Source organism: Hemitrygon akajei, chromosome 15, assembly GCF_048418815.1.
Source record: "Hemitrygon akajei chromosome 15, sHemAka1.3, whole genome shotgun sequence".
Taxonomy (NCBI): domain Eukaryota; kingdom Metazoa; phylum Chordata; class Chondrichthyes; order Myliobatiformes; family Dasyatidae; genus Hemitrygon; species Hemitrygon akajei.
The window spans coordinates 16,972,390-17,116,568 of record NC_133138.1 but is presented as its reverse complement, the minus strand read 5'-3'; the positions used below and the strand labels follow the sequence as shown (position 1 = coordinate 17,116,568).

General features: G+C 40.2%; 1 pseudogene; it reads right to left on the bottom strand.

The window, feature by feature from the left end:
* Window positions 1–61,894: 61,894 nt before the first annotated feature.
* On the bottom strand, window positions 61,895–123,685 carry LOC140739542 (elongation factor 2-like; annotated as a pseudogene).
* Between the last annotated feature and the right edge of the window lie 20,494 nt (window positions 123,686–144,179).

The following is a 144,179-nucleotide window of genomic DNA, read 5'->3' as shown; positions in this document are numbered from 1 at the left end:
TTCTGCTCCTATGTCTTATGGTCTTATGGACTCACACCACCAGGTTCAAGAACAGTTACTGCCCCTTAACCATCAGCCTCTTGAATAAAAGGGGATAACTACACTCACTTATCACATCATTAAAATGTTTCCACAACCAATGATCTCACTTTAAGGACTCTTTATTTCATGTTCCTGTTATTTATTAGTATTTATTTATATTTTCATTACACAGTTTGTTGCCTCCTAAACTCTGGTGGATCTTTCATTGATCCTTATTATAGTTACTATTTAATAGAGTTGCTGAGTATGCCCACAGGAAAATGAGTCCCAAGGTTGTATAAGGTGACGTATATGTACTTTGATAATAACATTTAATTTGAACTTTGAAATTCAAGGGTGATAAAGGGCTGAAACAGGAGAATAAATAGTGAAGGCTGAAAGGAATAAGGTGTTAGGAGAGATTTTGAAAACAAGGATATTAATTTTAAAATTGTGAACTTGTTTAACTGTATGGCAGTGAGAGCTGTCGAGAGAAGTGAAAAGACTGCTGCTTGGCTTGGACTCAGTCAGCAGCTGAAAGATGAAAAGCTAAAGATGGTGGAAATGTGAAATAAAAGAGATAATGCTGGAACCATTGGTGGGTCAGGCAACATCTGTGGAAGAGAAACAGTTAATATTTCAGGTCAAGGTCCCAGGTTTTTGAAGAAATAGGGAATCCAAGATGCATACAACAGAAGAACAGGTCTTTGGCTCACCCTGTCCATGCCTCTTTTTACCTACAGTATTTATACTAATCCTGATTAACCATGTTACATCTGTGACATCCCATGCCCTGATGATTCAAGCACTTGTCTGGAGGCTTCCTAACTGTCATGAGAGTAGCTGCCCCCACGATCTCTTCAGACAACAAAGTTGTCATCCCAGAACGTTTAAGTGACATCATATCTGTGGATGGTAGGGTAAGGAAAGTTGCCCAGACGTGTATTAGAGTAGTCAATTCAGAGAACTGTAAGCGGACTTCAGCAAAGAATAAATCGGGGTAGGTACAAAGTCAGTTTCAGAAGTCAAAATAGTTGTTGCAACTAAGTACAGAGATGCAGGTACATATTTGCAGGCCAGTCACGAAAACTCGATTGTAAACATTCTGTTTCTATTTCAACAAATGCCAGGGTGACAGCTGGAACTGGTAGCCAGAGACCTGAGTTTGTAATAAGTACAGAAAAAATGCCAAGGTAGACCCTACCTCCAGCTGGGGAATGGCGGTCTTAGAGAAACATTGTACAATTAACTGTGTGGAAAAACTGCAGTTATGTTAAGAGGAACAAGAATCATAAGTTAGAAGTAGAATCAGGTTTATTGTCACTAGAAAAGCGTCCTGACATTGGTTGTTTTCTGACAGTAGTACAGTGCAAGATATAAACATTACTCTAGGTTATAATATAAATCAATAATACAAATGTGGAATAGCGAGGTGGTGTTTATTTTTCATTCAGAAATTTGACAGCACATGGCAAGAAGCTACTCCTAAAATGTTGTATGTTGGTCTTCAGGCTCCTGTGCCTCCTCCCTGATGGGACTGATGGAAAGAGGGCATGTCCCAAATGTTGAGGGTCCTTAAGGATGGGTGTTGCCTTCTTGAGACACCACCCTTTGATGATGTGCTCAATGGTGGGAAGGTTGTGTGTGTGATGAAGCTGATTGAGTTTACAACCCTCTGCAGCCTCTTATGATCCTGTGAATCGGTGTCTCCATACCAGTCAGAATACTCTCCACAGTACATCTGTAGAAATTTGCTAGGGTCTTTGGTAACACCCTACATCTCCTCAAACTCCTAATGAAATATAACTGCTAACGTGCCTTCATCAAAATGCTGGGGCCAATATAGATCTTCAGAGATGTTGTCACACAGGAACTTGAAACTGTTCACCCTTTGCACTGTTGACCCCTCGATGGGAACTGGTGTGTGTTCTCCTGATTTCCCCTTCCAGAAGTCCACAATCAATTCTTTGGTCTTTCAGACATTGTGTCACGAAACGTAGAGGAGGATTGACGCAGAAGCAGAGCAGCGGAGATGACCTAGAGGTGAGCGATAACTTTAATAATAAACTGCAAAATAACAGGACACGAGCAGCCTCAAAAGAAGAGGGAACAAATACTAAACACAACAAGGCAATGCAGTTACTGAAGGCTAGGAGCTAGTGGTTGAGGCTGGCTGGTGAGTGATGAGTGAAAAAGAATTGTGGATGAGAGTTTAAATAGGCTGCAGGTGATGTTAGAAATGAGTGCAGGTGACTCATACTAGTTGGATGGAGAATGGAAGGAGTCTGTAAGTGCAGAACTGAAAGCCCCCCCACATGGCCAGTCCCTGATGGACCAGAACAACCTGGATAGGTGTGGTGGAACTCTTCAATGAGCAATGGATCCAAGTTCTAACTGGGCAGCAACCAAGATCTCCCTTCCAGGCCAAGTCCTTCCCAAATGATGTGGTACTGCACAGCCCATCCATGACAATGTGAGCTCATCATCCGGCAGACCATGTACACCAGATCACCTCCCATCACCTTAGGTTTCAGAGGTGCAGGCTCAGGTGGGTTGAGTGATCCACGGAGAATGGATTTGAGGCAGGACACGTGGCAGGTAGGTGTGATCTTGAGGGACAGTGGCAGGTGAAGTTGGTAAGTGACTAGATTGTTGAGATGAGTGATCTTGAAGAGACTGATGGTCTGGGGCGAGAGTTTGCGGGAGTCGGTGCCTAGGGGCAGATTTCAGGGGGACAGCCAGAGACAATTCCCAGGCCAGAGTAGACTGGTTGGAGCCAACAGCATTTAGGCTGTTGCAATAAGCATGGCTGGAATCTAGGATAGTCTCTTCCAAGGATTCCAGCATCAACAAACCAGGCCCCTGGTGGACAAAACCTCCACAGTTGGCTGCTCCACAGAGAACAAAGGGGTTGGTAGCCATGATACGCTCGAAGGGTAACATATCTGTGGCAGAATTCTCAGATCAGGCAGTGAATGGCTAAACAATATCGACACCATATCTGTTCAAATCCTCATTATTTGTCCTTAGGAGCCCAGAGATCAGGTGGAGTGAGAGAGAATAATGATTTCAGAGTGGACCAGGACAGGAAAGGTCAAGATGAACAACTGAGAACAGGCTGGAGGTAGCTAGAAGATGGATATTTTCCACATCACCCCAAAGAATTTGTGTTCAAGCTAAGGGTGAATAGTGTAGATCTGAAGGAAAATGTCCATGCATATTTAGCCGGGGTGTGATGCGTGGTGGTCATCATTGACCATGCTGTCCTGTTCAGTACAATGGTCTGCCCCACTGACCAGTTGTCATTTCATTAGTACTGTTCCACAAATTATTCTACAAATTGGTTGCAAGTTTAGCACTTGAGGCTCTGAGTAGACTTCTAATCACTGAACTGTTAATGGCAGAATGTTGCACACTATCTAAGAAAGCAGGCTTAAGAGGAATAAATTTGAAACAATATTAGTTCAAAAAAACATACTGGTCATTGAGTTTGAGAGTTTGAGACTAGAATACACCTTTGTGAAAGCATTGAGTGAAGGAGTCCAATCGAGACAGCATTACATCTGCCTTACAGATATGATACCACTGTCTGTCAGTATTCCTGAGCAGGATAGCATACAGCTGTTATTTCAGTCGGCTTGAAAGCTGTGGCTAAGAAGATACAAAGTTTTTATTACTGGAGTACGTCACGGAGAAGCCATAATTCAAAAGATATCAAAAATCTTTGATATTCCAATTTAACGTCTCTCTACAGTACTAAAACTCCTGATGCATAGTAGTGGCTTTGAGTTGTAATCCATAACTAAGCATTTTCTTCTGGTTCATCACATGTTAACATGACATAGGCACCACTGGCAAGGCCAGCATTTAATACCTACTTCTCATTACTCTTGAGAAGTTAGTGGTGAGCCACTTTCTTGAATCCTTTAGCCTGATTCATTTGGGATGCTGAATCACTGAATTTATTCAAGCCTGAGGTTTATCGACAATGGAAATAAAAGAATGGTAAGGCATATAGAGAAAGAGCTGTGCTGAAATCAAAACCGGATAAGTTGCTATTTTATTCAATAGTTCAGTTTAATATCAGTGCAGTCACTGAGATCGTTATCCAAAATGTTAATACAAGTGTGATCAACAGTTGTTAATGGTATTGCTCATGTCTTCCCCCCACAGTGCTTTCTCTAGTGTTGGTTGCAATTTTTAACATGATTATCTCTGGCTTCTTCTAAGTTAATCATTGCCTTCTAAATTAGAAAGAATGAGTTTCCTGACTTGCTGCAGTGGTAATGCTGTTCTCACAGGAGAGTTTGACAGACATGAGGTTTTGATCACTGATCCATAGTTCATAGCAGACAACTTTGTGTGGTTCTTGAAGCACTGACACTCTGATCAAGAGACACTGTCACAACAGAGTAACGGTAAAGCAGAGAACGATGTTAGGGGCAAATGAAGGTCTAATCATCACTGTTCTACCCCTTTTCTGAGCATTGTAGCATTTCACAGCAACCCAAGAGATAACAATTGATCTGCTGCAGAGACTTTTCAGTGAATGAGCATGAATTTCACTTCCTACAAAAAAAGCTGCCAAGACCAGAAGTGCAAAGCTGTCTGGGTGGTCATTTGACAGAAGACCGGCACATCGTTAACCACAGAACTTGGAGACACAGTGAATATGGATCTACATTAGACCTGACATGACTGGAGGCAGTGGTGACACACCATATCTCTGATCATAAAAAGTAGCAGCAAAAGAGGAAATCCCCTATCAGAGGAAGATCATCATGAAGGCTTCTTTGACAGAAGAAGATAAGGAGATACTGGTGCATACACCACCAACCCTATAGAGCAAGAACCACCACACAGCAGACTCTGGGAGAAATGCAACCATGAGGGACTAGATCAGGAAGTGTAGTATGTTCATTCAAGTAACTGTAAGATATTATACCAAAGGAAAGCACACAGAGTATGGACAACCACTGTTTTTTTTGTTATATTTTAAGAGAGAGGTCACGTATATAAAATTAGTTGGTGCCACTTTAAGCAATATAGAAGGTGTGTTGCTGTTACGTTTCAAGGTGAAAGATTTTATAGGCTGTTTAGCTGATCAAAGGTACACTGTGAGAAACAAAATGGTGAGAAAATGAGACAAGCTACTGAAACTGTCCTTACCCAGATCCGAAAAAAAAAATTAGCAGCTGAAGAGGCAAAGGCATGGATTTTGCTCAAAGACAGTATCTCACAGTGTCTTCCATCTGTTATATTTATTTAGATTTAACACACCCCCTCACTAGTTTCACCTCTCCCTACCATCCCCACCACTGCTGAAGTATGATATGTTAATGCTGCTTTGGAGCAAACTGCGTAGCTTCAAAATAAATGAGAACCAAGTTTTAAGAAATAAACAGAGGGAGAGTGAGCCAGTGAGTGAATTCTTTATTAAATCAGACACAGAAAGGCAGAACAAGAAGGAATCAATCATTAGGTTTATAAATGGGCAAAAGAGATCAAGAGAAATAAAAATATATTTCAGTAAAATATCTAAAATTTCCAAACTACTCACACTGATAGACATTATTAATTGTGTTTACTTTTTGCACAAGGGTGGTTTGTAGTCATTAACTATTATCACATCATTAAAAGGCTACTTACACTGATGATTATTTGACTAAATTTCTGTGGTGGGTCTAATGGGCTATAAATTTGAAAATACAGCAACCATGAAAATCACAGTTTCCACACAAGATGCCATTTTATTTTTTACAAAGCTAATCGTGGAAGTCGACAAATTGGCCAGCAACCTTTGGCAGTTCACAAATCATGGAGCAGCTCATCCTCACAACAATTTGCTACCCGATTACACAGAAACAATGGTGCATGTTGCTCACAGCTCATTATTTTTCTGGGCAAAATCTGGCTGAGTATCTAACAAATTCAACAACCTACAAAACACTAATGGTTGAGAATATCATGATAGTGTACATGTGGGAAAGAGAAAACTATAGGTGCTTATTAAAGTGTATTCATCAATAAATTTGCTTCACTGGTCACAGCACTGCATGTGGTGAAGATCAGACGCTGCCAGAAGGGAAAGATTGTATGGAGTGCAGGTATTAAACTCAATAGCTGGGCAAGGGTAACATCTGGCTTGATGTATATTGCTTCCACTATTACAAGCATTTATGGTGACAGGAACTTCCAGGTTTTAAAAACTGCAAGGTTATAATTTTACATGACTGTTCTGCCAGAAAGTAAGACTGTCTCCAACAAACAAACAGCACACACACTGTGAGTGGATTCATAAAGATTCTGATCATCCTTCAGCAGCACTTTGGTTCCTCGACTCTTTAGAAATGTATTAAACTAAATAGCCATCATGTGGCGATGACATTGCCAGAGAAACTGGCTTGGAGAAGGGGAGCGAGTGTTTCACAGGTTAATGGAGCTGAATTAACAGCTTAAATAACATGGTGGCAAAGGTCCCTTGGTTGATCATTATATTTCTACTGACATTTAATTCAGCAACTTAGCACTGTCAATGTCAAATAAGAGAAACACACTTAGATTAAAAAAAAAACAGAGGAAATCAATTGCAATAATCCTGAAATGATATAGCTTTCTATCCTGGTCACACTCTTTAAAGGAATATAAAACAGCAACTCAAATGGCAAGAATGTCAAACAAAGCTGTCCAGTTGTATCAATCAAGTTTAAGATAACAAGCATTACAATTAGCACCTCATTAAAAAAAAGAACTCACAAATTAAACCAGTGCATCTACCATTCTCGCGTTTTGTTTCACATATTTGCAATTTCTGCCCTTGAAATCTACTGCCCCATGTTATTTAATACCAACAGCAAATATACTGTTTGATGCAATATAGAAACAGATATTGCACCCATTCTGTAACTGCCCAGCCCCATTGCCACCCCTACCTGCTTCGTTTAAAGAGTATACATTACGTTCTGCTCTTAGAAAACATCTTATTTCTTTTTAAATAATAATACCTTAAAGGTTAAAATAAATGACCACCCAGAGGTATCAACTGCAAAAAAAAACATTTTATCTGTGATTTTTCTAGAGATTAAATGAAAAGTATTGGTCATCGATCCCTGGTTTAATTTATTTGAATACATTAACTTTCAATGCTTTTCTAATAATTGACTTTCATTTATCATTTTGTTTGAGTTGCATATGCTGCTGAACTCTTGCTTAACTATTTTCTGGTACTTCGCTCCTTTGCCTGTCCCCGCAACCCCCCCCCCCCCCACCCCGTATTCAGTATCTTTCTCTTCATGCATTTTTTCACAACCCATAACAGTTTCCTTCCTTGCATCAGATCTCTATCTTCTTCCTCCCTTATTTATTCCTCTTGTCACTTCTTTGATATTCTTCACTCTCTAAGCCTCAGTGCTCAAGCTGTTCCATGCACGCTCTTCTTTGAATTCAACTTCACCTAATGCACCCAATCAGTTACTATTATTCATTTCACATGTCCTTTTCTTTTTTTCCCAACTATTTTTCCTGAAGATTTTGCAACCTAAACTGCGGAGTCCTCACAGATTCAAATTTCAGTGGTAATACTAACCTTTTGCCTTGGCAGTAGAAGTGAAAATACCTGTGTTCTTTAACGAGCCTGAAGACAGATTCACAATATCCTACTTTTCCTATCCTCTAAAGCATTCTGGAAATATATGACAGGTTCGTTCAACAAATTTCACCTGGCATATCAAAGCAAGTTAATAGGCATTGTATCATAAGAACTAAAAATGTAAGAACATTAGGGATTGAAGCAGATAAGGCTTCAATAAGTTCATAGTTGATTCCATATCTCAAGCTCACTTTCCTGCTCGTTCTCCGCATTCCTTACTTCCCAGGACACCCTAGAAATGATCTCTGGCAACTGGAGGATTCTTGTGCGTACAGCCCAGTCCATCACAGGCAAAGCCTTCCCCACCATTGGACACACAAGGAGCACTGCAACAAGAAAGTAGCATTCATCATCAAGGACCCCACCATCCAGGCCATGATCTCATCACGCAATCCATTGGGCATAAGATACAAAAGTCTTGGGTCCTACACCACTAAGTTCAGAATTAGAATCAGAATCAGGTTTAATATCACTGGTATTTGGTGTGAAATCTGTGAACCTAGCAGCAGCGATACAATGCAATACACGATAAATATAAGAAAAATAAATGAATTACAGTAAGTACATATAAATAGTTAAATTCAAAATAGTGAAAAAACAGAAATAAGAAAAAAGTGTAGGTAGTTCAAACATCAGGCTCCTGAATCCACATGGATACCATCACTCACCACAACTCTGAACTAATTTTGCAACCTACAGACTCTCTTTCAAGAACATCTGAAGAATCGATATTGTGAAACTATGCTGCACTATTTCCAAAGCAAATTGTTTGATGGTTAAGAGACTAAATAAGCACACTGTATTCCACATGTGTCGTATCAAAGCACTGTGCAAATGTTAGTCTTTCAATCTAGCTCCTTGCAGCAAAGGTCAACCGAACATTTTCCCTCCTGAGTACTTGCATCAGTTACATGTTAACATTCTCTGATACATAAAGTAATGTATCTAGATCCATCTGCACAATACCTCCAAACTTCTTACTGACTAATAAACATTTGTTTAGGAATTAGACCACAATGTGCTCTGGTTTTGTGCATGAATAGATTTCACTTGAAGACATAATGGAAATGGAAATCAGAAATAAATTGAAAATTCCTTTCTAAGTTCTCTATGATGTGTTCACACACAGAGGAAGCGAGCTTGCATTTCACAATGTGAACTGTGGGCCATTCATGCAAAAAAAAACCTTCTCAGGACCCAAGAGGGTGCTTCTTAGTTTCTTACAGTGGAGCAGGCTGAACGGATCTCACTCAAGCTCGGAGAACCTGGCCCACTTTTGTAATATAAAAATAAAGTCCCTTCTTTCCTCTCAGTTTGCTTTGATCACCTATTTACTTTAACTTTACATTAATCTTTATAAAAACTAATCATTATCTTTATTAATTGTTATTATTGCCACATTCTCATCAGCTCCCCCAGATTCTACAACTTATCCTCACATTGAGGACAACCTACAGTAGACAATTAATTTATCAATTTACAAGTCTTTGGGATGTGGGAAGAAATTAGAGCAACAGAGGAATCTCATTCAATAAAAGGGAGAACCTGTGAATTCCAGATAGACAGCCCCACGATCAAGATTGAACTTCGATCTTTGACACTGCAAAGATCAGTTAGAGGTTCTACCAATTATTCCTTAAAAACAACTCCCTTACCTAGTTTTCCCCTTAGGGGCTCTACTATATGGAAGTGTGACCTCTTTTGTATTTTGCTGACTTTTAGCTTGATTCTATCCCTTTACTGTCTCTGCCTGTCCTCTTCAAAACTTGCTTTTTTCAACTTTGCATTGTCAAACAATTTGAATACAGTGCTTTGTGAAATATTTGCATTCCAATTCGATGGTGAACAGAAGGTGGAACATGTATTTTCTGTCTCACTTTCTTTCATGCTTTGGTCTGCACTTTTTCTCAATCTCCTGCCTCTATTTCTCCTTCCCCTCAATGCTTCAGGATACCAGAAGAATAACAATTGTTGCAGTGAAAAATTTACTTGAAATTCAACACATACATTAGATTGCAGTGTACCAATATAGATCATATTTCCTTCTCATACAATGTCATGTTAATATTTATAAATCCTGCCTCCCAAAGGCACTATCACGACAGCTTTCATCTCAGGTGACATCTGTTAAGTCAGGAAGGTTGCAAAAAACAAGGCCTCCGGTGTTGGTTTACAAATGAACAGTTGCACATAATGTTAGTCCTGGCACTCTCCATGAGTGCCTTTTAACAACATAACGATGCGAATGATTTTATGACAACAGTTCGCAGCTTACAATGGGGCTGGATATTGTGGAAGGCACTGTGTACACCATAATGACACATTCGGCTATGATCTTACATAGTCTATCTGACCTACTACAAATTTGTTTATCTAGCAAGACATAAACCACTCCACCTTGGGGCAGGACAAGCTGTTACAGTGATAGAATAGATAATATGTGTCAGGTTTTCCATTCCCATCTTCGTAACTCCATTGAGAAAGCTTTCATTAAACCAAAACTGGTATCACAAGATGACACCAGAAATTCATTCTCAGCCTCTTCCATTAAATATCCTTAAAATATGGTGTCACTTTCTGTTTCTATGTTCTTCTGAGAACAATACTGCTGAATTTCATGGGTAGAATGCAATATCTTGCTGCTGCTGCTGCAATTACACATTTAGCACGTGTAACTGAGGACAAATTTCTGTAAGTACCCTGTGTAAATTAAGTCACACTCTCTCAGCAATGACTAAACAGAATTAGACCCAGGCAATGGATTTACTCATGTGTAGGTGGTCAGGACATCAATACAGAACAAATCCTTGCAGGCTGAAATAACTATCAGGGAAAAAAAGCAAAGAACATTGCCAACTAAGATGAGAAGGTTGAAAATACCGCATGTTTAGCTCCTGTCTCTGATAAAAATAAAAGGATATGGATGTTTTCTAGCTGCTCTTAATTGTCTTCTGAATTGAATGCCTTTTTGAAGTCATTTAAATGGGACAATCAAGAATCTGGTGTCACATTCAGGATAAATTGAAAGACAACCTATTTTCCTCCCTGAAGGAAATCTAGGAACCAAGTAGGTTTTTGTAATAATCAAACAAGTTTAGATAACGTGGAAAGGGTGTTTCCTATAGTAGGGTAGAGGGCACAGCCTCAGAATAGAAGGAAGTCCCTTTAGAACAAAGATGAGGAGGAATTTCTTTAGCCAGGGGATGGTGGATCAGTGAATTCATTACCATAGATGGCTGTGGAGGCCGAATCATTGGCTATGTTTAAAGTGGAGGCTGATAGGTTCTTGATTAGTAAGAGTGTCAAAGGTTATGGAAAGAAGGCAGGAGAATGAGGTTGTGAGGGATAAGAAATCAGCTACAATGGAATGTCGGAAGACTCGATAAGCCGAATGGCCTGATTTTGCTTCTGGGTTTTATGATCTTATGGTCTCATGGTTACCCTTACTGATTTTTATTTTAAGTCCAAACGTACTTAATAATGTAAATTTAAATCCACTATCAATTATGATGGAGTGCCGCCAAATAAATAGTGCAGATCACAGGATACAAACACGATAAACCTTTCTACAACTGACTTGTAATGGAACCAAGCCATTAATGGAGCATATTCATAAGCAAAGCATATATGGGTGAATCAATCATTTTATTTCCTAAAATCAGATTGGTCACAATATAAATTAGGGAGCAGATATATTTCTATTGAATTTTCACTGTTAAGGTTTAAGGTTTTAGTCATCTCATATGCTTCTTGTAAAACAGAGGACTGTAAATGGAAGGATACCAGCTCCCTTGATTTATGCCAATCAACATTTCATTTTGTACCAATATTTACAGATGAAGTGCTGGACATTTTTGTAGCCATAAAAATACAATAATGCTTGTGTCCCTGAAGGTTACACATGAGCCAAACAAATGTCTTTTCCAATGAGAATCAACAGTCTGGAAAATTACATGGCCCTGAGCCCATTTTACCCCTAAGCTGCGAGATTGATAAACAATGTTACAATTGCATTATTATTGTATAAGCTTTCTGTAGTGTGAAATCAAAGGTCAGATGGACCTGTGGTAAGCTTATTTCCACTAGTTTCAGTGTCGGTGCTTCTGGCTATCAGTTCACTAACAGCTATTACATTCATTCTGTTATTTCATTACATTTATGCGTTTACTTTTTTAAACTTTGGATTTGATGATCAATAACACTTGTTCCACCTGGTAAGCTTTCTTCCAAAAAGGAAACAAAATGCAATTCCATGGCTAAGTTTGGTTAGCTTGAACATTTTATTGACATTTATATCAGTTTCTTTATTAAAAGTCATAGCAGTCTGACTTGCCACGTGTCCTTAAGAGGGAGGGCAACTGATTATTGACTTAGGGCAGAGTCTGCATCATTAGAGTGAACTGGTTTTGCAGATAATCCGTGATTCACAGTACTGGGTTTTGTGCCAAAATATCAACAATTTATTTTCTCTTGCTGTTGTTGCTTGACCTGCCGAGTTCCTCCGGCAGATCGCTTGCTGCTCTAGATCCCAACAGCTGCAAGGTTCTGCGTCTGTGAATTCTCCTGTACCTGACTGGACAAAATAGGAGGCTCTGAGAGGATTTTTTTACCTTTCATTTCCCTCCAGAGCAGCAGGTCAGCAAATGGAAGCACTGAGAGAAAGATGAAGGGGCCCGGTCAGGGAATCTAAAAGAAAGAACAGGCAGGTGAGTCTGCTATTTATTTCAGAGCCGGGATGAACTAAGAGATTAGGCCATGGAAACAGTGTTGTAGCCATTACAGAGACTTGGTAGAGAGATGGCAATGACTGTGTGGTGAACTACATATACCTGTCTGGACACGCCCCCTGCTGACTGCTCCTGTGGCTCCTCCCACAGACCCCGGCATAAAGGCGATTGGGGCCTGAGCCCTGCCCTCAGTCTCCAGGATTTAGCATGGTGGTCGATTGCTGCTTGTTCTTTTTTCCAGTCAATAAAAGTCGATATCTCGCCTCACGTCTCAGAGAGTTATTGATGGTGCATCAGACTGACAGCTCTGTGTTCCAGAGTTTGGCGGTTCAAATGTGATGGAGAGAGAACTTAAAGAGGAGGGGAGCTGCACTATCAATTAGAGAAAAAGTCACTGTAGCAGTGGAGAATATATCCAGTCAGGGAATATTGTCAAAGCTCAGAAATAAGATAGATACAATCATTATGATGAGGCAGTACTAAAAGTCTCCCAATAGCCAGTGGAAGATAAAACAACAGACATGGAGGCAGATTGTGGAAAGATGTAAAAGCAACTCAGATGATAGTTTTTTTTCTCTAGGCCTGCCTGAAACATCGACTGTACTTTTTTTCCATAGATGCCACCTGGTCTGCTGAGTTCCTCCAGCATTTTGTATCTGTGGCACAGATGATAGTTGTAGTGTGTGACTTTCACTTCCCAATATTGAATGGAAATTCCTCAATACCAGAAGCTTAGATGGTATACAATTTGTTGTTTGTTTCCAAAAGACTTTTTGACACAGTCTGTAGATAATGCAAGCAGGGAACGTCAGAAACATGGAGCATTGTGAGCCCCTTACCTAAGAAAGGATGTGTTGGCATTTGAAGGGTCCAGAAGCTGCTCACAAGAACGATCCCAGGAATGAAAGGGTTAATGTATGAGGTGCATTTGATGACTCTGGGCCATACTCACTGGAGTTTAGAAGAATGACAGTGAATTTTATTGAAACACAGTGAATATTGAAAGGCCGAAGTAGAGTGGACCAAGAGAGGACGTTTCCTATAGTGGGGAAGTCTAGCATCAGAAAGTACATACTCAGTTTCCAAGGATGTCCCTTTAGAACAGAGATAAGAAGGAATTTCTTCAGCCATAAGGTGGTTTATCTGTTGAATTTATTGCTGCAGATGCTGTGGAAGACAAGACATTGAGTTGGCCGCTATGGTAGGGTAGTGGTTAGCAGGGAATGGCGGAGCAAGCTTCATTAGGTGAATGGCCTGATTCTGCTCCAATTTCTTCTGGTCTAAAGATCCCATCCTAGACACTGAAATTGGAGAAGGAAAAGCAAAAGTCAGTTGTATCCGTATTACTGGAGTAAAAGGAATTACAGAGGCATGAGAGAAGAGTTGGCCAGAATTGACTGGAAAAGGATACTGGCAGGGATGATGGCAGAGCAGCAATGGCTGGAATTTCTGGAATCAATTTGGAAGGCACAGGATATATACATCCCAAAGAGAAAGAAGTATTCTGAAGACAAGATGGCATAACTGTAGCTAACAAGAGAAGTCAAAGCCAATAAAAAAGCCAAAGAGAGGGCCTATAATAGAGCAAAATTTAGTGGGAAGTTAAAGGATTGGGAAGCATTTGAAAACCAACATAAGACAACTAAAATGTCATTAAGAAGGTAAAGATGGAATATGAAAGTAAGTATGTCAATAACATTAAAGAGGATATCAAAAGTTTCATCAGGTACAGAAAGTGTAAAATAGAGATGAAAATGGATATCGGACTGCTGGAAAATGATGCTGGAGAGAATGGGGGACAACAAAAAGTTGGACAAACTAAATAAGTACTTTACATCACTTTTCACTGTGGAAGACACTAGCAGTATGGTGTTAAGGGGTCATGAGGTATGTGAAGTTACCATTACTGGAGAGAAGGTTCTTGGGAAATTGAAAGGTCTGAAAGTAGATAAGTCACCTGGACCAGATGGTGTACATCCCAATGTTCAGAAAGATGTGGCTGAGGAAATCATGAAGGCATTGTTAATGATCTTTCAAGAATCACTAGATCCTGGAATGGTTCCAGAAGACTGGAGAATTACAAATGTCACTCCACTCTTCATGAAGGGAAAGAAACACAAGAAAGGAAACTATAGGCCAGTTAGTCTGACCTTAATGGTTGGGAAGATGTTGGAGTTGAGTATTAAGGATGAGGTCTCAGAGTACTTGAGGCACATGATAAAATAGGCCATAGTCAGCATGGTTTCCTAAAGGGAAAATCTTGTCTGACAAATCTGTTGAAATCTTTGAAGAAATAACAAGCAAGATAGACAAATGAGAATCAGTTGATGTTGTATACTTGGATTTTCAGAAGGCCTTTGACAAGGTGCCACACATGAGGCTGCTTAACAAGGTACAAGTCCATTGCATTACAGGAAAGATTCTAACATGGATAAAACACTGGCTGATTGGCAGGAGGCAAAGAGAGGAGGAAAAGGGATCCTTTTCTGGTTGGCTGCCGGTGACTAGTGGTGATCCACAGGAGTCTGTATTGGGACCGATACTTTTTACATTAAATGTCAATGACTTGGATGTTGGAGTTGATGGCTTTGTTGAAAGGTTTGCAGACAATATGAAGATAGGTGGAGGGACAAGTGATTATGAGGAAATAGAGAGACTACAGAACGACTTAGATTAGGAGAATGGGCAAAGAAGTGGCAGATGGAATATCATGTCAGGAAGTGTATGGTCATGCACTTTGGAAGAAGAAATGAAAGTGTAGACTATTTTCTAAATGGAGAGAAAATACAAATAAAAACTGAGCCACAAAGGGACTTGGATGTCCTTACGAAGGATCCTCTAAAGGTAATTTCCAGGTTCAGTCAGTGGTGAGGAGGACAAATGCAATGTTAGTTTTCATTTCACAAGGACAAGAACATAAAAGCAAGGATGTAACTTTGAGAGTTTATAAAGGACTGGTGAGGCCTCACTTGGAGTATTATGAGCAGGTTTGGGGCCCTTATCTTAGAAAGGATATGCTGAAACTGGAGAGTGTTTAAAGGAGTTGCATGAAAATGATTCTAAAATTGAATGGCTTGTCACATTAAGAGTGTTTGATGACTCTGGGCCTGTATTCATTAGAATTCAGAAGAATGAGGGGTAACATCATTGAAACCTATTAAATGTTGAAAAGCCTTGATAGAGTGGATATGGAAAGGATGTTTCCTATGGTGGGAGAGTCTATAACCAGAGGACGCAGCCTCAGAATAGAGGGGCATCTTCAGATGAGGAGGCATATCTTTAGCCAGAGTGGTGAATCTTTGGAATTCTTTGCCACAGGCAGCTGAGGAGGCCAAGTCTTTATGTATATTTAAGGCTGAGGTTGATAGATTCTTGATTGGTAAGGGCATGAATGGATACAGGAAGAAGAGAGGAGATTGGAGCTGAGAGGAAAATTGAATCAGCCATGATGAAATAGCAGAGCAGAGTTGATGGGCCAAATAGACCAATTCTGCTCTGATATTTTATGGTCTTATAAATCTTGTATTTGAAAATGAGCCTGGGGAGATGACTGGTGTTTCAGTGGGTTAGTATCTTTGGAACAGTTATCATACAGTAATCATACTCTGTAAACTTTCTGATAGTACTGGATCTTGGGGGAAATTGCTAAACTGGGAAAAGTCTAACTACAGAAGTATTAGGCAGGAGTTGGGGAGAGTAGATTGAGAACAATTGTTATTGCGCAAGGCCATATCTGACAGGTGGGAATCATTTAAAGGGCTGCTGGTCAGAATTGAGAACCCTCATGTTCTAGCAAGGAAGAAAGGCAAGGATGGCTAAGTTTGAGAATTTTGAGTGAAGAAAGAACTTGCAAATTTCATCAAACAGGCAAGAAAACATCAGATTTAGGAATCTGAAATTGGACAATGCCTTCAGAAGTGACTCACTATTTAAAACTCACAAATAGGTTAAAATTAGAAGTCAAAAGAAATTTCTTTTTTGTGTGGATTGCTGGAATGTAGAAATTTTTTATTCCCCAAAGGGAGCAACTGAGATTCAGACCATAGTGTCATTTCAGGGTGATTTACCTGACATTGAAACAGAGGAAGAGAGAAGGTGATGGGATTCGTTTTGAAGTGCTCCAGCAAAACATACTGCACCATAAATCTCTCGCATTCTCTTCTTTTCCCTTCTATTCATCACAAGGGGAAATCCAAAATATAGTAGTAGAGAGAAAAGTTATCTTGGAAACAAAAGTAAAGCAAGCTCTCTGTACTTAACTGGTACCTATCATTTCTTAATAATGGGGGACCGTTAGTCCTATTAACACCACTAGAGGACTGTGTACTCAGACCCAATCTTGAATGCCTAATATTACCAAAGTACATTGCAGAAAATTAACGAAGTCCTATTCAGATACAAACGTCAATTACTTGCAAATTTTAATGTAGATTTTTGGACTGATTTGGGTAGAATCCACATAAACTTGCAAAAATATAGACTGGTATATTTAGCCAAATGTACATAGCAGAATATTTATCAGACAATCCTAGATTTGCATCAGGCATAAATTTGTTAGCTAGTATCTAATATAAGGTTATAAAAGCCAAGTCCAATTTGCTAATAATGATAGATAGATAGATAGATAGATAGATAGATAGATAGATAGATACTTTATTCATCCCCATGGGGAAATTCAGCATTTTTTTCCAATGTCCCATACACTTGTTGTAGCAAAAACTCATTACATACAATACAATACTTAACTCAGTAATAATATGATATGCATCTAAATCACTAGCTCAAAAAGCATTAATAATAGCTTTAAAAAGTTCTTAAGTCCTGGCAGTTGAATTGTAAAGCCTAATGGCATTGGGGAGTATTGACCTCTTCATCCTGTCTGAGGAGCATTGCATCGACAGTAACCTGTCGCTGAAACTGCTTCTCTGTCTCTGGATGGTGCTATGTAGAGGATGTTCAGGGTTTTCCATAATTGACCGTAGCCTACTCAGCGCCCTTCGCTCAGCTACCGATGTTAAACTCTCCAGTACTTTGCCCGCCTTCCTTATCAGCTTATTAAGACGTGAGGCGTCCTTCTTCTTAATGCTTCCTCCCCAACACGCCACCACAAATTAATACAATTCACTGCTCCAAGGAGCTGTCAAAATTTTTCCTTATGTGTACAATCAGAAGTCTCTCAAAGAAATGAAAAGGAGTAGAAATATGTGCACACCATCTTGTACAAATGAACTCGAGCTGCTTGCCGATCTTTCTCTAGCTGCACTCCTGAAACTCAACTATAATTTGCCTCTTACAGGGTACAGCTTGGGGACGAGACAGAAAGTTATAAATCACTGTCACTATGCCTCTTCATCAAAGGTAAGAGGCTCCAATTTCTGGCATCATTGGCTGCCTGTAGCACAGAGTGTTTTGATGACAGACGGAAGCTTTTGGCTCCATAAGAGGTCTGCAATAAAAAAAAAAGAAGCGGCCTGTGTGACGTAATTACCCATCACCTGCTAAAAATCATAATATTGCTGAAACGGTTTCACTGACATTCTCTGACTCTGAGTGCAGCATCCGCCCCGCTCTAAAATGCATGAGCATGTGTGTTATAAAGGTCATCAAAACAGAACAATTTTAAAAAGTCATAACTGAAAATAAAGCCTGGCTAGAAGCATCTATGTTGCATTAGTATGTCAACTGCATGATCTACAGCAGCTAGACAATGCATTTAATATTGAAAGCCTCCAGTATGTAAGGTAGTGTTACAACTACGCAGTGAAGACAATTCGATTTAAATTCATTATCAGTGTTTGTAGGATATAAACCAACAGGAGCCCATTCAAGGAACACAAAATGCTGTCAAAATGGTTAATGCAGCATCACTGATTGCATCTAATGGAGGCCGTGGATAATGGGAACAAATGGCCAAAAGCAATACAGTTCAGCAATACAAAGGAATTCACTGAAGTGAAAACAAGAATGGAATCTATGCCAAAGCACTTTTAATTTTTTTTTAAGTTTTTTTGGAATTTTATACAAATTTAGGAAGATACATCACAGAAATAGACACCTTGTCCAGTCTCCCTGACCTCGCATATTCCACACGAGTACAAAACACTGCCCCTGGAGCCATTCTCACCAAACTACTCTGCCTATCAGGTGAGGAATGAATATATAAGAACAGAAAGCGAGAGTAACTTTCAAGATACTTTATGCCACCTATGCCTGATGATCCAAAGAACTCTAAATACTGTCACACTCAAAAGAATTGCTGCTCAAAGAATAACCCCACAGCTTGTTGTATTTTTATTGGCCCCTTCCAAAGAATCTCTCTTGTTGATTGGTCACTCCTCAGCTAAGAGAAACTGCTGCAAAATTCTGCCTTTAAAATGTCGATCGCCGTCCTGATTGAAAGGTAGCTATTTTTACGCACCCCTGACATTGATTATCCAAAGTTGTCCTAACGTTGACTATCTATGAAAAGATGTGCTGGCATTGGAGAGGGTCCAGAGGAGGTTCACAACATAAATCCAGGAGTAAAACTGTTAACCTATGAGGAGTGTTTTGATGGCTCTGGGCTATACTCACTGGAGTTTAGAAGAATGACTGGGGAGCGAATGGGGGATGGATTCTCATTGAAACCTGTTCAATGGCCAAAAGTGTGAAGTGGTTCATTTTGGTAGGTCAAATATGATGGCAGAATATAGTATTAATGGTAAGAGTCTTGGCAGTGTGGAGGATCAGAAAGATCTTGGGGTCCGGATCCAGAGGACGCTCAAAGCAGCTGTGCAAGTTGACTTTGTGGTTAAGAAGGCGTATGATGTATTGGCCTTCATCAATCGTGGAATTGAATTTAGGAGCCGAGAGGTAATGTTGCAGCTATATAGGACCCCGGTCAGACCCCACTTGGAGTTCTGTGCTCAGTTCTGGTCGCCTCAATACAGGAAGCCATAGAAAGGGTGCAGAAGAGAATAACAAGGACGTTGCTTGGATTGAGGAGCATGCCTTTTGAAAATAGGTTAGGTGAACTCAACCTTTTCTCCTTGGAGCGATGGAGGATGAGAGGTGACCTGATAATGGTATATAAGATTATGAGAGGCATTGATCGTGTGGATAGTCGGAGGCTGTTTCCCAGGGCTGAAATGGTTGCCAGAAGAGGACTCAGGCTTAAGGTGCTGGGGAGTAGGTATAGAGGAGATGTCAGGGGTAAGTTTTTTACTCAGAGAGTGGTGAGTGCATGGAATGGGCTGCCAGCAACGGTGGTGGAGGTGGATATGATGGGGTCTTTTAAGAGACTTTTGGATAGATACGTGGAGCTTAGAAAATTAGAGGGCTATGGGTAAGCCTAGTAATTTCTAAGGTAGGGATATGTTCAGCACAACTTTGTGGGACAACGGTCTTGTATTGTGCTGTAGGTTTTCTATGTTTCTATGAATATTGAAAGGCCTAGCAAGAACAAATGTGGAGAGGATGTTTCCTATAGTGGGTGAGTCTAGGACCGGAGGGTACAGCCTCTGAATGGAGGGACATCCATTTAGAACAGTGATGAGGAGAAATTGCTTTTGACAGAGGGTGGTACATCTGTGGAACTTATTCCCACAGTTGGCTGTGGAGGCCAAGTCATTAAGTATATTTAAAGCGGAAGTTGGGAGGCTTTAGATTAGTCAGGCTGCCAAAGGTTACAGGGAGAAGTCAGAAGAATGGGTCTGAGTGGGAGAACAGACTCGATGGGCTGAATAATGTACTTCAGCTGCTATACCTTATACTCTTATAGTGATCTAAAAACACACACAAAGGCGGACAGACAAGCAATATACAAAAGACAACAATTGAGAAAATACAAAAAGAGAAAAAGTAAATAAATAGATAGATAGATAGATATTGAGAACATGAGTTGTTGGTCCTTGGAAATGAGTCCACTAGCTGTGGAATGAGTTTAGTGCTAAGAGTGAGTGAAGTTATCCACTCTGGTTCAGGGTGCTGATGGTTGTACATTTTGATGTACATGTGAAAGGCAAAACTAATATTTTCTCTTTAAGAAGGCATGCCAGTGGCTCAATTTTGTTAGGAGTCTGAGGAGATTTGGTATGTCACCAAAGACTTGCAGCTTTTTATACATGTACAGTGGAGAGTATTCTGAAGTGGCTGCATTGCTGCCTGGTGTGAAGGCTTCAATGCACAGTATTGCAAGAAGCTGCAGAGAATTCCATCACAGGCACAACCTTCCCCATCTCTCAAGAACATCTTCAATAGATGGTGAAAGGCATCAAGAAAGAGGCATCCATCATTAAAGATCGTTATCATCTGCGACAAGCCCTCTTCGCTCAGATGAGGTACAGGAACATGAAGATCCACATAGTTTAGGAACAACTTCTTCCCCTCCACCATCAAATTTCTGAATGGTCCATTAATCCACAAAAATGCTAGAGGAACTCAGTGAGTCAGGCAGCATCTATGCAGAGGAATAAACAGTTGATATTTTGAGCTGGGGCTCTTCATCAGGACTTATCACCATTGCTTTCCCTTGACTCACCATTGAAATGAATGGACTCATTCCTGCACTATGTCTAACTTAGTGCAAGCTCAAAATTGCTGTTGGCACTCAGTTCGTCATGCAACAGCCATGGGGAGAGAAGCAGAGTTCAACATGTTGGGCCAAAGATTTGAGTGTGTTGCTTGGATATCCAGCAACTGCAGATTTTCCCTTGTTTGTGGTTACCTGAAATGATTTCTTTATTAAATCCAATACAGGAGGCCACAATAGCAAAATACCAGTTCCAATTTGAGGAAGACTGCATGAAAATCAAGAAAATGCTCAAATTATGATCCAATGAAATACATATAAACCAAGCCCTGACACAGATAGATAGATGGATAGGAAAGTGAAGTGGAATTGGAACAGATGATGACTACTAATCATAATGAAGGATGGTGTGTGACCAACTCAGGTCTCTGTTCCTGGTGTTCATACAATATATTTAATAGTCATAAATGCACACCTACATTAGTAAACCATTTTATTTCACTTTTATTTCTACCTTCCACTGTGTGATTATTCATTTCATTTCTTTCTAAGATATTAAAATATGAAGTAATATGTGCAGTCCCCTGTAATGTGTACACTGCAGCTAATAGGTCAAATGGGTTTTTAAAATTAATGAGATTTAATTGTGTAAAAGTCTCTTGAGTAGAATTGTACTCTTTCTTCGTCTATCATCAACACAGTAAATGCTACCTTGTGTATCATTGCTCTCTAAGTTTGGACTCATTACAACTTTGTGATATAATGTAACATACTCCTGAAACTCAGCTCTGAAAATACTCACTGGGTTATATTTGCTCCTGTTAGAAACATGTGTTTATGGCCAAAGGAAGAATGGCTCAGGTCACTTAGCACTTTAGTACAAGGGTGTTTATTAGGTGCATCAAAAAATCAAACTTATAAAAATCAGTGCAAAGAAAAATGACAATATTTACAAAATGATATATACAAGAAAACATCATAATAGCTCTGAACTTGCTCTTGCCCAGTGTGAACTCCTGGCAGCCCTTATCTCTCCCTCCCTCCTACTGAGAGCAAAGAGTTCCTTCTATTAGGCACAAGGACATACCATGTTAATTACCAACAAAGTTAAGAACTGCACATGAATTAGAATATGATGCCCCCACAATGTAGTTACACTCATATCACAAAATAAACTGAAATATCTACATTAAATACAGTACAGTAAAAACAACATACACACATTTACACATCCGCATTATGAAGAAAATGGAATATTTCACTATGTATGGTAGGAAAGGCACCATAAACCCAACCCAAATGTATCAGCTTGGTTTAGGACCCAGCAGACACCATGTGACTGCTGGGAAATGACAGCGTGAAACAGCAGAACGCTTGACACAATCGAACACTTACAGTCAGGTACAAATAAAGAATGAAATCAAACCAAACCTTTGTCTCTGAGTCTAAACACAAGGGTAGGGAAATCAGTGGGTCATCTTTGAGAATATACTAGGCAAGACAATAAAGTGCGTACTGTACACTCACCACAGCAACAGCAGAATGACAAGGCAACATTTGTGACTCAGTGAAAGATAGAAACATAGAAAATAGGTGCAGGAGTAGGCCATTCAGCCCTTCGAGCCTGCACCACCATTCACTGTGATCATGGCTGATCATCCAACTCAGAACCCTGTACCTGCTTTCTCTCCATACCCCCCGATCCCTTTAGTCACAAGGGCCATATCTAACTTCCTCTTAAATATAGCCAATGAACCGGCCTCAACTATTTCCTGTGGCAGAGAATTCCACAGATTCACCACTCTCTGTGTGAAGAAGTTTTTCCTCATCTCGGTCCTAAAAGGCTTCCCCTTTATCCTTAAACTGTGACCCCTCGTTCTGGACTTCCCCAACATCGGAAACAATCTTCCTGCATCTAGCCTGTCCAATCCCTTTAGAATTTTATACGTTTCAATAAGATCCCCCCTCAATCTTCTAAATTCCAGTGAGTATAAGCCTAGTCGATCCAGTCTTTCTTCATATGAAAGTCCTGCCATCCCAGGAATCAATCTGGTGAACCTTCTCTGTACTCCCTCTATGGCAAGAATGTCTTTCCTCAGATTAGGGGACCAAAACTGCACACAATATTCTAGGTGCTGTCTCACCAAGGCCTTGTACAACTGCAGTAGAACCTCCCTGCTCCTGTACTCAAATCCTTTTGCTATGAATGCCAACATACCATTTGCCTTTTTCACCGCCTGCTGTACCTGCATGCCCACCTTCAATGACTGGTGTACAATGACACCCAGGTCTCGTTGCATCTCCCCTTTTCCTAATCAGCCACCGTTCAGATAATAATCTGTTCTCCTGTTCTTGCAACCAAAGTGGATAACCTCACATTTATCCACATTAAATTGCATCTGCCATGAATTTGCCCACTCACCTAACCTATCCAAGTCACCCTGCATCCTCTTAGCATCCTCCTCACAGCTAACACCGCCGCCCAGCTTCGTGTCATCCGCAAACCTGGAGATGCTGCATTTAATTCCCTTGTCTAAATCATTAATATATATTGTAAACAACTGGGGTCCCAGCACTGAGCCTTGTGGTACCCCACTAGTCACTGCCTGCCATTCTGAAAAGGTCCCATTTACTCCCACTCTTTGCTTCCTGTCTGCCAACCAATTCTCTATCCACATCAATACCATACCCCCAATACCGTGTGCTTTAAGTTTGCACACTAATCTCCTGTGTGGGACCTTGTCAAAAGCCTTTTGAAAATCTAAGTATACCACATCAACTGGCTCTCCCCTATCCACTCTACTAGTTATATCTTAAAAAAATTCTATAAGATTCGTCAGACATGATTTTCCTTTCACAAATCCATGCTGACTTTGTCCGATGATTTCACAGCTTTCCAAATGTGCTGTTATCACATCTTTGATAACCAACTCTAGCATTTTCCCCACCACCGATGTCAGACTAACTGGTCTATAATTCCCCGGTTTCTCTCTTCCTCCTTTTTTAAAAAGTGGGGTTACATCAGCCACCCTCCAATCCTCAGGAACTAATGTGTGTGTGTAAGGACAGCATTTACCGAGCACCCTCCCTCGAGACCTCTTTACAAGCAGAATGCAAATTTATGGGTTAGTTTGAAACAAGTTGACCCATTTTATAATTCCACCTGCATTACAAAATGGAAGAAATGTATTTGATTTTGCTCAGATTGTGAGAATTTTGAATTTCCAAAAGTAAAGCAGCTTGAGCATTCTTGAATTACTACCACAAAGTACAAAGTAAATATATTATCAAAGTACATATTTGTTACCATATTCAACCCTGAGATTCCTTTTCTTGTGAGCAATCACAGTAAATACAAGAAACACAATGCAATCAATGACAGACCACATGATGAACGAGAACCAATGTGAATAAAAACACCGAATTGTGCAAATACAAAAAGAAGGGGGGGGGGAATAATTAATTAATTATAGCAAGAACGTGAAATGAAGAGTCCTTGAAAGTGAGACCAGTTCAGTGAAGGGGGAGTAGAGTAGAGTGCAGTTAATCATGAAAAGAAATCAAATCCATTTTTCTCTTGTTGTGAAGCATTGGGAAGATAACGTACAGTACACTTTGCTTTGCTGTCATCTATTTTGATTTCAAACCTGTCACTAGACGGAATCCTTGATGGCAGCCAGCAGGTGGGAAACAGGCCAGAACCGCAGGCAATACAAATCACTGGCTTGAATAAGTTCTTTCTGGAAAAGTAAATCAAAACAAAGGCATCGTATGCAGTTGCAGATAGCCAAGCAGATGTGATTTCATTTGACCCCTAAGATTATTTTGCGCTTCCAGCATGCTCGTGTGTCTCCTGATCCTGTATTTCATAAACTGCATTTGGTGTTCACAGTTAGGTCTCCTTTGCACTGGAAAAACCAATCAGGGATTAGATTATTTCTCATATAACACCTCTATCCAGCTTTCAATGGTCATCCAAAGCTCCTAGTTATCCCGCATTTTAATTCTTCATCCTCTCATTCGTGTTCTCTCTGTTTTTGACCTCTTATACTTTTCAGGTTGAAGTTCAAATTCATTGTAATCTGTACATATATACAACCAACAACGGACTTCCAGACCACGGTGCACCCACAAAACATATATCACACACAGCACATTAAGCTAAATATTACCAGAAATATGTTCATAAAGCATAATTCATGCAGTGCATAGTACAGATAAACAGTAAACAGGACAGTAAATAATAAACAGCTTGTTGTCCGAGTGACGAAGTCTCAGTGGTATTCCTTAGTCTCACAGCCTGAGAGAAAAACCTGTTATGCGGACTGGCAGCCCTAGTCCTGATGTTCCTGTATCTCCTTCCTGATGGTGGTGCATCAAAGAGATTGTGGATGGGTGGTGGAGATCTTTAACAATATTTCAGCTTCCACACCACACCATAATGCAGCCAGACAGGACGCTCTCAAATATCTACAACACTCTCAGTAAATGTCACAAATAGGGGAGAAGGAGACACCAGCGATCCGCTGGGTGGTTTTTGCTATCCTCAAAGGTTCAAAGGTTCATTTTATTATCGGAGCATGTATGCAGAATACAACTCTGAGATTCATCTTCTCCAGATAGCCATGAATTACAGAAAAATCATGAAAGTCATTGAAAGGAAGGACAACTCCCCCTCCCACACGAGAAAATAAGAAACAGAACTCGCAAAGCCCAAACCCCACCAACCTCCCACCTCGCACAAAAAAATTAAAACAGATCACCCACCCAGACCCAGCAGCTAAAACATCAAACCCCTAACCCTCAAGCTGCTTCCATGCAAAAATACAGCAACAATAACATCAAACTCCCAAAATCTTACAAACATAAAATCTAACAGATAGCTCACAAGTAAAAACACCAACAAGTCTCAAATCCCCAACCCCTCCCTTGCCCAGAAAAAGTAACATATCACCCACCCGCCAATCCGTACCAGGTAAGACAACACAGAAAAACTGAAGGAGACCAATATAAGCTACAGTCCACATCAACGCTAGCATATGTCTCGGAAACATTTCCGTCAGCACTGAGGAGAGCGACAGGTCATGGAGAATGACCACCAACCCACAACATCTGGCCCAGTCCATGAAGAGTGACCGCCGACCCAACACGGCTTCTCAACTTCCACTGCAGGATTTGAGGTCTAATGCCTTTCAGCTTCCATACCACACAAAATGCAGCCAGACAGGACACTCTCAATGCTGCTGCTGTAGAAAGTTATGAGAATGGGACCATGGAGACTTGCATGCCTCAATCTCCTCAGAAAGTGTAGACACTACTATGCTTTCTTGACTAATGAGGTGTTGTTGCAGGTCCAGGTTAGATCATCTGTTTTGTGCGCAGCAAGGAACATGGTGCTCTTCACTCTCTGCACAGCAGAACCATTGATGTGAAATGGAGAGCAGTCGGCCTGTGCCTCCCTGAAGTTCACAATCATTTCTTTCGTCTTGTCCATGTTGAGACTCAGGTTGTTCTCACACCGTTCGACAAGTCTCTCTACCTCCTCAATGATGCCAACTCATTGTTGCAGATGAGACCAACTACTGTTGTTACATCAGCGAGCTTGATGATGCAGTTTCAGCTGGAAGTGGCAGCGCAGTTGTGAGTCAGCAGCATGAACAGCAGTTGGCTGATCACACAGCCCTGAGAGGCATCAGTGCTCAGTGTGATGGAGCTTGAGATGTTGCTGCCAACTCATTCTGACTAGGGTCCTTCCATCAAGAAGTCCAAGACCCTGTTACAATATGTTTAGTTCAAATGAAGATTGACACAATTTCAAAGAAAAGCATCTAACTTCTGCAGTCAACATTGAATTCAACAATTTCAGACAACCATCCATTAAAAATTTCCTCTTCTCATAGTTTTAAAATTCTTTTATCTGAGCAGTTCCAGGTTTCTGGGTGTCAACATCTCTGAAGATCTATCCTGCGCCTAACATATTGATGCAATTACAAAGAAGGCATGACAGTGGCTATATTTCATTTGGAGTTTGAGGATTCGTGGTATTTCAACAAAGACTCGTAAATTTCTACATATGTAGCATGGAGAGCTTTCTAACTGGTTGCATTACTGTCTGGTATGAAGGGGTTAGAGCACAGGATTAGAAGAAGCTGCAGACAGTTGCAAACTCAGCCAGCCCTTTCATGGTCACTAACCTCCCCAGCATCGGAGACATCTTCAGAAGGCAAGGCCTCAAAAAGGTAGCATCCGTTATCAATGACACCCACCACTCAGGACATGCCTCTTCTCCACCACCATCAAATTTTTGAATGAACAATGAACACACGTCCATCCCTTCACTAATTATTTCTTTTTTTTTTTGCACTCTTTTTGCACTACTAATTTAATTATATATAGTATATATATTTCTTACTGTAATTTGTAATTTAGTTTTTTTAATTATGTATTACAATGTACTGCTGCCACAAAATAACATATTTCACAACATATGCCACTGATATTAAGCCTAATTCTGATTCTTCTTTTAAACATCCTCTCAACTCAGACAGACCTTTCATTATACACTTGACTTCAGTCTACACCAACAGTTATGTTATTCAAGCTCTCCAGCTATCCACTTCTGTTCTTTTAGATGTTACTCCTCTCTCCATAAATAGAAACATAGAAACATAGAAAATAGGTGAAGGAGTAGGCCATTCGGCCATTCAGCCTGCACCACCATTCAGTATGATCATGGCTGATCATCCAACTCAGTACCTGCTTTCTCTCCATAACCCTGATCCCTTTAGCCACAAGGGCCATATCTAACTTCCTCTTAAATATAGCCAATGAACCAGCCTCAACTATTTCCTGTGGCAGAGAATTCCACAGATTCACCACTGTCTGTGTGAAGAAGTTTTTCCTCATCTCGGTCCTAAAAGGCTTCCCTTTTATCCTTAAAACGTGACCCCTCATTCTGGACTTCCCCAACATCGGAAACAATCTTCCTGCATCTAGCCTGACCAATCCCTTTAGAATTTTATACGTTTCAATAAGATCCCCCCTCAATCTTCTAAATTCCAGTGAGTATAAGCCTAGTTGATCCAGTCTTTCTTCATATGAAAGTCCTGCCATCCCAGGAATCAATCTGGTGAACCTTCTCTGTACTCCCTCTATGGCAAGAATGTCTTTCCTCAGATTAGGGGACCAAAACTACACACAATATTCTAGGTGCAGTCTCACCAAGGCCTTGTACAACTGCAGTAGAACCTCCCTGCTCCTGTACTCAAATCCTTTTGCTATGAATGCTAACATACCATTTGCCTTTTTCACCGCCTGCTGTACCTGCATGCCCACCTTCAATGACTGGTGTACAATGACACCCAGGTCTTGTTGCATCTCCCCTTTTCCTAATCGGCCACCGTTCAGATAATAATCTGTTTTCATGTTCTTGCAACCAAAGTGGATAACCTCACATTTATCCACATTAAATTGCATCTGCCATGAATTTGCCCACTCACCTAACCTATCCAAGTCACCCTGCATCCTCTTAGCATCCTCCTCACAGCTAACACCGTCGCCCAGCTTCGTGTCATCCGCAAACTTGGAGATGCTGCATTTAATTCCCTCGTCTAAATCATTAATATATATTGTAAACAACTGAGGTCCCAGCACTGAGCATTGCGGTACCCCACTAGTCACTGCCTGCCATTCTGAAAAGGTCCCATTTACTCCCACTCTTTGCTTCCTGTCTGCCAACCAATTCTCTATCCACATCAATACCATACCCCCAATACCGTGTGCTTTAAGTTTGCACACTAATCTCCTGTAGTGTTCTCGCTCAGGTGTAAGGGAACGCTGAACTAAACACTGAGATAAACCGTTGTCAATGAAAACAGGATCGCAGTAAGATTAACCGTTTACTGTTCACTCTTCCACATTAACGTATGGTGAAAACTGTTGATAAAACAATACAAGATTTGTACAGTATTTGTTTCCTTCTTGATATCACATTTACATCGTAAATACTTGCAAAAGTAAACTACAACTACATTACATTAAAATGCAGCATACAGTCAGAATCTACTTACACCATTGACTGCTTTAAATACACTTCAACACAAACTATCCGCAACTCTTTAACTAACGAAAACATAAACCTTATTAAACCGTCGTTACTTTTAACAGAATCAGCGTTAACATTTTAATTCAACATATCGATTATCTCATGAACTTACAGCGTTGCTTCACTATGTTTCTAATGCGTAGAGAGACAACTTTTCTTGCGCTGATCTTGCACATGTAAGCCCCCTCCTTCCCGTTTCTCCAAACCGGTATTTTCCCACAAGACACGGCGAAACTGGATGTGACGTCATCGCATGCCGCGATATATCACAGACAACAAATTTACTTTAAACAATCCTAACTTTAACTAGAAAATGCTAACAAACGAATTACTAAGCGAAAATATTATAAACTAAACAAATGCCATAAAGGCAACACATCTCTTGTGTGGGACCTTGTCAAAAGCCTTTTGAAAATCTCAATATACCTAATCCACAGGCACTGGCTCTCCCCTAGCCACTCTACTAGTTACATCTTCAAAGAATTCTATAAGATTCGTCAGATATGATTTTCCTTTCACAAATCCATGCAGACTTTGTCCGATGATTTCACCTCTTTCCAAATGTGCTGTTATCACATCTTTGATAACCGACTCTAGCATTTTCCCCACCACCGATGTCAGACTAACCGGTCTATAATTCCCCGGTTTCTCTCTCCCTCCGTTTTTAAAAAGTGGGGTTACATTAGCCACCCTCCAATCCTCAGGAACTAATCCAGAATCTAAGGAGTTTTGAAAAATTATCACTAATGCATCCACTATTTCTTGGGCTACTTCCTTAAGCACTCTGGGATGCAGACCATCTGGCCCTGGGGATTTATCTGCCTTTAATCCCTTCAATTTACCTAACACCACTTCCCTACTAACATGTATTTCCCTCAGTTCCTCCATCTCACTAGACCCTCGGTCCCTTACTATTTCCGGAAGATTATTTATGTCCTCCTTAGTGAAGACAGAACCAAAGTAGTTATTCAATTGGTCTGCCATGTCTTTATTCCCTATGATCAATTCACCTGTTTCTGACTGTAAAGGACCTACATTTGTCTTGATCAGTCTTTTTCTTTTCACGTATCTATAAAAGCTTTTACAGTCAGTTTTTACGTTCCCTGCCAGCTTTCTCTCATAATCTTTTTTCCCTTTCCTAATTAAGCCCTTTGTCCTCCTCTGCTGGTCTCTGAATTTCTCCCAATCCTCAGGTGTGCCGCTTTTTTTTTTGCTAATTTATATGTTTCTTCTTTAGACTTGATACTATCCCTAATTTCCCTTGTCAACCATGGGTGCACTACCTTCCCTGGTTTATTCTTTTGCCAAACTGGGATGAACAATTGTAGTTCATCCATGTGATCTTTAAATGCTTGCCATTGCATATCCACCGTCAACCCTTCAAGTATCATTTGCCAGTCTATCTTAGCTAATTCAGTCTCATACCTTCAAAGTTACCCTTCTTTATGTTCAGAATCTTTGTTTCTGAATTAACTATGTCACTCTCCATCTTAATGAAGAATTCCGCCATATTATGGTCACTCTTACCCAAGGGGCCTCGCATGACAAGATTGCTAACTAACCCTTCCTCATTGCTCAATACCCAATCTAGAATGGCCTGCTCTCTAGTTGGTTTCTCGACATGTTGGTTCAGAAAACCATCCCGCATACATTCCAAGAAATCCTCTTCCTCAGCACCCTTACCAATTAGGTTCACCCAATCTATATGTAGATTGAAGTCACCCATTATAACTACTGTTCCTTTATTGCACGCATTTCTAATTTCCTGTTTAATGCCATCCCCAACCTCACTACTACTGTTAGGTGGCCTGTACACAACTCCCACCAGCGTTTTCTGCCCCTTAGTGTTATGCAGCTCTACCCATATCGATTCCACATCCTCCAGGCTAATGTCCTTCCTTTCTATTGCGTTAATCTCCTCTCTAACCAGTAACGCTACCCCATCTCCTTTTCTTTCCTGTCTATCCCTCCTGAATATTGAATATCCCTGGATGTTGAGCTCCCATCCTTGGTCACCCTGGAGCCTCGTCTCTGTGATCCCAACTATATCATATTCATTAATAACTATCTGCACATTCAATTCATCCACCTTGTTATGAATGCTCCTCGCATTGACACACAAAGCCTTCAGGCTTGTTTTTACAACACTCTTAGCCCTTATACAATTATGTTGAAAAGTGGCCCTTTTTGCTTTTTGCCCTGGATTTGCCTGCCTGCCACTTTTACTTTTCACCTTACTACTTTTTGCTTCTACCCTCATTTTACACCCCTCTGTCTCTCTGCACTTGTTCTCATCCCCCTGCCACATTAGTTTAAAGCCTCCTGAACAGCAGTAGCAAACGCTCCCCCTAGGACATTGGTTCCAGTCCAGCCCAGGTGCAGACCGTCCAGTTCCACCTCCCCCAGAACTGGTTCCAATGCCCCAGAAATTTGAATCCCTCCCCCTTGCACCATTTTTCAAGCCACGTATTCATCTGAAATATTCTCCTATTTCTACTCTGACTAGCACATGGCACAGGTAGTAATCCAGAGATTATTACCTTTGTGTCCTACTTTTTAGTTTATCTCCTAACTCCCTAAATTCACCTTGTAGGACCTCATCCCATTTTTTATCTATATCGTTGGTACCTATGTGCCCCACGACCACTGGCTGTTTACCCTCCCATTCCAGAATGTCCTGCAGCCGCTCAGAGACATCCTTGACCCTTGCACCAGGGAGGCAACATATCATCCTGGAGTCTCGTTTGTGGCTGCAGAAACGCCTGTCTTTTCCCCTTACAATCGAATCCCCTATCACTATAGCTCTCCCACTCCTTTTCCTTCCCTCCTGTGCCGCAGAGCCACCCATGGTGCATTGAACTCGGCTGCTGCTGCCTTCCCCTGATGAGACATCTCCCCCAACAGTATCCAAAACAGTATATCTGTTTAGGAGGGAGATGACCTCAGGGGACTCCTGCACTACCTGCCTACTGCTACGCTGTCTAGTAGCCACCCCTTTCCTTTCTGCTTGTGTAGCCTTTACCTGCGGTGTGGCCAACTCACTGAACGTGCTAGTCACGACTTCCTCAGCATCGCGGATGCTCCAGTATGAATCCAATCGCAGCTCCAGACGCTCAATGTGGTCTGCCAGAAGCTGCAGCTGGACACACTTCCTGCACACATAGTCGTCAGGGACACTGGAAGCATCCCTGATTTCCCACATGCTGCAGGATGAACAAACCATGGGGCCGAACTCAGCTGCCATGAGCTACCCAATACTTGCCTCAACTTTTGAAACTCCACTCCTTCACTGGCCCACTCACTCACTGGCCGCTTTCCACAGGCCGCTCCGCTTGAGGTAACCCTCTATTTATTTGTTTGAGCTTTTCAAACTGCTTGGTCACCTGACCTCGATTGCCCCATCATCTGCTTTCTGCTGAGTCTGAGCTATTCAAATCTTGATTGTCTAATCAACGGCTTTCTGCTGAGCTATTCAAATCTTGATCGACTTGATTGCACAGTCCAACTGTCAAAACTGCCAGAATCTCTCGAGTCAAAGCCTCAAATCTCCAGTCCTTCACTGGCCCACTCACTCACTGGCCGCTTTCATTTCTCACAGCAAACAAGAAGCTGGGGGACCCCAGCAGATCAGACAGCAAATGAGGTAAATAGGCAAAAGAGACTCTGCAGGAAGCCATGCCACATTCACCATGGAGTCCCTGTGTCACAGTGTCTGCAGGTCATTCCATGCTGACCACTGCCTGATGGACTTTCTTGGAAGAACTCTTCCACAAAGGACAAGTAATTTTTGATAGCCATAAGAGATCCTGCAGATACTGGAAATCCGGAGTAACACATACAGAATGCTGGAGGAATTCAGCAGATCAAGCAGCATCTATGAGGAGGAATAAAGTGTTGATGTTCTGGGCCGAAACCCTTCATCAGAAAATGGACAGCTGATATTTTGGGTTGTGCAGTACAGTAGCATCCTAACATGCTGCATAATATCATCATTTTTTGTTGTTTTCACTCCTGATCCTTGTTTACTCGGTGGGGTCAACATCCTGACAAAAGCCATGCTGCTGTTACAATGAAGTTGGAATCTAAATAATTCATAATGCCCTGGCTTGAATATCAGTGAAAGACCCTGAATCATGCTTGTTAAATTGCTATGTGCAAGGTGGCTAATTTGAGTGCCACACCCTGTATAATTTGACACCCCAAACTCCAGTGCTGCCTGCATCATTCTCATTGGGATATTTAATTTTGATTTATCTTGAAGAGTCACCTTCTTGGTGTTTGGAAGTTGCATCAGGAATGTGCAGGATCTCTTCTCACCATCGTTTCAAGCTGTATAATGGATGTCATTTATATTTTCAGAATTCTATTAAATTTACTGATCCAGGAATTAAATGTTGTGCCATGGCATCCTGAGAAGCTAAATGATATGCAGTCATTGTTGTGCCCTGTATAACAATTCTAATTAAAGCACGTCCTTTTCTGTCCCTTGGTGGACTCAGCAGTTCATCTGTAGCATGGTCTAGTTTAACAGATTCAATGATAACTTGTAAACAACTTGTGTAACAACACATGTACCAACTGAAAACATGTTCAGATCATGACTTTGCTCTTGAATCATTAAATTATCCTCTAGGATTTTATAATTGAAATTCAGCGTTTGTTAATTTGGCAAAGTAATACTTAAATGACGACAACAACACACACAAAATGCTGGCGGAACACAGCAGGCCAGGCAGCATCTATAGGGAGAAGCGCTGTCGACGTTTTGGGCCGAGACCCTTTGTCAGGACTAACCGAAAGGAAAGGTAGTAAGAGATTTGAAAGTAGTGGGCACACACAAAATGCTGGTGGAACATAGCAGGCCAGGCAGCATCTATAGGGAGAAGCGCTGTCGACGTTTCAGGCCAAGACCCTTCGTCAGGACTAACTGAAAGGAAAGATAGTAAGAGATTTGAAAGTAGTGGGGCTACTACTTAAATAACAATATAGGTTTCCTACAGCTAATTTTGAAAAATAACTAGCCAGTTTTTAATTATTTAACATTAAAGTGCCTGCATTCCAGTCAGAACGGAGGATCAAAATAATTTTAATTCTATGATCCTGGTACTTTGGAAAGACTCTAATTCATGGTCTCCCTTATTTATCTGATGTCCTTGGAAGATGCCACCTGAGCAGCCCAGAGGAGAAATTACAATGCATTTTTGCATTTACTGAATGACACACATTGAATCACGGTGCATTGACAGTTGAGAAAGTCAATATTGAGTGGGATGATGATCAAGCAGACTGTTTTGTCCGAGGTGGAATTGAGCTTTTTAAGTGTTGTTGAAGTTGCACTTAGTTAGATAAGTGAAGGCGCTTCACTGTGCCCTTGGAATGATAGATAGATAGATAGATAGATAGATAGATAGATAGATAGATAGATAGATAGATAGATAGATAGATAGATAGATAGATAGATAGATAGATAGATAGATAGATACTTTATTCATCCCCATGGGGAAATTCAACTTTTTTCCAATGTCCCATACACTTGTTGTAGCAAAACTAATTACATACAATACTTAACTCAGTAAAAAATATGATATGCATCTAAATCACTATCTCAAAAGCATTAATAATAGCTTTTAAAAAGTTCTTAAGTCCTGGCGGTAGAATTGTAAAGCCTAATGGCATTGGGGAGTATTGACCTCTTCATCCTGTCTGAGGAGCATTGCATCGATAGTAACCTGTCGCTGAAACGGCTTCTCTGTCTCTGGATGGTGCTATGTAGAGGATGTTCAGAGTTTTCCATAATTGACCGTAGCCTACTCAGCGCCCTTCGCTCAGCTACCGATGTTAAACTCTCCAGTACTTTGCCCACGACAGAGCCCGCCTTCCTTACCAGCTTATTAAGACGTGAGGCGTCCCTCTTCTTAATGCTTCCTCCCCAACACGCCACCACAAAGAAGAGGGCGCTCTCCACAACTGACCTATAGAACATCTTCAGCATCTCACTACAGACATTGAATGACGCCAACCTTCTTAGGAAGTACAGTCGACTCTGTGCCTTCCTGCACAAGGCATCTGTGTTGGCAGTCCAGTCTAGCTTCTCGTCTAACTGTACTCCCAGATACTTGTAGGTCTTAACCTGCTCCACACATTCTCCATTAATGATCACTGGCTCCATATGAGGCCTAGATCTCCTAAAGTCCACCACCATCTCCTTGGTCTTGGTGATATTGAGACGCAGGTAGTTTGAGTTGCACCATATCACAAAGTCCTGTATCAGTTTCCTATACTCCTCCTCCTGTCCATTCCTGACACACCCCACTATGGCCGTGTCATCAGCGAACTTCTGCACATGGCAGGACTCCGAGTTATATTGGAAGTCTGATGTGTACAGGGTGAACAGGACCGGAGAGAGTACGGTTCCCTGCGGCGCCCCTGTGCTGCTGACCACCGTGTCAGACCTACAGTCTCCCAACCGCACATACTGAGGTCTATCTGTCAAGTAGTCCACTATCCAATCCACCATGTGAGAGTCTACTCCCATCTCCGTTAGTTTGTGCCTTAAGATCTTGGGCTGGATGGTGTTAAAGGCACTAGAGAAGTCAAGGAATGTAATCCTCACAGCACAACTGACCCCCTCTAGGTGAGAGAGTGATTTGTGCAGCAAATACGTGATAGCATCCTCCACTCCCACCTTCTCCTTATACGCAAACTGAAGAGGATCCTGGGCGTGCCTGGTTTGTGGCCTCAGATTCTGTATTATCAGCCGCTCCATGGTCTTCATCACGTGCGACGTCAAGGCAACAGGTCTGAAGTCATTCAACTCCTTTGGTTGTGGTTTCTTCGGTACCGGGACAATACAGGATGTTTTCCACTGTCTGGGTACTCTTCTCTGCTCCAGGCTCATGTTGAAGATGCGCTGTAGTGGTTCTCCCAGCTCAGTCGCACAGGCCCTCAGTAATCGTGGGGAAACTCCATCCGGTCCAGCCGCCTTGCTGGTACAGATCCTCCTCAGTTGACCTTCCACCTGTGCAGCCGTAATCCTGTGTTATGTAGATGTTGGAAAGGTTTTGGGGTAGCCAGAAGCAAGTCACATCCAAATATATGAAACCTCACTAGGACTTACTCTTGCAGCAACTGAATCCCATTAAAGAGTATAATACTTTAAATGTTATAATAGGAATTACACTGTAATGAATGTACTTGATGAGTGAATATGCCCAGTACACCACTGACATTTAGGGCAGCAATGAAGGTCCTCTGTCTCTGATGGTGTATAGGGCTTCCTTCATCATATCAGTAGTTTCCTCTCGATTTTCACTAGTGCCAGTCATGCAAGTCCCCGGTAGAGACTCATGAATGCCATCACACTTAGTTGTAAGAGGAATCATCATTACTGTTTCCATAACATTTTTGTTTTACCAGTCAGTGCTGTTAGCCCTGAGTGGAACTCCTGAAATTGGAGGACTGGTGTACCACTAGTAGTCTGTCCTCTATCCTTTGACCTGTTTGGCATGTGTGACCCTACCAAGAGCCAAAGCATAAAGCCCTGACTCCAGCCAACATAGCTCTCTGGGTTATTGAGGCACGCAAACCTTCAAATCCTACCACAAGTTTGTGGTTCTTTTAGAGTGATGAGTGATTAAGGTGGTAGAAATTTATCAGCAGCTGCATTCTGAAGGCAGAAAATATGATAACACTGAAATTATTGATTTTGAATTTTGGATGTGATGTCCATTATACAGAAACTGTATTGTGCATTTCACATATGTAATTAGGAATAAATTAGTGCACATTATGTATTTCAATGAAACATAGAGACAAGAAATAAAATTACTTCAATGTTAATTAATAATGCATGTAAATATTAGTTGTTGTTATTAGCCTATTAAAGCAGCCATACCCACACACTCCTGCCCCTGCCAGACCCACAAAGCTAATATCATGAGGATCCTTCTTTGGCTGGACTACCTGCTGAATATGAAGATCCTGAATGATTTCCACTGTGCCCTGCATGGTTCTAAAGGGCCACAGAAGGCACAGAAGATGATAAGAGGCATAGATCATGAAGACAGCCGGAGACATTTTCCAGTGCAGTAATGAGTACAAAGAGGGTGCATAATTTTAAGGCGATTGGAGAAAGTATAAAGGGAATCTCAGGAGCAAGCTTTTTACACAGAGAGTGGTTGATGCATGGAATACAGTGTCAGCATGGTGTTCGAGGCAGATATGTTCAGGCCATTTAAGAGACTCTTAGATAGGCACATGGATGATAGAAAAATGATGGGCTATGTAGGAAGAGATGTTAAAGTAGGTTAAAAAGATGGGCTGGAAGGCCTGCCCCGTTTTGGAATGTTTTATATTTTATGTTAAGATCAATCATCATATTAAAATATTTCTTCAATATCAGCTGACTTTGGTTCTCCAACAGTATATCCTGGGGAAGATCAGGATGGTATTGATATTATTTCAGGAGATTCCAATATTCAAGAGCTTCCACTTAGTGTTACTCTTTGGGAAAATTTACTTTCTAGCAGCTGAAAGAGACATTTAATAGAATTGAATCTGAATCGAACTGAACTGGAAGCTGATTGAATTGTTCGGTCTGCTCTCACTTATTCAACCCCTACCTCTGTTAAATTCTCTTCCCAACAGTCTAATTTCTATACCTGAACTTCTGCCAATTTGTAAAACAAATGTGGAACAAAACTTAACCACTGCTGTATAATTGCTAGACATGGGTTGCTTTCTCTCAGGAGTGATGGCAGGGGGTAGTCAGTTATTAAAAATACAAACCAGCTTTCAATCTAAGACACAAAGAATTGCATAAATAAACACTATTCTTTTACCACTGTAGACAGCTATGTCTCAATGCAGTAGTAAAAGAATGCTGTGTTGTTGTCTGGATTCCAAACCAAAGTATTTGTCATTGTAAAGATGTAATTCTACAGAGCAAAATGTCTCCCCTCAGAATGTTGAAATAAACTGCATTTGCTCGCTTGTGGTTGATTTTTAAAAACTATAATATCCCAGTTTGCTTTTAAACTCAGTGTGATTCTCCTAAGTTTGTACAGAGTGTCTGCTTGTCAGGATCTTTTACATCTGAATGTACCAGTCTTCATGTCACTCATTCAGAGTCACGATGACCACATCATGCAATTTGGAAATATATTGACATTCTTTTGTTGGCATTGGAACAGAATCCTATAAAGCCTATCAAAATAATGACAGCAAAATTATATACCAAAATTCACCACAAGGGAAGAAGATGGCTCACCATCACCTTATCTAGGTGAATGAGAGACCATTTGTTATATCTTGTACTTGTATGTGATACACATAACAGGTGAGTATTTTAAACAACTCAATGAGGTTTCTAGCAAAAATCTATGTAAGAATTCAACAGAAAACTTTTCTTGGAATGAAAGGCAAGTCATTTTGGCCTATTTCCTCTTTTAACTGGATGCACCCAGTTTTCCTGCCATCATCTTTTCTCTGAAACTTCAGTCACTGAATTGCTATTGGCTTCATTTAATTGTCAATTATAACTCCCTCTCTCCCCCTGCCTATCTACAGCCAGCATTTATCCTGATTGCCTGAGGTAGTGAATACAGTGAAGTGAGCTTCAGAAAGACTTAGCCAAGAATAGTAAAACGTTTTTATAATTATATAAAGCAGAAAAGGGTGGCTAAAGTGAATGTAGGTCCCTTGGACGACAAGAAGAGAGAATTGATATTGGGTAATGAGGAAATGGCAGAGGCTTTGAATGACTATTTTGTTCTGCTCTTGATGGTGGAGGACACATCAAACATGCCAAAGAGAGATGTTATGGATGTGATGGGAAGTGAGGATCTCAATACAACAGCTATCACTAAGGAGATAGTGCTGTTCAAACTTACAGGCATGGATAAGTCCCCTGGCCATGATGGAATGCATCCTAGGGTACTGAAAGAAATGGCAGAAGTTATAGTGGAGGCTTTGGTGATAATTTACCAAAATAATCTGGACTTTGGGCAGCTCCTGGCAGTTTGGAAGATGGCAAGTATCATGCCACTGTTCAAAAAAGGATGTAGGCAAAAGGCAGGTAGCTACAGGCCACTTAGTTTAATATCTGTAGTTGGAAAAATGCTTGAAGCTGTCATTAAAGAAGAAATAGTGAGGCATCTGGAGTGAGATGGATCCATCAGTCAGACGCAGCATGGATTCAGCAAAGACAGGTCCTGTTTGACAAACTTACTGAAGTTCTTTGAGGATATAACAAGCACAGTGGATAGTGGGAAATGGATGGACATTATTTACTTGGATTTCCAGAAGGCATTCGATAAGGTGCCACATAAAAGACTTATCCATAAGATAAGGATACATGGAGTTGGGGTGATGTATTAGCATGGATAAAGGATTATAGACAATAGACAATAGGTGCAGAAGTAGACCATTCGGCCCTTCGAGCCTGCACCACCATTTTGAGATCATGGCTGATCAACTACTATCAATACCCGGTTTCTGCCTTGTCCCCATATCCCTTGATTCCCCTATCCATAAGATACCTATCTAGCTCCTTCTTGAAAGCATCCAGAGAACTGGCCTCCACTACCTTCCGAGGCAGTGCATTCCAGACCCCCACAACTCTCTGGAGAAGTTTTTCCTTAACTCTGTCCTAAATGACCTACCCCTTATTCTCAAACCATGCCTTCTGGTACTGGACTCTCCCAGCATCTGGAACATATTTCCTGCCTCTATCTTGTCCAATCCCTTAATAATCTTATATGTTTCAATCAGATCCCCTCTCAATCTCCTTAATTCCAGCACGTACAAGCCCAGTCTCTCTAACCTCTCTGCGTAAGACAGTCCAGACATCCCAGGAATTAACCTCGTGAATCTACGCTGCACTTCCTCTACAGCCAGGATGTCCTTCCTTAACCCTGGAGACCAAAACTGTACACAATACTCCAGGTGTGGTCTCACCAATGCAAGAGGCTCTGTACAAATGCAAGAGGATTTCCTTGCTCTTGTACTCAATTCCCTTTGTAATAAAGGCCAACATTCCATTAGCCTTCTTCACTGCCTGCTGCACTTGCTCATTCACCTTCAGTGACTGATGAACAAAGACTCCTAGATCTCTTTGTATTTCTCCCTTACCTAACTCTACACTGTTCAGATAATAATCTGCCTTCCTGTTCTTACTCCCAAAGTGGATAACCTCACACTTATTCACATTAAACGTCATCTGCCAAGTATCTACCCACTCACCCAGCCTATCCAAGTCACCCTGAATTCTCCTAACATCCTCATCCCATGTCACATTGCCACCCAGCTTAGTATCATCAGCAAATTTGCTGATGTTATTTTCAATGCCTTCATCCAAATCATTGACGCAAATTGTAAACAGCTGTGGTCCCAATACCGAGCCCTGTGGCACCCCACTAGTCACCACCTGACATTCCGAGAAACACCCATTCACCGCTACCCTTTGCTTTCTATCTGCCAACCAGTTTTCTATCCATGTCAATGCCTTCCCCCCGATGCCCTGAGCTTTGATTTTACCCACCAATCTCCTATGTGGGACCTTATCAAATGCCTTCTGAAAATCGAGGTACACTACATCCACTGGATCTCCCCCGTCTAACTTCCTGGTTACATCCTCGAAAAACTCCAACAGATTAGTCAAGCATGATTTACCCTTGGTAAATCCATGCTGGCTCGGCCCAATCCTATCACTGCTATCTTGATATGCCACTATTTCATCTTTAATAATGGACTCTAGCATCTTCCCCACCACCGATGTCAGGCTGACAGGTCGATAGTTCTCTGTTTTCTCCCTCCCTCCTTTCTTAAAAAGTGGGATAACATTAGCCATTCTCCAATCCTCAGGATCTGATCCTGAATCTAAGGAACATTGGAAAATGATTACCAATGCATCCGCAATTTCCAGGGCCACCTCCTTTAGTACCCTAGGATGCAGACCATCTGGACCTGGGGATTTGTCAGCCTTCAGTCCCATCAGTCTTCTCATCACTGTTTCCTTCCTAATGTCAATCTGTTTCATTTCCTCTGTTACCCTATATCCTTGGCCCATCCGTATATCTGGGAGATTGCTTGTGTCTTCCTTAGTGAAAACAGATTGAAAGTACTCATTAAATTCTTCTGCCATTTCTCTGTTTCCCATAACAATTTCACCCAATTCATTCTTCAAGGGCCCAACATTGTTCTTAACTATCTTCTTTCTCTTCACATACCTAAAAAACCTTTTGCTATCTTCCTTTATATTCCTGGCTAGCTTGCATTCGTACCTCATTTTTTCTCCCCGTATTGTCTTTTTAGTTAAATTCTGTTGTTCCTTAAAAACTTCCCAATCATCTGTCCTCCCACTCACCTTAGCTCTGTCATACTTCCTTTTTTTTAATGCTATGCAATCTCTGACTTCCTTTGTCAACCACTGTGGCCCCTTTCCCCCCTTTGAATCCTTCCTTCTCTGGGAGATGAACTGATTTTGCACCTTGTGCATTATTCCCAAGAATACCTGCCATTGCTGTTCCACTGTCTTTTCTGCTAGGCTATCCGTCCAGTCAACTTTGGCCAGCTCCTCCCTCATGGCTCCATAGTTTCCCCTGTTCAACTGCAACACTGACACCTCCGAGCTGCCCTTATCCTTCTCAAATTGCAGATAAAAACTTATCATATTATGATCGCTACCTCCTAATGGCTCCTTTACTGCAAGATAAAGAATGCAGAGAGTTGTTTTACATGGATGTTACTCTGATTGACAATCAGCGGTGAGCGGTTTGCTGCAGGAGTTGGTGCTGGGCCCGCAACTGTTCACGATATACATTAACGATCTGGAAGAGCAGACCAGTTTCCTGATGATACTAAATTGAGTGGAAAAGCAAATTGTGCAGAAAATATGGAGAGTCTATAGAGAGATATAGATAGGATAAGTGAATGGGCAAGGGTCTAGCAGATGGGAGTACAATGTTGGTCATCCACTTTGGAAAGAAAAATGAAAGAGCAGATCATTTAAATGGTAAAAAAATGCACCATGCTGCTATGCCGAGGGACTTGGGAGTGCCTGTGCCTGCATCACAAAAGATTGGTTTACAGGTGTAGCCGGCTATCAAGAATGCAAATAGGATGTTGGCCATTGTTGGAGGGATTGAATTTAAGAGCAGGGTGGTTATGTTGCAACAATACAGGCTACTGGTGAGACAGCGTGCAGTTCTGGTCTCCTTACTTGAGGAAGGATATACTGGCTTTGGAGGCAGTGCAGAGGAGGTTCACCAGGCTGATTCCAGATATGAGGGGGGTAGAATATGAAGAGAGATTGAGTAGCCTGGGACTGTATTCCCTGGAATTTAGACGAATGAAAGGAGATCTTATAGAAACATATAAGATTATGTAAGGGATAGATAAGATAGAAGCAGGAAAGTTGTTTCCACTGATAGGTGAGATTAGAACTAGGGGACATAGCCTCAAGATTCAGCAGAATAGATTTAGGATGGAGATGAGGAGGAACTGCTTTTCCCAGAGAATGGTGAATCTGTGGAATTCTCTGCCCATTGAAACAGTGTCTTAAATATATTTAAGACAAGGTTGAGTAGATTTTTGCATAGTAGGGGAATGAAGGGTTATGGGGAAAATGCAGGTAGGTTGAGATGAGTCTATGGTCAGAGCAGCCATGATCTTACTGAATGGTAGAGAAAGCTCGATGGGCCATTTGGCCTACTCTTTCTCCTATTTCTTATGTTAAGAAGGATAGCTTTTCCATGCTGTTATTAGTTCATAATTCAGTAGAAAGTGATTAGGCAAATTAAAAGCTTTTCAATCTTTAATTTTAACATCTTTCCCAGTGAGCAGGAAAAGCAGTTTTATAAATCAGCAATGCACACACAAAATGCTGGAGGAACTCAGCAGGCCAGGCAGCATCTATGGAAAAGAGTAAATAGTTGATGTTTTGGGCTGAGATGAAGGATGAAGCGTCACAGCCCCAAAAGTTGACTGTTTACTCTTTTCCATAGATGCTGCCTGGCCTGCTGAGTTCCTCCAGCATTTTGTGTGTGTTGCTTCAGGTTTCCAGCATCTGCAGATTCTCTTGTGTTTACAAATCAGTAGATCCTTTAATACTCTTGACTGAATGTGAGACCCGACCAATAAAATGTTTTTCTTACTGTAACTACAAACCCACTGACATCATTTTCTTTCAAACTACATGTTGTGCTGAAGCATGCCAGCTGTTATTACAACAACAAAAACTATGGTCACTTTTGTGCTTAAAAGCATTACTGTGCCTCTTGGTCATGGAGCAAATCGCACTTTGCAAATGTCTGGAATGTAGTGTATTCATCAAAGCTACCCACACACTAAAACCATTCATCAGCTTCACTTGTTAGCTTCAGGGCAATTGCAGTGACAGCCACTGAAGCTCATTGTGCAGAGCCCAGACCTGAACATTGCAGTGCTGGCATACATAAAATAGGAGGTTATTTATTGAGCAATCTTTCCCATGGCCGATGTTTGTTAAATCAGTCTGTATGTGCACATGCTGCCTGAAACCAAAAGCAAAACTTTTGTTTTGTGTTTCGCTGTTTTACTGTGGAGTAGGGGTTCACAATCTGCAGTCCATGGACCCTTTGGTTAATGGTCGTGGTTCACGGCATTAAAAATGTTGGGAACCCCTGCTCCAGAGTATAAATCAACCTTGGAGACATAAAATTATACAGCAAGGAAACAGACATTCTGGCCTAACTCCCTATGCCAACCAAAATGTCCATCCAAGTTTATCCTTTTTGTCTGCATCTGGCCATATCCCTCTAAATATTTACTATCCATGAGTCATCTTTTAAACATTTGTAATAGCACCCAACTTTACAGCTTCTTCTGACAGCTCAACCCAGCATCCCCTGTACATAAAAGATTTCCTTCAGGTCCCTTTCATATCTTTCCCCTCCTTTAGAGTCCTTTACCATGGAAAAAAGACAGTGACCACCTACCTTACCTCAGTATCCCTCTCATGATTTTAAAAACATCAATTAAAAGAAGTTCTCACTTATCCAGCCTATCCTTGTAGCTCAAGTTCTTCACATGATAACAGAAATGAAGTTTTTCTCCACCTTCTCCAGTTATTAATATCCTTCATATAGTTGGGTGACCAGATCCGCACACAATACTCCAGGTGTGGTCTTATCAGCAATTTGTACAATTGCAACGTAACATCCCAACTCCTGTGCTCAGAAGGCAAGCATCCCATATGTCTTCTAAACCACCCTGTCCACCTGTGTTGCCCATCTCGGGGAACTATGCATCTGTAACACTAGGTTTCTCAATTCTAAAACACTCTCCAAGGTCCTACTGTTTACATACAAGTCCAGATGTAACTTACCAAAGTGCAACACCTCACACTTGCTCGTAATTAATGGAGCATGAGATAAATGCAACTTCAGTCTGGAAAAATAACACATCCTACACTTCCTCATCAATTGCAAAATCTTGGAAAACTAGAAAAGCATAAATTAAAGCAATAGTGATATTTGTGATATCTGGTTCATCAAGTAAAGAGGTCTCATTATTAAATATTCACTATCAATGTATGGATATTGCAGAAGAAAACTAATCATCTGCTTGGGATGAAAGAAAGGTAATTGATCAGGTCATTTGTAAGACATTGTGGAAAACATGTTCCAAACTACAAGGCACAATTGAAGAATATACAGTCAGAGGTGTACTGTATAAAAAAGGCCCTTTCAGCCCAAAGTTTCAGCTATATGCTACATTTTACTGCATTTTACAATACATTTCTATTGTTACATGCCACAGTGAGATCTTGTGAGTGGGATGATGTAATAGTTTTGTGATAGTGGGGTGATGTGATGTCACATGATGGGATGGTATAAAAGAAAAGCCCGTGACTGTGACGCAGTTCCTATTTGTATTTTACGGCACAACCCTGTTGATGTCAGTTGGCAGTTTTGGTAAGACGTCACCGGTTTTGTTTGTTGCACACTTCTTTTCCCCATACAGTTTAGTATCGGAGAGTGAAGACGTTACCAGCGTTATCCGAACCCAAAGGATTGGGTAAAGTTAATGTCATTCGGTGTTTTGGAATTTGACCTTTTTGATTCTTCGTTCGGGAAATTGTGGTATGCACGTTTGAGTTAAACCCCTGCAAGGTCATGAAGGTTTGTGCAGTGACCACCCTCCAGCCAAAAGGTCAGTTCCTTTAAGACACTTCATTTCTTCATGATCTCTTTGGACAAGGCATCTCTCAGCTGTGATCGTCTGATTTGTCATTTCTTCGAAAGAATCACTGTTTCGGGAAAGTCTCTCCTTAATGACTGTATAAATCACATGGACTTTTGAATTTACCACTTGAAGTCTGTGCTTGAATGAGAATTTGTTAAGAACTATTTCTAAGTTTGAGTGTTTGTTAGACGGAGCCTCATAACTGTTTACTTCCAGTTAGGTTAGTTGTTTGCTTACTTTTCTATGTTCTTGAGCAGAGGTTAATAAATTTTGTTGTTTGTTTATAAATCCGGACTGAATTTCATATCTATTGCTGCTGGTTCATAACACTATGTACATCTGATTAATAAGTAAATCTATGTCTATGTCAATGTCTATGTCCATGATATCGGTCTAGACTAGAGAAATACATATTTGTTGAAAAGCATTAACCTATATAAACAGGGTATTAGTCAGCATCTACTGCAGAGACCTGATATTCTATTAGTCTGTATTCAGGTTTCTGCTCCCTTGAATCTAATAAACTCCATTCCATGATTTCATGGATGCTTTCCTAATCCTTGGAGTAACTGGTGAAGGAGAATGCACTTGCTTCTCAGCAGGTCACAGTTGGAGTGTTAGCATCCTTCACAGTGCCTGACAGTGAACGAACAGAGTGGAAAAGCCACTGCAATCAACATGATAAACATGCCCTAGATTCTGCTTCCTGGGCACAAGTTTCTGCTCTTAGCAACACAGTTGAATCATGGCCGTTGGCGGGCTATATTCCCCACAAAAATTGATTATTTTAAAATAGTTCATCAAACCTAATTAATTAATTCTCACTAAAACATCTAAAAAAGGCGAACTCAGATCCACTATTCCTAAGGATTATAAGGTACTTATAAGGAAAATTGAAATTCTCTACAACAGTAGAGAATCCTTCACAGAACGTAAATTTGCATCACGCTGAACTTTTTGATCCTATTAGATAACCCAACCATCAGAATCTCAATAAATTACAGAGCATGCTATAAATACAACTTTATTCTAGAGAAACTACATATCCTATATGCTTGTGTTGCAATAGAATGTCTGAGAAATTTAATCACCTGATGTTGTTAATGCAGCATTTGTTAAAGGAAATCAATGTTAATTGTCATCACTGAAAGGATATAAAAGCCACTTCCCAGTTTTGCACCAGCCCTGAAAATCACTTCTTGGATGCACCATGTTTGCACACTGACATGATTTATGGGTCAAGGACACACACAGGATATATTCTTCCTTTTGGAGTACTTTAGAGAAATGAGGACCATGTTGCACCAACGGTAAACATAGCAAAGCATAGGCAGGACAACCACATCAGCCAGCAGGGGTCAACAGGGACAGCTGCCAGAAGAAAAACTATCATTTACCTTCTCTTGTGTCCCTATTTAACTTCATACTCAGGAAGCACATGCTGCACAAAAGTATTGCGCCAATCCTATACCTTGTCCCTTCATTGACCCCTCATCCATCACAGTTCCTCCAATCAGTTGTTCCTCCACAAACCCATCACAGGTCACCCATCTCTAGCCCAGTCTTAATCGCATGAGCTACCACACACAGCCCATCCAACAGTGCAGGTCCAGCCTTAATCTCCTGAGCTCATTCTCCATCCCTTTCAGCATCATAGCCCCACACCCTGCCACCCTAACCACTGCCCCGATTTACCCATCCATCAAGACAGGCTACATCCTGACCTGCTTCCCATCCACACCCAGGTGCAGACTAGACCAGCAGCATGGAGGAGTCCTGGGGAAGACCAGACATCAGCCATTCAGGTGGGGCTGAGAGAAGGTTGGCAGCTGCTGCCTTTTGCTTTGGTAAGAGGAGGTTCAGAGTCTGTCAGAACTGTAAGTGATCAGGTATTGTAGAGGTTATGATGTGGCTGAGGGATATTGAAAGCTATGTTTTAGAGTTGTGCAGTTACAGTTCTTCAGTTATTTATTGTGAATGGAGATTTTAAAACATATATGAACAAATAAATACAAGAGGTGATTGATCTGTTCATGGCCTAAGGTAGGAGTCAATTTTAGAAAACCTAGCACATTTATTTTTCAACATAGTCCCCGCCTACATTTACACGTTTAGTCCAGCAGTCCTGAAGCATACGGATCTTGGACCTCCAGAAAGCGGCCACAGGTGGGTGATCAATAAGTTCGTGGCCTAAGGTAGAAGGAGATGAGTTATACAGCTCTTGTTACACGCACATGCAGTTCAACTCTTTGAGTGATTATGCAGAAAGTTTGAAGTTAATAATGTATCTCCTTCTACCATAGGCCACGAACTTATCAATCACCCCTGATGAGTTATTAACTTCAAACTTTCTGCATAATCACTGAAAGAGTTGAACTGCAAGTGCATGTAACGAAAGCTGTATAACTCATCTCCTTCTCAAGTCAGGTCAAGTCAAGTTAAGTCAACTTTTATTGTCATTTCGACCATAACTGCTGGTACAGTGCATAGTAAAAATGAGACAACATTTTTCAGGACCATGGTGTTACATGACACAGTACAAAAAACTAGTCTGAACTACGTAATAATAAAAAAAAACCAACACATAGAAAGCTGCACTAGACTACAGACCTACACTGGACTGCATAAAGTGCACAAAAACAGTGCAGGCATTACAATAAATAATAAACAGGACAGTAGGGCAAGGTGTCAGTCCAGGCTTCGGGTATTGAGGAGTCTGATAGCTTGGGGGAAGAAACTGTTACATAGTCTGGTTGTGAGAGCCCAAATGCTTCAGAGCCTTTTCCCAGATGGCAGGAGGGAGAAGAGATTGTATGAGGGGGTGCATGGGGTCCTTCATAATGCTGTTTCCTTTGCGGATGCAGTGTGTAGTGTAAATGTCTGTGATGGCAGGAAAAGAGACCCTGATGATCTTTTCAGCTGACCTCACTATCCGCTGCAGAGTCTGGCGATCCGAGATGGTGCAATTTCCGAACCAGGCAGTGATGCAGCTGCTCAGGATGGTCTCAATACAACCCCTGTAGAATGTGATGAGGATGGGGGGTGGGAGATGGACTTTCCTCAGCCTTCGCAAAAAGTAGAGACGCTGCTGGGCTACCTTTGCTTTGGAGCTGGTGTTGAGGGACCAGGTGAGATTCTCCATCAGGTGAACACCAAGAAATTTGGTGCTCTTTACGATCTCTACCGAGGAGCCGTCGATGTTCAGCGGGGAGAGGTCGCTCCGTGCACTCCTGAAGTCAACAACCATCTCTTTTGTTTTGTTCACATTAAGAGACAGGTTGTTGGCTCTGCACCAGTCCGTTAGCCACTGCACCTCCTCTCTGTAAGCTGACTCGTCGTTCTTGCTGATGAGACCCACCACGGTCGTGTCATCGGCAAACTTGATGATGTGGTTCAAGCTGTGTGTTGCAGCACAGTTGTGGGTCAGCAGAGTGAACAGCAGTGGACTGAGCACGCAACCCTGGGGAGCCCCCGTGCTCAGTGTGATGGTGTTGGAGATGCTGCTCCCGATCCGGACTGACTGAGGTCTCCCAGTCAGGAAGTCTAGGATCCAGTTGCAGAGGGAGGTGTTCAGGCCCAGTAGGCTCAGCTTTCTAATCAGTTTCTGAGGGATGATTGTGTTGAATGCTGAACTGAAGTCTATGAACAGCATCTGAACGTATGTGTCTTTTTTGTCCAGGTGGATTAGGGTCAGGTGGAGGGTGGTGGCAATGGTGTCATCTGTTGAGTGGTTGGGACGGTACGCAAACTGCAGGGGGTCCAGTGAGGGGGGCAGCAGGTTCTGCCATAGGCCACGAACTTATCAATCACCCCTGCTGTGGACACTTTCTGGAGGTCCAAGTTCCATATGCTCCACGACCGCTGGACTAAGTGTGTAAATGTAGGAGGGGACTATGTTGAAAAATAAATGTGCTAGGCTTTCTAAAATTGACTCCTTCTACCTTAGGCCACAAAAATATCAATCGCCCCTCGTAGGTCAGGTTTCTTTTATCTTCTGTTCATCCTCTTAGTTAAATTATTTCTCTTTGCTTATTTCACTTTCTCTGTCTGATTTACAGGACTGAGGCATATATATCTATTATATAGTGAGGATGCCTAAGACATTTGCACAATACTATATCTGTCAACGTGTAGCAGGGAGCAAGTTTATAAATGTGGCGGGAACAAAGGATATTAGGAATGGCGAGGGTGGAACACCACTGGAGAGATGTGGGTCAGGTGGCAGAGAAGCAGTGCCATGAGCAGGGAGTGGCACGGTGCAGCCACACCCAGTCTGAGACAGCAGTCAAGCCCATTTTATTCCAAACATTTGTTTACTTGATCACTGCACCTCTCATCATCCTTTGCTCCAAAGAGAAAACTGTAGTTCATTCAATCTGCCTTCATAAGATATGTCCTCTAGTCCAGGCAGCATCCTGGTGCATCTCTGCACTCTCCCTAAAGTTTCCACATCATTTCTATAATAAGGCAACCAGAACTGAACACAATATTTCAAGCATGGTCTAACCAGGGTTTTATAGAGCTGCAACACTACCTCTTCTCCTGGCTTAATCCTCCCAACTAATGAAGACCAGCTACCCATATGCTTTATTAACAACTCAATCAACTTACACAGCAATCTTGAGGGATCTATGTACGTGGACTATAATGATAGTTTAATCTCCAATGCATGGAACAAGACCAGGGCCCTTAAATATTGACAACAGTTAAGTCTCACATCCATTTGCAAAGCAGGGCCCCTCTAATATCAATTCCAATGACATTATTTAAGACCCACAAGGAGGATCTCACCTGCTTCCCTGCCTCTGTACCCAAACCTGCAGATACTGTAGCATAGGCTAAGAAATGTGATTCCGTAAAGCCACTTTGTCTCTGCTGTAGGCTGACAGCGTGGAAAATGCAGCTAGTACAATCTACAGTGAGGAAGATTCAGTGTAATGAATCAATACAACAGACCAGCGGGAGTCTTTTAATTACAGTAGGGCATTCTAAAAAAAGGCTATATAATATCAGGCTCAGCAGACATCTATAATCCTTATTATGGTGGTGATGCCATTGTGAATCAGGAAAATGTCAACATTCGCACAAATATTAACTAAAGGCAGCTAATTATCACCATTCACATAGTATTTATTGTGATTTGTTGAACTAGTGATTGCTTAAGTGCTACAGCAAGATTGTTTTTTTCTCATTGTGTAGAAATTCTTTAAGTACAAGAAATATTCTATCTGACACTGGGACCTGTTAAAAGTATGTTGAATTTAAAGAAAAATGTCCTGATGATTGTATTTCTATTTCAATCCTTGTCATTGCCAAGTTCTGCCATTGCAAAATTCAGTCATGATATGACAGTGCTGGGTCAGTTCTAATTCTATCGTACACACCTATACTTACAATAAATATTATGCCTGCTACTGTAACAGTAGGAATGTGCTGATGTTAACAGCAACCTGAAGTAGTCAGAAAACAAGCACCATAACTCAGTTTTCGTGGAAGGACACTTTCACAAGGGATGGTTTAAAGAAGCAACAGCAACTTGCATGTTAGAGCCTAGCTGACTTCTACTAACTGTAGCTTTTGCTGAGTCATTTGCTTTGTAGGATTTCCTGAAGGTGTTAGAGGGAGCAGTCATGGGTTTTGAGTTTTGATCTTAGCTTCAATATTCTCCAAAAGACAATTGCTCCAACACTGCTAAATACCATAAAATTCCTCTTGGAATATGTCATGGCTGGGTACATGAGTATGCAGAGGAGGAGTTCTGGAGATGACTAAAATGATGCAAGATCTCCTATTGGCTGCCATTTCCATCCATGGGCTTTCAGGGAGGAATTTTCCTCCCTGAATCTAAGGAAGAAATTGAGTATGAAGTGGTTAAACTTGAGTAAGGGTATCCTAATTTAAGTATCTCACCAACTCAGAGCATACAAAGATTCTATCACTGATGGCTTTTAATATCATCAAGTCTGTGGAATTCCTGCAGGCCAGCAATGAAAATATTTGCAGTATTGTTCAATTTTCCATGAGAGAATACTGGACCGCCTACAATTCGCCTACCAACACAACCAATCGACAGATGACACCATAGCCACAACTCTACACACTGTCCTTGCACACCTGGAGAAGAGGAGATGCTTATGTGATCTTGGACTTCATTTCAGCACTCAACCCGATAATTCCCTCAGGCTTGACAAGAAGTTCAGAGACCTCGGCCTTCACCCTGCCTTGTGTAGCTGGATCCTGGACTTCCTGTCAGATCGCCGGCAGGTGGTAAGAGTGGGCTCCCTCACCTCTGCCCCTCTGACCTTCAACACAGGAGCCCCTCAGGGCTGTGTCCTAACACCCCTCCTTTACTCTCTGTATACCCATGACTGTGTCGCCACCCACAGCTCCAATCTGCTAAATAAATTTGCTGATGACACTACACTGATTGGCCTTATCTCAAATAATAATGAGGCAGCACCCTGACACAGTGGTGTCAAGAAAACAATCTCTCCTTCAATGTTACAAAAACAAAGGAGCTGGTTGTTGACTACAGGAGGAACAGAGACAGGCTTACCCCTATTGACAACAATGGATCTGGGGTTAAGAGGGTGAAGAACTTTAAGTTCCTGGGTATACACAGCACCAAGGACCTCACTTGGTCTGTACATACCAGCTGTGTGGTGAAAGAAAGCACAACAGCGCCTCTTTCACCGCAGACAATTGAAAAAGTTTGGCATGAGTCCCCAAATCCAAAGACCTTTCTACAGGGGCACAACTGTGAACATCATGACTGGCTGCATCACTGCCTGGTACGGGAACTGTACTTCCCTCAATCGCAGGACTCTGCAGAGAGTGGTGCAGACAGCCTGGCACATCCGTGGATGTGAACTTCCCACCATTCAGGACATTTACAGTGACAAGTGCGTAAAAAGGGCCTGAAAGGTCATTGGGGTCCCAAGTCACCCCAACCACAAACTATTCCAGTTGCTACTATCCGGGAAACAGTACCACAGCATTAAAGCCAGGTCCAACAGGCTCCGAAGCAGCTTCTTCCACCAGGCCATCAGACTGATTAATTCACGCTGACGCAATTGAATTTCTAAGCTACATTGACTGGTCTGTCGTACATGCTATTTATTACAAATTACTATAAATTGCACATTGCACATTCAGACGGAGACATAATGAAAAGAGTTTTCATCTTCATGTATGTGAAGTATGTAAGAAATAAAGTCAATTCAATTCTTAATTCAATTTATAGTATTTTTATGTATTGCACTTTACCTCTTCCACAAAACAGAAAATTTCACAACATATGTCAGTGATATTAAACCTGATTCTGTAATCTCAGCGCAATGTCAGGAAGTGGTAAAGCCTAATGGCACATACTCAAATAACTCCCAAGTCAGAACGTGTTCCAATGTTTCCAGAAGGCTACAATACACATCCTCCTTAAGCAATACACAATGGGATTAACACTGCCCAAGCACTGAAATATTTCTTATAAGCAAACCACATGAATATGATGAACTGCCTTCATGAACGGCAGGCAAGCATAGGTTAATTAGCCACCGCTCACTGTCAGGGACAAATAGGCTCAACTCCGTTCGTCTCTTTGTTGACTGGTCTGTCATAAATGTGCTATGACTGGATAAAAATGAGATCTAGGTTGGCATTCTCAATCAGAGAACCCACTGGGAGAGTTGCCATGGAAATTTCACTATTACCGTTGAAAGGAGGGTCATTACAACGTTTGCATGAAGTAAACAAGTCAGTCCTGAAGCCATATCTCTTTACTGAAGCATTTTGTTTTGGACAGATAGAGATATATAAAATTTGGTGAATTCATCATAATTGGCTCACCCAAACATTATCTGTCTATAATTAAGTATAATTTTCACACCTTAAAAGTGTTAATTAATAATACTCCTAGTTCCTGGCTCATTGATATTCATTACTCGATTTTATTCATATTAATTTCTCCTGATCTCATCTTTAATTGCCCTGAAATTATCTATAAACCTCACATTAATATTCCTGAACAAACTTTAGTAGCAGAAAGGTGCAGTTCACTTGATAAGTGCTGATTATTTATTCACAGGAGTATTTCTGGGTTCCTCCAGGTTATATAACACATCATAGTCATTGCTTAACATGGAGACTTAAGTTGTCTCTCTTAAGCAACAATCCAAACTCTACCAAATCTATGATAACCAAATAGTGCACAGTGGAAATATGCAGCCCCCTTCTCTTTCCCTGGTTCAGTCAGCCTTCCTACCACTGCAAGTCAGCTCCAATCATGGGACCTCAATGGCATTTTAACCGGAAGCTTGTGTGGGGAAGTTTTATGACTTTCCCATCAAACAGCCCACAATAAACTGCAAGGGGAGAAAGGCCCCACAGAGATAAATAGTTTTTTTTTGGCGTGGAGCTGGGGAACAGAGAACAAATCTTACTTTATGCTGAATGGGTACATAATGATGAGATCTCATAGGTACACAGTCTGAGTAGCCTGTGAAAGCAGATACTCTCGTATTTAAGTAAATGCAAACGATGAATGTCACTGTATATCTCCATGTACATGTGAGGAACAAATCCAGATCTGAATCTGAAGCATTTAGATGAGCATCTGAATTGAAAGACATTGAAGGCTACAGCCAAGTGCTGGAGAATGGGACTGCATACTTGTTGATATGGACATAGCAACACACACAAAATGCTGGTGGAACACAGCAGGCCAGGCAGCATCTATAGGGAGAAGTACTGTCGACGTTTCGGGCCGAGACCCTTCGTCAAGACTAACCGAAAGGAAAGATAGTAAGAGATTTGAAAGTAGCAGGGGGAGGGGGAAATGCAAAATGATAGGAGAAGACCGGAGGGGGTGGGGTGAAGCTGAGAGCTGGAAAGGTGATTAGCAAAAGGGATACAGAGCTGGAGAAGGGAAAGGATCATTGGACAGGAGGCCTAGGGAGAAAGAAAGGGTTTGGGGAGCACCAGAGGGAGATGGAGAACAGGCAAATCTCCCCTCCCACTTTTTTTCTTGTTGTGTGGTGAAGATTGCATCCAATATGCTTCCAGATGGAAATAATCCTTATTGCAATTTGGGGTCCAGCTCTTTGGCCACTTGGAGAGGTAGTTGAGAAAGACTCTGGAAAACCCTTTTCATGTGACAGACTGCTGAGAGGTCTCTCTATTACCACCACCAAATTTATCTGCTATTTTGTTCAGTTCTGATCACCACACTACAGGAAGCATGTATATACTATAGAAAGAGTGCAGAGGAGATTTAAAAGGATGTTGCCTAGATTGGAAGGTGTACCTTACAAGAATAGTTTTAGTGAACTCGGCCTTTTCTCCTTGGAGCGACAGGGGATGAGAGGTGACCTGATAGAGGTGTATAAGATGATGAGGGGCATTGATCATGTGGATGGCCAGAGGCTTTTTTCTCAGAGCTGAAATGGCTGACACGAGGGGGCATAGTTTTAAGGTGCTTGGAAATAGGTACATAAGGGATGTCAGGGTTAAGTTTTTTACACAGAGGGTGGTGAGTGCGTGGAATGCACTGCCAGTAGTGATGGAGGAAGCGGATACAATAGGGTCATTTAAGAGCCTCTTAAAGAGGCACATGGAGCTTAGAAAAATAGAGGACTATGCGCTAGGGAAGATCTCAGCAGTTTCTAGAGTAGGTTACATGGTACATGGTTGGCACAATATTGTGGGCCAAAGGGCCTGTAATCTGCTGTAGATTTCTATGTGGCTTGCTGTTTATGTGTATGTATGTGTATATATATACAGAAAGAGATATAGATATTCACAGCATATAATTGGCTTATGGTCTTGTCAGTTTGGTAAAGGAATAATTGAAAATTCAGCTGTTCTGTGTTTAGACACCAACAGTAAACAGAAAAGTGATAATTAAAAATAGTGTGAGTTAGGATGAAGGTAGCACAGGTCTGTGTATATAAAAAGTTGGAGAAATTCCAGGACTGCAATAGATTAACTGGGCCTACAGGTAATGGAAGGACAAATAATTGTTTCACAGTAATGGTTTCATTGAAAGTAGATGATCAGCCATGATCTCAGAATGGCGGTGCAGGCTTGAAGGGCCGAATGGTCTACTTCTGCACCTATTGTCAGATAAGCTGAATTTGGGCCATGCTGGCACTGATGTAGGGATGAAAGGAGATAGGCTTGATAATGGACAGAAATTCAATACATTTTGCAAACAAGTCTCATTCAGCCTCAGAAAAAGGCCAGGGAGAATGAATTAGAACTAAAGAAAATAGCTTCATGTAGAATTCAATTGGACAACATTTTTGCTCATTCAATAAGAGGTGGTGAGAAATCGGCTGGTAATGAGTTGGTGAGTCAGGACCATATGTCATCAGCGCAGATGTAGGCCATCACATATTTCTAGGAGATGTCTCCAAGGGGCAACATGTCATTGAAAATTGGAAGAGGACAAGAATAGATTCTTATGGAACTCCAGGGGTAACATGAGAAGTCATAGTATTTCATTACTCTGGCTATAATGACAGATACTTGAATGGAACCAATTAGTTTGTTCCACCCAGCTAAGCATCAGATGAAGATCATTAGAGGAGGGGTGTGGCCATGCATGTTGAAGGAAGGATGAAGAAGGACAGATTAGTTATGGTTGCCTTGCTTAAGAAGCAAACTGTGACACTGAAGTAGGTCATTTCAAAGCAAAAACCTGATTAGAGACATTCAAGCATATAGCCTCAGTGCTTACAGCTGGTAATAAATAATGGAAAGAATGACTTGTACCCTTCAAGACCTCAGGACATCCCAAAGCACTCCTTAGCAAATTTTTGAAATGCTGTCACTGCTGTAAATTATAATAAACTCCCAGAAACAGATAAGATGATGGATAAGATCATCTGTATATAGTAATATAGCTTGAGGAATAAATACTGGCTATGGCACCTGGGAGATCTCCCCTGCTGTTTTTTGAAATAATGCCAAGGATCATTAACATCCTTCTGGGAAGATGGGCAGGACCTTGGCGTAATATTTTATCCAGAGGACAGTTCTCCCTCAATGCAGCACAGGAGCGTTGACCTAGATTTTCTGCTTATTACTTGGGATTCGTTTTGGATCCATTAAAAAACTGCTGAGAATGGGCTAAGATATACTACAATTACTGTTGTTTGCTCCATTTGCCTTAGTGTGTTCCCCTGAAGTTAAAAGATAATCATTTGATAAAATTAGAGAAAATAGCTCAGGTATAGCAATAGGATCCACAAAAAGAGAGATAGTTGATCAGCTGATAGAGTCACTAAACCTGGAAGGTTTCAATAATCTTGTAATTTAACTGTATATTTAATGCTAAGTGAGCTCCCTCTCGTTGTCAGGTATCCATAGGGCGGTTCACCATTGATACTATTGTTTAATTAAAGAAAGAATGAACGACAGCAATAAGCAAGAAAAATCAATCATTGTCATACCTTTGGAACAGGTAGCTCTATGAAATATGATCCTTATTGTTTGTTATACCCTAATTATAACTTCATCATCAAAGCACTGGCACAAGCCATTACTATACAATATTAAAAACTGAAATATTGGAAATATTCAGCAGATCAGGCAGCATGCTTCTGATCAAAGAGAGATCCACTTCTGAAGAAGGGTCTTCAACAAGAAATGTTAACTATGTTTCTCTTTGCCACAGGTCAACATTTACCAGGAGCAGATCTCCGTGTGAAGAATTCCAGAACAAAGCTGACTTCAATGCAACCAGTGAATCCATGTGGTACTGAGTCTTCCAGTCTTCAGTAGCGGGACCAAGCAAACCCCAACTGCAGAACTGTTTTGGTAGCTGATTAAGTTATTCCCCGAGACATCTGACTATCTAAGCTGTTCAGCCTATTGAGGTGTCTGTAAATGACATTAAATGGCATAAAAGTCTTGTTCAAGAATATTCAAAGCTATATTAAAATACAATTAAAAATCTAAAAATTATAATAAAATAGTTTAAAATAAGAAATATTAAAATTCAAACATTAGAAAATTCTTTAAAAAACAATTAAATACGTTTAGGTAAAATCAACCAATTCAGAAAATTGTACCTCCTGTTTCACCTTCTTCCCTCACAGCTATTGATCTCCAATAAAATAAATTAAACATTTGCACTGTCATTAGGGATTCAGTATTCAGATTCCTTAGCATTTTTATTGGGAAATTGCAACATATGATGCTGTCATCATTGGACTCAATCATGGTCCAATGTTGGAGTAAAATAGGGAATCGGCAGAAAGCTCTTCTTAAGAAGTTTGAGTTCCATATTCCTGCACACCTACATGGCACAGATGCAACCAGAGCTAGCAAAAGGAAAATAAATTTTTCAACGGCCTCACCTCTACTTCTTGCTAAAATGGGTTCAGTACTTGTTGAAAGATCCTTAATCAGTTGTAATTTGTTTATTCTGACCTCAAATTTCAAATTCCAGACCTCAGACAACCCTGGCTCCATTTCTTTTAAGATTATAGCGTTATAGTACATTAAGTCAAAAGCTTCCATTTAATTAGTTAGGAATGGCAGATTATGGTCATTCTCAAATCACTGCACTTCAGCTAAATATATACTTGGAAATCATGCCTTTATGACAAAAAGTCAGCCAAAACTAATTTCCAGCTAGTTCTGAGGTGTTGTCATATGGGAACTGAAGAAGGAAATTAATATGCTAATTAGCAATTTCCCACAAAGCATGATATAGTACTAAACATTTTGGTTTTAGTTATGATGACTGGGTGATACATATAAACTAGAAGTGAATCACCCAAACAGGACACAAAGTTCATGTAATGCCAAAATACATATTTTATAAAGATTCATCTTGTCCCCTTCACCCTTGTACTTTTTTTTTCCTCAGATAACGTTTAATGACACTTCCTTCGTTCAATATTACACCTGTGAAACTAAAGGCTATAAACCGACGCAGTGTTTCCATACTTCACAGATATATTGCCATATTCAAAAAGAAATGGGAAAAGATTGAAATGACATCACAAGACAACCCTTGCCATTAATGCAACCATTAAGTCCAGGGTTGCATTTGCATTTTTTTAAACACTTTCTTAACATGTTAGTACTTTCAATGAACTTAGCAACCTCAAACTACCCTGTTCTTGAACCTTTATTAGATTGCATCCGGTAATTTACCTCTTCTCTGTCTTCCCACCAGAATGCTTTCAATGGGAGAATTAAGTTCCATCAGGCACCTAACCTCTAATTCCACCAACCTCACTGAGGTTCATTGATGTACATTAGCATTCTCCTCACATTCACTGTAGGTTTTGTGCCATCAGCAGATTTGAGAACTGCCATATACACCCATGTTCAAGAATTTCATATACATTAGGGAAAAAAATGATTCCAGGATCAAGTCCTAAGATAATCCACGAACTAAATTCTCCAACACAACACTGTTTCAACTTTTGTGGTCCTCTGGCACTGGTAGATATCCATCCAGGTGTGAGGTTTACTGTCCGGATAGATGAACGGGACTCTGAAGTGCACCACAGGACCAGACTGTTCCAAACCAGGACAAATAGGTGGGATATGTTTGCTTCTGAGGATAGGGCAGATAACCTTAGATCTTGATCCCAGACCACAATTCCAGAGTGTATAAGATGGTGGAATGTCTAATGCAAGGGGTAGGATTTGAGCCCTTAGTGCAGGTAGGAAATAGGTATTTTTCCTCCTATGGTGAGCATACCACATTCTCCTGAACCTTCTCTACATACTCATCTCCTTCCAACTTTACAAAGTATGCAGCAACTCTGTGAAAAGTCAGCCAAGCCAAAAAGAAGTTGCCGGCTGGGAAGCCAAAATTTTTCCACAGTTATATTTTGTCTACGGTAATGCTTATTTGATGGTTTCAGAATTTAATGTTCATGCAAGAAGAGTGACAAGATCAGAATATGCTGCTAATATGATGCTTTCTTTGACCATTTGCTTGTACTAATTTTTAATTATTTTGAAGCTGCGTTTATATTCTGATATGTGATGAGATTTTTGAAAATATCTGTGTGATTTCTGTGTTATGCTAATTCACTAAATTCTATGTTTAGTTCAAGAATAATCTGTTTATAGTGATACTTGCGGGTGAGGTTCACAGCTGCTGCACTGTTTCTTGGTACCACTAGCTTTCTAATGATGGACATTATCCCTTAGCTAAAGTGTAATCTTTTGTGATTATGACTATTACTGAGAGCTAAATTTAGGCCGGTTTGTAGCTATAGCGTCACAGAACATGTTTGTAAATGTACACTCACTGGCCACTTTATTAGGTACCTCCTGTAGTACATAAAGTGGCCACTGATTGTGTATGTTGTTCGTGCTCTTCGGCTGCTGTACCCATCTATTTCAAGGTTCAATATGTTGCGTGTTCGGAGATGATCTTCTGCACACCACTGCTGTAAGGAGTGGTCATTTGAGTTACTGTCGCCTTCCTGTCATGAGTCTCACCTTTCTCCTCTGACTTCTCTCATTAACAAGGTGTTTTGATCCACAGAACTGCCACCCACAGGATGTTTTTGTTGTTTTTTGCACCATTTTCTGTAAAGTTCAGACACTGTTGTGTGTGAAAATCCCAGGAGATCAGCAGTTTTTGAGATACTCAAACCACCTCGTCTGGTACCAACAATCGTTGCCCAGTCAAAGTCTCATGGGTCAGATTTCTTCCCCATTTTGATGTTTGGTCTGATCAACAACTGAACCCTTTGACCATATCTGACTTGTATGACTGACCGTAGTGAAAACTGAGAGGAAGCTACTGACATGATGAAGGAAGCCCTGAACTCTGCAAGAGATGGAGGACTTTCATTGTTGCCCTAAATGTCAGCAGTATAACAGGCAATAATAGTTGGTAATAGTTAGTAACAGCATAATAGTTAGCAGTGAGTGTATAATATCATTGTCTGGCCCACTCTGTGGTTTCATTAAATAGCTCTGTTACTTGGTTCTGTGTCCAAAGATGAGGAGAAATTATAGACATTAATACCTCATTAGTGGCTGAATGTGATTGAACATCTTGTTATCTAATGGCATACATGTTTAATGCAAATCAATCGCATAATCTATCCAATGTAATCTGTACATGTTTAAAAGATTGAAAGGTCACTTCCAAGTAAATTTCAAAACTGAATCTGTTGAGCTTTGATGATCAAAGATGCAATTAATTCCTATCGCACTTCCTAGTTTCTGTGCTTTATTTGCTATCGTGCCTCTCAGCTGGAACCATCTCTCACTAAATAGACAAAGCAAAGCAAAGGAGAAAAAAATGGAGTGATTGGGAGAATAAAAAGGTAATATTCAGATAGAATAGAAAGAAACACAGTCAGTTAATAGAACAAAGACCTTCTCCATGGCCTCAAGCAAAACCTTCCAGTATGTATGCCCAGATATTGCCGTTAAATGTGGATGTTTCTAAGTAGAATTAATGATCTCCACTTACCCATTGAAGCAGAAGTGGTTCCCTTATTACTTAGTCAGATGTGGGATACAATATAACCAACAGGCTTGGGATGCCAAATCAATCAGGTCACTCCACTCTAATATCGGCATACTGTATATCTGCAGAACACATTTCCACTAAGAGAACACATCTCTGGGATCCTGCACTAGGCACAGGATCTAGAACACTGGTGACCTCAATGGGGATTGTAGAACTGCTAACTGAGAAGAGGAAGATAAGATCCGTTGATGTAAATTACTTCAGTTTAATTTAATGTTTTTAAATTATTTATAATAAATATTTTACACTGCTTTGCCATTTTGGTTTTAACAATTTTAAATTTTACATCATATGTACTTTGATGTAACCATTTTTAATTGTCCTTGAATATCAGAGGCACTTAAGAACATTCAGTAATCTAGTTATCTTTACTACTAGTAATGCAGTTTCAGGGCTGTGGAGATTTCTTAGTCGCGTGCCAAAGACTCTGCTGCTACTTAGCCCTTGCCACTGATGCTCAGGCAAGGGTGGTTCTCCACTTCCAGGCTTGCAAAGTTCAAGAATCAAGATGACAATTCTGGCCAAGGGGCCGTGCCATCAGGATTGATTATCCTTCATACAAACAGTCATTAGTTGTAAAGCTCTCTGATTAAAATTAAAACAGAAACAATTCACCTTTTTTAACTATCTTTAAGATAGATACATCCTCAATTATGATACTCAAGGAAAATAAACACTCAGTGGCCACTTTATTGGGTACAAGAGTGGAACCTAGTGTGCTGCTGCAATCCATCCACTTCAAGCTCCAACATTCAGAGATGCTCTTCTGCATACCACTGTTGTAACATGTGTTTATTTGAGCTACTGTTGCCTTCCTTTCAGCTTGAACCAATCTGCCCATTCTCCTCTACCTCTCATTAACAAGGCATTTTTGCCTACAGAACTGCCACATACTTTATCTTTTTTTTGTTTTTCACACCATTCTCTAAACTCTAGAGACAGTTGTGCTTGAAAATCCCAGGGGATCAGCAGTTTCTGAGATACTCAAACCACCCTATCTGGCACCAACAATTATTCCATGGTCAAAGTACTTAGATCAACATTGTGTATTAATACTTCAGTAATATTTGAGTAATATTGTAAATATATTGTTATGTTAAATATTCTTTGTTTGTTTGTATAATTCAATATGGGTTATATTTTAAAATGTGAATAGCATACAAATGTGCTGCGATAAAAGTAAAATGAAACCAAAACACATTATCTGTGGCTCCATGTTTCTCTTTTGATTAGTTTTATGTTTTGGTGCTACAAAACACAATAGTGGCGATGAAGAAGGAATCCAAGGCAACTTGACAGAAAGCTTCTTGCCATCAGCATTCGTGGCTGACTTGCCAGCAGGAGGATCAAAATATCTGTCACACCATAGTTTTCTCATCATATCTTCCACTTCCTTGGCATGCTTATCTGGAGAGAGGGAAGCCTCACCTTTGCCAGCAACTTTGGCAACATACATTTCCGTAAACTACTTCAGGGTGAAGGCCCATCTATGAAGCCCAGAACCAAAATCAACTGTCCCAAAATTTGGATCTACTGTGATGTTGCTCATGGAAACCACTCGCAACTTCTCTGTAGGTGGAGAGGACGACATTGACATTCTCCATATTGTGTAGGAAAGTCCAGTACAGCTCCTCAGGGACAAGCTGCAGTTCCAGCAAGGCCCAGTCCACTTTGTTCACCATTAGAACTGGTTTGACTCACCCAACAATGGCCTAATGGAGCATGATTTCATTCTGTATACAAACCCCTGAGACACTGTCTACCACAACTAGAGCACTTTCAGTTACACACAGAGCAGCTGTCATTTCAAAGCAGAAATCAACTTGTGCAAGTGAGTAAATCAGGTCGATAAGAAAGCCACTACCATCCTTACCGTGTTTAATGAAGGCCAAATTTTGTTCCTTGAGCTCATAACCTTTCTTGTTCATCCTTGCATGTGTCAGAGAACCTGGTTTCACCAGCCTGAGAGGGTCAGTGAGAGTGAATTGACATGGTCAGCACATGCAATCATGGACATGCTACAGATGTTGGACTTTTTGCCCGTTATCACACGGATCTTGTCTTCTGTGAAGTTCACCGTCTCGCTGGATTGAAGAGGATCATGTGGCTCTCAGACTCAGCTGTAGGACGAGCTATGCCAATCACCTAGGTGTGGACAAAATGAAAGTGGTGGCTCCAAGCATTGCCTAGTGGCCTGGGATAAATCAGCAGATTGAGCAGCTTACCACACACGTTTCGTGATGCCACCACATCCAGACAAAAGGTATCCAGAGCTGTCAAGATTACTTCCTGCATTCCCAGAGTCAACTCCCACAACCACCGTGGAGGAGGCTTCACAACCTAAGATTGTTTCACAGTCACTAGTCTCTCCTGCCAAGCAGAGTAATGCCCTTATCAAGAAAGACATTAACCAACAGGAGGAAGAAATCCTCCACAATGATTAAATCTTTAGGCCTGAATGGGACAATTTAGAATTTACTAGGCTGTGGATATTTATTTATTACAAGTTATATGTAAAAGTACGTGAATGGCTTACGTTATCATACTACTGTATCACGTGTGCTTGCCTCACTAAAGGTAAAACAAAACTAAGACACGTTATTCCTGGATCAATGTTTCTCTTTCTTTAATTTTATGATTTGGAGTTATAAAACAACAATCACATTTCTTCCCCATTCTGATATTTGGTCTGAACAACAAATGAACCCAAGCCTTTAGAAGTGAGTTGCTGCCACATGATTGGCTGATTAGATATTAGGAATTAACAAGCAGGTGTACCTAATAACGCTGCTACTGGGCATTTATTGCTGCTATTTATTTTCATTGGCGGATACATCACTTGTTAATTCATCACAGTACATTGATTCACTAGAAAATGTTCAGCACTTCTGTGGTTGTAGTCTGTGTTATAAAGCTTGTAGACAGTGCGAGAGGGAGAACAGGCAGGTGATAGAGAAGGGACGCACTCAGACCGAAGGTTTGAGATGTGTCTATTTTAATGCAAGGAGTGTTGTGAACAAAGCAGATGAGCTTAGAGCGTGGATCAGTACTTGGAGATATGATGTGGTGGCCATTACAGAGAGATGGATGGCTCAGGGACAGGATTGGTTACTTCAAGTGCCGTGTTTTAGATGTTTCAGAAAGGACAGGGAGGGAGGCAAAAGAGGTGGGAGCATGGCACTGTTGATCAGAGATAGTGTCACGGCTGCAGAAAAGGTGGACGCCATGGAGGGATTGTCTACGGAGTCTCTGTGGGTGGAGGTTAGGAACAGGAAGGGGTCAATAACTCTACTGGGTGTTTTTTATAGGCCACCCAATAGTAACAGGGATATTGAGGAGCAGATAGGGAAACAGATCCTGGAAAGGTGTAAATGTTGTCATGATGGGAGATTTTAATTTTAATTTCCCATTTATCGATTGGCATCTCCCTAGAGCAAGGGGTTTAGATGAGGTGGAGTTTCTTTGGTGTGTTCAGGAAGTTTTCTTGATACAGTATGTAGATAAGCCTACAAGACGAGAGGCTGTACTTGATTTGGTATTGGGAAATGAACCTAGCCAGGTGTCAGATCTCTCAGTGGGAGAGCATTTTGGAGATAGTGATCATTATTCTGTCTCCTTTACAATATCATTGGAGAGAGATAGAAACAGGCAAGTTAGAAAAGTGTTTAATTGGAGTAAGGGGAATTAGGAGGCGATCAGGCAGGAAATTAGAGGCTTAAATTGGAAACAGATGTTCTCAGGGAAAAGTACTGAAGAAATGTGGCAAATGTTCAGGGGATATTTGTGTGGAGTTCTGTATAGGTACGTTCCAATGAGACAGGGAAGTTATGGCAGGGTACAGGAACCGTGGTGTACAAAGGCTGTAATAAATCTAGTCAAGAAGAAAAGAAAAGCTTACAAAAGGTTCATAGAGCTAGGTACTGTTAGAGATCTAGAAGATTATAAGGCTAATAGGAAGGAGCTTAAGAAGGAAACTAGGACAGCCAGAAGGGGCCATGAGAAGGCCTTGGTGGGCAGGATTAAGGAAAACCCCGAGGCATTCTACAAGTATGTGAAGAGCGAGAGGATAAGATGTGAAAGAATAGGACCTATCAAATGTGACAGTGGGAAAGTGTGTATGGAACCGGAGGAAATAGCACAGGTACTTAACAAATACTTTACTTCAGTATTCACTATGGAAAAGGATCTTGGTGATTGTAGTGATGACTTGTAACTGACTGAAAAGCTTGAGTACATAGATATTAAGAAAGAGGATGTGCTGGAGCTTTTGGAAGGAATCAAGTTGGATAAGTTACCGGGACCGGACAAGATGTACCCCAGGCTACTGTGGGAGGCAAGGGAGGAGATTGCTGAGCCTCTGGCGATGATCTTTGCATCATCAATGGGGATGGGAGAGGTTCCGGAGGATTGGAGGGTTGCGGATCTTGTTCTTTTACTCAAGAAAGGGAGTAGAGATAGCCCAGGAAATTAAAGACCAGTGAGTCTTACCTCAGTAGTTGGTAAGTTGATGGAGAAGATCCTGAGAGGCAGGATTTATGAACATTTGGAGAGGTATAATATGATTAATAGTAGTCAGCATGGCTTTTTCAAGGGCAGGCCTTGCCTTACGAGCCTGATTGAATTTTTTGAGGATGTGACTAAACACACTGATGAAGGAAGAGCAGTAGATGTAGTGTATATGGATTTCAGCAAGGCGATTGATAAGGTACCCCATGCAAGGCTTATTGAGAAAGTAAAGAGGCATGGGATCCAAGGGGGCATTGCTTTGTAGATCCAGAACTGGCTTGCCCACAGAAAGAGTAGTTGTAGACGGGTCATATTCTGCATGGAGTTTGATGACCAGTGGTGTGCCTCAGGGATCTGTTCTGGGACCCTTACTCTTCGTGATTTTTATAAATGACCTGGATGAGGAAGTGGAGGTTAATAAGTTTGCTGATGACACAAAGGTTGGGGGTGTTGTGGATAGTGTGGAGAGCTGTCAGAGGTTACAGTGGGACACTGATAGGGTGCAAAACTGAGCTGAGAAGTGGCAGATCAGCGTGAAGTGATAGGTCAGATATGATGGCAGAATATAGTACTAATGGTAAGACTCTTGGCAGTGTGGAGGATCAGAGGGATCTTGGGGTCCATAGGATGCTCAAAGCAGCTGCGCAGGTTGACTCTGTGGTTACGAAGGCGTACTGTGTATTGGCCTGCTTCAATCATGGAACTGAATTTAGGAGCCAAGAGGTAACGTTGCAGCTATATAGGACCCTGGTCAGACCCCACTTGGAATACTGTGCTCAGTTCTGGTCGCCTCACTACAGGAAGGATGTGGAAGCCATAGGAAAGGGTGCAGAAGAGATTTACAAGGATGTTGCCTGGATTGGGGAGCATGCCTTATGAGAATAGGTTGAGTGAATTTGGCCTTTTCTGCTTTGAGTGACGGAGGATGAGAGGTAACCTGATAGAGGTGTATAAGATGATGAGAGGCATTGATTGTGTGGATAGTCAGAGGCTTTTTCCCAGGGCTGAAATGGTTCCCACAAGAGGACACAGGTTTAAGGTGCTGGGGAGTAGGTACAGAGGAGATGTCAGGGGTATGTTTTTTACTCAGAGAGTGGTGAGTGTGTGGAATGGGCTGCCGGCAACGGTGGTAGAGGCAGATACGATGGGGTCTTTTAAGAGACTTTTAGATAGGTACATGGAGCTGAGTAAAACAGAAGGCTATAGGTAAACCTAGTAATTTCTAAGGTAGGGACATGTTCGGCACAACTTTGTGGGCCGAAGGGCCTGTATTGGGCTGTAGGTTTTCTATGTGTCTATGTAACTCTTCTAAACAGTTTTTTATTGCAATGATAGCTGCATAACTCATACAATGCACATGTGCATCAGTTAGAATGTGTAAAATGGGTGTAATTTGACAGTTGTTATCTGATGGGTAATGAAGACGTACAAGAACTGCCACAGGTATTTGCAAAATCCATGCTGTAGCAACAAGACAAAATATCAGATTTTACTTTGTGAATGCAGAAATCAAAAAACAATTTAAACCAACCACCAGCTAAAGAGAGAAAAGTGCAATGCTTAACCTTATTAGCTTACTGATGATTCACAATGCTTTGTACAACATTAATGCCTCACAAACTGTAATGGCATCCACTTAGCATTCAATACAAATGTACTACTTTTTTCTTGGTTCCTTTAGGTAGTTATTGCCAGGAGTAATAATGGAGACAAACTCCCACTACCTATTAAATGCTGCCAATGGTGTGTAACTCGGAGTCTCTGACAACCTCGTCTAGCTCTTGGCCTTCACATGTGGTTTAGCTACTAAGACCTGCGGAATCATTTCTACTGACAGGAGAAAGGGAAAAGGTGGGTTACTTGCACCTTAAAATCAGTCGCTTCAGGCAGATGCGACTCACCTGCTGTGGTTGGCAGCTTATTTAGGAGAAGGAAATCTCTGATCTCAAACCTCCTCTGCTCTGCGGCCATACCCACTCATGAGAAAGGCTTCGGGAGTAAACCCGGAGGGGAAAATCAGGAGCTGGAGTCCCTAAGGCAGTCCTAAGTTGAGTTCAATGCTGACTAGTACCAAACTCTACAGGTCTCTGTCTTTCCTTTGGGCTCATCAGATGAATAGGGAGGAAGAGCTTACTACATGGGCACCCGCTTGCTCCTCATATCGTACTGCCCTGGCCTGCATATCTAGGCAGATAGGACACAACATCGATGGTCAACCCAGACCAACGGAGGCCTCACCTCATCTTTACTTTTCCATTCTATTGCTCCCAAAATAAGATCCAGAGCTTTGTTTGATTTTGTTATGGTCTTCATGATCTCTGAGTAAATTGGTCACTACTTACAAGTCTGTACTCATAAATCTTTTATTTTGCCTCATTTTTAGCTTTTTAAATAATAAGTGATCTCCTCACTTATCATAAGTATTACCTTCATCAATGTGAAATTAATTTATTAATTTTTATGCATTCTTCCAAGTTGCAATTCATTTTTGCATTGTTGATGAAGGGAATGAATTTGGAACACTAAACATCATCAGCAGCCACTTCTGTTTACAAACATAGCAAAGTGAGACTACATTATAAAGCAGAGTACCAGCAAGAAAGGAAATAAGGAAAACTTTTCAGTGATGAAATGAGAAAATGCCCATTGATTCATCTGTGCTTTATCACAGTTCTTAATATGATCTAAATTAAAAATAAAAACCTTAACAATGACACTCTCACAAAAAGCATTGAGAAAAATCTTCAATTCCATCAACTTCAACTAAAGCTTCATAGTTGATAATTTAAATCCAAGTCAAATTAACCCAGGTAAAAGCCAATCAAATTCAGTCTGCATTGCAATCTAAGGCAATCTCGCTATAAACCTTGAGTACATACAATGTGACAGAATCCAATCATCACTAAATAATGCTTTAAAATTAGTAATAAATCAAAATTATTATCATGGCATTGTCACAAATTTGATTTTGAAGAAATTGTATTACGCTAAGTGACGTTATTCAAAACCTTAGTATTGAATCCAAAATGTGAAGCTTGCTAAAATTAGCAAGGTTTAAAGCTTTAGCCAGTAAATTGAAGTTGGAATATAAAATGGAAGCATATTTGCTGATGAAGCACTTTCTGCATTAAACAGCTGTGTAGAAGGTATATTTTAAAATAAATGTGATCTATCACAATTAAATTTTGGCAAAGAGTGAAGAATGAAAAGAGACTCTTTCCTCAAAGATCATTTGTACCAGCCCTTCCAATAAAAGACGACTGCATCACAAGTAAGTGTATTTACAGTTTGCCTAAGTAGGAAATGCAACTTTGATATATATTTTGATCTTCATTGATTGGAGAGAAATTAGCACTGGATCAGGAAACAGACTGGTGCTTGACGTGTTATCTGCAATAGTCTTTTTCCATTACTGCCACAGAATTCTAACTCAGGCCTGACAAACCCACATTTAGATTTAATTCCAGATGTCCTTAGCCTCATCCACATCTGAAGAAATAGGGAAATGATTTAAGTTAGTGAGGTCTATGTTTGAGCTGAATGCAATCATCCTAGCTAGTAAGTAATGTGTGTACACATTCTAACTCAATTTTCTCAGTGTTATTTAGACACGGTTGTTGCTTCAAGTTGATGGAAAGCATTCCTGTTCATGCCAATTAAAGCTAACTTCAGAATACTATCACACATTTGTCCTTGAAGCTTCTTGTGTACACATCTCTTACTTCATACTCCTTCTGCAATCTTATTTAAATCAGCTGCTGATACATCTTTTAATAACCTAGCATCATCTTGTGTTATTTTAATCTGCACTGTATACTTTTCCTACAGAATTTCATTTGGCTTGGATCTCGTCAGATAACAAGCAATTCCTTATTATACTGGATGCTGCTTCACTTAATTTAGGTTGAACTCTACATAAAAATCTGCAATCACACAGAAGAATTTGGTGTCTTAAAGAATAGGGAAAGATTTACATTAGCTGAAATATATAATTCAGGCAATTAGCAATTGTGACTATGTGTTGAGGCCACAGTCTGAAAAAGAACAATTTTTCTCTGTTTGTGTACAAGTCCTCAAATTGTGGGGGTTGCTGTCAGCTAATGGTAGCTGAATACTCAAAACTGTTCTCTGGTTTATCCCCAGGGGCACTTCAGCCTTTTCTGCCTGCACCTTGGTTGTAGTCTATTAACTGAGTATTATTTTGTTCAAAGCTTCATATGGTGGGTGTGCATCTCAACTTTGGTCAAACCTGCAGTTCTTCATTGCAGCCCTTTGGGTGTGGTCATTTAACAGAGACAATTCCCGAGTTAGAGATTGCTGCTGAAAATCTGGGCTGGGGTTAATTGTCATAATTTGCTAGGATTACTCGTAGTAGTATTGTTAGGACGGTATTGGTTTTCATTGATCACTGACTGCACTGTTATTGCCCAGGTTCTTGTAATATCTCAATATTCACTACCTGTTTCCTTTCCCAAACTTTTGTCATCACACTCAACAGAAATGGGGCATATATGGAAAGAATTATGAAAAACACTTATTTACAGAATAGTTCAAGCATAGAAGGCCACTTAATTTATCAAGTCAGTACTGGCTCTACGTAATATAGCTAATCCTGTTCTTTTGTCTTCTCCCCGTGAACCTGCTGATTCTTTCTTTCAAATACTTATCCAGCTCCCTTTTGAACTCAACAATTCAATCTTTCACAAGTATAACCCCTGACAATGTATTCCAGACCCTGAGTACCTGCTGTGGATAAAAATATTTTTGTTTCACAGGTTGCTAGTGCTTTTCCTTTTGCCAGTCACCTTCATTTGATGACCTCAATGACCCTCTTCACCAATGACAACAGTTTCTCATTAACCATTAATAAAAGCCTTCATGATTTCAAATATTTCCTTGCATCCTCTTCTATCTGAAAACAGAGACCTGGCTCCTTTGATCTATTTAATCGGATCAAGTCTCTTATGTCTGGAATCATTTAGGTAAATCTCTCCTGCACTTTCTTCAAAATTGTCTCATCATTATTTAAAAGGATGGTACCCCAAAATAGATACAAGACTCTTCTTGACTGAACAGATTTTTATAAATGTCCAACATTATTTCTTTGTTCCTGTACTCTTTGCCTTTAATTGTAAAGCGCAGGTTCTGATATGAATATTTGCTACTTCTTTTGGTATCTTAACAAAGTCTATGACTGCACCCTTCACAATTCATGATGGCAATATTTTATGCCATCTACAAACTTGGAAATTGTGTCTGTACTCCTGTTCGAATCATCATTATATATTAGTCAAATAGTGTTCTAATATAGCAAAGCCAACATCTTATTAGGCAAAACTGTGGTCTTAATAATCTACAATTGTTTCATAATAAATGGCTCATTAAATTAGCACATAACTGTCAACATAAAACATGCAGATGCTTGAGGCTGGAGCAACAAATAAACTATTGGATGAAATTAGTAGGTCAAGAGGCATCTGTGAGAGGGAAGGAATTTTTCACATTCTGCGTCTTGATGCAGGGTTTGGACCCAAAATATTGACTGTTCCTTTCCTCCCACAGATTCTGCTCAACCCATTAAGTTCCTCCAGCAAGTAGTTCTTTGTAGTATACAACTGTTTCAGTTGAACACTTACATCCCACTAAATTTAAAGGAAACCCAATTACACCCAGAGGCTTCCCACCCATAAATCAAGACTTCAATGGCCATTCTTTGCTATTCCATCAGACTATGCTTGTGCACATATCCTATATTAAATGACGGCTGCTCATTCATCTGACCATCTTTAACAAACTCCAGCTTGTACATCTCTGTTGGAATGGCATCATCCTTTGAAAACTGCAGCCAGCCAAACAAAGAAGAATTAGCATAAACTTGATACCAAGTGTTCCTGGCAGAGTGACATTGGAGCGCCTAGAAATCCAAACTTATTCAATGACTTTGACAGATCTGGGCAGCAAGGTCCCACATCACCAGGATCAGGGACCCAACAAACATCAGACTCCTGAATCAGTATGGATAACTTCACTCACCACAACTTACAGAATCTCTTTAAGTGACTCTACAACTCATGTTCTCAGGATTATTTAATTTGTATTTGCACAGTTTGTCTTCTTTTGCACATTGGTTTCTTGTCAGTGTTTGTTTATACTATTTATTTCCCTCTAAATGCCTGCAGAAACTGTATCTCAAGTTAGTATATGGTAACATATGTACCGTTTGTATTTGCTAATACATTTACTCTGATTTTGACTTTGAGCACAACATATATTATCACCCATAAGGGGATATGGCGGATATGACTCGGAGAGCTCCCACGGCCACCGGCGATCTAAGTGTCTGAGGCCGACTTGCGAGCGGCCTTCAGGAAAGTGAACCCTCAAGAAGCATCCGGCCCAAACGGAGTACCTGGCCAAGTAGCAACAATTTGTGCTGATCAACTGGCTGGAGTATTCAATGAGATATTTAACCTCTCACTTCAGTAACCTTAGGTGTCCACCTGCTTCACTTATACCGGTGCCTAAGAAGAACGTGGTAACCTGCCTCAATGATTATTGTCCAGTACTATTTACATCCACTGTCATGAAATGTTTTGAGAGATTGGTGGTGAAACATATCAATTCCTTCTTAAGAAGCAACTTGGATCCACTCCAATTTGCTTGGCAGTGCAATAGGTCCACACCAGATGACAGTTCATTGGCTCTTCACTCAACCATGGAACATCTGGATAGCAAAAATGCATACATCAGTATGTTCTTTATCAATTGCATCTTGGCATTCAATACCATCTTCACCTCAAAAACTAATCAATAAGCTTCAAGACCTTGGCCTTGGATAAATGGATCTTCAATTTCCTCATTTGAGGACCTCAATCTGTTCAGATTGGCAACAACACCTCCCCTACAATTTCCATCAGCACAACTGCACCACAGGGATGTGTGCTTAGCCCCTTGCTCTACTCACTTTACATTTACGACTGTGCGGCTAAGCACAGCTCCAATGCCATATTCAAGCTTGCTGATGTCACCACTGTCATTGGTTGAAACAAAGGTGGTGACAAATCAACATATAGGAGGGAGATTGAAAACCTGGCTGTGGTGCCACAGCAACAGCCTCTTACTCAATGTCAGCAAGAACAAGGAGCTGATTATTGACTTCAGGAGAAGGAAACCAGAGGTCCATGAGCCAGTCCTCATCAGAGAATTAGAGGTGAAGAAGTTAGCAACTTTAATTGCCTCAGTGTTATCTCTTCAGAGGATCTGTCCTGGGTCCAGAACACAAGTCCAATTACGAAGAAAGCACAGCAGTGCCTCTACTCGCTTAGAAGTTTGCGAAGATTCAGCATGATATCTAAAACTTTGACAAACTTCTATAGATTTGTGGCAGAGAGTATATTGACAAGTTGCAGGACAGCCTGGTAGGGAAACACCAATGCCCTTGAACAGAAAATCCTACAAGAAGTAGTGGATACAGCCCAGTCCATCACGGGTAAAATCCTCCCATCATTGAGTACGTATACATGAAGCATTGTTGAATTAAAGCAGCATCCATCATCAGGGACCCCGACCATCCAGGACATGCTTTCTTCTCACTGCTACTATAGGGAAGAAGGTAGAGGAGCCTCAGGACTCACACTGTCAGGAATAGGAATAGTTGTTACTCCTCATCCAGTGGCTGTTGAACCAAAGGGGATAACTTCACTTAACTTTACTTGCAATGTTTTCACAACCTATGGACTCAGTTTCAAGGACTCATCATCTCATGTTCTTAATATTTATTGCTTGCTTGTTTGCTTATTTATATATTTTTATTATTATATATTTCTTTTCATGTTTGCTCAGTTTGTTGTCTTTTTGCAGACTGACCAAGTTGTTGCAGTATTTAATTAATTCTATTATGGTTGTTTTTCTATTATGGATTCATTGAGAAAATGAATCTCAGCATTGTATATAGAGACATATGTACTTTGATAATAAATTTACTTTGAACTTTGGGGGATCAATATGGGTACAGAACAACTAGAAGCAGCCTTCAAGGGCAGAGGAAGAATTGTTGAATACATCTTCCTCTCCAAGGTAGCAGGGTAATGAACAATGTACAAAATGAGGATATTCTTCCAGATGAGACCTTTACCTGTTATAAAAATTTCTGGATTGCTTAAGATGAGCCATCACAGTGCAAGATCAGGGACTGACTTGTAAGTATGACTTACGCTAGAAAGAAATATGACTTTGGTGTAGGAAGTAGAAGCCCGTCAGATTTTAGAATGCACATTTTTTGATTCCTTTGCTTTATTTTCCTTTTCTCGTGACACCATTGATGACAGAGATAATTCCAGCTTGTAGCAATGCCAGTTTTTCAGTTATAAAATAGCTTCATTGAAAACGTAAAACACAAACAAATTCTGAAAAAAATAGTTGCAACGTGCCCAAGTAAAGTGACAAATCGCCTTTCCATTTTTGTTCTCAAAAGCAGATTGTTTTGGTTTTCAAAATTCCCTGGAAACCATCCCAGTTCAATCACTATAATTTTCAGTCTTGCTGACATCTTGATTAAAATGCACTTAGAAATTACAACTAACAATTTCTGTTCTGTAAGAAAAATATCTTTTAATTTATTCAGTTTAAGGCTAGTTCAAAATTATTTTTGTAAATTTCATTCAAACTGCTTCTGACAATAATTATAATTTGAAGAGAAGAAAGGAAATGAACATCCAAATTGTTTAAATGACTGAAGAGCATAGCACAGCAATTGTCATGCTTGTTTAAAATTGCAGCTGCCCAATAGCTATCTAGAGTTCTTGGACCATATTTGCTCACTCCCACTTGGAGATTGCCAGCGCTGAAGATATAATACACAGTCATAGAGTCATAGAACTCACAGCACAGAAACAAACCCTTTGGCCCATTGCATTTCCACTGACCACTTTGCCCATCTACAGTATTCCCATTTGATTTTTTTAGGTCCATGTCCTTTTATGTCTTGTTTAATCAAGTTTCTGTCTAAATATAGTATCTTAGTAACTCTTAAGTGTAGTAATTGTATCTGACTCATTACCTCTCTGGTAATGAGTCAGATACAATCAGGTAGGCTCCAGATGTCAACCACTCTCTCTTCCCCTCTCTCATGCAATGTCATAAATAAGGCCACACTAATTCCTCCATTACCTAACTAAACTGCTAATTTTACATGAAACACAACCACTGCACTTGAACAGTTTTAGGTGCACAACTCAATTGGATTGCTCATGAAGTTAATGACTTACAGAACATGCCAATTTAATCCTAGTCTTATCACAGGACAATTTACAATAAAGAACTAACAGTATGACTTTGTACTGTGAGAGGAAAGCAGAGCACCCTGAGGAAACCCACATCCCTCACCGGAAAGACATACGAATTTTCTTACAGAGGATGCCAGAATTGAACTTAGACGCATTGAGCTGTAAGAGTCTTGCACTAACCACTATACCACAGTGGCACACAGCAGAAGCTGATGATGTCCAATTACTATGCATAAATATACTAACACTTCTTTTTTACTATCCTAGTGTTTTGACAGTCTTCTGCAAAGAGAAAGGATATTACTTCTCCTTGGGTGTTATCTCTTCCTTCTGGTGCCATACATTCTGACCAAAAGAATTTACTGGAGGTCTGTGAATAAAATGACTTACTATCAAAAGACTTAATCACTCTAAGAGCTGACAGAGTGTTAATGTGTATGTAAATACACTCAGAGGACACTTTATTACATATACCTGTACACCAGCTTGTTGATACAAATATCTAATCAGACAATCATGTGGCAAAATTTTAAAAGCGTACAGACATGGTTAAGTGGTTCAGTTATTGTTCAGACCAAGCATCAGAATGGGAAACAAATATGTGACTTTGAGCGTGGAATGAATACTGGTGTCAGACAGGGTGGTTTGAGTATCGGAGAAACCACGGATCTCCTGGGATTTTCATGCACAACAGTCTCTAGAGTTTACAGAGAACTGTTTGAAAAACAAAAAATGACATCCAGTGAGTGGCAGTTCCATGGGTGAAAGTAAATTTTTTTTATAAGAGAGTTCAGAGGAGAATAGACAGACTGGTTCAAGCTGATGGGAAGGTGACAGTAACTCAGTTGGCCGTGTGCTACAACGGTAGTGTGCAGAAGAATATCTCTGAACACACATATTGAACCATGAAGAGGATGGGCTACAGCAGCTGAAGACCATGATAATACACAGAGTGCATTTCTGTTTATCAGGTTAGTCAAAAATTTGTTTTTACCCATATTTTATTGATTGTGATTCTCAATGGAAATATATTCTTGGAACAATGTAGAAAAAGTCAAACTCAACTGTTGATAAGAAATTGATTTCCATCAAAATGCAACTAGCTTCAAATAAGAGATTTTGTAGAGAACTATATCTGACTCTCTGCCCCTTTGCCTTTAAGCATACATGGAGATCAAAATTATTTAATGTATTGTCCACATAATTACTGGTGTGATGTCCACACAACTGAAAAGGTTAATGATGGTGCTAGTGTGATGCTAATGAATCTTGAGAAAGTACTACTGTACATAGAATTAATATTATATTTAGTATCTGTTTTACTTGTATAAAATCACTTTTTCCTACTGTACAATTATTCTGTGTTGTTTCTCCATTATAAATATAAAAAAACTTTTTTGAGGGAGAGAGAAACATTTTAAAGTAATGGAAAGGAACGATAACTAAAGTGGAAGAACAGGAGATCAGATTTGGATGACTTTAGTAAAAAGCCAGTTCTGTGTCACTTGTCTATAAACGTCTGTATGAATAGTCAATGAAATAGACAACCTTGGTAAAATGGTTACTGTTGTTCATTCACATTGCACAGTGTTTTAAGGGAAACAACTTTCCCGTCTTACCTAACAAGTGGGCTTCAATAAAGCAGTGCAATGTATTTGTCCTAATGGCATATGATAGATTTTCAATAAGCTTCTAGAGTCATTGCAAATCCAGACTGCCATTAATTTAAATTTCATTATTCTCTGCCTTTCTCTTCATTCCAGATCAAACATTCTGCAGACAAAACTGAAATGAGAGACCTGTCAATGGAGGTGAGCCCAAGTGCAGAGTAAGGTCTAGAATTAACTCAGACTCAAACAAGATGACACAAATAAAATTCAAAGGCAAAATCGCAATCAGTAGTACTACAAATGAAACTCTTACAAATGGCACCTGAGTGCTTGGCATGAAGCCTTTAAGTATAGACATTCCATGAAGGAATGTGGCAGGCAATAATTAGCAGTCTGAGTCTTAAAGGGAAAGCAGCAGCTAGTTATACTCTGTGGAATTGCAGTGCTGAACCTTGGATGCCTGCTGCTGTTCATTTTGGGACCATGGCAGTAGGGTTTAAGATGTCCCATGAAGGAATCCAGTCATAATCCAAGAGGTACTGCCTTTTACCTCAAACAAGCAGGTGTCCAAAAGTCTCCAGACTGTGTAGGTGGATTGTCCCTCAAAACTTCTGGGAGACGGAGGAGGTTTGGGAACCAGAGCCTAGGGGCTCACACTTAAGGGCTTGAGAGGGGACATGGAATGTGGGGTGAATCTGCATGGTGCTTGGGATTTGGAGAGGATAGATAACTTAGTTGATGAATAGCAGTTTTTTGAATGGACCTAAATATCGAAGAGCCAATTTTCTGGATTCAACCCACATAGGAAGACCTCTTTGATAGCCAGGCCCACTGACTGGGAAGAAGTTCTGGTCCTTGTCTTCTCCAGCGGTAGGCCTGGTCTTCTTGTTGTGGCAAATTGGTCAGCATCTCTCTCGTCTTAACCCTTTTCTGGTGACATCTCTGGACCAGTTGGTCCACTGATGGAACCCGCCCCCCCCCCCCCGCACCCCCAACTCCTCCTCTTGTTCCAGGAACTGTGGAGAATGATACCCAAATCAGCATTTGAAAGGGGAAATTCCAATAGGCAAGTGCTGAAATGTGTTGTGTGCAAGCTCTGCCCAGATCTGACGTCACGCCAGATGGTGGGGTTTCCAGTGGCTAGACATCTGACTGGTCTCCCTAGGTACTGGTTAACCCTCTTCATCTGCCCACTGGTCTGCAGATGGAACTCAGATGGCAGACCAGCAGAGGCCCCTATCAGCTCACAAAAAGTCTTCCGAAAACCTAGAGACAAAATGATCATAGACAATGTTCTGGGGGAAACCGCGAATCATGAAGACATGCTGTGACATGAGCTTGGTGGTTTCCGAATGGTAAGTTGGGAAAAGATACAACGCAGTAGGCCTCAGGGTATCTGTCTACAAACACCACAATTACTGTATTACCCCGATATGCTGTAAGACCAGTGACAAAACCCATGGAAATGTGGGACCAAGGGTGAGTAGGAATGGGGAGAGGCTGAAGCAGACCTTGAGGTTGTGCTCAGGATTCTTTATTTTTTACATGGTCATCAAACGCTAAAGCATATTTCCAGACAGCTTTGATCATGCCAGTCCACCAGTAATGTCTCTTGATGACCTCTAGGATGCAAGCCACCCCGGGATGCCCTGCCAAATTTGAAGCATGTCCCCAATTGAGCTCCTCTGAATGAACAGAGTCAGGAACAAAGATACATCTGGGAGGACGATTACCTGGGTCAACCCTATGTTGCTCTTGGGCTCGGCGTATATCAAGTCTATGTTCCAGAAAATGGACATCATAACTCTAGAGCTGAGAATTATATTTGAAGGGTTCTCTTCCCGTTAGGTGCTTCGAACTTTTGAGAGAGGGAATCTCTCAAATCTCTCTTTGATTTTTTTTTTGATCCGGAGTGGTAAATAATCAGAAAGTTGAACCTAGTGAAGAATGGGGACCAATGTGCCTGACTGGATTTCAGTCTCTTCACATCCTGGATGTAGTCTAGGTTTCTGCGGACTGTTCATGCCACAAACGGATGTTTTGGACCCCTTCAACCAGTGCCTCCGCTCCTCCAGTGCCAGGTTAACATGCATCGATTCCTGACTTCCAATGTCATCGTTTGCCTCTGCCGGAGAAGGGCATCTTGAGTTGCAGGTCATTGGCATGAGATGGCTTCTCCTTCCATGTCCGACACGTTGACCTCCACCACAAAAGGAAAGTCCAGGTCTGGTGGAACTAGAATAAGTGCGGATGTGAACCTTTGTTTTAACTCCACAAAAGCCGCCTCAGCCTCTAGGGACCAATAGATTTCTTTGTGAGGTTGGTGACCAATGCCACCACTGAACTGAAATTGTGGATGAACCGTTTGTAAAAGCTGGCAAAACCTGGAAACTGCTGATGTTGTTTCATGGAGGTGGGCTGCGGCCAATTCTGCATGGGATGGGTCTTATTGCGTCCATTTGTAGGTTGCCATTTGATATAACAAACCCAAGGAAGGAGACTGTGGATACATAGAATTCATTCTTCTCTGGCTTCATGATAGTTGCTTCTCAAGAAGATGTTGTCAAACCTGGCAGGCATGGTGGACGTGTTTGTGAGTGGGCCGGAAGAAAGTAAGTATATCATGTAGGTAGACAAAGATGAAATTCTGTAGCATTTCCCAAAACACATCGCTGATGAAGGGTGGAAATACCACTTGTGTGCTTGCCAACCCAAAAAGCATGACCTGGCATTCATAGTGGCCTGGAGGTGTGTTGAAGGCCATTTTCATTTCACCCCCACCACAAATAAAATTGGATTGTGGGACCGACGGAGGTCCAATTTGATAAATATTGTAGCTCCCTGGGGAATCTCAAAGACCATTTTGAGAGAGAGAGGGTACTGGTTTTTAACTGAGATCTTATCAACACACGCTTGGCAAATACTCTGAATGCTCATCCAGACTTAATAATTAAATATCAGCTATGGCTTCCATGGGAAAATTTGGCTGATATGTAGGTTCAGTCTATAGCACTTGAAGAAGAATGCTTACAAGTGAAAGTCACTGCTCTCTGTAGTTGCACATCAGCGTTTTCAATATAAAAGTGGGGTTGACAGTTGTGTACAATATATGAGGAGCACTATAGCAGGCACCAAAGTTGAAATGAGATGTTAAACTATGATTTTGTTTGTAAGTGAGAATGTCAGGAGAATTAAAAAAAGGATTAATATAGGATAAGCGTAACGGGTGGTTGATATTAGCACAATTCGATGGGCCAAACTGTCTCTATGAATCTAAGGCAATATTGAAGGTGAATGGAGACAGTCTTAAAGTTCTACCAATACCTGTCCTCCAAAGGCTTCCTGACTATATTTTATGGAACTTATCATGTGCAAATTAGCTGCCAGATTTCCTCAATGTGCTTTGGGGTGATCTGGTCCTTTAAATTGTGCTAAATTTACACATCTTTCTATCTTTAATCCAGTGTTTATACAGAGTAATCTCTTTCATTATGGTTACATGGGAGGTGAAAAGCTACTATAACAAGAATACGGGTTCTTCAAATGGTCATATTAGATAACCACTAGGAGCTCAGGGGACACAACTGCAATTTAAAGACAGTTCAAGCCAAGTAAAGAATCTTGACTGCAAGTTTAACTGTCATCCAGCCAGGTATATAACCTAGTGTTTATCCTGTCTACCAACGGAGATAAAACCAATCAAGATTCACAGACTGGCACAGCCAGAATGATAACAAAAGTGTATGAAACTGAACAATCACAACAAATAAAATCAGTGCAATTAATACCAATAATAGGACAAAGACATCATATAAAATTACAAAAAATATGATATAAAATAATGCAAACTTATGAACAGTATTACGACTTCTGAAAACTTTACCTTAAGTGGTCAGGTAGATGCCACTTAAAGATTGTGAGGGCCTTTGCCTCCAACCCCTCAAACATTTCAGACCCTACAACCAACTGAAAAAGATCTCAGACTGATAAAGTTTTTACCCGTATATCCACTGGTTTCAGACACCTCTACTATGAGGCAAGATTATTAACTTTCTACTGGGTGTAATTTTATATGCTTACCCTCCCTGGCTTCACCACTCCAAAGCATACAAGCCCAGTCTATTCAGACTTCCCTCACAACTGACACACTCCATCCCAGTGAATCTCATTTGCAGAGACTCTAGTGTGATCATGTTTTCCCTGAAATGTGGTGAAGAGAATTGTAAACATTGCTCCAATTGTAACAAAACCAAGCCTTCATATAGTTGTACTATAACCTCACTGCTGTTATATTTTATACCCCTGCTAGAGAGAGAAATTAACCTGTATCCCTCAACCACCTTATCGACATGCCCTGCCACCTTCTAACTGGAAACGATAGTAATTACTGCCAGATGACTCAACCCAATGTGGGCATTACAGATAGCGACTGCTTTTATAAAATAATATAAAGTAGCTTTAAAAATATTTATAACCGTGTTAAAGCAGCTTGGACTGCTGCCAATGTTCAGTCACGTTACGATGAAGACTTTGTTACCTTTCCAATTAGGGTTTCACGGAAGGCACAAGTGCAAAGGGCATTGGAGGCCGGAGTACTGTGTGAGTAGTTAAGACCTAAGTAAAATAGACCCCAGTAGGAGGCCTAGAAATCCCAGAGCAGTGTAAATAACCGGAGACCCAACAAAATGGGAAAGTCAGACCATTACATAAAATAAATCATGTAATGGCTGTGATTAAAGTAAAATTTATGTAACTGTCATCTTGTCGTGTTCAAGTCCAACCCGCAAACCTTAATTTAATTCATTTACTATTTTAGACTTCATCAACACTTAGACATTCATATAATAAAGAAAAAGTAATACAGATTAGCTGCAGTTCAGGGATATAAATACCTTATGCAATCAGCTTGACGCAAAATGCTAAATTCCTGCCATTATACCTTGCTGTCAAAGTAATTAATGTAAATATTGAACACAGCAAACCCTGATTATCAAGTAGGATACTTCAAGGTTTGCTTCGAGGATCACAAATTCAGGTGCTAAAATTTAATCAATGTAGAAATGTAAACATTAAGAAAGTTTTCCTTGACAAGCAAAACATTGCAGGTGCTGTAAATCTGATACAAAACCAGAAAATGCTGGAAGTGCCCGGCAGGCCAGGTGGAGAGAAATAGAGTTAAGATTACAAGTCAATGATACTAAATCGGAACTGGATTCTGATGAAAGATTATCAATCCTAAATGCTAAGTTTGCTATGAACACTTTTGTGGTAAACTATGTGTATACCTGTCTGGACACGCCCCTCTGCTGACTGATCCTGTGGCTCCTCCCACAGACCCCTGTATAAAGGCGATTGGAGGCACTGCTCCTCCCTCAGTCTCCAAGATGTTGTGGTCACTTTTGCAGCTAATAAAAAGCTGTCGTTTGCCTCTCATCTCCGAGAGTTATTGATGGTGCATCAATTTTCCTTAAATATCATGTGTGGTTATTGCGTGCAGTTCTGGTCACCTACCTACAGGAAAGATATCAATCAATAAGATTAAAAGAATACAAAGAAAATTTACAAGGATGTTGCCAGAACTTAAAGACCTGAGTTATAGGGAAAGGCTGAATAGGTTAGGACTTCATTCTCTGGAGTGCAGGAGAATGAGGAGAGATTTAATAGAGGTATGCAAATTGAGGCATAAAGAGAGAGTAAATGCAAGCAAGCTTTCTTCCTCTGAGGTTGGGGGAGACAAGAACTGGAGGTCAGGGGTTAAGGATGAAGTGTTTAGGGGGAACATGAGGAGTAACTTCACTCCGAGGGTGGTGCAGTGGATGCGAGTTTGATTTCAGCATTTAAGGGAAGTTTGGATAAGTGCAAGGATTGGACTGCTAAGGCGGGCAGGTCAATGGGACCAGGCAAAATAATAGATTGGCATGAAGGCTCGATAACTCTATGAATTTTAATTGATATTCCCGTCCATCAACTTCTGTGGAGAGAAGCTGGATTGTAAAATAGCAGGGTGATAACGAGCCATAAGATAGAAGAGTGTGATGCTGTTTAACTTCAACCAATCTGATAGGCTGCACTTGAAGACCTGTTTCTGGTTCAATATCTTTCTGGGATAGGTAAAGCACTTCACCTCTCAGTTTTGTAGAAAGATGTTAAATGAAGTTACAGGAGTATAATGTAATATCATCCAGACTGCTCAGCAGTATTTTCATTCACAGTTTGTGCTAATATGAAGTAGTTTATCTATTGATCACATTTTTAAAAAGGCATTGAATACTATCCATTTTTTCATGTATTAGCATCAGAAACAAGTTAGCTGGACATTGTTTGTGAAATTTTGCAAACAAAGTACTTGTCACTGCTCTTAAAATAAGTAATTGTGTGACAACCCGTACAGCACACAAGCAGATCTTTCACTTAGTTAAATGAATATCATCTTCTTTAAATAACTACTCACTTTGACAGGATTCCATTAACACTCTGTACTATATCTGTATGCACAGGATGTAGTCAAATTTAATCAGCCATTAAAGAAAACGAGTTCCTTTGACTGACAGGTGAATCAAAATACTCGAGCATCTTGAGCAGGCAGCACATGTAGCAGCTCCAAGGAGCAATCGATAAAAATAATTAAAGGAAGACTAGCACTGTCATGACACAACAATTTTCTTGAGGGCAGTGCATCACCAAGGAGATGGAATATTTCTCAAGATTCTTGCACTTGATTACATTTATTTAACACTTTCCAATACGTATTTTCATTGAAACAGAAAATGGAATCAACAGAAAATGTCTGTTCTCCATTTTAAACTGGTTTACTTTGTTTCTGGTAAAACTTAAAGAGAATTGAGTACATGCACCACAGTCTAATTTCTCTGAGCTATTTATGTACTTTCATCATTGATGTGTATTTTATTGTTCTTTCATCTGTGATTGAATAGATGTTTTAGCAACATTTTATCCCCGATAGGATGTCTTTAGACTTCTCTCATTGGTGACTAGATTGATTTTTTTTACAATAATAACATCAAAGATATATACCAATTAGTTGCACACAGTAACTGAATAAGAGGTCATGCAGAAGACCAGAATTACTGCAGGGTCACTGGAAAAAATCTGAAAATGGATGAGGACCTTAACATTAAGACATTGTTTAACCAGGAATCACTGCAAATGCGAAGGGACTAGATGACAGAGAGATGGTTAACTTGGGTCATGAGTGTTACCATTTTGGATAGTAAGTCTATGGGAGATGGGAAATGAGACATACCCTCAGAGCATTGAGAGAATTTTTGATCACCCCATACTGGCAGTCAAACAAGCCAAACCTGAAGGTGGAGGAGGTAGGATGAGAGGTGTAATTTTGAGCCATCAATATAAATTTGGAACGTGATGCCGCTAGCATGTGTAGCATATGAATGGTCAGCGGGGGTGAGGGAAGGGTGGCAAAGGGTTGATCCTAGAAAAATGCAGAAGTCATGATGAGTGAGAAGAGAAACAGTTGCAGGATTTCCTCTGACAATAATTGCAAAAGGGAGAATAAATCAAGTCCTTCATCTCTGATTCATTGTTTAATATGTTTATTTTCTCAAATGGTTTAAGAATTTTTTTATTTGTAATGAATGCTTAATGTTCCTACATCCCAGAGAAAATAGCTTTCGTGTTCTTCATGTAAATTGTGTATGTATGTAATATTAGTCAATAAATTATCCATTAATTCTGTCACCCTCTTTTGAACTCGATCATTTGACTGCATGCATGTAGGTTTGGAGTGAAGTGTGGGACCTTGTAGGGAGAGACGGATTACAGGAAAAAGAGAAACATTCTGATAACATTTCACATTAATGTTGAAACAGTGCACGAGGACAGAATGTCCCAAAAGGCAGGCAAGTTTGAAAAGAAAACAACTAAAGGCATATCTTCTGGCTTTGCTAGAACTTCATTTTTTTAAATTTTAAATGACCGAGTTTACAGCAACTTGATTATAACTAAGGTAGACTTCATTTCATCCTTATTCCAGTAATTAGAAATATTCTTGCAACCCAGAATAGAGTTTTTGTTTCTTCCAAAAGATTTAGATTTCTTTTGTTCATGATTTCTGATTGTACATCCTGATTGCATAATATTATCAGACAATGGAGATGGAGGAGAGTTGTAATTTATATTACGTTATCATTTTGTTAATTTTTGTCTTGATCACACAGGCTGTGATCTATTTCAGGAGAACAATGAAGTATTTTGCATTAACATACTGGCAAAGCTACACTGCTACTTAATAGAAGCTATAAACAAACCCTCCCCAAAGCTCCCCAGCCTCCATCTATCGCCCCAGTCATTGAACTTTATGCTGAGACTGCTCAGGAACCTAGAATGTACTTTCACAGAGGAATGATGATATTTTAAAATCTCTATTTCCATCATCCTTCAATGAAGTTGGGCCACTGCTGCAAATCCATGTATCTAAAGGTCCCCAGCAAGGTCAGATATAGAGTACTGCAGCATGAGCAATCCTGGAATTACCAACACACTTCATATTCCCATACTTTCATTTTGAAGAAACTGCTATTATCACAATTAAATACAACAAATTAACTTAGCTACAAATTGATAACTTGGATATCATTCTTGTTATTTTGTGTACTTTTCTTTATTATATATTTTCTTCTATTAACTAATATCTATAGATTTGAGGTATTACGACTTCCAAAAACACAGATAGGACTGCATTACTAATTGACCTTTCACCTGTTAAAGCCATCCAGAATGAAATAACATATCATTCCACACTACAACAATTGAGTGGCTGGTCAGAGCAGGTTATTGAATTACACTTTATAAGTTCTTTGAGAGTAATTGATTGAATACAGAACATATTACATTTCACATTTTGACCTTTTACAGAATGCCTCAATCATGTCATCAGATTTAGATCCAAGTTGAAACGGCTAGGTAAATGGGGTCAGATAAATAGTAGCAACCCATTATGTTTGTATGATGTTTATCAGTGGATCGTTCTAATTATTACTTGTAGATTTACATATATGATGGGTTCTCCCATTTTCTCTCTCATCACTTCCTTTGATGGCTGGTGCCAGTGAAGCAGCATCAGAATTAGCCAACAAAATTAAATTTTGCAAATAACAACCCCAGATAAAAATAAAATTTCATCTGATGTGAAAATCTTAAGAACTCTTAAATTTTGTCTTGTTACTTCAGTTTATATTTACATTTATTTCATCATCTTTGCAATATTTTGCAATTTCTATGACATATTATTCTGCTATGTGAACTAAATCACAAAAAGTGAACATTATTAGAACATAGAACAGGGTACAGGCATTTCAGCGCACAATTTTGTGCCAACCTTTTAACCTATCCAAGGTCAATCTAACCTTTCTCTCACACATAGTCCTCCTTTTTTCTTTCATCCTTCTACCTATCTAAGAGGTATCAAATCATAGACGGCATCAAATGTTACAGAGTATTACAAATGTAATTGTTTTGGCCAAATTTTGTCATCAGATTGGTATTTGTTAATCATTGGACAATCTTCCATTGGGAACTTTAAACTGTTCTTAAATTTTAGCACCACCTTTGAAGAAAATGCAATGGAATCGTACTGGGCCAGATGAGGAGAGGCAGGCATGATTCTGAGACCTAACTACATCAGGCTGGAAAAGAGGGCTTGGGTTGTTGGCCCAAATTGGGAGGAGGTTGCCAGACCCTGAGATTATGTTTCTGGATCGCTATGTTTTTTAAATGGATGCAGGTTATAATTTTTGAGGAATCTGTTGGTCTCACGAGACCATGATCTGCGCTTGGAAAGTCTTGCTTCAGTCTGTGCTCTCCAGGGCGCAGGCCTGGGCAAGGTTATATAGAAGACTGGCAGTTGCCAATGCAGTGAGTCTCCCCTCTCCATGCCACTGATGTTGTCCAAGGGAAGGAGAAGGGCCAATACAGCTTGGCACCAGTGTCGTCACAGGAGTTGCCAGAACGAGATTGAAGGCAACATTGGGCTACCTTAGGGACTCCAGCTCCAGATTTGTCCTCGGGGTTTACTCCCAAAGCCTTTCCCATGAGTGGGTATGGCCGCAGGGCAGTGGAAGTTTGAAATCAGAGTTTTCCCTCTCTTAGATGGACTGCCTTCCTAGCCTGACAAGCTCCATCTACCTGAAGCACTGGTTTTAAGGCACTAGGACCCACCTTCGCCCCTTCTCCTGTCAGTAGAAACAGTTCCGCCAGACTTAGAGGCTAAGCCACATGGAAAGGCCAGGAGTTGGACTTGGTTGTCAGAGGCTATTTGAGTCGCATGCTGTGAGGAGCACTTTTAGGTAGTGGGAACTTGTCCCCACTACCACTCCTTGGCTTGACAACCTTGGAACCAAATTATATTAATAAGGGTATGAATCAGAAACTGTGGCTTGTTCTTGCATTCTGTAGCACACTAAAGACCTATGATTTTCCTTGGGTTTAATTAAATTAGCCTGAAATTTCTGGACGAATTCCCAATTTCCTGCCATAACCTCAATAAGCACTTCAAACTCCTACGCCTGCAAGCAACAAAGGTCTACAAGGCTTTGTTTATCCTTTGCTCATCCCTGAGCTTAATAACTTTGCAATTGATGTACCTTTACATTAAGGCCCAAGCATTAAATTTTCTTCTCAATAAAATTGTTCCTCAGCATCTTGTATCCCCTTCAAAACATTCTTTAAAACTTACCTAACATTTGACTCCTCTCCCCTAACATCCCTGCACTTACTTACTTCAGCCAATCACCCCTTCTGGGGTATAGACCGCTGACAGCAGCTCATCAGAGTCCTCTGTCCTGGGCCAGTTTTTCAAATTGACCTCAGGTGTAGCCCATTGAAGATTTTTCCTCTCCCGGGGATGAAGCATTTGGAGCTTCTGCTGGCATTTGTTGCTCTGGGCTTTTATGGGATGAGGTTACGAGTTCTATGCCCAATTGTCATCCTTTTGCAGCCTGGGCTTGGGACCATCCATGTGGGGCTATCCCATGTAACTTGCTTGGTAACATTCTTGACTCATAAATTCTGTTATGGCAATTTAAGTGCAAAATCACCAGGTTTCAAATGACAATGAAAATTATTATTTTCAATGTCTTACTCTAATCACAAGGGATTCTTCTAATCTTTCAAGCCAATCAGGAGAAGATCTAGAGGAATTCAGGTTCATTGTGTGCATGCAGTTACCCCAAAGAAAGACTCCAAGCACAGCAGTAGTCCACATGATCAAAACCTGAAATAATCCACTTTATCTGTGCATAATTTGCAGAAGCTGTGTGTAATAAAAATGTTATTCTGCAGCTATCCAAGAAGCATCAAGCAATGAATATCCCTTCACACATGCAACCTCGACTGTTTGAGTAAGCTGCTTGGTAGCTCGGCAGTTAGCGTAATGCTTTTGCAACCTGGGTTCAATTCCTGCTGCTGTCGGTAAGGAGTTTGTACATTCTCCCCATGACGACATGGATTTCCTCCAGGTGCCCCAGTTTCCTCCACGTTCCAAAGACATATGAGTTACATATGAAAATAATTAGTCACATGGGGTGTAATTGGGCAGTACAGGCTTGTTGGGCCGGAAGGGCCAGTTACTGTGCTGCATCTCTAAATATAAATATATATTCTAGCTCTCTCTGATTTACTTGTTTGTTAATGTCACATGTACTGATATATATAGTAAAAAGCTTGTCTTGTCAAATGGATCAAATCATTACACACTGCATTGAGGTAGAACAAGGTAAAATAATATTACAGGATAAAGTGCAACAGCTACAGAGAAAAGCAGTACAGGTAAACAGTAGGCTGCAAGATATTAATGAGGTAGATGGTGAGGACAATAGTCCAATATCATACTAGGGGCAAATGGAAGTCTTCAATGTACCTGCAGCTACCAAAGATTTTTTTGCTAATGAAAGGTCCCAGACCTGAAACATTTCTCTCTCCACTAAAGCAGCCTAACCTGCAGAGAACTTCCAGATCTTTTGCTTCTCATTCCTAATGATGATGATGATGATGATGACATCAAATCAGGCCTGAGAGGCCAGCATCGAGCATCTTCATGCCTTACAAGGCACAGAACGAAAGACTGTGTGGCGTGCCACTCCTCACACAGACATTTCGCAGTATTTTTCTTTATTTTACGTGGTTGAGTTGCGAGCTCAACACTCAACCCAGCACAGATGGAAAGCGTATTCGGGAACGGTCTGACTGGATTCGAACCTGGGAACCTCCGTTCCAGAGTCCGGCACTGATGTCACTGCGCCACCAGCTGACCTATTCCTAAAGTCTGCAGTTATTTTGATTTCTATGCATAAGTTTTTTTCCTGTTACATCTAGCTCATCTAATGGGTGTTTTGCGTAATTATGCATTGTCCTTCTTACACACATTTCAAGATCATTCGATTGGTATGTGCTTCCATTACTGGCTCAGCACAGGCTATTCAGTTGGATTGGACATGTTAAGATACATCTGAGCGTTCTGCAGTAGGTCTCACTATCATCTATCCCTGGCATACACTGAGTGTAATTGAAAGCTTATGAAATTCTAAATCTTGTCATAATATTTGTCAAAATAAGTGAAATTTTATGCAAAGACTTATTTAATCAGGAGTAAATATTTCAATTTGTTGCAGCTACCCTGCAGGGAAGCATCAGTGCTCAATATATACACAGTAGGGTTAATTTACCCAAAAGACACAATTCACATCAGCACAGTAAAAAGACTCCAATTCAGTTTCAGATGAGTTCACTTCTAAATATTCATATTTTGTGCATCCCATCCATGCATTAAATCCATTACAGAGTCAATTTGCTGGCCAAATAACCAGAATTTCAATGAATCGTGCTCAGGTGGTTAATTTTGTTTATTTAAACAATTATTTGCCTCAGCTCCTCTTACGAAGAAAAAAAAATAGTTTCTAAGAATTCTAATTAACTTTAACATTTCCTTCTTTGTAGTTTTATTACATTTATATTAAATGTCTTAAAATTTTAATTTTTAAATAACAACATCCTAATTCTATTAAGTGGCTAATTATCTCTATAACCAGTGTGAAGGAGCTGAATCAGTACAAGTACTAAAGTTTAACTGATCACAAAAACTGGGTCAATTTCAATTTAACTTCCTCAGGCAGTCACTCCTCCCCAGTACATTCCACTGAGGTCATCACTACCTACTCTTCAAACATTGCTCTTTATTCTTAAACTTGATCAAATTGATGACCATAGTTGTGTATATTTCTAAAAAGAAGATTTGTACACAAGACCTTTATACTGCTAAGTTACCTGTCTCAGAATCATCACTATCCAAAAACTCTCAAATAGATGCCTGAAGATTCTTGAACCCAGCTATATTACATTGAACATTGACATACTAGTTGTTGTTATAAAAAGACAGCAAGCTGGAAATAACAGGTCAGGTCTCATCTATGGAAAGAAAAAGCAAAGTGAACACTTCAGGTTGAAAATCCTTGACCAGAACTTTACATCATCACTGAAATGAGGTGCTTAGCCAGGTGAAACCAAACATCAGCATTTTGCATCAGCACAAGTTTTTCTTGAAATTTGTATTTTCTTTCTTTTCTTGGCAGATTTAAACATATTAACATGGAAAAATGGAAGAACAATTAAGAGGTTGCAGACATCTGCAGCTGTTAGGAAGAAGAAGCATTTTGGTACCATATCCGTTTGATCTCATTTAAATTTGAGAAATCTCCCTACATTACATTTTTTTTAACAATGTATTTCTTCCAATGGTTCATTCAGGTAAACAGCCATCAAAGTGACAGAGAAAGTTTGAAAAGGGGAATGTTAAAACCTGTCCAGTTTGTGTGGAAAAGTGTGACACAAGGGAAAGAGTTTGGTGAATGAAAAGGAGGGGCTTCACAAGTTATCATTGCAACCAAATTACTCTGGAGGAGGTACTGGGATGAACCTCAGTTTGGACATGGTACAAATGAAGAAATGTTTGTTGAGAAGAAGTATTGTTTCAGGTCAAAGACCCTTAACCAGAACTGTGAAGGAGAGTAAAGCAACCTATTTATCTGCAGGGAGATGTTATTGATAGCAGAAATCTGAAATAACCATAGTGATAAAGGGTATAAAAGGTTATCTGGTCAATGAGTGAATGGGAGCAGTTAGGGTGACAACATGGGCAATGGAGCATAGTCATAGAGTGCCTGGATTGGAGGACTTTAGGGAGAGATTAAATAACTGTGTCTATTTCCTTTGGAACAAAGGAGGCTTAGAGGGAGGTTTAGGATGAGAGGAAAAGATTTTAAAGTGGATATGAGGTGTAAGAGAATCTTCTCCACAATTTCACGTATTTTCTGTAATGTGGTGACCAGAACTATTCACGCACCTAAACTGTTATCTTACTAGTTACTATACATAGTTCCCTCATAACTTCTCATATTCTTTGCAAGCTACAAACAAACACCACAGCTGTGTCTTTTTAACAACCTTGGTCTCAGTCTTTTAGGGTTCTGTAGACATTTATTCCAAAGTTCCTTTGTTCTTCCACAGCATCCAAAGTCCTGCAATCCATTATATATTTCAGAATCTCTGAGATTCATAACATAGCATCTGGCCCTTTGGCCCATTGAATCCATACTGACAATCAACCACCTACTTTGATACCCCCTTGATTTGTTGTATTTCTCTGCATTTTTTTGCATTTCCCTCGATTAGGTTACACTTGCCACTGTTCTGCCCAGTCTTATCTTTTTCCAGTCTAAAGCTTTGCTTCTTCATGTCAGGGCTTTCTTAATCTGTCACCTATTAACTTTGGTTTCCACTGACTGAACAAATTTTAGATAGAACTTGCCATTTCTTCCTGGGAGTTTATATTTTTGATCGGCTTCAAAGTAGGACCTTGGCAAAACACTTGTTAAAATACATAAAGACTGCATCAAATCATTATTCAAAGGGCTTCAGTGCCCAGCATTCATGAGGAAAATGTAGGGCTACCAAATAAGGAAGGGAAAGTGGAGTTAATGTTGTTGTTCAGCCGTGGTATTTTTGAATTACAAAGAGAGGGAACGTCTCTCCAGTTCTTCCAGTGTTAATTCTTTACCCTACTGTATTGATGTATTCTGAATTAACTAAAATCTTTTTACTGTATCAAATCCCATTCCTGTAATACCTCCTATAAATACACTGAGCTGTACGAAGACTCTAATATATGTGAGAAAGGTTGGATTAGCTCCCCATATAGAACAGATGCTGAAAAAGCTTACCTCACCAAACAAAACTATCTTTAAAAGCACTTACAAAAATATCATACTTTGTTTAGAAAGCTCCTCTTATTCAAGCACCTCCACTCCATCTGTAAGAAGCAGAATATCCCAGTTGCTAAACATTTTAATTCCTATCCCCATTCCCATTCTGACATGTTGGTCCATGGCCTCCCCTCCTGTCACAATGAGGCCACACACAGGGTGGAGGAGCAATATCTCATATTCCATCTAAATAGTCTTCAATATGATGGCATGAACATCGATTTCTCCTTCCGGTAATCTTTTTCCTCCCTCTTCCCTCTTCTATTCCCCACTCTGGTCTCTTGCCTCTTCTCCTCACTTGCCTATTACCTCCCCCTGGTGTCCTGGTGTTTCTCCTCCTTCCATTCTCCCATGATCCAATCTCCTCTCCTATCAGTTTCCTTCTTCTCCAGCCCTTTGCCTTTTCCACCTAACATCTCACAGCTTCTTACTCCATTCCCCCTCTCCTGCTCACCTGACTTCACATATCACCTTCTAGCTTGTCCTCCTACCCCTTCCTCCATCTTTTTATTCCATCATCTTCTCCATTCCTTCCAGTCCTGATGAAGGATCTCGGTCTGAAATGTCAACAGTTTATTAATTTCCATAGGCACTGCCTGACCTGTAAAGTTCCTCCAGCATTTTGTATGTGTGGCTTTGTTTTGAAATGTCCATTTTGATCCATTGATTCATTTTCCTCTTGCAGTGTTACAATATAACTTCACCAAAGTGTACATGCACAAAAGTTAACATCAGAGCTCTGTTTGTATTCAACCCCTGACATTTTATTATCATAGTCATAAGAGCCATACAGCATGAAACCAGACCCTTCAGCCCAGCTGGTCCATGCTGACCAAGATTCCCATCTGAGCTAGTCTTATTTGCATGTAATTGGTTCATATACTTTATTAGTCATAAATTTGTCCTTCTTAGTTTGTTAATGTACCTGCCTCAACCACTTCCTCTGGGAGCTGAAAACACTCAAGGTGAAAAATTGTTCATTGAATTCTTGTTAAATCTTTCCCCTCTCCTCTTAAACCTATGGCCTTTTGTTCTTCATTTCCCAGTCTTTGGAAAAAGGCTGCACATTCAACCCATTTATATTACTATACACCTCTGCAAGATCTCTCATCATTCTCCTGCGTTCCAAAGAACAAAGTACCAAATTGCTCAATCTCTTTCCATAACTCAGTTCCTCAAGTCCCAGCAACATCCTTATAAATTTCCTCAGCACTCTTTCCAGCTTAATAGCGGCAGGATGACCAAAACTGAATACAAGATGCCAAATCACCAAAGTTGTGTAGAACTGTAATATCCTAGCTTCCATACTCAGCACACTGACGAATAAAGGCCAGTGTGCAAAAGCATTCTTCACCACCCTATCAAACCACAATGCCGCTTCAAGGGAAGTGCTAGTATTCCTAGGTCCCTCTGTTCTACAACACTCCCCAGGACTCCAGCATTCAGTGCGAAATTCCTACCCGCACTTGTCTTTCCAAAATGCAGCACCATGCACTTATCCAAACTAAACTCCATTTGCCATTTATCAACCCACTTATCCAGCTGATCAAGATCCCTCTGTAAATCCAGATAACCATCTTCACTCTCAATGACATTTATTTTTGTGTCATCTCCAAACTTACAAACTTGTACATTCGCATCAAAATCATTGACAGATGACAAATAGTAATCAACTAATACTGGCACTCTGGGAAACACCACGAGTTGCAGATCTCCAGTCCTAAAATTAACCTTCCACCTCAACCACCCCTGCTTCCTACCATCAAGTCATCATTGTAAGCAGTTAACTTGCTCTCCCTGGATCCAATGAAATCTAATTTTCTATTGTGGCCTACAATGCAGAACCCTATCAAAGGTCTCACTGAAATCCAGATAGACAACTTCTGACACCCTGCCCACATCAACGTTCTTGGTCACTTTTTCAAAAAAACTCAAGCAAATTTGTGAGACATGTCTTTCCCCAAACAAAGCCACATTGGCTACCCCTGGTTTCCCAAATGCTTGAATTTCTTATTCCTCAGAATCCCCTCTGGTAACTTTCCAACACAATGTTAGGCTTACTTTCCCAGTAAGTTCCCAGTATAGTTCTCAAGCTTTTCTTTGTAACCTTTCTTAAGTAAAAACACAGCATTAGCCATCCTCCAGTCTTCTGACCCTTCACTCATCACCAACAACGATGCACATATTTCAGCCAGGGCTCTGGCAACTTCTCCTCTAGCTTTATACAAGGTTGTAATTTTGTGGTAAGGAGTGGAAAATACTTGTGTTCAATATTATCAAAAAAAAGGGAACTGTGTGTCTACACTTAATCTAGAGTTCAGAAACAAAGCAGAGAAAAAGAACAGGTTCAGAGTAATAGTATATTTACATACTGAAATTTTATCTTTTGCATGACAAACAATTTACTTCATCAGGAATTTATTTTCCTGAGTTCATAATTTGCCACAGATTTTCAAATAAAAGAGAAAACAGAACTCTCAACCCCTTGCAATCCAATGTGACACCGTTTAATTGCAAAAGCCAGTTAATCAGTCACTCATCATCCCGTCGAAATCCCTAAGCAAAATTCCAAAGGATGACTACAAGCAGGGGCCTGCTCCCAACATGCAATGCTACCTTCAATAAAACGCAAATCAAAAAAAAATCTGAATTTGAAAATGGTGAAGAACAATATCCCTCATTATGTTAAAATGAAATAAGCAACAGCACAGATATGTTGAATATGACTCCCATGATGATTGTGAGACAAATCACAATTCAGACTGATGATTACAATGTAGAACATAATAAATCTCATCAACCTTACTAGGGTAACGGCTGCAATGTATTATAGGTGTTTCTTTCTTTTTGAGCTCCTTTTCAAATAGATTACAATACTAGAAAACAGACCTTCCACATTTAGAAATGGGCAAGGAAAAGAAATTCAGGATGTATATTGAATGTATTTCTCTGACATTAAATGTACCTATTGGAAATTAACAGTTCACTCAACTATTCACACTACCCAAATGTGAATATTATAGATGTTTTGCTACCAATTTGCTGTAGAAGTTTTGTTTCATGTATAAAGTAACCTTGAAACTGTTTTCAGCGTATAGGAATTACAAATCACGAAGATGCACATTATGTTCCTTGTACTAATGCTGGAAGTTCACTTGATTTCCAATTAAATCCAATTAGTGTGGCAGCTCATTCCGCATCCCATTTTTCACCCTACAGCATAACTTAATGCTATTAATCATAAATTTTTATTTACCATCTTAAACTAGTTCATTTTTATTTTATATCAATAACTTCAGTGTGAAATAACTCTTAGAAAAATCCCTAAGTTTCGACCTGATTTTCAGCTTCAATTCATTATATGATGTTGAGGTAAAACTAAGCCATTTGCAACATTGGTCTGTCTTAATGTGCTTGCACTCTGGTTGCTACCTTCTGCTATCCACCATCTGTCCCATCATTGTGGCCAAACATGCAATAAAAACATATTTAACTAAACCTGCACTGGACGGCCAGCTTTTATGACCTTCATACCCTCAGTGGTCACTTTGTTAGCTATCGCCAGTACCTAGTAAAGTGGCCACTGAACGTATGTTTGTGGTTTTCCACTTCCACTTTAAGGTTCGACATGTTGTGCATTCTTCTGCACACTACTGTTGTAACGCATTGTTATTTGAGTTACTATTGCCTTCCTGTCAGCTTGAACCAGGCTGGTCATTCTCTTCCAACCTCCTTCATTAACTATCATTTTCATTCACAGAAGTGCTGCTCACTGGATTCTTTTTTGGGTTTTTTTTTTGCACAGTTCTCTGTAAACTTTAGAGACTCTTGTGCATGAAAACCTCGGGAGATCAGCAGTTTCTGAGATGTCCTGTCTGGTACCAAGAATAATTCCATGGTCAAAGTCTCCTAGATCACATTTCTTCCCCATTCTGATGTTCAGTCTGAACAACAATTGAACCTCCTGACCATGTCTGCATGCTTTTATGCTTCGAGTTGTTATCGCAGGAAAGCAGCATCCAAAGTCAAGGATGCCAGCCACCCAGGTCATGCTGTCTTCTCACTGCTGAATAGAATAGAATTAGAACCAATGGTGCTGAATGATGATCAGCACAGACTCAGTGGGCCAAAGGGCCTGTTTCCCATGTTGCATTTCTCAATGTCTATGGTTCAAGATTGCTAATTCTGCTTAGATATAATGCTGGATTAGAGGATGGATTTTTTGTACCTTCAGAATGAATATTTTGGTTAATCTTTCAAATTATTAATTACCTCACATAGCTCATTATAGTTTGCTTGTACCTTCAGTTTGTACCTTCAATTGTTTCCAACTGGATATAGGGAGAATCTCCTTCCATATCTGTCTTCTCTATCTGTCTCCCTTCATTTAGATATGATTCCATGCCATTCCATCAGACTGCCTCAGCTCTTCCTTTATTTCATTGAAATGGAACATTTTAAAGTTCACTTATGTTCATACATGTCCTTGCAACTTCTGAACCTCAGTGTCCATTCATTTTGTGATCATTGTTCACAAGGGATAGCTATGATTTCTTAATGTATCATCCTGAATATTAAATTTTACAAATACTTGGATATAATAGATCTTTGACTTTTTTAGTAGGATATTGCAATAAATGATCAGGCCATTTATTGAAATCTTAATGCTCTAATTTCAGCTTTTTCAAAAATATCTGATTAGGTTTAGACTTCTGCAGCTTTGCTCCACCCTGTTGCTCCAAATGTTAAAAGTCCTGAACAAATTAGATATGGCAAAGTTATTTCCCATGGTAGGGGATTCTAGGACAAGAGGGCAGAACTTCAGGATTGAAGGAAGTCCTTTTAGAACAGATGCAGAGAAATTACTTTAGTCAGAGGGTGGTAAATCTGGGGAATTTGTTGCCACAAGCCACTGTGGAGGCCAAGTCATTGGGTGCATTTAAGGCAGAGATAGATAGGTTCTTGATTAGCCAGGGCATCAAAGGGAATGGGGAAAAGGCAGGGGAGTGGGGATGAATGGAAGAATTGGATCAGCCCATGATTGAATGGAGGAGCAGACTCAATGGGCCGAATGGCCTACTTCTACTTCTGTATCTTATGGTCTTAAGGTTTTATGTTGACTTGTTTGTTAGGAACATCAAAGATAAAGTAAGTGTGTGTGTGTGTGTGTGTGTGTGTGTGTGTGTGTGTGTGTGTGTGTGTGTGTGTGTGTGTGTGTGTGTGTGTGTGTGTGTGTGTGTGTGTGTGTGTGTGTGTGTGTGTGTGTGTGCATGCACATACACACACAGGTGCAATGAAACATGTACATGCAGTAGCATCTCAGGCACATAGCAGCAAAAGTGCAACATTCCAAAAATAAACGTAATTTTTTACAAATAAGAACTGAGTTGGAACAAAAACCATGTCCATTTCAGTGCAAACCAGCCATAATGTTGCCACATTCTAGAGGTTAAGATTGTGCCAGATGGTTCAAGAACTGAATGGGTGAGGTGAAGAATCTGTTTTGGAACCTGGTGATGTGGGATTTCAGGTTTCTGTATCTCCTGCCAACTCACAGCAGTAGAGACGAGTTTGGATAAAGAATCACTTGCTCTAGGTAGGTAAGGCACTTCAATGAATTATACTAATGTATTTTATCTCAACCATTGGACAAGTCCTAGGTCATTTGTAAAGCTTACTTTAATTTCCTAGTTTTCACCCTTTCAACCATAAATTCACAAAATGGCTCGGTAACTTAGCATGGAAGGACAGTGCAGGTTCCGAGAAGGATAAGGGATAATGCCCTACTAATTTCTGAATATAGTGGAAATTGGGATGTCTATGTTTTTGGATAATGCAGAGGATTTACCATCATCAATACATTAATTCTATTTCTTATCTTTTGACTTTAATAAATATTGCACCAAGTTTTAAAATCATACTGAATCATATTAAGCAGTTCAGAAGCATAATCACCAAGATAGTCATAATCATTACTAAATTAAATCTAAATGGTTCTGCACAGCAATCTATTTCCCCATTTAGTGCATAAACAACAATATATTCTACAATTAAACAGCTTTGGAATTGTATGCCAGTGGCAGTTTGCCAACTTTATCCCCATTATATTTCAAAATAAACTTCTTACTGGAATTGTGCCTTTGCCCTTTCTGCTTTTTGTAAAATCAATCATTCCTCCAAAGTCTCACTTATTCATAATCCTTCTCATTCTCCATTATCGCACCAAGTTTGCTTTGCAAAATTAGATTGGTATTCACTGCAATACTGCTTTATCACTTTTACAAGACAGTGCTGTCTTTTAGCAGCTTTAAAGCTTATTTTGGTAATAAAGATAAAGTCATAAAAACAGAGAGCAATATGTTGCAGTAATAACAACATCTCAAAAATTATACAGCCTCACTTAATTATTTCACTTGCAGCTTTTTAAATGATTGTGGTTACAGTGAGAGCAGTCTTTGTATATTATTCAATTGCCGGACAACTAAATGAAGCAAACATTTGTTCACAGTGTGAACTTTATCATTGTTAGATACCCATTACACATGAACTGATTTGAAGACCTGTACTGATAGAAGGAACAAATTCCTGCAGTGCAGTCTGATGTGGTTAAATCACTAACATAAAATAGGTAAATTAAAAGAAAGGTACTTGAAAAGACAATTGGAGAAAACTATAAAGTTCCATAGCAAAATGACAACCATAATTATTAGTGACCCAGGGAATGCATTAAACAGCGAGGGGCTGCCCCTTCCCCCCCCCCCCCCCCCCCGTGCCCATCCTCCCCCTCATCTGGTTTGAACTATCACCTGCCAATTTGTACTCCTTCCCCTCCCCCACTTTCATATTCAAGCTTCTTCCCCACTTCCACTCCATTCATTGTGAAGGGTCTCAGCTCAAAATGTCAACTGTTTATTCCTCTCCATAGATGCTGCCTGACCTGATGAGTCTGTCATCATTTTGCATGTGTTACTCTGCGCTGATAACCTAGAAGATATGAGTTCATATTACACTATAGCGAGCCATGAAACTAAATTCCTTAAAATATGAATATCACCAAAATGGTAAGCTAACATTTTTATATAGTATCATAATACCTAGAACAGAAGGAAGCCTTCTGGTCCATCATCTAAGCCTCCCAGTCTCTTAATAGCTGAACACGAAAAAGATTCAAAAAATTTTATACAGAAAAAAAACCCCTAAACTAAAAAAACAAAACAAAAGCTGGGCTGCCATGTTTCATCAGTTAAAATCATTATTTGTCATTAACTCTGCTCCTCTGTACACGAACAGAAGGTTATTGAGAAGGATTCGGAAAAGGTCAGCTTGCATCATGTGAAAATGTTGAATAACTGGCCTCCAAGTTTCTTCAAATTTAACCGAAGTGCCACTCCTAATTTTTTCTAAGTTTAGACATGTTATAGTTTGGAAAAACCATTGAAATGTAGTAGGGAGATTAGAATATTTCCATTTAAATAAAATGGATCATCTGGCTATTAATGTAACAAATGCAATCATATTTTTCAAACTGAAGGGGATAAGTGACTAGAGTCCATCACTGGTAATCCAAAAATTGCAGTAATAGGATGAGGTTGTAAATCAATACACAAAATACTGAAATCATATCAAAAATGTCTTTCCAATAATCACATTAAGTTCAAGGATCACGACAGAATCAATGAAAAACCTCATCCAACAGGATGGATAACAACAATATGCAAAAGTAAAACAACATACTGTGCTAATACAAAAAGAAAGAGAAGAAAAAGCAGTAGTAATAATAAAATAAATAATTAAGCAATAAATTGGAAAATAACCATAATAGAATCCATGAAAGACCATTCCAACTTGAGTGCTCATCAGTGTGCAAAAGACAATAAACGGTGTAAAAGACAACAAACACCACTTATGTTTTCAATTGCTTGAATGACCTTATATTTTCCTCTTGTTGTTATCTCCTCCAGCCCTCCAACTCCCCAAGGTGTCTACACCCTCTGCATGCAGCCACTAGATCATCACTGAATTTAATTGCTCCACTGTTTGTTACTGTGCCTTCACCTGCTAATGCACTGGAATGCCCTTTCTAAATCAGAATCAGGTTTAGTATCACTGTCATACTGCATGTCATGAAATTTATTGTTTTGCAAAAGCAGTACATTGCAACATATAATACAAATGACTAAGTTACAATAAGAAATATATACAATTCTTTTTATATTTTTAGGCACATATACAGTATAACTAGGGTGCTTAAGACTTTTAAATAATATTGTAGTAATTTAATGTATTGCATTGTACTGCTGCAAAAAAAACATTTCATGACATATGTGACTGATGATAAACCTGATTCTAATATGGGTCTCTATTGTGGTCTAAGTATGAGAAAAGGAGGGGAAGAGGGGAATCATGGCTGGGGAAAAGGGGAAGGGAGAGAGAAGCACCGGGAAGACATTTTGTAATGATCAATATTCCAATAGCTTGGAATTAAGTGACCTTGCCTGGTGTCTCCGGGCTGGGTTTGTCTCCACCTGCACCACCCTGCCCCAGCACTCCTTTTCTGCCACCTGTCCCACACCGCTCCCGCGGTATGCCATTCTCAGTATTCCCAACATCTTTTGCTCACACCAGATTTACAAATTCATTCTCCACTCCATGTTGACAAATACAGTACTGTGCAAAAGTCTGAGGCATAGAGCTATATATATGTGCCTAAGACTTTTGCACAGTACTGTATAAAAAATTAAATCAAATAAGCAGTGCAAAAGAGATGGAAAAAACAATGAGGTAGGTGTACATGGGTTCTTTGTCCATTCTTTAATCTGAGGCGGAGGGGAAAAAAGCTGTTGCTGAAACATTTAATTGTGCGTCTTCTGGCTCCTTTACCTCCTCCTTGAAGGTAGCAATGAGAAGAGGGCATGTCCTGGTGATGGAGATTCTTAATGATAGATGCTGCCTTTTTGAGGCATTGCCTTTTTAAGGCGTCCTCGATGTGGGGGAGGCTAGTGCCCATGATGGAGCTGGCCGAGTTTTCAACTTTCTGTAGCTTTTTCTGATCCTGTGCAATGTCACCTCCGTACCAGACAGTGATGCAACATTGTGGAATACTCTCCACAGAACATCTGTAGAAACTTACAAGAGTCTATGGTAACGTACCAAGTCTCCTGTAACTCCCACTGAAATACAACTGCTGTCGTACCTTCTTTGTAATTGTATTAATATGTTGGGCCCAGGCTAGATCTTCAGAGATGCTAACGCCCAAGAACTTGAAACTGCTTGTACTTTTCACTTCTGGCCCCTCAATGAAGACTGGTGTGTGTTCCCCCAACTTCCCCTTCCTGAAGTCTACAATCAATTCCTTGGTCTTATTGACATTGAGAACAAGGGTGTTGTTGCTACACCACTCAACCTGTTGATATATCTCTCACTCCTGTATGCCTCCTCATCATCAACTGAAATTATACCAAAAATCTCAATCTTGCAGCATCTCTACCTCTTATCCTTACTTTAAGAACTTACTTCAATTACCAGGCTTGTTTCATCTGCATCAAAATATTTCAAATTTTGTTTAATAATGTTCTAAGATGCAATTGGGATCATATTTTTATTGTGTGCATTGACAGTTGTATTTTAATGTTAAATAAACCTATTAATTGATGACATTGTTGCATACCCAGATCTATTTTGGCATATCTCAGATTAGTTGCCTTAATCTGTGAGAGTGCTGATGATTTACATACGATCTTATTGCCCAAAACATCGATGCAATCATGAAGAAGGCATACTAGTAGCACTACTTTGTTACAAGTTTGAGAAGATCTAGTAGGTCACCAAAGGCTGTTGTAAATGTCTATGGATGTATGGTAAGGAACATTGTGACTGGTTGCCTCACAGAATCACAAGCAGCAGCAGAGAGTTATAGCTCTACCAGAGGCACAAGCCTCCCCACCATCAAGAATATCTTCCAGAGTAGGTGACCCAAAAATGTGGCATCCATCACTAATGATTCTCATCCAGGACTTGCACTCTGCACATTACCACCATCAGGAAGGAGGTACAGAAGCCTGCAGATTCACACTCCATGCTTCAGAAATAGCTTCTTACCCTTCACCACATGATTTCTGAATGGTCCACGAACACCTCCTCATTATTCCTTTATGTGCGATTTGTTTTTGTAGTGTTATAGCTTGCACTGCAGTGCTGCTGCAAAACATGTGTCAGTAATAATCAATCTGATTCTGATTTCACAAGAGAAAGGTCCTGACCTGTGTCAACTTTTGCAGATGCATCTGGCACTCCACCCCAGGGCGTAGGTAGCATAGCCGAAGAACTGCCAATCTGAAACAAGTAACAAAGGCGATATCACACAGTCAGCTTTCCACTACTTCATCGAGAATATTGGGCATAGTTACAGGGCAAGGGCTTGCCAGTTAAGTTTATATAGGAATTATTTATTCTCCCAGCCAGCAGGAATCTTTTAAATTTTCCTTTCCACAGGATCGTGGAGACTGTTTCGTTGATTCTATTACAACTCTAAGATAGACAGATTTTTGATTTATAGGACAGTCAATAGTTATGGGGAACAGGCCAGAATGTAGAGAAAACAGCAGCCTCAAAATAGCAAAATAGCAGAGCAGGCCTGAGAGGGCATAGGCCTAATTCCTGTTCCTGTTGCTTGTGCTCTTGTGCAATAAGTAGAGGGGAGGTAATGCAAGCATGCAGTTCCGTTTTGATTAGCACACAGCTGCACATGCATGCTGTTGGAGCATTTGCAAAAAGATTCTTTAGACATTAATTAGCCTTGAGATAGAATGCAAAGTCCAAATAAAAATGGAAATTGCAGCTGGTTGGTACAAGCTACAACCAATGTTTACAATTCAATGATGGCTTTCAGGAACAAAATCTTTTTACACTAATTCAGACCCCTTTACAAACAACTTTTGGCATAGGAGCATTCTGCACTGTGTTACAGAATTATTTTTACACTGTTTGCTTTAGAGTTGGATTTCTTTCATGCAGTTTAAATAAACCACAATACTTTTAGAATGATTCAGCTGGTTTGACTTTATTATTGGTTGAGTTCTGCAAAATGAGCAACTAGCACTGGCCATTTTCATTGAGAGTTCTCAAATCATACTGTTTTATACATTTCCATCTTCTCTGTTCTTATCACTGGCTGCTTTTCATTCAGATATTGGAGTACATAATGATAAATTGTATTGCACAAAGGGCTGGATCTACTGGCTTTACTCTGATCTTTGTTATAACTGTGACAAAGTGCACAGTGAATTGAATGTTATGGAATTTCATACTAGCAAGGAGATTAAGGGCTACAGAAAGGCGGCTGGAAAATGGGGTTAAAAAATCAGACATGATTGTATGGTGCACTAAGCTCGATGGGACAAATGGCCTAATTTTGTTCCTATATCTTAAGATCTAGCAGTGGCCTCAATTCATTGGTACCTGGGAAATGTGTTAAATGATCATGATGTTGCATACTGGCTAACACTGGTCCAACCAAGTCATCGTCAGTGAGCCCTGGGTCAATACCAAAGGTTTCAAGGACCTGGGAAGTTTGATCACAGGTCTAGATGTCAAGGTCTTCCGACCAGGGCCGTGAGTCTGTGAATATCTGTGGGGAAAGCAAATATGCAATGTCTGCAAATCTGTGAGTCTGCTAGGGGCTGAATGCCAAAGACAGCCTATCTTGGGGTTAGAGGACTGGGTTTGTGCATGGGTGGTTGGGAGGGAGGAATGGGGCTGCCTTGCTATTGTTACTTTATCCCTTGGTACGTTCTGTATTGTTCTGACGAAGATGGTGGATTGCTATGGTGACACTTGTGGATTAAACCCAGCACATTCTTGAGTGTGTTGGTTGCTAGCACAAACGACCCATTTCATTGTATGTTTCAATGTCCATGTGATAAATAAATCTGAATCTGAAATCTGAAGCAGGTTATGGGTGGGGGTTAACAATGTTGGGTAGGGATGAAGGTGTGTAGTCTCTTCCGTGTTGTAGAAGAACTGAAAGAAAGGAGGTTAGTAAGAGAATCTAGTCGAGTTGGGTAACATACTCTAGGCTATGATCCATTTAGGAAGCCATGCTATTAAAATCCTGTTGTTCAGAGAGTCCCTAGAGACAGACAAGTTTTAAAATAATGTGACCTGGTTTTCCAGGCAAAGCTCTAAAGTGGTGTAACACACAAGCGTGATAGTCCATCATTCCATGTGCTGTTGCTGTGGAAATTGTGTCACTAGAGCAAATGCATCATATGACCAGAAAAGCTCAGTTGTATTCATGGACTAGCGGAATTCAACTGTGATACCATCTCAATCCCATTCCAGTGTATAAATAGTTAACTGCAGACATTTCACACTGAAAACACAGTACCAGCCATATTCATTTCTAGGCCAATATGATACTCTTCTGCTGCCTAAGTGCAAGTATCTTTAAGCTATCCTTTCAGCAACAAAATAGTTCTACAAGCAAGCATTGAGTCAAGGGAAGCATTGCATTTAAATGATGATGTTCACTACGCCATGGTGCACTTGTGTTAAATAAAGTAACTATCTAGACTAATGGTTAGACAGTTTAAACTGATGTTGTGTCAAGATTTTTGGATATGTTGGAGCTTCATTCATGGAAACAAAAAGATATTATACTTTTATAGTCCTAGTTGGTCCTGTAGATGCTGGAAAAGCTTTTGGAAGTCTGGAGATGATTATTATGTGGAGTTTATCCAACCCTTCTTTACTTCTGCAGCCACAGTATCCAATTAAAGTTGCTGGCCAATTCTGGTCTCAAGAAGTTACTGACTGATTATTAAGAATGGTCAGTCTCTCTCCTGGCAGGGGCGGTCATTGCCTGAGACTTATATGCGTCACTTTTACTGCCACTCATTGGCTCATGCCCAAATGTGGTGCAGGGATCTCTCCTTACAGGTGCAAGCTGATTTATTTTGTGAAGAGCTGAGGTTTGGTAGGCTAGCTCATTTGCCTTAGCTGTCTCTGCCTAGAAAAATGGAGCCTAATGCAATTATAGCTGCCAACTATGAGTTCTGTTAGTTGGAAATCAGTAAGAATGGAGGTGTGAAATCTCACATGGAAGGACTGCAAAAAGAGATTTGCCTTGTCAAGTCTAAGCTGATTTTCTGTTTGAACCCCTAATCTGATCTACTTTTAAGGCACATTTCCAGTTTCTAAGAAGATATTTCAAGGACATCTTTTCAACATACACAGTGGAAAGTAAGTTAGAAGTTATCTCTCCGTACCATAACACTTTTGATTCTGTTATGCCTGTTCTTATTACAAACATGAATTACCTCTCAGGGAACCTCTAAGTTCAAGCCAATAGTTTGGTAGCTGAGGTGAAACACTTCAGATCATTGCTTCTTTCTTCCTTCTACACATAGGGAATTGCTATTCACTAGGTACCATGAATAAGAAATTCAGGCCTGTCAGTATTATTACATGGAACACACTTAAGCTGGGTTCATTCATTCATGGGAACCACAATAGCATAGTGGTTAACACAAAGCTATTACAGCTCAGGGTGTTCTGGAGTTCAGAGTTCAATTCTGGTGCTGTTCTGTAAGGAGTCTCTGTACGTCCTCCCCATGGAATACATGGGTTTTCCCCTGATGCTCTGGTTTCCTCCCACAGTCCAAAGATATTCCGGGCAGGTTAAATGTCATTGTGAATTGTCCTGTGATTAGGTTCAGATTAGTCGTGTTTGTGGGCATGTTGAGGTGGTGTGGCTTGGTGTGCCTGAAGGCCCTACTCTGTGCTGTATTGCTAAATAAAATGCTAGGCTAATGTCGAGTAGACAACAAACTCGGATCAGAATGTAAACTCTATTTTGTTGTATTATGATTAATTGAATACTTAAATTATTTTTGCATATTGCACACTCGTTTACAGATTGGTTGTTTGTCAGTCTTTGATATTTACAGATTTTCATACAGTAAAGTTTATTGTATTTCTTTATTTTCCTGTAAATGCCTGCAGGAAAATAAATCTCAAGGTAGTATATGGTGACAGATACTGAACATACTTTGATACTAAATCTACTTTGAACTTTGAATTTAAATGGGGTAATATGAATGGGCATTTGTTGGATATCTCTATTGCATACATTCTCATTTAGGTCAATCCACAGCAAAATGCTGCAGTTTTTAAGATGTTAGAATAGCATTTATTTACCTGACTAATGGAGCGAGAAAAGGTTTCAGTCTACTCTTAATTTCAGGTCTCCTTAAACCAATAACAATGAATTTCTTCATTGATTTCCAATTTTATGTTTTTGTCTTCAGCTACTGCAGAAAGGTTTCATTTCATTTCATTTAGTGTCTGCCAGACACCTGTCAATGCCCATTTTCGAGATCCTCACCAGGTAGCAGCAGATTGCAGAGAACTAAGCTTCTTCACACTCTCTGCAAACCTGCAGAAACAAAATTAATGCTTTGGCAAAAGGCTAATGAAATCCTTTCATCTGTGCAGTAGAAAAAATATTTCATGGATCCTCGTTAATGAAACTGGAAGTATTTTGTGGTCTCCGTCCAAGAACAAGTCTGAACAATTTTGTCAATTCTGACCCAAGTCATACCTCATATCATACTCCAAAATTCAGGATCATTTATTGTCCTTCCTCAGTACTCGTAAGTAAAGGAGAACAAAATGATTGTTACTCCAGATCCAATGCAGCATTAAAAAACTCAGTAAGCATAAAGAACCCAATAAAAATTCAACAAGAAAAGACACAATAAAAATAAATGTATAAGCATTCATATAAAACACAATGTACAAATAACATTTTACAGTATATATGCAGATTTATTGTTTGAACATAAAGTAGCTCTAGGTGGCCTGTATGCAGTAGAGGGTGGTGGGGTGAGTTAATGGGTGGAGGTGTTGATCAGTCTGACGGCTTGGGGGGAGTAACTGCTTCAAAGTCGAGTTGTCCTGGCATGGATTCCCTGATGCGAGTCGGACAAGCAGTCCATGAGCAGGGTGGGTGGGATCCTCTGTGATATTGCTGGCCTTTTTCTGACCCTTTCTGTATACAAGTCCTAGATGGTGAGTAGGATGATGTCACTGATACACTGGGCAGTTTTACCTACCGGTCGTAGCACCTTCCTGTCCACCACAGTGCTGCTTCTGTACCACAAAGTACTTCCCTTGTCTGTTGCTAGTAATGAACTTGAAAATTAACTTTCCCCCAAAATCTCAGAAGAGGCCTTCACTTCTGTATCTATATAATGTAGTGTGTTTTATCTCTCAATGTTTCCATGCAGAATAGTTAGTAGATTAAAGGCAACTATTAATCCACTACCATTTTTATGCCATGCCCTCAACAGTTGGGGATGAGGAGACAATACCAAAATAGATTTCTGTCATGTTTAATCCTTAAGTCCAAGACACGGATCGTGCTTACCTGTGCAGACACAGATCCCTGATGTCATACTTCAGTAACATGGTTGTATGCCAAAAGGGAACCCTAATCAATCAATACATGCTTCTCTTAACCTTGAAAACCATAGAAAAATAATATTCAAGATTTATAGCCTGTGAAACTATGTGATACTCCAATGCAATAACACTTAGAATCAAACTATTTTCAGTATAAATCGACAGCAGGTTGTTTGCTTCATCACTCTCAATATGCCAACAGATGGCAACCATTGGGCTCCATCATCTGTCAACACTGGGGTGCTTCACAGAGCAGCAGCAGGAAAATGCTTCCACAATAACTCTGTACATTAGTTCCTCAGTAATTTGTTAACTGAGAAAATTAAATCTGCTGAAGTATATTGCCACCTTCGCAATCTGAATACTAACTTAGTACAAGCTGGCTGTTCAACAAGAAATAGTTAACATAAACACAAGAGATTCTCCAGGTGCTGTCCCTCATAATCTCGTAAACCTCTATCAGATCTTCCCTCAGCCTCCGGCACTCCAGAGAACCCAAGTTTATCCAGCCTCTCATGATAGCACATGCCCTTGAAACCAGGCAGCATCCTGGTAAACCTCTTCTGCACCCTCTCCAAAGCCTCAACATCCTTCCCATAGTGGGGCGACCAGAACTGTATGCAATACTCCAGATGTGACCTAACCAGAGTTTCATAAAGTTGCAACATAACCTCCTGACTTTTGAGCTCAATGGCTCAACTAATAAAAGCAAGCATTCCATAAGCCTTCTTAACCACTTTATCAATCTGTGTAGCCACTTTCAAGGAGCTATGAACTTTGATCCCAAGATCACTCTGCCTACCAACACTGTTAAGGATCTTGCCCATAGCAATATACTATAGGAGCAATATGTCTCCTTGCAATTGCCCTACTGAGATGCAACACCTCACATTTATCTGGGTTAAACTCCACCTGCCATTTCTCAGCACATATCTGCAACTGATCGATATCTTGCTGTATTATTTGCAAGTCTCCTGCACTATCCACAACTCCAGCAATCTTGGTATCATCCACTAACCCACCCAACAACATTTTCATCCACATCATTTATATACATCACAAACAGCAGAGGTCCCACCACAGATCCCTGTGGAACTCCTCTAATTACAGTCTTCCGGCTCAAATAAGTCCCTTCAAACATTACTCTCTGACTTCTATGCACAAGCCAATTCTGAATCCAAACAGCCAATGCATCTTAATCTTCTGGATTAGCCTCCCACACTAAAATCAACGTAGGCAACATCCACTGCCCTACCCTCATCAATCTCTCACCAAAAACCTCAATCAACTTGGTAAGGCACTGCCTGCCATGCACAAAGCCAAGCTGGCTCTCTCTCATTTGGCCATGCGTTTCCAAATGCTCTAATATTGTATCCCTAAGAATTTTATCCAGCAATTCCCCTATAACTGATGTGAGATTCACCAGTCTATAGTTTCAAAGATTTACCTTGTTCCCTTCTTAAATAAAGGCACAACATTAGCCACTCACCTGTGGCTAGAGAGGACACAGGTATTGGTGAAGGACCCAACAATTTCATCTATTGCCTCCTTAAGTAACCTGGGTTAAATCCCATTAGGCCCTGGGGACTTATCCACCTTAATACTCTTTAGGATGCCAGACACTTCCTCCTCTTCAACCTCTAAACAACCAAATGTATTTTTACGCTCAACTCTGATATCCTGGTCCTCCAAATCCTTTTCCTTGGTAAATACTGAAGCAAAGTACTCATTAAGTACCTCACTCACATTCTCTGCATCCAAGCAAATTTTCCCTCTTTATCCTTGAGTGGTCCCACCCTCTCCCTAGTTATCCTCTTGCTCTTGATGTGTGTATAGAATACATTGGGATTCCCCTTAATCCTACTTACCAAGGACCTTACATGGCCCCACCTGGCTTTCCTAATTCCTTTCTTTAGTTCTTTTCGGCCTTCTATATACTCATATGCTTCATTTGATCCTAACTTCTGAAAATTTACAAATTTTTCCTTTTTCTTGACTAAATTCGTCACCTCTCTGGACATCCATGGTTCTCTTATCTTTCCATCCCCATCCTTCCTTCTAACAGGAACATACTTTTCCTATATGCTATGCAATTGATCTTTAAACACCCTCCACATGTCTGATGTGGACTTGCCAGAGAAAAGACGTTTCCAATTAATGCTTTTTTGTTCCAGCCTAATGCCCTCATAATTTGCCCTACTCTAATTTAAAATTCTCCCACAAGGACCGTACTTATCTCTAGCTATCCTGACAGTTAAAGAGTTGTGGTTACTGTTCCCTAACTGTTCATCCACTGAAAGCTCATTTCACTGGCCAAGCTCATTACCCAATACAAGGTCCAGTACTCCAATATGTTGGACCATCCACATGTTAATTTTAGAAACCCTCCTGATATACTTAACACATTCTGCTCCATTTAAACCCCTTGCACTAAGGAGGTCCCAGTTTATATCAGAGAAGTTAAAATCACCCCTGACAACAACCCTAATATTTTTACACATTCCCTTAATCTGATTATGTATCTGTTCCTCAATGTTCTGGTGGCTATTAAGGGGTCTGTCGTACGATCCCATCTGTGTGATTGAACCCTTCCTATCCCTGAGTTCCACCCAAATGGACTCAGTGTCTGACCCCTCCAGTATGTCTTCCCTGAGTGCAGCTGTGATATTGTCCCCGATTAGTAGTGCAGCTTTCCACCATCCCCCACTTACCTTCTCCTCAATCTTTTCTAAAACTTAAAAAACCTGTTAAGAGTAATCAATCATTCCTGCCCCTCGCTCAACCGAGTTTCAGTAATGGCTACAACAGCATAGTCCCATGTACTGATCCACGTTCTAAGTTCATCACCCTTACTCATAATGCCCCTAGCATTAAAATATGCATACTTCAAACTATCCGACCCATCTTAAATGCCATTTTAATTTTGCCTTTCAATATTCTTCCTGACATCTATCCTCTGGTCCAATCCTTCCCTTACTGACCCAGGGCTCTGTTTTCCAAGCACCCCCACCCCGGAAAACTAGTTTAAACTCTCCCAGGTAGCGTCGGCAAACCTCCCTTTCAGGTTATCGGTTCCCCTCCAGCTGACCCCAGAGGACATAACGGTCAGTGTTGATGAGGAGTCCCTGTTGATGAGAGTGCCCATTTAAGGATACCTTGGTCCTCCAGAAGTCCAGGTTTGATAAGGGTACCATTAACTCTTTGAATGCACCCTTACATCGACGTACTTCCTCGAAGGGGAATTACTACGATCAGATGGACAGAAAGGCCATGCGATCGCCTCTGTTGCCGACTATTGTTAATTTCTACGTGGAGGACTTTGAGGAGTAGGGGCTGAATTCATCGCCCTTATGCCTAAATGCTTCCGCGGATACGTCAATGACACCTTCATAGTGTGGCCCCATGGATTCCAGGCACTCCAACAGTTCCAGACCCAACTGGACAGTATACATACAAACATTCAATTTATGATAGAGATGGAGAAGAGTGGTTGCCTCCTGCTCCTGGACATTCTAATAGGGTGGAAACCAGCCATTAGCCTCAGGCAAGGCATCTATTGGAAACCCACTGACATGGACTTGTACCTCATCAATAGCAGCCATCGTCACACCTCCCCAACATAGAATGGTTCCTTCTTCATTGATTAACCATGCAAAAATTATTTCGGTCTCAGAGAGCTTCCATGAGGAAATAAGACAATTACACACGACGTTTCTACAGAGTGGCCAGAAGGTGAAAGAGATCAATCGGACCTTTAAAAGGGCTGACAGAAAAACCAGGAACTTAACAACGAAGAGGAACCCATCACTACCACCTGTCTTCCCTACATTTCCATGGTTCCTGGAAGGAACCTAAAGAAATACCAGATTAATATCATCCACATATCCATAAGGAAGATCAAATCACAGCTCATGCAGGTCAAAGGTGAGCTGGGATTCAAGACGGCTGGTGGTTACAAGATTCCCTGCGAATGCAGAGCAGTGTATGGTGGTTGATGGGGCGCACGGTAGATACCCACATCAGGGAGCACAGGAGGTGTATCAGTTTGGGATACCCAGAGAAATTAGTGATATCAGAACATTGCAATCACAATAGCTATAAGATTTACTTTGACAACACTGAACTACTGTGCCATGCTAATGGCTTTTGGTACCACCTGCTGAAGCAAGCCATTGAAATAAAACTAGAGAAATAATAAAGACGAAGGTTTCGCTCTAAGTAAGTGTAGCCCCCTGGTAAGCCTCAGGCTTGCTCAGCTCGCTTCCGTCTAGGGGGAGCAGCCTTCGGCCCCGCCAAACTGGGTAATCAGCTTGTGTAGAAGCTGTGTGATGTCCCCACCTCACCCAAAAACAGACAGTACACCATTGGCGAGGTAGATAATTACACTTTATCAATCTTACTAGAACTATGTACTTAACTGAGATACAATATAACAGGAAAAGTAAAAGGTGCCAAACTTATCAAAGTCCAACCACTTTATGCACAACCCGTTGGAGCTCAGTTAATGAAGTCTTCTTGCCACCATTCGATCCCCTCCGACCTCCTCAACCCGCCGCCTGGGACCAACAATGGTAGTCAACCAGACGCTCCACACGAATCTGTCCTCGTCGAAACCCTGGGCCTCGGACCCCCGCTCGGGGCCGTTCCGTCACCCTGCTTACAACATCGCGTCTTCTCCTTCTAACCCCCTTGCACCGTCTCTCCAAAAGTCCACGAAACCACAGCTCATTGTCCCACAAGAAAGAATAACATCCATTCCAATTGGTTAACAAAGGAATACAATAGCCATTATCAGTAATCATAACCCAAACAAGCTTCGAGAGAAAACACCCTCTCTCCAGTTAGCATAAAAAAGAAGCATTTTTACTTTTAACAACCAAAGAAGCCATTTCGATTAACGCACTCAGTAACTTAAAGAGACAAAAAAAACCCTTACACCAAGAAGAAACCCCCTTACATAAAAACTGGAATTCAATTTTAAATGGGGTGGGACTGCATGATCCTGATTGGATGAGGACAAACCAATTAGAAGGGATGAACAATGGGGGTATATATACCACCAGTCTAGACATGCCTAGGCATCATTCCTGGTGAAATTGCAGAGTTTGTGATTGAAACATCAGATAATATTGAAACTGTACCTGGCTGGAAGCCCGAGAAGAGTTTATTCATCATATCTGCTGGGAAAACACTAGATAATTTATCGGTTCCCCTCCATTTCAGGTCCCATGCCTCCGTGCTGCTTTACTTGCTGAGTTCCTCCAGCATTTTGTACGTTGCAACAGGAAATAGTTTGTGGTTTAACTTTTCCTAATTCCAATAAAAGATCATTGACTTGAAGTTTTAACTCTAATAATCTTCAAACAGCCAACTGGGGTGCAGAGTAAGCTCAGGACTGTAGTAGAAACTAATGATGGAGAATTATTGGGAGAATAACACAAAGAATTGTCAAACTAAGAGCTCAGTTACTCAGGACTTGAGCACACTGACTTAGGCTCAGAGTGACTTTAAACAGAACATAAAGCACAAGGAGCCCTTGCAGGTCGAAATCAAAAACTAATCACTTAAGAATGGGAAGCATAAGGAATTCATGTTCACATAACGAGCATCACAAAAGGCAGTGACAGCCATTCTCTGCTTGAAATACTTTTATGGATGAGTCTCATATTGCCTCAGAAGTAGGCCCAGATGATGGACAAATTCATTCCAGTTATTTATAGTTTTGTTTCATTGAGATAACAGAGCCTGCAAATGGATTACTGTAGGTGAGGAGAAGCAGGTAAAAGGGTCAGAAGATTAACCACACAACCTCATTGCCAGCAACTTCCATTTTCATCTCAGCGATGTCATTAACCTGTGCAGGCCTCAGTGAACCTAGGGCAACCATTTCAATGGTTCCACCACCATTTTCCATCTGCCTGATTGTCAGTGTCATTACAGGGCATGAGTGAGTGCACAATGTAGATTGCTCAATTTGTCTTCACGGTACTTCTTGGATTAGCAATTCAATATGCATCTTTCATCCCACTAAATGTTGTATCTACATTTGGATTTATTAACAATTTAGCTCCATGATATTTTACAATGAAGTTTTTTGAATTTTAAACTGCCAAGGAGGGAGAGAATAGGAATTTATTTTGGGGATTTAAAAGTATTACGGGATTTGGAGGAGAAAGAAAGACATATGCTAATCAGGTTACTCAGTTATCAAGCTGGCCTGCCATTTAGTCACATCGTATCCTGCAGGGCTTTCTGCAGGTTCTTCTTGCTTGAGTTGCCTCAAAAATATATTTTATCTCCTGTATATCTCCTATATATCAAAAATATATATTAAAATAAAATAATCATGTGACAAAGCACATGCAGGTTTAAAGTTAACAGTTTCCAGCAATCAGAGACAATGCATTGACTGACATACCTGACAATATACATCAGGTAATCAGATTAAAAAGGCTTTGTTTCATGGGGATTGATTGCAGTTGTCGCCATTGAATCATGACAAAATCATTCAAAGTGCCTGGACCTGATCAATGGATCAAGCCATTCCATTTGATGAAGTTCAATGTGTGTTTATTATCAAAATATGTACAGTATAATGCAAAGGTCTTAGCCACATGTAAAAAAAATTCTGTAAAGCTTTCAAAAATAGTGAAATGAAAAGTTTCTATTTTTTCAAAATAATTTGCTATAAAGAGGAGTAAACAGTAAAAAGATAAAGAAATCAATATTTGGTGTGGCTGCCTTTTGCCTTTAAAACCGCATCAATTCTCTTAGGTACACTGTCATACAATTTTGTAAGAAAATCAACCAGTAGGTTGTTACAAGTATCTTGGAGAACTTGCCACAGTTCTTCTGCAGACTTTGGCCATCTCACTTGCTTCTGTGTCTCCAGGTAATCCAGACAATCCAGACAGCCTCAATGATGTTGAAATCAAGGCCCTGTGGAGGCCATGCCATTTGAAACTATATATATTAAAAAAAAATTCTTGGGTGTCTAAGACGTTTGCACAGTCCTGTATACTATATATAACTGTAACCCCCTCACTGGACTCCTTAGCTACTTCTGCGAACAGCTTCGTGACTCAGTGGTGGCCTCCTTTCATAGACAATATACATCCAAGGTCAATATGATTTAGGGTTCAACCAAACAGGAACACCGTGATGTTTCAATTAAAGAAGCCTCAATTTGAGTGAATGCGGTATAAAGTCTGCCTAAACACAATTATTGGCCGCCAAGAAATAACTGATCATACACTGTATAAAATTATAAAGTAAGTATATTTACTAAATTCAGCTTTATCAAATAATTATTAGAAAAAAGAAAAGAATAGGGCCCACAATGTGCACATAATCATTGGAGCTCATCTCTTCCTAAACTGGGTATTTGGGGGTGTATCTCTTACTCACAAACTGGACTCACGGTCTGCATGAAAACACCTACCACATTTTCGAACTCCCCTTGAAGCCCATCTCAAGCAAACTGGCTCTCTCTTTCAGGGAGTATTGCTCTTCCTCCTTGGAACCATTTATCATCACAAAGCACTTCTTGCAAGGGGGACTCTCATTTCCATGGCATTCTGCAGCACCTTCCCTTTTGTCCTGCTTTGCAGCTCCTGCCAAAAGACCCCAAACCAGACTACAGTCCTTCAGAAAACTTCTCCCCATAGCTTCACAGCTCCAAGAACCTTTTCTCACATCCCACAATCCTAATTCAGTGGCTCACATTCCTAAGCTGGACAACATGGCTCCTTATCTTAGCCAAAGCCAAAACACACTTTCCAGCATGGCATACTGCTTTTACAGAAGACTGTTAATATGAACTATCTCATAGCATAGCAGTAGAAATCCTAACCAGGGAATTATGCAAACTTGAGATTTGTCTCCTTACAGACAGCCACAAAAAAATAGAACCTGTTAAAAAAAGACCATCAAACACATAATGTATAAACAAAATGAACAAATCATGCAAACAATAAAAAGTAAGCAAATAACATTCAGAACTAAAGTTTACAAAAGCGAATTCACAGCCAAGAAGGCAGCCATGACTGCAGCTGATCAAAGGGCGTGTTAGTTACAGGCCACAGCATCAGTTCAGTGCAAACCTAGCTGAGCAGCAAGTTGAGCACTGGCCAATCCTTTGCCTCTGGCCCTGGCCCTTTCAATCTGGTCCTGCACCTAAATCAGCTGCCCAGTGCTATCATGTTTGCTGTTGTGTGCTGGGGCAGTAGGCTGAGGGTAGCAGACACCAACAGAACCAAACAAACTCATTCGTGAGGCCAGTGATGTTGTTGGGGTGGAACTGGACTCTCTGACGGTAGTGTCTGAAAAGAGGATGCTGTCCAAGTTGCATGCCATCTTGGACAATGACTCCCATCCACTCCATGATGTACTGGTTAGGCACAGGAGTCCATTCAGCCAGAGACTCATTCCACCGAGATGTAACACTGAGCGTCATAGGAAGTCATTCCTGCCTGTGGCCATCAAACTTTACAACTCCTCCCTTGGAGTGTCAGACACCCTGAGCCAATAGTCTGGTCCTGGACTTATTTCCACTTAGCATGATTAACTTATTATTATTTAATTATTTATGGTTTTATATTGCTATATTTCTACACTATTCTTGGTTGGTGCGGCTGTAACGAAACCCAATTTCCCTCAGGATCAATAAAGTACGTCTGTCTGTTCTTCACTCTCAGACCTGGGCCCAGTCACACTCGCCTTGATTTGGCCCATACCTGATTATAAGCATCTTGGGGGACTGTTAGCAGCACATATTTGCTGGGTAGCTAGTTAGCATCATTTTGATTGCTGTGAGTGTCTGAGCACTTAATTGTTATATTGGTTGAATGTGTATAGTCTGAAGATTTTATAAACAGAAGCGATTCTGCAGCCGCTGGATATCCAGAACATCACATACAAAATGCTGGAGAAACGCTGAGTCAGGCAACGTCTACGGAAATAAGTAGATAGTTTATGTTTTGGGCTGAGGCCCTTCATTGGGACTGGAAAGGAAGGGAGAAAGCTGAGGAAAAAAATAACAGCAGAAAACATTGAAATATTTTGCTGAGTAAGTTTGCAGGACCTGTATCAGAATAGAATTACAGGCTGACATTAATATTTCCATGGCAGTCATGAAAAATAATGTTCATACTTTTTCATACTTTAAGAAGCTACATAAATTTTGCTGTGGATTGACTGGACTGAATTCAGTTCAATTATCTGTTAAACGTTCAGTAAATTTTATCCAGTCGCCCATTACTTAAGTCATGATCAGATGGAGGGGCATATTCTTTCACTGAGAGACAGTTCGGTAGGTGTTGTTACAAAGATATGAAGTGATTTATTGCAATCAGCGGAACAGTAGCATTGTCTCGGTATCTGAATGTGGGTAGCAACTTATTTATACAACATAGAATATTACAGCTCAGTACAAGCTCTTCGGCCCACAAATTTGTACCAACATTTTAACCTGCTCTAGGATCAATCTAATCATTCCCTCATCATTAGCCCTCCATTTTTCTATCTGAGTCTTTCTATCTGTCTATCTAAGAGTTTTTTAAATGCCTCTACCACCACCCCTGCAGGGCATTCCATCCTCCTACCATTTTCTGAGTAAAGAACTTACCTCTGACATCCCCAGTATACGTTCTTCTAATTGTGCCCCCTCATATTAGCCATTTCCACCCTGGACAAAAAAGGTCTCTAGTTTATCCACTCGATCTATGCCTTTTAACACCCTGTACACCTCCATCAAGTCACCTTTCATTGTTCTTTGCTGAAAAGAAGAAAAAGACCTAACTCACTCAACCTATCCTCATAAGACATGTTCTCTAGTCCTGGTAAATCTCCTCTGCACTCTCTCTAAAGTATCGATATCCTTCCTATGATGAAGCAACCAGAACTGAACATAATATTCCACATGTGGTCTAACCACGGATTTACAGAACTGCAACATTATCTTTCCACTCCTAAACTAATGGAGGCCAACATACCATATGCCTCCTTAACCACCCTATCAATTTGCATGACAACTTTGAGGAATCTATTAATATGAACCCCAAGATCTCTCTGCTCCTCCACATTGCCAAGAATCTTGCCATTAATCCTGTATTCTATCTTCAAATTCCACCTTCCAAAATGAATTATTTCACACTTTTCCAGGATGAACTCTATCTGTCACTACTCAGCCAAGCTCTGCATCCTGCCAATACCCCACTGCAATCTAAAACAGTCTTCCACACGATCCACAACTCTACCAACCTTCATGTCATCTGCAAACATACTAACCCACCTTTCTACTTCCTCAAAGCAGTCATTTATAAAAATCACAAAGAACAGTGGTCCCAGATCAAATTCCTGTGGAACACCACTGGTCACTGACACTCCATCTGCTACCATCCTCTACCTTCTATTGGCAATCTAAGACAATCTCAGACAAATGTCCCTGTATCCTGACTTTCTGATTGAGCTTAATATGATGTGTTTAACAAATGCCTTACTAAAATCCATATTTGCCACATCTACCTTCATCAATATTCTCTGATGCATCGTGAAAGAACTCCATCAGGCCTCATGAGGCATGACCTGCCCCTAACAAAGCTACGCTGGTTACCTCTGATCAGAATATGTTTCTCCAAATGCTCATAAATCCTGTCTCTAGTTTGCTCAACACTGAAGTGAGATTCACTGGTCTATAATTCCTAAGTTATTCCTACTCCCCTTCTTGAACAAAGGAATAACATTTGTCACCCTCCAGTCAACTGGTACTATTCTTGTGGCCAGTAGAGATACAAAAATCATGACCAAAGGCACAGCGATCTCTTCCCTCAATTCCTGTAGTAAATCTGGACTATATCATGTCTGGTCCCTGGGACTTAACTATCCTAAAGTTTTCAAAGGTTTCACCATATCTTCTTCCTTAATGTCAATATTCTATCTGGATATATTTCATAAGGCATTGAATTGCTTCAGCCAACTCTGTGCCTCGATCGTGTTTTTGCTTTTAGTCTGCTCAGCGCTGACTGCATTGTTTCTCCTTCCAATGCACCAAACATGAAAAGCAACAGCAGACGCTGGAAATCTCAAGTAAAAACTGGAAATGCTTATCCTGATGAAATGGTTATTCTGGTTCAGACTCCATATGTGCTACCTGAGTTGTTAAGCATTTCCAGCGTTTCCTGTCAGTACCAAGCTGAAGCACCTTTTTTTATGTGCAATACAACGGTCTGTGACTTGCTCCTCTATCCCTTAATCTAGATGACATTGAGATGAAACGCTGTTATTGGAAGACCCCCCACCACCCACCCAGTCATACTCTCTTCTCACTTCTGCTATCAGGTAGAAGATACAAGAGCCTCGGGTCTTGGACCACAAGGTTCTCTCACAGCAAATACCTCTCAGTCTGCAGGCTGTTGAATAAAAAGGGATAACTACACTCAACACCCATAACCATTACAAGGACTCTTTTTCTCATTATCTTATGTTCTCATTATTACTATTTATTTATGTTTGTATTTGCACAGTTTGTTGTCTTCTACTCTCTGTTTGATCTTCCATTAATCCCATTATAGTACCATTAAATAGATTTCTTGAGTGTCCCCACAAGAAAATGTATCTCAGGGTTGTATATGGTGACATATATGTACTTTTATAATAAAGTTTAAGTTGAACTTTAATATCCCTCCCTACTAGATCTTACCAATGTTGGTTTTGAAACTTTTAATTGGTGTAATAACAGTCAGAACTGGTTTAATATCAATATGGACAGAGCATGTGAGAAAGACAACTTCCTGATTTTTTTATGAATGCCTTAGTTTTAATCTAAGTACTTCAGTCACTTTTTCTGAACTTCCCAATCATAGGAAATTATTTGTATTAGAAGCTTATTCACACAGCACACAAAAGTGTGCCATTGAAAATAGCTTAACACAAAGTAGAGCATTTTGCACATATTTCATGCTGTTTTAGTGCTCATCCCATTTTTTGGCCAGGAATTTATATATGGTGCCAACCAATGGATAGAGGATTAAGAAAAACAGCGGCGGATTATGAGAAATGATTAGATGGGAAACATGACACTCGTCATTCCAGTGGGCTTGGAGACAGAGTGTGAGCAAAGGAAGGGGATTCCTTCTCTACATCTGAGATAGATTTCTTGATGGCTGAAAAGTGCACGTTCAGCAGCTGTCAGTCAGTCTTCTCTGCCTGTCAGCCTCAAATAAGCCATTATGAAAATGAGTGGCCAGAGATCCTCTATTGTTACGTGCAAGCAATTCATACAATTTTGAAACAAATCCTGAAAGCTACAAGCTGTTAGCTATTCATAAATTCAGAACCAGAATCAAGCTTATTATCATGGGCATGTGCTGTGAAATTTGTTAACTTAGCAGCAGCAGCACAATTCAACACATGATTAGATTAATGTATAGAAAAAATACATTAATTAATAAGTAACAGTGAATGCATATATATAGATTAAAAATAGTGCAAAAACAGAAATAATGTGTTGTAGTATATGGGTTCAATGTCCATATAGGAATCATATGGCAAAGGGAATCACTGAGCGTTCCTGAATCACTGAGTGTGTGCCTTCTGTACCTCCTTCCTGGCAGTAACAACAAGAAGAGGGCATGCCGTTGGTGATGGAGGTCCTTTATAATGGATGTCTCCTTTCTGAGGCACTTCTCCTTGAAGATGTCTTGGATATTATGGAGGCTAGAATTCAAGATGGAGCTGACTCATTTTACAATTTTCTGTAGCTTCTTTTGATCCTGTGCAGTAGCACCACCCCCCACCCCCACACCAAACTGTGATGTAGCCTGTCAGAATACTCTCCATGGTACATCTATAGATGTCTTTGCATGTTTGATGTGACAAACTGAATCTTCTCAAACTCCTAATGAAATATAGTGGCTGACTTGCCTTCTTTATAGCCACATCAATATGTTGAGACCAGGTTAGATCCTCAGAGATCTTGACACTCAGGAACTTGAAACTGCTCACTCTCTCCAGCTATGATACCTCTGTGGATTGGTTCGTGCTCCTTCATCTTACCCCCACAATCGGCTCATTTGTCTTACAGACATTGAATGCAAGGTTGTCGCTGCGACACCGCTTAGCAAACTGGTATATCTCACTCCTGTACGCACTCTCATCGCCATCTGAGCTTCTACCCACGATGGTTTTATCATCAGCTAATTTATAGATGGTACTTGAGCTATACCTGGCCTTATGGGTATAAAGATTACAGTAGTGGACTAAGCATACACCCCTGATTTGCACCATGTTGATCATCATTGAGATATTATCACCAATCCACACGGACTGTGGTTCTGCCAGTTGGGAAGTTGAGGATCCAAATGCAGAGGGAGGTCCAGAGGACCAGGTTCTGTAGCTCGTTGATCAAGACAGTGGGAAAGATGGTGTTAAATGCTGAGCTGTAGTCAACGAACAGCATCCCGTCAAAGATGTTTGTATTGTCCAGCTGATGCAAGGCTGTGAAGAGCCATTGAGATTGCTTCTGCTGTTGACCTATTGTGGTGATAGGCAAGCTGCAGAGGGTCCAGGGTTAACTCCTTTTACTCTGACATGGCATTTTCTACAGATTATGCAATTAATCTGAAATCCTCAAATTTCTGGTATGTTTCTTTGATCAAGTTAAAAGGAATTGCTCTGTATCTGAAAAGAGAATGATTATATCAGACCTGCTTAACACAAATCGACCTGAAGACCAAGTACCTTTAGAAACTTCAGTCTTACAGGTATCTACTATTGTATTTCTCAGCTATTTTCTTGTTTAGTAATAAACAATGTGGTGAAAATTTTAAGCAATTGAGAATGATGTAGAGAAATGTGAGATTATCTGTATTGATAGAGGGAAAATAGCAGAATTTTTCTTTACCGAAGGCATTAAAGAGTGCTGCTATACAATGGGGTCTGTCACAATGTTCACCGGCAATGTTTGAACCCAAGTGCAGAGGAAAGATTAGCTCCCATGTAGAGAGAGCAACCAGAGTTTATTCATTCATATTCCAACAGAACATCGGTGGCTCAGCTGAACTACACCACGAAACATAACTTTCTCAAAACTAGGATTCCGCGATTAGTGCTAATTGGATGTCCACTTAAATAATATGAGTAACATGGAATCACTGAGTCTATCAAAATAAGCCAGAATATCACATTACTAAGAGAGAGCCGCTTATGAAAAACGCAAGGAATTCTAAGTGATAAATGACTCTCGTTAAACAACAACTAACCAATTCAGGCACACTAAAAATGTTTGCAGCCTAGCACTCTCTGGCTCCCCACATAGGCCCAAAGAGCTTACTACAGGGATCTGCAACCAGGTAAATGTACCGCAAAGCTACCATGCAGATTCAGGTAGTTAGACTGTAAGACACAGGAGCAGAAATAGAATTAGGCCATTTCGACCATTAGGTCAGCTACGGCATTCAGTCATGGCTGACCCTTTTCTCCCCTCCTCAGCCCCACTCCCTGGCCTTCTCCATGTAACCGTTGTTGTTGTGTCTAATCAAGAACCTATCAATCTCTGCCTTAAATACGCCCAATGACCTGGCCTCCACAGCTGCCTGTGGTAACAAATTCCACTAATTCACCACCCTCTGGCTAAAGAAATTTCTCTGCATCTCTGTTTTAAATGGACGCCCCTTTATCCTGAGGCTGTGCCCTCTTGTCCTAGACTTCCCCTTCATGGGGAGACATCCTTTCCACATCCACTTTGTCTAGGCCTTTCAACATTTAAAAGATTTCAATGAGATACCCCTTCATCTCTTTCTTATTTATTAGGAAAGCAAATCATTGCTGTCATTGAAAAATGTTGGAGTATAAAAGTTAGGAAAAGTTTGTTCCAACTGTGCATGGCATTGACGACACAAAACCTGAAGTAGTATATATCAATTTAGTCTCCTTATTGAAGGAAGGTTTAGTTATATTGAAGGCAGTCTAGCAAAAGCTGATTGGGTTAAATCCCAGATTCAAAGGATTGACTGATGAGGAAGTAGTAAGAAGATTCAGCTATTAAGCATTGGAACTTATAGGAATAAGAGGTGATCTCACTGAAGCAAATAAGGTTTTGACTTATTTGAGAGTTAATTGAACAATATTTGCCCTAGCTGAGAGAATCGCAAAATAAGAAGTATAGTTTCAGAATAAGAGATGGCTCACTCAAGCCAGAAATGAGTAACTTCTCTCAGAGGAAAGTGAATATTTGAATTTCACTATTACTGCAAACTGTGCTGAATGAATGATGGAACTCGTTCAAGGATGAGATAAACATTGGAATCTTGGACCAGTAAAGAGCCAAGAGGTGTGGAGATAAGGCAGACTGATGCAACTGAGGCCTTGGTATCTTTGTATAGCAGGGCCGGCTCTTACCCTACTTCTTACATTCTTAGAATCTAGTAAGAATGTCTCAAATATTCTTTTGTTGTTTTCTATTGATGTATAAATTAATTATTATTGCTATTTTCACAAAATGTGTTCAAATAGTAATTGACATCCTACTTTGAGCATTTAATCATTTAAATTTTTAAATTAAATTAATTTACCTCACATGTTGCAAGATGGAATTCAAGACAAATAGAGCAGGACTTATATCTTCCAGAATACTGTTGAAAAATATCTGAGGCTGTAAGAAACTGATTTCTTTCTTGCATATTCTATAAGAAAGGGAGTAGAGATAACCCAGGAAATTATAGACCAGTGAGTCTTATTTCAGTGGTGGCAAGTTGTTAGAGGAGATCCTAAGAGGCAGGATTTATGAATATTTGGAGACACATAATCTGATTAGGGATAGTCAGCATGGCTTTGTCAAGTTTAGGTCATGACTTACGAGCCTGATTGAATTCTTTGAGGATGTAACAAAATGCATTGATGAAGGTAGAGCAATGGATGTAATGTATATGGATTTCAGTAAGGCATTTCATAACCTTCCCCATGTGAGGCTCATTCGGAAAATAATGAGGCGTAGGATCCAAGGAGAACTTGCTTTTGGATCCAGAATTAGCTTGCCCACAGAAGTCAAAGGGTGGTTGTAGAAGTTAGTATTCTGCATGGAGGTCAGTGACTAGAGGTTTTCTGCAGGTATCTGTTCTGGGATCCTCTTTGTGATTTTTATAAGTAACCTCAATGAAGTAGAAGGGTGGGTTAGTAAGTTTGCTGATGGCACAAATGTTGGGGCAGTTGTAGATAGTTTGGAGTGTTGTCAGAGCTTACAGAGGGACATCAATAGGATGCAGAACTACAGTTCAGCATTCAACACCATAACTCCTTCCAGGCTCGACAAGAAGCTCAGAGTCCTCGGCCTTCACCTTGCCTTGTGTAGATGGATCCCAGACTTGCTGTCAGATCACCAGCAGGTGGTAAGAGTGGGCTCCCTCACCTCTGACCCTCAACATAGGTGTCCCTCAGGGCTGTGTCTAAAGCCCCCTCATTTACTCTCTGTATACCCATGAATGTGTTGCCACCCACAACTCCAATCTGCTAATTAAATTTGCTGATGACATTACACTGATTGGCCTAATCTCAAATAATAATGAGGCCGCACACAGAGAAGAAGTCATCACCCTGACACAGTGGTGTCAAGAAAAAAAAACTCTCCTTCAATGTCGCTAAAACAAAGGAGCTGGTTGTGAACTGCTGGAGGAATGGAGACAGGCTAACCCCTACTGACATCAATGGTTCTGGGGTTCAGGGGGTGAACAGCTTTAAGTTCCTCAGCATAGACATCGCCGAGGATTTCACGTGGTCTGTACATACCGACTGTGTGGAGAAAAAGCACAACAGCGCCTCCTTCACCTCAGATAGTTGAAGTAGTTTGGTATGGGCCCCCAAATCCTTAGAACTTTCTACAGGGGCACAATTGAGAGTATCCTGACTGGCTGCATCACTGCCTCGTATGGGAACTGTACTTCCCTCAATCGCAGGACTCTGCAGAGTGTGGTACAGACAGCCCAGCGCATCTGTAGCTGTGAACTTCCCACCATTCAGGACATTTACAAAGACAGGTGTGTAAAAAGGGCCCAAGGGATCATTGGGGAGCCAAGACACCCCAACCACAAACTGTTACAGTTGCTACCATCTAGGAAACTATACCACAGCACAGAAGTCAGGACCAACAGGCACTGGGACAGCTTCTTCCACCAGGCAATCAGACTGATTAATTCATGCTGATACAGTTGTATTCCTCTGTTATATTGACTATTCTGTTGCATATACTATTTATTACAAATTACTATTAATTGCGCATTTAGACAGAGATGTAATAAGGATTTTTATTCCTCCTGTATATGAGGGATGTAAGTAATAAAGTCAATTCAATTCAAATCCTCCACAGCAATTAAATCTTAAGGCATGAATGGAACAAATTAACATTTTCAATGTTGTGGACGTCTATATGGTTATTGTATTATACAGTATATGCATATAAATTGAGATGCATTCTATACAGAGTTGGATTTACAGCTAAGGAGGCAGAAGTGTTGTGTAGTTAACATTTCAATCATTTTGTGTAATATTGTAAATATATTGTTTGATTAAACCTGTTTTGTTTGAATAATTCATTACAGATTATATGTAAAAGTACATGAATTGCATACATCATCATACCCCTACGTCATTCATGCACATCTTGCTTAAAGTAAAATAATAAAACATATACATTTATTCTTCGCTCCATATTTCCTTTCAATTCGTTTTTACGTTTTGGAGGTTAAAAAGCATACCACTTACCACTCTCGGGCTGAAGAAGGGGCCACTCACTTCACCTCCAATACCCTAAATCTATATCGGATATTTTTTTCCACACCTGGTATGGGTGACATTTTACTGCAGTCTACCCTATCGATCCCTTTCATAATGCAATATTCTCTCTTACTTCCTCCTCTGCAGGAAGAGCAAAGCTGACTTCCAGTCTCTCTGCATAACTGAACTACCTCATCCCAACCTATATCATAGTGAATCTATTCTGGATACCATCCAGCAGTATAACATTCTTCATAGAGTAGGGTGACCAGAGCAACATGCAGTACTCCATCTTGGGAATGAGAAAGGCTTTATAAAGATGCTGCATAACCTTTCTACTTCTGATTCAGAGGAGACAATGTCTGTGGACTATTTTTTATTGGTTAGTCTTCTTGCCCTCCCTGTGGAATGTGTGGGTTTTCACCGGGTCTTCTGGTTTCTTTCCACAGACCAATGATGAATCAGGTAGGTTAATTGGTCATTGTAAATTGTCCCATGATTAGGTTAAGGTTAATTGGGTGTGATGGAGGTTGCTAGAGTGATGTGACTCGGGCTGGAATGGCCTACTCTGCACTGTATAACTAAATACTTTTAAAATAAAAATAATGATATTCCAGGTTTCAGTGAAACATCTGACCCCATAATGTTAACTTGTCATATTTCTTTACCAATCAACCTACATTTGATAATTTTATTTTAAGTGAATTAATTAACAGGCACATTTACTTGTATTTACACAACAGCTGTAGTTTAGCAAATATCCCAAGTGGCTTTATTGAGGTATAATGAAGAAACACTTTCACTAGTCATTTTAAGAAAAACTGCCTTGAGGCAGGAGGCTGGTGTATTTAAATTAATGTAGCTAGATAATGAGCCAAGGTCTTCATGGTTGTGTGAAAGCATGAGAACAGCTCTGAAACCTTTTGCAGAGATGGGTTTAAATTTGAGAGATAATGCTTCAATTGGCACTGAGCAACATTGTCACGTTGATGTTGCTATCCTTGCAAACTGGAATAGTGTCGCCATCAAAATAGCGAAATAAGGTTGACAGGAATGAACAGTATATCTATATGTAAATTAATAGCCTGAATGTGGCATAATTACATAGTTTAAAATGGAGATGATGTGGAGCGTCCCTCTTTAAAAAGCATAGATGTTGCAACTAACTCCAGTCTGAGTAATGTATGCACAAGTGGTGATTGTTAACCTTCAGGGTTCGAACATGTTCTGAAACTCCTGGTATCTTCTGGAGTTTATCAATTGCAGCATTCATCACTTTCCTAACAGTTGTATTCTGAGTATCTCCCAATATATTATGGTATTTTTTTTAATTTGTGCAGTAGTATTATTTGGGTATTTTTGAAATTTCAACTCCAATATTCTATTGAAAATTTATCATTTAAAGTGTGAAGAAGCCTCAGAGGAAAAATAGCAGCTAAGAATATGGGTCAAGAAAGCTTTGCTAATAATAGTAACAAAATGTTTCTCAGCAGCATTTATGCTGAGTGCTGGGGGCCAAATTGTTTCCAGAGTAATATTCAATCAACATACTCATTTGTTGAAAGAGTCAAACTGGACATCGTATTGACAAAGTCAAGAGTATGTGGAAAGTTAACACTAAAAAGTATGAAAAGAAGGCAGAGATATTGTAAAGCAATATAACTTACTGACATCTCTGCTTACTATTCTTACCATTTCCTTCTAATTTTACTGGTGCTCATCAACTGAAAAAATCCCCACTAATACTGGCTGGTGGCTTATTAATTGTTGCCATATTTCTACAAGTGTTGAGTGATTTCTAGAGTATTATAAAGTTGCTAAAATCTATAGATGTGGGAGGTGCTAATGGACAGACTTTAAAAAGAACCAACACAACTAAGTGCTCCCAGACAGGGCATATTAATCAGAACGCCCCTAGGAATACAGCATGCCTGAGAGAATGAGACCATGATAAGATGGCAGGAGAGGGATGAAAGAATAAAAGCATTCCCAACAGAAGGCTATATTCTCATGTGAAGCTGGAGGGATTAATTCTCCCTGAACTTCCAGGAAGAACAGTGATGTCAGTACTTTATTAATGATGTCCTAATTATAATCTTGCCACCTCCCCCATCAAAATTGCTACCTAAGAGCAAGGTGAAGAATAGACTGCCAGACTAGATAACCATGATTAAAAATGTTTCAACATTTGATCACTTACAATTTGGACCTAGAAATATTTGCACTGATTTCTTTTTAAATCACCAAGATCAGTAATCATCACTATTCAAAAAGAGCAAGCTTCATTTAATTGAAAAATAATCAATAAATACAAATACAAAATTTCTGAAATAACACCAGACGTGTTAGGGATGCTCAGTGGGCCGAGCAACCTCTGTGGAGAATTTTGCTATGCTGAGAACTGCAGGGTTTCTCTATAAAATTTCATCTGTAGATAATTATCACCAATATTTTCAGCTTTTAACTTTATTTCATTCCCATTGCCCGGAAGATAGAAGAAGTTGTAGACTTCACAATAGATGGTGCACATTACTTTCTGGGTCCTATCTATACCAACTCTGAGGATATATGATAATTGTAAGAGAATTGACCATACCACCGACCACCACCCCCTCACCCTTACATTCACCCTCATTTATGGGTAATGAGGGATGGGGATGTGGTACATTGAGAAGAGTCTGGGTGAAGTTGCTGGCAATTTACAATTCATTCAGTAATGTTGACCAGATGTCAGATCAGTGAAATTCTTACAACTCTGCACCCAAATCTTCACGGCTTGACAAACATTGTTCATATTTTAATCCAATCCAACTGTCTTTGAAAACTTTTTCTGAGGATCTCCTGGGCCACCACAGTTAATTGCATCTCTTCTCGTTCTCTTTTTCATCCAAAATCCCCACTGAGCAGAGGGAACTATTCATATGTTTTTCATATCACCTTCAACAGTAAGATACTTACCAACACTGCTTCCCCTGAGAAAAATCAGTTAGCTTAAGTACTGGGAATCATCCGAAATGTGTACAAACCAACCATGTATTTTGTCCTATGGCACATATATGCAAGCAGAAAAAAATAACTTTGCAGGTTCCATCTGAAGTATTGGATGTAAGTTTATCTCACATCACAAACTCTTATTCAAGTAATCACATTTATCCACTGGAAAGTTAGAAGAATAATTGTTTGGCAACAACACTCTAATTAGCCTTCTTCATGCAAATTCTAGTTTGAAACTGGTGTACTTATCCGTCAATACACTGAGGAATTATTTTCCTTGTTCAGATGTCATGTGGTTGAGGGATGGATTACTGTGGTTAATAAAAAGATACAGAGAATGGTCTTTATTGTTCAATGAAAAGATGGATTGTAACATATTCAAAACTTGCTGAGGCTATGGATCACCCTCCACTAGTACAAACTCAACAACCCTTTCTTCAATCAATTTCAGCTCAGGACAGAGAAACGGGAGTAGATCTTTAACCCCTCAGACCTGCTCCACTATTCAATAGGATCACTGATGATCTGACATTCTTCTGATCTATTTTCTTGCCCATAACCCTCAGCTCACTTACTGATTAAAGACCATCTCTTTAGCCTTAAATATATCCAAGGTCTCTGTCCTTACAGATCTTTGGGACACAGTTGTGATAACTCAACAAGAATGTCTAAAAAAAAGTCTCTCTGATCATCAGAATGCATTATTTTAAGGTACATTTGAGACAAAACAATTATTGATAGTTTAAAGGTGTGAAAAGAAAAATATCAGAAGTATTGTCAGGGTCTCAGGTGACCACTGTCACCTGCCACATTATCTCGCAAGAGCCTGCATGAAGACCAGTTCAATACATTTTGCCTTTCAAGCAGGAACTTAATCTTTAGAACATCATTCACCTTCACTCGCATGTTTCAGTTGTCAAGATATTGAAGCAACTAACAATTTTATACCCACCGTTCTTAGCCAAACATCCTTGGACTGTCTGGTACAGCAAGAACAGCTAGCACCTGACAAATGACAGCCCTGATCCTGCCTTTATGAAACTTTTCCTTTGGTCAAATATACCAGCAGCATTGTTAAATTTATCTAACTTTTTTAAAAACTTTGTAACATATGCTTTTAAAACTGAATTGTCCAATTAGTACATTTACAATAGCGTAACTGGTACAATGAGTGATTTGTCGAACTTACTAATCAAAGAATAAGAACTTTAAATAGAGGCTAGTGTCTAATGCTAACTTGTTTCTAAACACCCCACCACAACCACCACTATATCCAAGAGCTATACAGATAACTTAGAGGGTTTATATTCCTAGCAAATACAAAGGTATGTAATCTACACAATCATGGGGAACGTCAAACTGAAAGACAGTGTTTATTTATTTACTTCGTTGTCCATGTAAACATTCATGAGAGTGAATCTTGTTCTATATCTCAAATTTTTAGGGAATGATTTATGAATTCTGAAACAGCAAATTTCCATTTCCCAAACATCCAAAGCACAGGAGCTGTCTGTACTTAACACCATCACAAAGCCAAGGAGGAAGGTGAGCTGTGAGGAGAATTTGACAAATGGAGTATAAAGTGCAAAAATTAAGTTAAACACTTCAGAAGGAAAAATATTTAAAAACGTGGTGTAATGTGATCTTGCTGTTCTAGTTCAGGAAACATCAAAAGTTAACGTCATTATAGCAAGCAAATTGAGAAACAAGTCTAATGGAATCAGATACAGACACTACAAAGAAGTGGCCCACCTAAATCATGCCTATTGATACTCAGCCCATATCTTTCAGTATAGGTGTTAAACTGGGACTTTGTCAATTCTCTTAGAAGAACTTTACAGATCTAATGGCAATAAATTAAAAACAACATGGGACTTTATCCCCAGTGCCCTAGCCAATATTTATCCCATAATCAATGTCACTGAAACATCATTATCACAATGCTGTTTGTGTATTAGGCCTCTATATGTCCTTCACTGAATTTTGGACTATAGGATATCTGGAGATCACATTAATAGAAAATACATAGTGTTAATGGTATTTAAGTGGTGAAAAATTGCAGCATGCTGTTGTGTAGAGGAACTTGGGAGTGCTTGTGCATGAATCGCCAAAGATTGGTTTGCAGGTGCAGCAGGTTATCAAAAAAGGCAGATGGAATGTTGGCCTTCATTGCTAATGGGAATGAATTTAGGATCGAGGAAATTATGCTGCAACTGAACAGGGTACTTCTGAGATGACAGCTGGTGTATGACATGCAGTTCTGGTCTCCTTACTTGAGGAAGAACATGCTGGCTTTAGAAACGGTGCAGAGGAGGTTCACCAGATGGATTTTGAAGATGAGACTGCAAACTTATGAGGGGAGACTGAGTCATCTGAGTCTATATTCACTGGAATTCAGAAGAACAAGAGGCGTATTAGAGGAACATTACATTATGAAATGGATGGACGAGACTGAGGCAGGGAAGTTCTTTCCACTGGGAAGCGAGACTAGAAATAGAAGAGGCACACCATCAAGATATGGAGGAATAGATTTAGGATGGAGATGAAGAGAAACTGCTTTTCCCACTGAGTAGTAAATCTGTGGGATTCTCTGCACAGGAAACAGCTAAAGACTACATCATTACATTTAGTTGATGATAGTTGGATAGATTTTTGCATAGCAGGGGAATTGAGAGTTATGGGAAAAGGCAGGTAGACTTACTTGAGACCACGCCCAGATCAGCCATGATCTTATTGAATCGTGGACAGCCTTGATAGGCCAGATGGCCTGCTCCTGATCCAATCTCTTATAATCTAATGTAAAACTTCTTTTGCATTGTATCATTCCAAATTTGTGGACTTTGATTGCAAAGTTTGCTAGGAATTCCATAGTGGGAATGGATGATAGCATGCCCAAAGTAGCCCTTATCAAGTTGGAATGGCTAGTGAGAAGAGGAGTCCAGGAGAGGTTAACTCTTACAAACCCTGTTGCGAGGCCTAAACACTACCAATACCCAGCAAATTATGTAACTTCAATCATTGAATATATTTAGGAATGAAATAGATAGCCAGTGATGGCATCTAACATTATAGGAAACCAGACAAGAAAATGAACAAAGTGCAAGATCAGCCTTGATTTTTATTGAAAGAAGAATATTCTTTAAGGGTCCATTGGCCTTGTTCTGTTTTTATTTTTTATGCACTCTGGTGATACAGACTATGTCTGGAATATGGAAATATCTGATCTGATCTGGCAGTGTACTTGATTACACTCAATGGCCATCAGGAGAGCTACTTTTGCACTTTCATATACGTCCGTTACTGCATTGTTCATACATTATTACCCTTTAAGTAGTATCTCTCAATGTATTGCTATTTTCTGTCAACTTTTGTGTTAAAGTAGAATCAAAAAGACGGGAAATGATCTGGCAACCAGATCTGAATTTGTATTACACACTGTTGTTTACCAATGTTATAATAAAGGACAAAAAGATTTGTATTTATACAGATGTGCATAGCTTCCCTCCTTGGTTCTGATTGGCTCAATGTATCCAGAACTTCTGGTTATCTGTCACTTTAATTCTACATCCCACACTGATCTTCCAGACTTTGACGTTTTGCACTGTTTCGTCAAAGCCCAATGTAAGCTGAAGGAACAACCCCTCGACATAAGACTCAGCGCATTCAAGGATTTAAAAATGAATTCAAATATTTCATCCTCTCCAGCATGTAGCAGAACTGGCCTATTCTGATGAAAGGTCATCAACATATAATGTTCACTCAGTTTTCTCTCTGCAAATGCTACATAACCTGTTGAGAATTTCTATGATTCCTTTAATTCTAAGCACTGATCCCTAGCTTCTTCTCCCACAAGAGGAAACAACTACTCCAAATCTATCTGCTCAAAATCACTGAAGATGCCATATGTTTCAATTAAAGCTCCTCTCACTCTCCAAAACTCCAGCAAATACAAACTAAGCCTAAGTCTTCCTTGCAAAGCAATTCACCCACTCCAGTTATGAAGCTAATAAATCTTCTCCAAACTGCTTCCAGCACATTAACATTATTCCATATGCAAGAAGAGCAACACTGTTGGTAAATACAGCCCAGAGTATCACAGCCTTGTTAGTTCCTTCCATCAGTCAGTCCATCTGCATGCTTCAGGAAGTGCAAAAATATTGTCAAAGGTATTGGCAATCCTGTCCATTTCCATTTCTCTCTTCTATTTCTGGGGAAGGCATAGGAGTTGGAAAGTCTATATGCCATTAATTAAGAACAGTTTCTTCCCCGCTACCAGTAGTCTTCTGAACCAGATACCTCCTTCACATTGCTTTCCCAGTGCTGCCACCATGTTCTCCAATGTTTAATTCTACCTCTCTCAGTTGTTCCATTATTGTCACTTTAGCAGTTTTTTTGCATTACTTCAAATTCCACTCTAATCTTTGTATTATTCTGCTGTTTTGTGCTCTGTTGAATTTATTATTGCATTTATTATTACCGTATACACTGCTTACTCTGAGCTTCACGCAAGCAAGAAATTTCATTGCACCCTGGCGTACATAACAATAAACTGAACTGAAATCTCTCAATATGCTCTAACCACTGTCCTACATAACTAAAACATAACCTCTCCACTTTCGTATTCAATTCCCCTGGCAATAAAACAATAACAATATGTTAACTTTCCTAATAATTTCTAGTACATATATACTAGTCTTCTGTAAGTCATGCACCAGGAAGCCAAGATCCTCTACGTAAAATGTAGCGCACAGTATTAAAAGGACAGTGTCACTTCAGTGCCAGACAATGGATTCAAATATAGTTAACTCATCTATCAATTAAGCTACAACTTCTAAAGAGAATGCACCATCTTGGCTGCCTGGCAGGGTTCACACCACAGCATTAAATGGCATATCATTTTGTAAATATTCATACTCAGGAGAGTGTGGGTCAGATATGGTTAGCTGCTAATTGGCATGAAATTGCTGGCAAGGATTCTGCCTCAGGATCACACAGCGAAAGGAAAAAGTTTAAGAATATGCAATGCCATATGGAAGTGAATGTAAGGCACGCCATCTGACAGTGCAGATTTGAAAGGATCGAAAGGAAGAACGTGAAGAAGCAAATGGACTTGAAGCAGTGCATGGCAGCAACTAATGGAGAAAGTATCTGTCTTCAACACTCATCTATAAGCTTAATATAGACTTTAACATTTATAACATTTCCACTGCTTCTTCACAGCCCATTTGGCTTTCATGATATCTTTGGCTGCTAATGCTAAATGCATGCACAATATTTGCATCCCACTCCACCCCCTCCCATGTGCCAAACCAATTTTCCAAATCAATCCCCTGTATTTGGATATGTTAGCAAAATGATATATATTTCTTTTCCTGACGTGTAGATGTGTATTCCTAATGTTTTACTTTGGGTCCCTGTGCTGCTGAATACTTAAAGATTTTGTTTTAATGAAATCAGAGTAACAGACATTTGCTATTGTGTGGATTGTTTGGGACATGTAGACAGATCATCTATGAAACGTTTTGCTCTGTGAAATGAAAGTTGCATCAAAAATAGCCATTGCACATGGTATGATAAACCTTAAGAACAAAATCCATATTATACATCCCTCTGTGCCCAATAGAAGTTAATCTGTAGGCAAAGGCTTTCCTCCTTCACTCTGTCATTGAGCAGAGGAACTTGGGCAGATTGAAGATCACAAACTCTCTGTGGATACCTTCACTCACCTCTACACTGAACTGATTCCATAACCTATGGACTTACTTCCAAGGACTCCACAATTCATGTTCTCAGTATTATATGTTTGTTTCTTTCTTTCTTTCCTTTTTTTTGCAATTACACGATTGTCTTCTTTCACACATTGGTTGTTTGTCAATCTTTGTGTATAGCTTTTCGTTGATTCTAATATATTTCTTTGTTCTCTGAATGCCTGAAAGGAAATGAATCTCGGAGTAGTATGTGGCCACATATACGTACTTACTTTGAACTTTTGAACAGAGACATAGCCACAGTTAAGAGATTGTCACATTACAGCCATAATTTCAATAAATGGCTAAAGGGGCACAAGATGTTAATGGAATAATTCACTGACCCAGCATCTAAGTAACTCTGAAATTTCTAGTATTTGTATTTTTTGAGGTGTAGACCAGGTTAGATTGGAGGTATATAACACATGTCACTTAAGCTTATTTCTGTTATCTATATAATGTAGCCTTGACTAATAGGATGAAAACTCCATGTCTTATGCAAGATACTACAGATAATTCTCATTCAGATAGAACCATGTAACCTGTTTGGAGAGATGGAAAACGCAAGGGTGAAAATCTGAAAGATTCCACTTGATTAGATAGCTGCATCTGATCTAAAAGGTCCCATCAATAAACTTCTTTCTAGCTTCCAGTCTGGTACTGATATTGATTATAACCAACATTTGGATGACAATCTCTGCTATCTTCTTCAGGGAAAGTACCAGATCCTTTTTCAGTCCCATCAACTTTAAATGATAATACAGTGCAACTATCTAAAAGAGGCTCTACTCTTACTTGGGGAAAAAAATATAACCATTTGGCATTTACTACAGCTAACAACTTGTTCCAAGTTTCCGTTAGTCTTGAACAAAGAAAAAAAATGTATGGTAATCAAGTTGTCAAGTCAAGTTTATTGTCATTTAACTCTATACATGTATATAATGTATATAACCATATAATGAATATAGAAATGAGACAACATTTCTCCGAACCAAGGTATAAAGCGCAGTAATACATTTATTACATTTGGACATATGACTTCATGTCCTCCTTAGCCTGAAGGAATTTGTAATTCAAAGAAACAGTCACAAATGGATGGCTTCATCCTTAGTGTATTTCCCATTTATCATTTCTCCATTAACTAGATCCATGCCCATTTAGTCAATATTCTTGATATTGCTGCATATGATATTGCTGCATATTTATCCTTTTACCTGCATTAGTCCTCTAGAAGGAATATTTATGAAGTTTCTGCAAATAACAGGTTTGTAAAGAGCAAACATACTTTAGCAAATTACAGATGCTCAATTCCTCCTAGATCCCAACCTTACCTTGCTCACAGAAGCTCATGTTTCAATATTTAGCATTTTTTCTGCATGCCCTTTAAGTCACATTGATTTGTTTATACATTAGTATATATAGATTCTGCATTCTTTTCCTAATTGAGCAAAATATATTCCAGACAATAAACAAACTTACATACATTATTATAGCCAAACACTTCAGCCTCAGTCAAAGCAGATTCCAACATAAGAATTCTGCAATATTCCCCATTTCAGTTTCTCCATACCAATTCTCTATAAATGAAGGTCATTTAATGTTACAAACCATTCTGAAAAGTGCAGATTCAGAAGAGACCTGCATTGCAGTAAAGATTACAAACAGTAAGACCATAACAAATAGGAGTAGAATTACGCCATTTGGCCTATCTAGTCTGCTCTGTGATTCCATCATGGTTGATTTATCATTTCTCTCAACCTCATTCTTCTGCCTTCTGACATTGTTAATAATCCAGAACATATCAACATCCACTTCAAATATACCCAATGACTTGCCTTCCACAGCCATTGTGGCAGTGTTCTACAGATTTACTAGACTCTGGCTAAAAAAATCCCCCTCATCTCTGTTCTAAATGAGCGTCTCTCTACTCTGAGGCTGTGCCCTTTAGTCCTAGACTCATCCACTATAGGAAACATCCTCTCCACATCAAATCTATCTAGACCTTTCAATATTCAATAGGTTTCAATGATATTTCTTTCATTCTTCTAAACTCCAGCAAGTACTGGCCCAGAGCCATCAAATGCTCCTCACACATTAACTCTTCCATTCCGAAAATCATTCTTGTGTACCTCCTCTGGACCCTCTCCAATTCCAGCACATCTTTTCATAGATAAGGGGACCCAAACTGCTCACAATAATCCAAGTGCAGTGTGACCAATGCCTCATAAAGTCTCAGCATCACATCCTCGCTCTTATATCCTGGTCCTCTTGAAATGAATGTTAATATTGCAGTTGCTTTCCTTACCACCAACTCAGCCTGCAAGTTAACCTCTAGGGAATCCTTCATAAGGACTCCTGAGTCCCTTTGCACCTCTGATTTTTTAAGATGTTCATATTGTTTAGAAAATTGTCTACGCCTCTAATCCTTCTACCAGTATTCAGGACCATAAACTCCCCTACGCTATATTCCATTTGCCACTTCTTTGCACTTTCTCCTCATCTGTCTAAGTCCTGCAGACTCCCTGCTCCTTCATCAGTACCAGGGCCTCCACCTATCTTTATATCGTTTGCAAACTTGGCCACAAAGGCATCGATTCTGTCATCCAATTCATTGACATATAACATAAAAAGAAGCCGTTCAAGTACCGACACCAGCCAACCAGAGTAGGCTTACTTTATTTTCACTCTTTGCCTTCTTCCAGTCAGCCATTCTTCTATCCATGCTCATACCTTTTCTGTAATGCTGCTGGCTCTTGTTAAGCAGCATCATGTACGGCACCTCGTGAAGGCCTTCTGAAAATTCAAGTAAACAACATCAACTGATTCTCTTTTGTCTATCCTGCCTAGTATTTCCCCAAAGAATTCCAACAAATTTGTCAGGCAAGATCCCCCTGAAGGAAACCATGCTGATTTTGGCCTATTTTATCCTGTGCCTCCAACTACCCCGAAATCTCATCCTTAACAATGGACTCCAACATCTTGCAACCACTGAAGTCAGGCTAACTGGCTTATAATGTCCTTTCTCCTCAATGCTTCCTTTCTTAAAGAGTGGAGTGACATTTGCAGTTTTCTAGTCCAGTCACATTCCAGAATCTCGTTATTCTTGAAAGATCATTACTAATGCTTCCACAATCTCTTCAGCCTCCTCTTTCAGAGTCCTGGGAAGTAATCCATCTAGTCTAGTTGACTTATCTACCTTCAGACCTTTCAGCTTCCCAAGCACCTTCTCCTTAGTAATCGCAACTACACTCACTTCTGCTGCCGAACACTCTTGAATTTCTAGCGTATTGCTAGTGTCTTCCACAGAGAAGCCAAAATTACCTGTTAAGTTCGTCTGCCATTTCTTTGTTTCCCCCATTACTACCTCACCAGCATCATTTTCCAATAGTCTGATATCCACTCTTTTCTCTCTTTTACTCATTATATATCTGAAAAAATCTTTCACTTTCCTCTGTTATATTTCGATACACTGTGTAGCCTTGGACATTAAGCTCCCAGCTATAATCTTCTTTCAGCCACGACTCAGTGACGCCCACAACATCATACCTGCCAATCTCTAAATGTGCTGCAAGGTCATCTGCCTTACTCCATTACTGCATGCATTCAAATAAAGCACCTTCAGTCCTGTATTCATCACTCTTTTAGATTTTACCCCCATTATACTTCAACTCATCCCGCTGACTGAAATTTTGTCCTATCATCTGCCTGTCCTTCCTCACATTCTCACTACAGATTGCACCAACTTGTATAGCAACTGCCACATCCTCAGCCCTATCACTTCGATTCCCATCTCCCTGCCAAATTCATTTAAAACCACCCCAACAGCTCTCACAAAACTGCCTGTAAAGTTATTCATTCCCCTGGGTTCAGGTATAATTCATCCTTTTTGTACAGGTCGTATCTTCCCCAGAAGAGATCCTAATGATTCAGAAATCTGAAACCTTTCCCCCTTGCACCACTTCCTCTCCCATTCATTCATCTGTACTATCATTCTATTCCTTGCAGGTGGCACTGGTAGTAATCCAGATGTTATTAACAGAGAGGTCCTGCTCCTTAGCCTCTTCCCCAACTCCCTAAACTCACTGCACAGTCGTCAAGTTTATTGTCATTTCGACCATAAACTGCTGGTACAGTACACAGTAAAAATGAATCAACGTTCCTCCAGGACCCTGGTGCTACATGAAACAGCAGAAAACTACACTAGACTATGTGAGACAGCACAAGGCTACACTAGACTATGTAAAAACAACATTAAAACTGCACTAGACTACAGACCTGCACAGGACTACATAAAGTGCACAAAACAGTGCAGGGCAGTACAATAATTAATAAACAAGACAGACAGTCAGACAGACATACTTTATTGATCCCGAGGGAAATTGGGTTTTGTTACAGTCGCACCAACCAAGAATAGTGTAGAAATATAGCAATATAAAACCATAAATAATTAAATAATAATAGGTAAAAGACAATAGGCGCAGTAGAGGACAAATTACAATATAATAATAAATGATGTAGATGTCAGTCTAGACTCTGAGTATTGAGGAGTCTGATGACTTGGGGGAAGAAACAGTTGCACAGTCTGGTCTTGAGAGCCCGAATTCTTCGGTACCTTTTGCCAGATGGCAGGAGGGAGGGGTTTGTGTGAGGGGTGCGTGGGGTCCTTCACAATACTGTTAGCTTTGTGGGTGTAGCATGTGGTGTAAATGTCTGTAATAGCAGGAAGAGAGACCCCAATGATCTTCTCAGCTGACCTCACTTTCCCCTGCAGGGTCTTGCGATCCGAGATGGTGCAATTCCCGAAGCAGGCAGTGACGCAGCTGCTCAGGATGCTTTCGATACATCCTCTGAAGAACGTGGTGAGGATGGGGGGTGGGAGATGGACAGGTCCTCTTCACCCTTTCTACTATGCCATCGGTGCCAATATGCACCGTATCCTCTGGCTGTTCGCCCTCCACCCCCCCCCCCCGCCCGAGAATCTTCTGCAGCCACTCTTAGATGTCCTGGACCCTAGCATCTGGGAGGCAACACACCGTCCTGGCTTCCCTTTCGCGGGCACAGATTTTCCTGTCTGTTCCCCTAACAATTGAGTCCCCTATCACTATCGCTCTGCCTGACTTTACTCGTCCCTGAACAGCCACATAGCCGGCCACAGTGTCACTGACCTAACTGCTGCTGCTACTGTGCCCTGACAGGTTATCTACCCCAACAATATCCAAAGGGGTATCCTTGTTGCTGAGGGGAGTGGCCACAGGCCACTGACTGCTTACCTCCCTTACTTCTGATGGTCACCCATATACTATCTCACATGGTCTGTACATACTGGCTGTTCCTGAATGTTAATGATGTGAATGAAGAAAATGTCAATTAAATGGCAATTACTCATTCTTACCCTATATAAACAATGTTGAATTCAGGTTCTGCATGGGTACCTGGGGTAAAACCTTTTGAATCTTTTGTTGATGGTCACAAGAACTGAATTCCAAAGGTGAGGCACAAGTGACTAAACTTGATATCAAGGTAGCACTTGATTGAGAGTGTCTCTAAAGATCCATGATTGTATTGAAATCAATTTGAATCAAGGGACATGTAGTAAGCTTGGTTGGAGAGAGCCACAGAGTAATTTTTCAGCTCAGGACATAACTTCAGAATTTCACAGGGCAACATTCTAGGCTCAACAATTTTCATCTCTTTTGTCAAGAAACACCCCTCCAACATTGATCAAAATTGCACGCTTCGTTGTTGTTTGCATGTCTGTAGATGGTAATGCAGCGTGTCGCAAACCTAAACAAGCACTCAACATGGACTGATAGACAACACTCACACCACAATGATGCCAGACAATCACTTTCTGGAGGTTAAGAAATTCTGTCCACCCCACCTTGACATTCAGTGGCATTTCCATCACTGAATCCCTATGGTTACTATTGATCAGAAAATCATTAGACGACACACATCAACACAGTGATTGCTATAACATGTCTGATGTTCCTTATTCTTATCAAGTGCGTCACTTCCAACTTCCTGAAACCTCATCACATTTATAAGACAAAGATATAATGAAAATTCTTCAATTATCTATATGGATATATCAATACTCAATAACCTTGATGCTATCCATGTTAAAGTAGCCACACAATTAATATTTAATTTGCTTCCTGAAGGATCCATTCATTCCAGGAACAATACACCATTGTATCCATTCCAGAGTGCAGCAAGCTATAAGGACTTTGCCAACAGCATTTGTTGAATGTGCAATAGCATCACATAGAAAGGCAACAGGTGCATGGAATCAGTACCTTTATTAAGTCTTCACTGCTTCCAGCTTTGATTTACTTTAGCACTTTATCAACACTGGATTTAAATTACATAATGCATGACACCATTCTGATCTGCCACACTTACTCCAGAACAAGAAATTCACAAAAAGCAAGAAGTACCAGTCTGATGTATCTCTGAAGGCTTTATCATGGTCTTTCAAACCCATCTCACCTTTAGCAATTAATACATTAAATTTTGACAGATTTTTTTGAGTAGCAATATCAAGTGGATCAAAGACAGGTAATAGGGTTAGCTTGGACCAATTGAATAAGAGAATAAGCATCAAAAGCTAAAAAGATGACTTCTGTATCTGTGACATTACGCAAGGGTAGAAGTTTATCCACGGTCACATACACTAAATGTGGAAAGCAGTGGTAGATATTTGCTTCTGAAATTAAGTTCCACTGGCAGCATTGGGACCATTTTCAGAAGCAGACTGCAAAGTTCAGCCACTGCTATAATGCATGATTAGCACATCAACTGAAGCTTAGTTCCTCCTCCCCGTGCTATTACCAACTTAAAAGACCACATCACCATCACAGGCTAGTTAATAAAAGAATTAATACTTCCTGCATTCAAAGCAGGTGAGAGGTTTGCTCTCCAGGGAAATATGACTTCACAATGCAATATCAGGTCAACTGCTGAAATATTTAGCCTAACAAGAAACAGAAATAGCAAAGTAGCTCATACCTTATAAAACAAAATGTCTGCACGTAATGAGATGCCTGTTTCCCTTATCCACACATCTGCATTTCTTAAAATAGCAGTGGCAGTAGCCAAGTACCTACCTCCCAAAATATGTCGGTCATTGAAGATCTTTTAAATGTAGCCAAACTGCCATCTGCTGGATGGTGCTTTAAAGACATTTATGTAAGTATGTATTAGTTAATTAGAGCTCATTTATAACCCATGTAGAAAATTGTCACTGAACTTGAAATAGTCTATCAAAACAGTAGACAATGGATTTGCAGATGAAGGTTTACCTCACCTGGACGGACTGTTTGGAGCCCTGAGAGGCAATGAGGGAAGTGGCAAATGGTCAACACTCCACGCCCAAACCTACTGTGGTTATCTACCGTAAGCAGTGCTCCTGAAGCTCCCAAAGCACCTGTTCCTTCCTGTCTAAAGATCACATTAAAGATATTACCAAACTGAAGATAGCCAAAACCACCTGAGAGAGATTCTTTTATAACCAGGAGTCAAACTTCAACATTTTGTTTACTTATATTAGACAAGTACAGCAAGATCTAAGTCAAAATTAACCGACTCATCAGTTCACTTGTGCTACTTTTAAAAACTTCTCATATTATGTAACTAATATTACATGCAGAAGGGAGGTGGAAAAGAAAATATGGAGTCGATTTATCTCAATATTTTACTTAATGGAGCCCGATCTGCTCAGTATTTTCTGTTTGTTATTTCAGATTTCCAATATTTAGAATATTTTGCTTTTAGTAGTGGTTTTCTAAGTTGTATTTGGTTTTCCTAATGTGAACGCAGTGTTTGTAAATGAAATATAACTTGCTTCCTTTGATTCTGACTAACCTCCTATGTTTTCCTAATGTTTTTGTTAATACTTCAGAGAGATGCAATCAAGAGTAGTTTAGTTATTTTTTTAGGCTCCCTTCAGCTTTACATTATATAAAATATCCTTGCTTGCTAACATTCCCTGAAGTTTCCTGTTCCACAAACAGCCTATGGCTGTAACATATTAATTGGTCCAAATTTCATGTGGCTACATCTGTACTTTTCGAAAACTGCTCATTCACAATACCTTTCTCCTGTATATATAAGGACTATCATTAAGTGTGACCCATTGCTCCCAAAATTTGTTTTGACATGCAAGCTCGTTGCCTTCTTCACACATCGGAGCAGTACAAAACAAACATGCTTTTGACTGCACATTTATATTTCTGAAGCAGAATTGATGTTGTTGTAGCAAACTCAGATTTAGAAGATAAGGCATAAGACCATAAAATATAGAAGCAGAATTAAACCATTCAACCCACTGAATCGGCTCTGCCTTTCCACCATGGATAATTTATTTTCCTTCTCAACTCTTTCTCCTACCTTCTCCCTATAACCTTTGATGTTGTTACTAAATAAGTACCTATCAACCTCCACTTTAAATATTCCCATTGATTTGGTCTCCACAGCTGCCTGTGACAATGAATTCCACAGTTGGCTAAAGAAATTCCTCCTCATCACTGGTCTTTCTATTCTGAGACCATGCTCTCTGATCCTAGACTCTCTTACATTTGACAAGGTTCCACACGGTAGGCTTATTCAGAAAGTCAGAAGGCATGGGATCCAGGAAAGTTTGGCCAGGTGGATTCAGAATTGGCCTGCCTGCAGAAGGCAGAGGGTCGTGGTGGAGGGAGTACATTCAGATTGGAGGGTTGTGACTAGTGGTGTCCAACAAGAATCTGTTCTGGGACCTCTACTTTTTTGTGATTTTTATTAACAACCTGGATGTGGGGTTAGAAGGGTGGGTTGGCAAGTTTGCAGATGACACAAAGGTTGGTGGTGTTGTAGATAGTGTAGAGGATTGCTGAAGATTGCAGAGAAACATTGATAGGATGCAGAAGAGGGCTGAGAAGTGGCAGATGGAGTTCAACCCGGAGAAGTGTGAGGTGGTACATTTTGGAAGGACAAACTCAAAGGCAGAGTACAAAGTAAATGGCAGGGTACTTGGTAGTGTGGAGGAGCAGAGGGATCTGGGGCTACATGTCCACAGATCCCTGAAAGTTGCCTCACAGGCAGATAGGGTAGTTAAGTAAGCTTATGGACTGTTAGCTTTCATAAGTCGAGGGATAGAGTTTAAGAGACGCGATGTAATGATGCAGCTCTATAAAACTCTAGTTAGGCCACACTTGGAGTACTGTGTCCAGTTCTGGTCGCCTCAGTATAGGAAGGATGTGGAAGCATTGGAAAGGGTACAGAGGAGATTTACCAGGATGCTGCCTGGTTCAGAGGGTATGGATTATGATCAGAGTTTAAGGGAGCTAGGGCTTTACTCTTTGAAGAGAAGGAGAATGAGAGGAGACATGATAGAGGTGTACAAGATATTAAGAGGAATAGACAGAGTGGACAGCCAGCGCCTCTTCCCCAGGGCACCACTGCTCAGTACAAGAGGACATGGCTTTAAGGTAAGGGGAGGGAAGTTCAAGGAAGGTATTAGAGGAAGGTTTTTCACTCAGAGAATGGTTGGTGCGTGGAATGCACTGCCTGAGTCAGTGGTGGAGGCAGATATACTAGTGAAATTTAAGAGACTACTAGACAGGTATATGGAGGAATTTAAGGTGGGGGGTTATATGGGAGGCAGGGTTTGAGGGTCGGCACAATATTGTGGGCCGAAGGGCCTGTAATGTGCTGTACTATTCTATGTTCTATGTTCTATGTACTATTGGAAACATCCTCTGCATGTCAACCCTATCTCAGCCTTTCGATATCCAGCAGGTTTCAATGAGATTCCCCCTCATTCTTCTAAACTCCAGCGAGTACATACCCATAGCTAATACACAGTGGTAATTAATGTTCTGATGTAAGTCCCTGACATGAAACTTCAACGGTTTCTCTCACACCAGCCTGGCTTACTGAGTAATTCCAATTATTTCTGCATTGTTGACGATATATAACAACGGTGTAGAACAGTGCATATCACATTGCCTGGCAATCCAGGAATAATCTAGATTGAAACAATTGAAGAACTTGTACAGTTGCTGCCTCACACCTCCACCATTTTCAGTTCAATCCTGACCTCCAGAGCTACCTTTGTCACAACATGGATTTCACAGATGCCCTGCTTTATTGGCTATTGTAAACTGCTAAAGGTCTGGATGAGTGGTTGACTCATGTGGTGTGGGAGTGGGGAGGGGTCTTGTGATGGAGTTGATGATACCATAGGGAGAATAAGTTGCAATAAAAAATAATTAGGGAATGGAATTGCTCTGTGAACCAGCTTAGAATTAATGACATAATCCAGAAAGAGCTACATTCTTAGCTGATGGTACAATAGTAAGAGCTTCAAAGCATATTGACAATGAAGCCCAAACAGTTTGATTCTGTTGTCACCATGGAAACAGGTATCCAAAGCTGAATGTAAATTCTTTTTAAATAGATTCTGGAGCATATTCTCATGCAAACAATGATGTTCTGCTGTGAGCTCTACTATACATATACTCTATTATACATGTGGAACATGCCCCTACATGCATGATATCTATAAGTCTGTCAGTACCTCCAGCTGAACTCTGTCCTTTTGTATGTTTCCCCCCAGCTGTCAGTCTGTGGTTTTGTATTGCCATGTGCTCCTGTCCCCACTCCTGCTCTACTCCAGCCCCTGTATCACTGAGTACTCCGTCTCTCATCTGTTTCTCATTATTACCTGTTTTGCTGCCACCTGTGTCTCATTGTGCTCCACCTATCATCTGCCTCTCTGTTTAT